The sequence below is a fragment of the Cyanistes caeruleus genome, chromosome 4, assembly GCF_971803275.1.
Source record: "Cyanistes caeruleus chromosome 4, bCyaCae1.hap1.1, whole genome shotgun sequence".
Taxonomy (NCBI): domain Eukaryota; kingdom Metazoa; phylum Chordata; class Aves; order Passeriformes; family Paridae; genus Cyanistes; species Cyanistes caeruleus.
The window spans coordinates 37,227,207-37,364,641 of record NC_141704.1 but is presented as its reverse complement, the minus strand read 5'-3'; the positions used below and the strand labels follow the sequence as shown (position 1 = coordinate 37,364,641).

The window sequence follows — 137,435 nt, the reverse complement described above, 5'->3', positions numbered from 1 at the left end:
TTGGACATCTGCTAATTTTTGCTGCCTACCTGCTCTTTTGCTTTTGTCACTTCAAATTCAGTTTCATGGAGCCTTTTCTCATCTTCATGCAGAACAGGGTTATGAGTCTTAGCTTCTCCAGACTCTTTGTGGATGCTGAATGAGGCCAAAACTGCTTCATTCTGCAGGCAGGTCTGTACTATGCTGTGTCTAGGTGGAGACTGGAGTAGATTTTAATTTGCAGCAGCAAGCCCCTGATCTTGAGGAACTCCGTGTGCAGCTTATTTGAGCCAGGCCTTCTCCACAGCAGGGCCAAGTGGGAGCTGCCTTCACAGGAGCAGTGCCAGCTGAAAATTCCCCTGCTTCCAGCACTGTTGACCCTTCCAGCAGCACAAGCAAACCAGAACACAGACAAGTATGTTTCCCAGTAAACACACAAGTCAATTGCTCTTGCCTAAAACAGAAGTGCAAGCATGGAACCACTTCTGAAATGCACAGAAATTCACTTTGCTCATGCTGATGTAAATTTCTAGTGAAATTGGTTTCCAATAAAGAGAAGTAAATATGACTCAGAAACAAACTTTCTGTTTATACAGACTAAACATGATTACCAAGGTGTTTTTGCATGTTTTCAAGATGTGGGATAGCTACCTTACACTTGCAAAACTTGTGGGATTTTTAATAACACAGAGAAAGCAGACACTCAAGCTTTGAACTTTCTGGTAATGCAAAGATACCCCTTAGAGATCTCCTTTAAAGCTCAGGACCTACCAGTTCATGCTAGACCTACCAGTTCTCCTGATCTTTGAATGCTAACTAGATGATAGATGTTTTGTTTTATCATGTTCAATTTGAGGGCTATTTTGGGTACGTAGTAACATTAGAAATAATAGTGTGCAAGTTTATTATGTGCATGATTTGTGAAACAAGTTTTTGAGGCAGCACAGTAACGAGTGCAGCACGTCCATTTATTGCAGCACACCCAAGTAAATGCTGCTCCACCTAAGAAGTACTGAGAGAAGGTGGGTTGGAAGTTTATACAGCTGTGTTTTTATACATTAAAAATACCAGTAAAATATGTTTGTTTTACTTGATACATATTCATGTCTGCTGTTGATACTTCTGTTATTACAGGAAAAGTAATTTTGGCAAATAAAGGCAGAAACTAAAAAAATGAGCGGTTAGGATGAGTCACCCAAGAAATAAGGGGTCAACACTGATTGCAGTGTAATTAGAGTATTTTAGGGTTTTCCACTTGTAATGGGGAGAATAATGAATTGTTAAGAGGGAAGATTTTGTGACAGTAGAACACTTGATATGCATTTGGCCTTTGGATCTGCCACTACCTCATGACCTCGGATGAAGATTTTCACATCTGCAAAAGACAGTGCAGAAGGAAGACAGAGTGACAGTCTTAAGTTTGAAATGTAGGCACTGGTTTTGATTGATTTATCCCATGGGTCTGGTTTTATAACTATAGCTATTGATTTGTTTTATTATTTAGTGGATTATGTAGCAATCAATCATATTTCCATCTAGCTAACCATGATTATTAATATTTTAAACTAGTTTTAAGATGGATTGGCTGGTGAGTGCAATAGGTCTTCTCTCTAATCCAGCAAGAATGGAATACACCCAGGTTACATGGAATGAATTATTGCCACTGGACAATCTGATGAAATCTACATCAGCCATTAGAATATAAATCCAGCAGTAGGAATACAGTGCTGTCAGGGGACTGAGATTTCCTGCTTTGAAAATGAACACTTTGGCTTTACCTCTACATTTCTTCAACAAAAGTATGTAGTTATTCTGTGACAGTAAAAGTATGGGAGTTAAATTAGTGGAGTTCACCTAACGGTAGATGGAAACCCTACAAAAACATATGCATTTTTAACACAGTATGTGTGGAAAGCAGTTACCTCCCTGCCAAGAGGCAAGCTCAGGATTCTGGGTCACTGCATCGGGAGTCAGCGGCCTTGCAGTCAGTCAGCAGTGTGGGAAAGCATTGTGCTAAACTACAAGGCATGTGTTCGTTTGCAGGGGAAAGACTGAAAACCTTGGCAGGTTATTAAAAGAGGAAATGGTTTCCAAATACAATATTCTGTTTTGAAATGCAATTGTTTTTTTCTATTGGATGCCAAAAATTTCTGAAGAATGCAATATCCTCTAACTAATTGTATCTGTGCTCTGCGAAAAGAAGCAGGGCTATTGTTCTCCTCTCAGCACGAGCTATTTATGTATTAGTCTGTGTAGCACTCCTTTCTGTAATGATTGTCTTCCACCTACGCAAAACTCCAATCCATTTAAAATAATCAAATTAAGATAGTTTCTTGCTTTCTTACACCAAGCTGATATTCATAAGACAGTGTTTTCCAGGTTACTTGGATTTAGTGCAGGGCCTCTAAACTAAATACAGTACAATTATATTACCTCACTGGATGACCAAACCCCTTCCTTTCTGATGAATGGAAGCAGGAAGTAGTAACATGAAGGAGGTACCCCTTGATAGAAGCAAAAAGTGGTATACTTCTGCTAACAAGAGCTGTAGCCATTTCTACCATGATTTCTGTAACTGGTACCTGGTCATTGTTTTAGTTGCACTTTGCTGTAGCTGTGTATATTTCACATAGGTACATTGCGGAAAGTTACTGTTTGTTCTTGTAAATCTTGCTTTTGGCAAGCAGGAAAGAGTTCTCAAAGTGAAAATAGTAGGGTGTTCATTATCTACACATAAGATTTTCATTTGCATACATGTGTTTGGAGACTGATTAACTGCTGCAGAAATTACTGGAAGACTAAGCTCATTACCTGTGCTTAGCTTCTATCTCTATATTCTCATTTTATAGCATATTAATTTTTGTAATATGTGATGCAACATATTCATATTGTTTTCTTCCTTTATATTGCTAAACCTTTTAGTTCCTATATGTAATGTTACAATATCCTGTCACAGTGCTACTTAAATATTGTTTCTCATTTCTTCACACCTTGCGTCTCTAAATTTTGAAGAATATTTATCGGTCATGTAGACAATAATTTCAGTATCTTTACAATATCAGAATTGATGCTTTTATTTATATCTGGCATTTATGATGTTTGTACATACAAAGTATCTACCAAGTTGTATATATTTTTTGAATCTGGAGCACAGTTTTAGTGGAAAATCTAGTTTCATTGCTTGTTTTTTCTTGACTTTTTTTTCATCCAGATGGACATTCCTCCAGCTAATGTAAATGAAATCTTTCCATTGACTTTAGCAAGAGTCAGCTTAGCCCTTGTAGAAGGAAGTTAATAGTATGGAGACAGACTCTTTGTACAGTTCTGCCTGGGTTTGCAAACAAACACTAGACACACCTTTATTTCTCTACTACTTCTCTGAAAGACAGGACATCCTGCTTTTCAAAACAAAAGATATTAAGCCTACTTCAGCTAGGGTGATTACCATACTCAGATAGAAAACATTAAGGTATTTTCTGTAGATTATCTAAAAATGAGGTTTGTGCCTTGGATGATAAATCACTATAAAAATCTAGCCTAATTAAATATTTTTTTATTCTCCCCCCCACCCCCTTTTTGTTTTGTTTACATTTTGTGTTGGAGACTAAAGGTGGTGAAAAGATTTTGAGCAAAAATCTTTTTTTGTTACATTACCAGCAATGAAGATCTGCTGGTAATGAAAATTGGTCACTTGTATATGCACACCTCTGCTGCTTGTCCCTTTCAGGTACCATTCAGGGATACACTTCTCCCTTCATGAAACAGAAATCTGAAATGGCAGGGGAAGAGGCTTCTATTCTTCTCTGTTTCTTTCATGTAGGTTCAGTGTCTCAGACAGAATAGCAAGCATCTCTTTCTCTTCATGGCAAGTAAATTGCCTCGTAGAAATTTGCAGTCATTATTCACTGAATTGATTAGAAATGCCATCAGTGAGTCTCAGAACATTTGTATCGTTGCCAATTTGAACTACTTAGTGGATTTGAAATTAAAGCACAAAATACACGGAGACTCCTGGAGTTAGAAGACTATAGGTGTCAAACATCTTGGTTATTCCTTATTGTAATGGTTGCTCTCTCCAGAGTGTTTCAGGACTTAAATGAAATTGCTTTCAGTCATGACAGCTGGTTACTTTCCTGTAATCCTGTTACATAAAACTTAAGTTTGTTCTAGAGAAGATGGTATCTGTTCCAGTGAAGATGAAACCAGATCATTCTCAAATTTCTCTTTTTAATGCTGGACATGAAGATGTAGAGAGACATGGAAATAAAAGAAGTGGGAGCAGAACTAAAATCTGAGGTAGAGAATATGATGAGAAAAGGCACATGAAAATGGAACCAGTGTGCATAGTGAATGCTGGAAGTAAAATGAGACACAGGAAATCTGGGCATAGAATGAAATGATCTGAGCAAAACATAGGCTATCTCAGTGAGAACGGAGTACTTCACACATTGTTTTCTGTATGCCACAGGTCAAGGGTATATGATATGTTTTTCATGTGCAGAGACTTTCTTATATATTCTAGGGATCCCTGTGCATACTCAGATCAACTACATTTTGGAGTTTTTTGTGCACTGGCTGCTGGTTGGCTGACTGCTTTGAAATGTATAATGGCAGCTTTAGAGATGTCAGTAGGAGGTAGCCTTTGCAAAACAAGCACTACAGATAGAGAAGGGGGACAGGAGGAGATCTGGGTTGGATGAAAGAGAACACAAGAGAGAATATATGAAAAATAAATGCAGGAAATTAGGAAGTAAGTAGATGTAGGGCTTTATCAGTCTCTGCCGAAGGCTTTTACCATTTTGTAATCTTAACAACACTAACTATGCAGGGGAGATAGGTAGAATTAAGATGTTGCTTTTTAACTGCCCCAGCTAGTTGCCCTACCCTTCTGCAGAAAGTTATTACACCCTGAGGGAGAGGAGATGGAACCATACCTATTTCCCTGTATAGAGTGGCAATTAGCTTTAACCACCAGTGAGGACATAGAGGCAGGTGAGTCAGACGCCTGTAGTTTCTTCTGACACACCTCCTAGGGAGGGTACCCTCTGGCACATGGGAGGGACAAAGTGCTGAGGTCTGTAATAATTTTTTAAGTTGCCACAGCTACATCAGTCAGGCTTTTCTTAACTAATTTTTGCTGTCCTATGAATCCTGCTTTAGGCAGTTCTGTGTATATTTATATGTTGGTGCTAGGTTTGGAAGACTCCATCCAAGTGAGGCAGAAAAATGGGTGGCATAAAACCAGAAGAATATAGATGGCAGCTCCTATCTGCTCATTGAAATAAATGCTTCCTCTTAGGTACCAGTGAGAAATTCTACATAGCTACATGTGCATTTACAGTTGCATAAGACAATTGATTAAATCGATATGTAATCCATAGAATTTTTCTAACACTGAAAATACCAAAGTGCATCTTCAAATCAGATTAACAATTTCTACAGATGTAAAGGTAAAAAAAAGGAGAGGTCACTCATAAATTCCAATTGATTTAAGTGTGGAATTCCTCACCAATTTATTTTTGTGTAGCTGCTTGGTTTGCCAAATCGCTGATTGATCAACTATACTATTCTCTAACTCAAGCACAGCATTTTTCAAGTTGTGTTTCAGCACAGTATAAAATAATTAGAGCTATAAACAAAAAAGAAGCAGGAATGCCACAGTCCCCCATGTATCTATTAGCTGTCATCTGTAAAGTGTAGCTGTTACCCAGAAGCATGTTAAAATTAAATGGTGAGCTTTATTTAACATATTTGTACTCTCCTTCTTTAATTCACCATTCTTCATTTCAAAGCTCTTTTCTTGACTTCACAACATGGCATATTCCTGGTCATGTAGATACTTATACTCCACAGTAAATTGCTGCAGAATTATACTTACCTTTTAAAAACAAACAAAAATTCAGTTGGAGTTTTTGTAGCCACTATATGCATGGCTTTAGAATTATTTAGGTATTTTGCAGGACAGATAGAAATTATATCAGCTTATAGACCATACAGAATTTAGGATGAATGTCTACTAGAAACTAAAAAAAAAATAAAAAAGAGGAGGTAACTTGAAAATCTGTATTGGTGTGATTTAATCTCATTAGCTACATTCAATATTTTGTTTTGAAAAATTATTTTACCTCTTTTATAATACATCAAATCAGTTTATTTTGCCCACCAATAAGCTCTCCATAGAAACAGCTGTATCTTAGTAACATACCAAGACTAGAGTTCAGGGAAGACACTGCATCTGTATATACTGCCCTTAAAGAGCCATTTGTAGTTGTAATAAGGGCAGGTGAGAGTCTCCTTTCTGCAATTGTAGCAAGCACAGCACTGCAATCCATCTTGGTGCTGCCTAGGTTGATCTCCTTACACATGAGATGCAGGTAATTTCTGCCTCTTATTCCTTGCCCTTCATAGAGCATATCAGCAAAGCTGTCCCTTACAGTTGCGGGGTAAGGGGTGTAATTTTTTTAGTTTTCTTTTAATTGGATGCTAGTTGATGAACTACAGGAACACTTCTTGCTTTTGGCCCTTGTCTAAATTCAAAACTGTTTTTACTACTGTCCCTGTTTTATTTTCTTTTTTTTTTTTTTTTTTTTTTTTTTTTTCCATCTCAGCTCTTTGTACATGGAAAAATTATGAAAATTGTTTTGCTGGTATCACCTTGCATGTATCTGTAGTTGCTCTGTGTAGGGCACTACTTTTCTACACTCCAGATGACTCTAGCTTTATCAGCTCTCTCATTGTGTTGCCTCTTTCCTTTCTGCTCTTCCATGCTTGCTGTAGGGCACCTGTTTGTCCTCTGGCACCTTTGTTCTCTATGTCCCTCACAAAGCTGAAGTGATCCAAGGGAACGGTTACGATGACATTTGAGCTTCTCTGTGGCAATGTGTTGATATTTGCACAAGCTGATTATTAGCAAGTTGAGCATATGACTACATTGTAAAATCTACTTAGTTTAACCAGTGCTTCAGGGGAAAAGAAGCAGGAAGTGGTGTGATGCAGGGGCTGTGTCTCACTCCTTACACAGGTTGTAGGGGCTGTGCCATTAATTTGTCTGGATAGAAAGGGATGAAGCATGCTTTTCAGCTGATTCTTACACCGCTTTGTAGTTATTTGCTGCATATTGTCTGCCTTGACTGGTATTCTCTGCTTCAAAATAAACCATCTAACAGTAGGGTGGAGTGGAGGGTGTCCTAACCCCAGCCCTCCACAAGAAGCTTTTAAGATGTCAATCAACAGAACATCACATTGCAGGTTTTGATTAGGGAAAAGAGTAGTTTTCAGCTTTGTCTCAGGCACAGACTAACTGGGGGAATGAAGGCAGAGGCAAGATACCTCTTGTCTCAGCACACAGTTATTAAAAGAACATGTCTGGAGGCAAAAAAGAGGCCCAGGAACCCGGAGAAAACAGACAGATTTAACAAGAATTTCTCTTGCCCTCTGTGTGGGGAGAATGAGGCAGAGAGAAGGTATCTTGCTGAAACATGGTTTTAGAAATTTTGTATTTGTGTGGTTAATCTAAATTTGCAGCAGTAGCAAGTGAGCTATTTCAGAATAAGAAATGGGGACACTGGGAGGGGTGGGGTTTTTTTTTTGTTTCAGAAAAATGTTAGGGTACTGTGAACTGCCAGTAATTTTTTAGGAGGCTGAGGTATAAAAAAAGAAGCACCAGAGCTTTGGAAGTCATGAGGGCTTTGACACCCCTCTCTACCAACCTGTGTATGCCCACCTAACCCTACAGACACTCTTTTCTCACTTCTCTTTGGCTATGGTGTCTCCATGCTCATGTCTCAGGCAGCTGTTGGTCCTCATTCTACAGCCTGCATCATTTCTGCAGCCACAGATCACTTCCTGTACCTTCCATGTGGGTGGAAATGAGGCAGGCCAGGGACCTTTTCCAACATGGGAAAGGATGCAGGAAAAAAAATAACACAGAGGGCTGATAGGAAGGCCTGCAGTGATATTGAAAGGTGGTCTACATAGAGGGAAGAGATTCAGCCTAAAGCAGCTGATCTCTCCTAGGCCCCGGCAGAACCTGCAGACTGCTCCCTCATCAGCTGTCAAAGAAGGCTGTGTCCGCAGTAGCAATTAGTTTCAAAGCAACGATGTGGTTTGGAGGAAAATCGTGTCATTGTCTCCACTTACCATGCAGTGTTTCAGTTCTCAAAGTGGTTTTGGTGTATACAAATCAAATTCCTTCAGGAGGAAATGAAAACAGAAGCTCTGCTTCCAATCTGTTCCACATGCACCCTAATGCTAATGGGGACAAGAGGTTCCAAAATAGCGTGTGAGCTGCATCATCACAAGGTCCTCTAGCACATACCTAACACTTCTTCTCAGAAAGCTTTGAAACACATGTATAACGGAGGTGTTTGGCTCCAGTGACCAGGCTATATAATTTAGAATAAACTCCCAAAACACATACCATGGTAAAATGATGTGCCTTAGTATCAAATATTTAATTCTACCAATTCAATCCTTATGTGCTGAAATACTTTCTCCTGAAAATACTGCTTAGTTTTTCCTGTACCTTGAGCTGGATTTGGAAAATGCCAAATTTAACCTAAAAATGTACCTAGAATGTTTCTTGTATCTGGTAAGGGGGATGCCCACACAATTTAATTATATATGTTAGCTCTTTAATCACTAAAGACAGCTCTCTAATCACTATTAAAGAGCTAATGTTGCTCATCTTAACTTGAATGAAAGACATAAAGCAAAACCTGCCAGCAATCACAATAGTAAGTACGCTGATACTGTAGCCAAGGATACAGGGAGAGCTGTGGAATTGTACACCAGGGTGGGTAAAGGCACATAGGCTGAAAACTGCACTCAGTAAGATGCCTACTCACCAAAACAAACAAAAGGCAGACATAGCTGGGTGAATAACGGTGACAATGTCATTTTCTCCTGAATGGAAGCTACTGTGTGCCTGCTATGAGGGTAGAAGAAACCAGTGTTTAAGCCAGAATGATGAAAGATGCAACAGTCTACATTTACCAATAGAATTAAAAAATTATATAAATTCTTAACTGTTGTATTGTCTTTTTTTTCCCCTCCCCACTTTTCCTATTATTTCCATTTATTCATGAGCTTTTTTATTTGCATAGCTCAGTGGCAGCACTGATGTAAGCGTCTGCAAGTACCCGATGCTCTGTGCTGCTATTGTCACTTACAGTCAAGATTTAGTTACAGCTGCTCCCAGGAGCCATAATGTGCCCTCATCCCTCACATATCCTACTGTGAAGTGAAAACATGTTCTAACAAAATGTTATGAAACGACATGCAAGATTACAAAGACATTTTTTCACATGGAAAATTTTAGTGTTCTTTAAGAATCTGGAATTTGTACAGTTTAATCTTTTTCTTCTTGCCATGTCAGATAAACCTAGACATTCTGCTCTCAGATGATAGCACGTTTGGAGATATTAGAGAAACAGGGAGCTGCTGGAACATATTGCAGAAGCCTAAAGCACTTAGCAACAGAGAAAGTGTGGGCTGCAGCGACAGAAGCCGGAATGTGGAAACAAGTGACATTGAGGCGGCTGTTTGGGAAAGAAGAGCTTTTACTTTGTTTATAATTTCAGTAATTCTAAAGAACTTGGCAGTGTGGGAGGTCACTGCAGTCTCTGACTCTGCACATATCCTTTTCTGTGTGACTGTTTTTCAAATGCCTATGATAATTATTACCAAGAGTGCTGGATGTTCTAATTTCCTTTTGTATTTCCTGTTTCTCAAAAACCAGAGAAGTAAAATTAAGATATTTGTTTTGCTTCAGTTTATCCTGTTAAGACATACTGATGTGGCAGGCGCTGTGAATAGTTTTTTTTAATTATAGTGATAATGTCTTCTGGAGTGATACAATCATTTACCATGGTGCTTTTTAGTGCTTTGCACTAGAACATCGTGATAGTGTGCACTAATGATGGATGTCAAATAACTGCTAAAGAGAAGATGCCTGAGGTGCTGAGCAGGATAAATTGAGTTGAGATAAAATAAAAATTTTTCTGACATCACAGTGACTTTTACAAGGGCATTCAGAAATCAGTGCCTTTCTAAGTCCTGCAGGTCCTACTGAGGTAGAAATTATCTGGAGCACTTTACTTACCACTTGCTGGGGACTGTTTTCCCTAATGCATATGCACCTGCAAATGCAAAAATCTCCTTTCCTCTGAAAAGTTATTGTGCACATTAAATTCAGGGGCTGCACAGCTCTAGGGTTGAAAAAAAGGCCTTAGGTGATATAGGACACTTAAAGAGCTTGGAAACCCTACCGTAATTGTCACATTTTGTATTTAATGAAGGTTGAACTAGCCATTAGCTTGTATTTTCTTTTTCCTCTCTATAAATGTCTCTTGTGGTTTCCATTATTCAGTAATCTAATTGTGTCTACTTTTGAGGTATTACCTCTTGAAAATAACAGTCAAAGTAAATGATAGAGATGTACCAAATTATTATAATAGAGGTGCTACAGAAATTCATAGAACAGAAAAGAACACAAGGATTAAATTTATATAAAATAATAACGCTTGAGTAACTATTAGTATTGAAGTCTAACAAATTTATCTACTCATTGAATACTACAGTGTTGAATTGCTTCAGGCTACTGTTGATATTCTTTAACTCCACAGGTGACCTGTCACTGGGTAACTGACCTTTTAAAGGGAATTGAATTCAGCCTAACTGCTGATCAGCTGTTTACTTCCAAAATGCTATAGTAATTTCAGTTATTAAAGTGCAGTAATCACTTCCCATTAGATGACAAAATTTAAAAAAAAAATAGAAAAGTAAAATAAAATTAAAAAAAAAAAACCAGCACAAAATGCAGTCACCAGGCCAAAGCTGGGTAACAAATGTATTACTGAGAAAGTTAAGAAAGTACAGAGACATTCCTAGGCTGTAAGAGAAGTGTAGTGTGGGCGTTATCAAATCATTCAGGCTCCAATAGGATGAACCTGAAGTCATCCCATGACACTTACAAACAGCAACATCTTCAAGCCTTCCAAAACACACTGAGAGCTTTACTTATGGAGAGAAGATAGTTTTGATCTGAACCTCCCAAGGTCCCTTGCTTAGGAACAACTCTGAAAATATGTTCCACCACTTGTAGCCTCAGGGCAAAACACTTCTACTTGAGGAAGTTTCCCACAGCTGCCTGTCTGCAAACTTCTCAGGGACTACACGCCAGACTGTCTCTTTACATTTTAATGTCTCGCTTCCATATTAATAGCTACAGAGTCCCAGGGAGGAAGTATCACCTGTTGAAGGAGTTTAAAGACCTGAAATTCCAGCACCATTCCTAAAATATATGCCTTGACTTACTCCCACTTAATGTTTTTCCTTTCTTCTTGCTTTCTTCTATTGCTCTCAGCTGCTGCCTTTCACTTATAATAAGCAGGACCATTATCTCTTTATCTCAGATCTCTGTTGTACCCAGCGTACATAATTGCCACCATCAACCCTGAATTCTCTGACTCAGAAAATGTAAGTCAGAGGCTTGAGTGAGCTCCACCTGCTCTGCAGAGGTCTGCCAGGGCCCCTCACCTTCCCATTCAGCACTCCCACTCTGCTTTCTATTTCAGTTACTGCTCCAAAGAGCAGCTCAGATATTGGAAACTGTAGGAGCAGTAAGGTTAGGCACCACACTTGCCTCTGCTAGAAGTCTTAATTTTTATTTTTTAAACAGTGTAAAAGCTTTTCCAAAGACAAGGAAAAAGAAAAAGTCCCCAAACCAACCAACCAGCCTTTTCCCCAGCTCTCCCTGCCAAAACACCAAAAAAACACCTTGAGAATTAAGGCTCTTTTCCCTAGAAAATGAGCCTGGAACTCCCCTTTCAATGTCTGAAGGCAGCCAGCATCACTATCAGGCATGAAGCTGGATCCAGATACTAGTCAGTGTTATCAAAGGTAAGTTTGTCCAACTTTTAGATCTGAGAAATAGAGGCTAGGGACTAAAGTTGCCACAGCTAACTTTATCCTTTTCTTTGCCCAGAGCCCCTGACCACAACAAACATATAGGAAAGTGAAAGTATCTCTTTTAGGAAGGATTCTGAAGAAGATATTACTTCTAATTTTTCATGTATTTTCATCTTTTATCCAGACTGTCTCTCACCATCCTGAGCAACCTCTGGAGATATACTTGAGAGACCTATTTCAATCAGTGTTAAAGGCATGATATTTTTTCTCTTAAGGGGAAGACTGTCCTCCTGGGGACTCTACTCTTAAACATCACAGGCACTTAGGGTGCTGCAGACCATTTTCCTTTCCTCTCATGTCCCTTCACTCCTTTGTTCTGTCTTTGCCTTCTTGTCCAGTGCTTTCTGTGAGTATCTATATTCTGTCTGCGCTCCCCTCTCTTCTGCCCTGAAAAGAGAATGCCATTCACATGCTCTTTTCCATCCTGTACAACTACAACAGAAGTTGCACTATCATCTACTATACTTCCTTCTCTCTGCATGCCAAATACCACATCTTACAGTCCCTGAGCTTTCCAAGGCAAATCACAGTTTCTGCATCCCATTAACAATAGTCTCCCCCCCTTGTCATCTCCATGCCTGCAGATTCGCAGATCCTTCACTCTGTGCACCTGTGGTACTGTGAATACTGGCCATTAAATGTGCACCCACACTACGCAAAGCAGCACCCATCAGAAATACACAGCGTGATCCCGATACACAGAGTCTGGAGACAGACTGTTCTGGTACATCCTTCTGCTGTAATTACATTGTTTTGGTATTTCCACACTGAGCAGTGCTATGCCAAGTGGCTAAGCCTGATTAGAGCTGGCTCAGATGCTGCATCTGGTGTCAGATCAGAACTGGCAAGAGTCATCTGACCTCTCACTGAAATGGGAATTTGACATTATGGCACTGATAAACTCATTTCCTTTTCTTCTTATGCTTTCCTGAAAACACAACCGCTTTCACTGTCTCTGAATGATCAGGCACCTACAAACTATAGATGAAATGCTATATATATATATATAATATATACATAATTATATATTATAGATAATATATAATGCATTATATATAAATGCTGAAAAGGGTTAGGTAGGTATTGCTGGGACAACTGAACAAACAGGAGGAGCACTATTACAGTAGGATAAACGTTACTCTCAGACATGTGTCATACTATGTGTTTTAAGGAAATTATTATAGGTTCTCTGGAGGGACCATGCATATCTGCTGCATGGTAAGGACAGGCTCTCTATTCTTTCAGCCCCTGAAAATGGTTGTAATGAAGCAGTGTGAACAGAGCCATCACACTGAACCCTACAGTCAGTGACTGATCTTCTGCCTACCAGCCAAGCTGCACAGACACAGCAGACCCTGGCTGAGGGACAGCATTTACATGTAGATGGCCTGTGGAGGGTAGCCTGGAAAACATGGAGGCTCCTGGGAAAGTACATGATCCATTAAGTTTATCATTTTAAGAAAATAAACCAAAGATCTAAAGAAAAGGATGTTGTTATCCCAGAGCTGGAGAACACTTTGTAACAGAGCTTAATGAAGTGGTCATCTTTTCTTAAATAAATCACAAGACAAACTACAAACCAGGTGCACAGGCCCTACTTGTAAATTTTAACCTGATATGATACCATACACAATGCACTGGCATGTTTTGTTCTGTATTTGTAATCACTGCAGTTTTGTCCTCTATGTTAATGGTACCAAGGGGAGACTAAAGATATTCACCTCTTGAAGACAAACAGAAGATGTAGTTCTGCAACAAGTAAAAAATGTTTAACTTGTGGCTTAAAGTTTGCAAGCATTTCCTTCTCCTCTGTCTGCAAAAAAAAGTGGAGATAGCAGTGGTGTCTTAGGCTGTGTCTTCAAGTATAGGTATTTTAAAAAACAGCTCTCCAGAAATGGCAAATTGGTTTTCATCGTACTTCAAAGGAAATTTTTTTTCCCAATTAGCAAAGTAGTCTATGGCTATATTACCAAGAAAAACAGTGTAAACAGAGCAGATCTGTACTGTGGAACAACTAGTCACGGGGACCAGATATTCACACAATGCACAAATTCTGGGGGTTTTACCTAGTCAGTTCCTGGAGACTGAATATCTGGTATCAGATGGAGGATGTTAGATGTGCTCTTGGAGTGCACCCTTCATCTTAGGCTCATATAGAGGGAGTCCAGCCCATGCACACAAGATGTAACATACAACTGCAGACTGGGGATACTACAAAAGTGTGCTACTGATCACAACCAAATTGCTAATGTAGATGCACCTCAGAATTGTAATGGATTTTTTTTTATTCATGTTTCAAACCTAATGATTATGTTTCTGATGAAAAAAATATGTCTAAGTTATTTTTTGTGCTAACCCAGATGGATGTATAATGCTTTACTTCAGAGAAGTTCTGTCTGCCTTCCTTAAGGAACCATCTGTCAGCCTTATAATGGAATTATACAGGTACAACATAACAACATTTTCTTCTTTAAGGATAATTTATGAAGCAAGTCTATTGCTAACAATGTAGAAGAAGGAATATAATCATTTACTTTGATTCTACAAAAGTAAATGCCATGGTTTTGTTTCTAAATGTAATAAATGTAATATGCCAGAGTATATGAAGTGGATCCACTGAGTAAAAAGTGGGTATTTTAATATATCCATATCTAACAGATGAAGAGCCATATGTTCACCTGAAAGCATTTTAGTAAAATTTTCAAAACTTGCTAACAAGGTTTCCTCTACATTTGAGGCCAAGATCTAACCACTTTTTGTTATTGTTATTAAACATCATAAAGTGCTAATAGCAATTTCTGGTTTTCCTAAGGTATCATCATGTAGAGAAAAGACATTTGTTCACTTTTGTTGATCTGAAATTCTGAGGGAGAAAAGGGTAAAGATTACAATTTTGTTTTTCTTTTCTCCTGTATGTAATATGCAAAACAACTACTTGTTCTTAAACATAAATTTTCTAAAACTCTAAAGTATTAAGATAAACGTTCACAATTACATAATTACATGTATCATTGCTAGAAATAATAAATATAAAAAGATCAGAATTGTTTATATTATTAAAAATGTTAGCTAGAAAATATAATTACATAGAATATTTTTATTAGTTACTTAAAAATATCAAAAATCCAAATAACTATGTGAAAACAAAGGATTTTTTTTTTCCTACTTCCTTGAATAAGCAACGCTTAATAATAAAAAAATAACTACTCTTCCGTGTTGTGTCATTTTCTACTGCTGACCTGCAGGCTGCTAAATGTCTTAGTCCAAGGTCAGGCTATTGTCCAAAACAATTTCTGTCAGCTGCTTGAAAAAACCTCAATCAGCACATACTTTGACCTTGGAGTGAAATATTCTTGCAAGTAAGTGCGAAACTAGTAAGAATGGAAAATGGAAGCAATGTTGTCAAAAAGTTTCCAAATTCATACTGTAATGCAGTAAGAAAAGGCCTGAAAAGAAATGCATTTATCTAAAAATACTGGAGGGCATCACCAGGTTATTTTAGGTGTCTTTTTGTTGCCAATAGTTGATTCCTAGAAGAGTCTATTTTGATCCTGTGAGTACTCCCAGACCAAATGCACAACAGAGAAAGAGTCATGATAAGGATGCAGTTGGCTACTCAGTAGTTATATATACAAACAATAGTGTAATTTCCCCAGGATCATTTCCATCTACAGCATTTGCAGCAGCTCAGAATTATAAACAGCAAATGTGCGTCAAGAGAATATGAATAAAAATGCATTGTCATACTTGGCTTCAGGAGAATTGGGGAAGATCTTCAGAACTAATTTATTTCTTGGACTAGGCTATACTCTCTCTCATTTAATGTTTGTCTTGAGAATATTTATGAAATGAAGAAAATGTATTTTAAACAAGACATGCCACCACTTTTTTTCCAAAATCAAATCTGACTACTAGATGTCTATCTAGCAATCAGCTTAAGCCGAATGTAGCTGAAATAGAAATAATTTCCACACTCCTTCTCTGGTACTTCACAGTTCATGGCAAAAAATGACCTCAGCCATCTCTGCTCAATAAATTGGATATTGTCTTTAACTAAGGACTCTGTCTAGCTTTTTTATGCATACATCTAAGTGTTCCATATTTTTAGAATGTTTCTAAGACGCAGATTCCATGCACATCACTAAAAATCTTATGCATACTTTCACTTTTTCACAATAGGAAGGGATTTACAGGGCTTTTCTGCAAGACATCTTTACTGTTGCTCTAAACTAGCCTTAGGTGTAGCTTCTTCATTAGAAGAACCCCTACATCTTCCTGAGATTTGAGACAAAATCTTTAAGTGAGATATGAACTTTCCTCTATAGTCTGTCTAGTGAACTGAAAATAGTACATTCTCAGATGAAATATCTGCAGGTCCCAAGAAGCCTTTGCAAAATAATCTCATCATCAGTTGATGTCTACTTGAGTAGAATTTACTTGTAAGCTGGACTAAAGTATATATTAAAAAAATAGAACAACATGAACTGTAGGCAAACACTCTCCTTGAAATAATATTTCCATTTTTGGAAAGTTACTCATGGACTTTCATATTTCTAACTGCTACCTTTGGCACTTAAGTCCATTATGAAGATCTCAGAATCTGTCATGTTTCAGTTTAAACCTCTTACAAACTCAAGCAGCTATATAAAACCCCTGCTGTATCTCCCTCCCCAAAGACTGCTTAACCCACTCAATGCATAATGATACAACTTGAGTGGGTGAGTCAAATCTCACAGATTGTTCACACAAATATTACACACTCCTACACTTTCTTTGCAATGGGGGGAAAAATCAGCTGAACAAGATCACTTCTCCCAGATTTCTCCCATTTTCTGCAAGTCAACTGAGATTAATTTATATGCCTAAGAAAATTTTCAAAATGATAAAAGGAAATTGAGAAAACCTTTTTGTGAGCATCCACACTTAGATTTTAAAAGAAAAAAAAATACATATACAATAACCTTGAAAGCTCTCACATCATCTTTAGAGTTTGGCACTAAAGCCTTTCATACAATACAATGAAAACACAGAGACAACTGTCACCCCAAGCTTGAACGCAGCTCTGTAAGAACCTGGCACTGGCACAGTTCTCAGTCATTGCAGTTCTTTCTTGTGTTGATCACTCTTTTTCCTTCCTCTTACAACATTGACGAACTAGATCAGAAAGGAAGCCAAAAACCATTTTCAAGTGAAAACTTAGCATTTTCCTTCTCTCAGCTTTCACTTGCATTTAAACTGTCCCAGATCTGCTTTCATTGTATCTTAAAAAATCATCAGTGTCTCATGAAAAGACACACATGCCTCAGCTATTGTTAATCTATGTCCCAGAGTTCAGAGACCATGCCATTATCTGACAAATTTTGTATACTGCTCACTGACAAGAAGAGTACCAAAATATTTTACAAATATGTGTCACTGCCTCAGTAAAGGACTTGAACTGCTGCTTTGTTTGAAAAACTGTATGGTGTCCTAAGTAAGCCATTCCCACCATCTTTTCACATTTCCCTACCTTTGCAATCAGGCATGTCGCTTCCTAGTTCATCATATGTTTTTTCATGGTACAGCAAAAAAATACAAATGCTATCAAAACAGGACATTGTATCTCCCATCTCCTTGATAACTTTCCTATGGAAAGGTAGTAAGTAGCCCTTAGATAAGGGTAGGAATCCACAAATTTTAATTGAATGTAAAGGCAGATTTAAGTAAGGCATCTGAGTCTAATGACACTTTCAGTAAGCCACAAGCAGCTTTACCAAAAACAGCCCAGAAGCAAGGAGGTGGGAAGGAAATGCTGACTATATATAATCTCTCAAAGCTGCTCATAAAGGTCCAGGATTTCCATATGTGTCTCATTAGCTGTAGGTACAGACAAGTGCCACAGGAGGTGACAGCAAGAAGCTTGCAGGTCTGCTGCACCTCTCTGCTTCCTGTACAGTTAGTTATATTGGAAGGTCCATTAATTCCAGCATGTGTTTTGCCTCTTGTAAGCTCAGCACAAGTTCTTATTTTTTCCCACTGCCATCGGATAACTTCTTCATATTTATAAAGTGCCAGTGCTCCTGGGATTCAGCAGCTTCTGAAGTTCACTTCTTCCAGCTGTCTGATGGCTTTTTATGGGGCTTTATCAGCTTTATTGGGTAACTTAGAGCCATTTCTTTGTATTATACATGATTCCTCTATAGCATGTAAATATTAAATGCTGTATTGTCATATAAGATGATGTGTTTCCTGACCTTGATTTGCTTGACTAACTCACAAAGTTAATTTCTCCATAAGAATCACTACACACCTGCTATTGCTTATTTCTCTAGATTTTCTTCTATTTTTTGAATTCAACGATTCACTCCTACTCAAAGGAGAATACCCTACCCAAAGTGGATTCCCACTGGCTCTCAGGACCAGGCAGGCATACTGCAACTACAGTAAATGCAGATCCCCATTCTGAATATGTAGTACATAAGTGTATTAAGCATTACTTTAAATTCTCATGTCTTCATTAGCCTATCAGCCTAAGATACTAAGTGAAGGCACAGAATAATTTCAGCTCAGATTATTTTTCCTGAAAGCATCAAGGAAGAGATGACATAAATGTAGCTCTTTCAAATCCCTGGGGACTGTCAAGTTACCCTGCAGAATTCTGGTGATGCAGCATCCATGACTGCTTCTTGTCTCTGAATATCAAACAGCAAAGTCTCTTGGCACCATAATTCAGGTGTATATTTGCTACAAGCATCCTAGAAAGAGATCTGAACATGCATCTGAGAATTATCCATAGGAAGCAAACTTTGACTGATGTACTAGATGGGGCTCAGCAGACATTACCTCAGCCCCTGAACCCAGATATCACTGCACACTCTTCCTGCCCAACTCTGCTGTGATCATGCAGTGTTTCCCCCTTTTGTCTGCTCTCAGTAACCTCTGCTGTTCACACAAGTGGAACAGACACAAGAAGTAAGCAGGCAGCTTGATGAGTTAGCAACAAGGTTTTCCTCCTTTACAGTTCAAGCATACTCTTAGCCCCAAAGCAGACACTTCCTTATATGGGTTTTTACTATGTTAACTCTTTGTGGGTGCTTCTATTTATGAGGCAGCTTCCTTCTATCTGATCTGGTGGTATTAAAGCACAGGTCGCTAAATGCTCTCTCTTTGGGTCAAAGGATTTATCTAAGTTCCATTTCTTGGGATCCTGTCCATGCCAATGTTCCATAATCTGTCCTACTTTCTCCCTAATGTTACTGTAGTTCAAATTATGATCTAAATGTTCACCTACCAATGATGAATGAATCATTAGCCTTCCAATCAATGGATTATGTATTTTTAGCGTGTAGGGACCCTAATGTAAGGTAATTCAAAAAAATTGCTATAAATTTTCCAAGTTATACAGGTATGCTCTATCTTTTGAAAAAATTATCCTATCATGGTTGAAACTTCATTAGCCATCACTCTTACTGTTTTGTATACATAAAACTTTTCTCAGTAAAGATCAGGTTATATGAGCTGAATGCTTCTGAAGAATCTGCACTCCTGCAGTTAAAAAGTTCTAATCACTTATCTATAAGCCTTTTTGACTTTTGGACCCAATTAAATGTTCAACACACTAAATGTTAGATGGAGACTACATGAAGTTTAAACTCCAGTCTTCCCCAGAACAGTATAATAGGAATCAATATTGTAAGCATCCAAAACTGAAATAATGTACACACCATAGTGCTTGTGGTGGTAGTTCCTTGCTATGGTCCACCCTTGGTGCTGAGAGGGTCAGAATTGCCCTCCATACATTAAACCTCCACCTAACAGGGAATGCATGCTTTGATCCTGTTGAACTCTGACCCAGGAGTTTTAGACTATGAACTCCTCATGAGCTGGCTGACCAACTACGCCCTGGTTAACCTCCCACTGGTTAAAGCTTTATCTTTACATAGTTCTGCAATCTTGCCCTCTGGGGAATGGCTATACTCCCTCTCCTTTATTGTTTTCCTTGACTCAGTTTGTTTTCTATGGCTGAAAAGCTAATCCAGATAACAAATGTTATATTCATTCCACCATCTGCTACCCAAATATTAGAGATACATAAAGTTTTACTCAGCAGTCTTGTTTCCAGTCTCTCAAGTTCCCCTTGGAGCTTCTAGGCACTGCTGGGTTGAGAACAGCACTCCCTGCATTCCATGAATGTGAGTATCAGCCCTTTGGGATGCAGCACCATCTAGTGAGTCAAACTAGCTCAGAACTTCATAGGGACTTGAAACGGATGCCACCAGCAATATGTACAGTGGCACAGGCCACTTTTCACAGGAGGCCAGTGTTTTATTAGTCATCTGGTATCCATCACAGGGAGTTCTTTCGTTAGCATGGCAAAGCACAGGCAAAAATCTTTAAATGTTGCAGTAGCTGCTCTCCAAGCCAAGTTCTCATATTTCATTTGTTCTGTAAAATTTGTCTCTGAACACAATGATTTCTAAATCTCTGCATCAGAATCTTTTTGCCATGTCTTTTTATTGCAGACTTCATTTTCTACCTCCTTCACACATATCTGAGGAACCCACTCCCTCTTGCGCTTTGTCTAAATTTGCCGTTACCTAAATGCATAGCCATTGTCACTGGATCTTCCCATAGTCTCACAATACCTGTTGGACAATGGATTCACACAACTGCCAGCAGGTAACAATACAAAATCAATGTGTAAAGTGAGTCAGACGTGTTAGTCATAAATTAATCATATTTTCGCATCTTCCCAATTTTCCAAGGATGAATAGTAGCTAGATGATTCCCATGTCATTTCTTTGACCTTGCCAATGCAGTATTTTCCGATTCCAATAATTCAGCATGCTGATGTTGTGTGTCTCCAGATGTTGGGAAGTGTAGTTATTTTGTTGTCATCTATGAATTATCTGAATGTAGTTTTCAAGTGTTTCTTTGCTTTTCCTATCTCTATTGATCCTTTTCCACTCACTGTCAAGAAACTGCCTCCAAAGGCCCTGGTTGTCAGGACACTCTGCCCACTTACCACATTTCTTTCACTTTCATGTTTCCAGTTCAGCTGTCCCTTACACTCATCGTGATGACGAACATGGCAACAGAGTCAGTTTCCCTCACATCCCTCCCAAACCTCTTTACCACGGTGTCTGTAAAGAACTTCAAAACACATAGATTGCTATAGGCACCTCCTATAACATAAATACGGGCTGGTAGTTTACTAGTTTCAAAAGTTCACCTTTTTACTGCTTTTTTTCCCTTTTCTTTCCCCAATAGACAAACATAAGCATTTAGCGGGTAAGCACGCTTTTTTCTTTTATGCATAGCCGTGCAGTAGGCACAGCGACACAATCAGTAAGTGCAAAGTGCCATCCCCGATGAAACAGGCTGTGGAAAAGCCGAGCCCTGCTGCACCTCCGGGCTCGTCCAGGCTGGCCCCGCGGGGCCGCTGCCCGCGGCCGTTGCCCGGAGACAGCGTCTGGGCCCGGGCCGGCCCGAGCATGGCGGAGCCCGCCGGGCCGCAGCCCCCCGCCGCCGGCCCGCAGGCCCCGCACGCCGCTTTCTTCGGGCCCGTGGCTCGGGGCAACCCGGTGGTGGACAGCTTCGAGGCCGAGCTGCGGCGCGTCCTGAGCTCCCTGCGGCGGCTGCGAGGCGTGAGGGAGGCCAAGCCGTCGCAGCACGACCTGCACCGCCACGGGTAGGGCTGCGCCGGCGCCCCGATTCCCGCGTCGCCGCCCGCTCCGGCAGCCGCTGGCCCTGGTTCTCTCTGCCCCTGCCTCAGCTCCTTTTCTCGGCCGCACCCCTCCTGCTTCGCTGTGTTCCTTCAGCCGCCCCGCGGGCTCTTCCCACCGGGCTGCGCTTTCCGGCCCGCCGGGCAGCGCCACGGCTCCCGGGCTGCGCTTCCCCGCCCGCCGCTGCTCGGCTCCCCCTCACGCTGCAGCCACGGGCTGCCGTGCGAGTACCGCGCCCGCTGCACCGGGAGATAGCCAGGAGTTTGCTCTCCGAACGAACTTCCCCAGCAGTGTGCCAAAGCGCCCGCAATCCGGTTTTTTTTGTGTGTGTGTGTTTTTGGTTTTTTTTTTAAATAGTACTTTTTCATTGTAACGAAAATTCCTCAGAATCTGAACACCGCGGGTTTTATTATTTTATTTTATTTTATTTTATTTTATTTTATTTTATTTTATTTTATTTTATTTTATTTTATTTTATTTTATTTTATTTTATTTTATTTTATTTTATTTTATTTTATTCTCTCTTCTCACTACTTCCTAGAAGTCAGTGCTTTAGGGAAAAAGCACGAGGGGCTGTGGAAGTTGGCAGCACCACTGTTGGTTCTGCCAGAGCTGCCTGAGCTTCCTGGTGGGAAAATCCCTTGACAGTGCTGCAGGGACTGGCAGCCCCCCAGCGTGTGCTGCTGCGTGCGAGGGTGAACACTTGTGGGCACGTACATGCCTTCAAAAGTAGGGCTACACGAGGATAACACCACACAGCTCTTTCTGTGCATATGTCTCTGTCTACGTTGGTGTATTTTTATACACATAGATGCAGGCAGAGCATATGGCAGGTATAATAGTGCATATTTGTTTGCTCGCGTACATGCATATCTGTGGGTATGCATAAGTCGAGATTTTGTAATGCCGTTAAGATAGAGCAACTGGAATCGGTCTGTGATTCATAGTGCATACATATGTCTTTTACAGACTGTGCATTTCTCATGTAGCTCTCCCTGCTGCATTAGGCACTGTGATATGAGAGCTCAACTACTTCTTTTAAGGTGAATACTTGATTTTCTGTTGTTACCTGAGTACTTCTCTGTTCTAAATGTACAGGTCTTTAACATAAACCCCACAAGTTTCCCAGGGTATCAAAAGTTCCTTCAAAAACAGCATAGGCATTAGGTTACAGGGTGGTTACCTTATTGCTTAGGTGCAGCCTTTATCCTTGCATATTTCACTCAGTAATTTCCTTGAAATAGTCCACAAATTACCCTGCTCTGACGTGGGTGTATACATTTTCAGAAGGTGTTCAGATTCTGCAGCCTGGCCTTTGAGCTGGAGATCTTTCCTGTTCTAAGCTATCTGACTTCCGAATTTGTTTATGGGGCATGTTCATCATCAGGTCTAGGCCTAGAAGTATCTTGTAGGTATCAGTCTCCAGGTTTTTGCCTCTAGTGCTTTGAATCTCACTATGTTGTTTTTTTTGAAGCCTTTTTATAGTTTTAAACCTTTTCAGCTTTAGGTGATGGGTGTTATTATATTAAAAATTATTCTCTCTAGGCCCACTTACAGGAAGTAACACTACTTGGCTGCTTCAGACACTACCAAAATTGCCAACAGTGATTCTTTTATGTGTTCTTTGTATCTTCTAGTTGGCAGGTGGCCGTGCTGAATCTAATCTGTTTGCAACATTGTGCTAAGTTACCAATTTTTGTGAAGTGTCTCTTTTTTTGCTTTACCTCTCAAGCCTAAGTAAGTTCTGCCTTATTCAAACTGGTATTTTGTGGATGTGACACATGACCGTGAATACCTTGGCTGGCATGAGAGCATTTTCACGTCTGAAGAAATGTGCAGTGTTCATCATGGAGATGAGAACTCACTCTATCAAGGCCTTGATCCCAGAAGTCTCTGGTGGTAATGATCCCTACCAAAATTCCAGGGCATTAGAAATATTGAGTAACATGAAGCTCCCAGCAGCTCTGCATCCTCAGGTGTTCTTCATTTCTATATGGACAGTAAAGAGGTAGAAGACTGGAATTCTGATTATAAGCATATGTTCAGGCAGTTAGCAAAGTCAAGACTATTTATTTGTGACTGTGACATTTTAGGGATTTCTCTCCCTACTGCTTCATTGTTTGATAACTCAAACTTGGTGCATGTGCTGCTTGCAGAACCAGCTGTAGTCTGGTCCTAAGAATTTCTGAAGGCGATGGCTATTACAGCTGCTTTCCTAAATGCTCTAAAGACTTCTTGCTATGTCATTTTTTAAGCTGTCTTTTGTGGCATGGATTGAGATCAAAGTGTTCTTGTTCTACAAGCAGCAAGAAAACCAGCTTCCACATGGCATGTACGTTTCATTTAGAAAAATAAAATTATGAACTATATTCCTCCAACTCTTTCAACCTTTGGTTTTTATAGGTCAACAGAAAGGCCATAGTTTAGGCACTCAAATGTTCTAATGTAGGAAACAAAAATTACTGAGGGCTTGCCCTGGTATCACAGATCCTTTCAGTCGGAAATAGCAACAAAAGTAATTTTTCCTCAACTAAACAAGAAGTTGTTTTGCCCCATTTCTCTTGGCAGCAGAGCCATCAAAAGCTTTACCTTGAACTATTGATTTTATCTCATGTTGTGTGGCTTAACTACCCTTATTTAATAAGATGGCTTTTGATAAGTATCAGAGAATTCTTTATACTTGTAGTAAAGATTTTAACCACGTGGGCCTTATCCTGTGCACGCTATTATGGGTTGACCTTAGGGAAATTTTTTCTATTATGGGTGGAAATAAAGAAATTTCACCTCTGAGTTCCAACAGTCCCCTTTTTTTTTTTAGGAATTCACTTGCTTAACTCATTACTCTTGTGTCCTACAGGCTGCTTATAGGAAAGGCTGAGGAGCTGTTTGGGAAGTGTCTCACGCTCCTCTTTTGTCTGTGTCAAAGAAACATTCTTGTGTCATGAACTCACTTGAAGTTAGTCATGGCATTATAGCAGAATCATTTTACCTTAATCTTCCCACTGAAGCTGAAAGTCTGGTCAGTTCTGTCAGTACTTTGCTAAACTAGTTTTTTACAGATTTGTTACTTGTTTATTAGAGCTGAGAATCTCACGTGTTAACATGAACATTCAAAGCAAAAAATGAAGATGACCATTGCTGGGGACTTAGATCTGATCAGTCTTAAAGAAATGTACTAGTCTTACCTTTCCAGAGCTTCATCTAGGGTCATTCTTTCTATCTCTTTTCCCTCTTCTTCCCCTCTTCCCCTTTCCCCCTAATATCCATCAAATCTCCTGGTCTCTGAAGGTGTTTTCCTAAATTCTTCCTTTAATAGTCCAAGGGAACTTTGCTCAGCTGCCTGACAGATTCCTTTGCTTTGGAGCCTCTTTGCAGATACTAACTAGTGTGGAATATTTTTCTCAGTGTAAGAACTCAGTACCCACCCAGACTGTTAATTGTTACGGATGGATCAGGAGGGACTCATTCCCATCCATTTGGAAAGTGCCCTTCATTTCACTGAGCTATGGTTTCCTTAAAAAATTTCTCCTTAAAAGTGCCTTAGAACATTTTATTCTGATTGTTGCTTTTGGCCTAGTTTGTGCTGTTACTGCATTTTTCCTTTAGGATACACCTCTAGGATGTCCTACTTATTTCCTTACTGCTTTCTTTCAAGAACTGAGAATTGTGATGAGATGATACGTTTAGAAAAATAAAAGGATTATGATTGCATTTCTTTGTTGTAAAGATAATTTGGACAGATTTCTCATAAAGCCATCTGTTTTACCTTGAAATATGAAGGTGGCTCACAGCTTTCTGTGTGGAAAAAATGTTATTTATTGTGCTTTTTTTAAAATTGGGAGTGTTCTTATAAGCTGAAATGAAGAGTTATATGAGAGACTGAGAATGCATTCCAAGTGCTTGAATGTCAAGAGAAGAGTTTAAGAAAGTGTCTTGAGTTCTGATCTACCCGGTCTTAAGAGAAGTTGAAAAGTTCCAGCTACCTCACATCAGTACACATATGGTTTATGCATGACAATTAGGCTAGAACGATATTTTTTTCAGATGTTAATGTCTTTAAATGTTAATTTATGTTTCTTCAGTTGTTTTCTTTCCTCATAAATTGCTACCTATAAATAATCTGGCTGTAGCAGTATCCCAATTCTGCTGACGTTTCTGGACAAGTGATTTGTTAAGAGAATAAATGTAAGAGATGCCTGGGATGGTGAACACTATCAATACTGGTAATGATTTGTTAACGGGAATCTTTTATGAAAAAGTCCCAGTGCTAATTTGCAATCTGTCTGATCAGTTATTGTATTCCAGCTAGAATGTAGCTTTCTTAAAGAAGCATAGTGTGGGGAAGTTGTACACATAGGGGCATGAGGCCATCAAACCATGGCTGGTAGAGACCGTAGTACTGGCATGATGTAGTCGGTGTCTCTGTAGCAGAGGGAAACTGCTTAGAATCAGTTACCATTTGTGGGAGGCTTGATGGTTCAGCAAAATAGGCAATTTGTTACACAAAGAATCCTTGATGACAACTGTGGCTAGAATCAGACAGAGGAAACAGAAGAGCATCACAACTATTGCCATAAAATCCTCTCTGTTTTAGCAGGTGTGTCATTTGGTTCTCTCTGAATCCTACTTACAATTTAAATCCTGTTTCGTGTCTCATGGTGTAGCTCTGTATACCATGAGCTCTGTATTCTATAGCTCTGTATACTCTGTATCTTTATGGTTTATTCCATGGCTACCAGTTCCCAAGGTGGCAACTACCTGACCATACACTGTTATTTTGAGATTTTTTTCCTGCTCTTAACATTTGTAGTTTCTGGTCCAATAATTGCTGTGAACTGTAATTCATTGAGTCTAAGATATAATTTTTTTTTCTTCAAACAGAGCTTCTCAAATACTAGCTGAAAGGTGGGACAGATTTTGTGCTTGTGATTGTGCTTGAACAACATAAGGGAATTATTACTAGGACATTTTAATGAGAATTTACATGGGAGAAAATTCATCCTATTTAAAATGTATGGTAAAAACTAGTGACAGAAATGAAACCCAGAAATGTCCTTGTCTGCCTGTTAAATCTGATTTTAATGATCACTTGTTTTGAAATATGTAGAAGTTCAAATAGATTTGGAAGAAAAGAGTTTTCACAATTTGAAGTCTTCTTGATTTGTTTACTTTGATTTGTTTACCTGTTATGACAGGTCTACTGCCAGTTTAATCTGAAACTTTTTTCCTATATCTTTTTTTTTTTTAGAGCAAATACTTTGTTTGACATATGGATCAAATATAAGCCACGACTACCAGAGTGGTATTACAATGAAAGACTTGTGAAAGTTGGTGATACCCTTGCTCAGATCAAAGTAAGTCATTTGAATGAGAAAAGGTTCAATCACAGCCTTTGTTTCATTATGTTTCTATGCTACTTTAATTTTTAATCATATTTTACTGAAAGCTATTTAGAAAGTAGCAAAAACTTCTACAAAATAATTCCAGTGGCAGTTGATTGTTTGTATTTCTTGCTCTTTTTATTGTAAAATTGTCCTGATTTTTGAATGTATTTTCTATATCTGTATTTTCTATGCACCCATTGCCTTTTCAAACACCCCAAAATCTTTCTTTAATATATATTTGACGTTTCAGCGTGGTAGAGTACAATATCTGACTGTGACTTTAATGCTGTTAAAGTACAAACTGACAGTGATAGAGAAGTTCCACTGACTCAACTCCATGCTCAGTTAACCAACCATGGGTAAAAAGAATTGTCAGGAGAGGATCAGAGAACAAAACCAGAGTGCAATTGCACATTGTACAACTATGCCTATCAGTGATGCTTCTGCATCTTGAATTATGTGTGCATTTCTGGTCTCCTTAAACAGGGGAGATCACAACTAAAAGGGATTCAGGTGCTAAATTGTTGAAGTCAGAGTATTATTTGAGGGATGTTTCATTATATGATAGCTCTATTTTTATGCTTTTACTTAGTTGTATGTTACTGACTACTGTTGGAGATGGGACGCCAGGCTAGTAACTGTTAATCTGACTCAATAAGGCAAATATATTTTTATATACTATTTGTCCTTTTTTCCATAAAAACATTCCTGAAGTTTTCATAGCTTCTAGGCCCTAGGAATTGCTTGAAACATTACATGAAACTTCTAGTGCTTGCAAACTGCTGCTCTCACAGGTTATTTCAAAAGTATCAAATGCTGCTCCCTGTACTCTGCATTGGCTTCCCAAAGCAGCACTCCAATATAGTTTGGTCTTTATGTTCAAGGTGCTTAATGACGTGACCCTAGATTGCCTGAAAATAATCCATGTTTCTGCTTAAAGACTTCTGCTTGCAGCTTCAATCTTCTAGTGTAATGTGTTTTTCTACAGTAATTGATGTTGCTGAAGAAGTTGTTTTCCTGGCCAGCCCAATACTTTCAACTTCTTTTTGGAACTCACACTTTTTAAAGTGCATTTTTTAAACTTAATTTTAGAATGAAAACCTAGTTTTCATTCAGTTTTTTTCCCTGAAAAGAAATATATAGAAACAACAAGGGGTGGATGTTGCAGATTTCGAATGCATTACAGGAAGGATGGATATGGTGTAAAACCAGGGTCTGTGATAGGTAAAGTCTAAGGGGTAAAGTCTATTCCATAAGTACCCCTCTTGACTCCTAGTTGAAAACTAGTGTTGAATCTTTTATGTTTTAACCTTCACATTATATAACAATGATGTGTAGTCCTTAAAAAATAGTCAGTGGGTAGGCACCCACTTAGCTTTCTGTCCTACTGCTGTATTTTTTTAATGCCTTTAGATTCCTTTCTATAATACATCTGCTATGTGTTTTTTAGGACACACCTAAATTCATTAAGTCATATATCTGGAAATTACTTAGTCCATTAGTCATCATATGATCAGCACTGACTCGTTTTTTCCCTCCCTCCACTCTGCCTGTATCTGCCTGTTATCCTCGGTCATACACACGTTTTAAACAGTTCAGGAGAGAATTTACTTTTTTGTTATGTGTCAGTAACTATCCTAATGGTGTTCTGATTGATGGCTTTGGATTCTAAGTGTTATCACAGCCTGAATGTACATATTAGATTACACAAGTGACTGACTGCCCATAGCTGTCCATAGAAAGTCAAAGTTTCTAGGTATGGCTGCTGCTTTCACACAGCAAATAGGATAATAGGGCCATGTGAGCTTGACTCCTCAGATGATTAACAATTTAAGGTGTCACTGTGCTGGAAGGAATTTATATTGAGAAAAAGAAGGGAGTGCAAGGAAATAAGAATTTTCTGTGATTAAATGTTAAAGGATCATTTTTAGTGGCAGAAATTAGTTACTGTTTCCTCAAAAATTTATTTGGTGTGTGCTAGAATTAGTGAAATTGGTAGAGAAACCTAAATGTAATCCTTGCTGAAGGAAGTGGTGGTGATGATTCAGTAAATGTCACTTCCAGATCTGAGTCAGAGCTGAACCATAGAGTCAGCATGATTCTGGAGTGGTTCGACAAGCTGCTGGGGAGCTCTATTTGGAATGAGACATAAAGCTCAACATCTTCCTTGCCAACAGTTCTTAAAGACCCAGTGGCAATTTCTGGTCTATTAATGCTGATTTCTTGGCCATATGTAAATTCCAGTTTTCACTTGTTTCAATCTTTTTTTAAGGCATCTTACTATCTTTCTCTCTTTTATATTAAAAAAAGAAAGAAAAAAAAAAAGCTTTGACAACATGGAAACAAGGAAGAGAGAAGTTATTACATCTATATATTGCTTATAAAGTTCTACATTATGAAGTACTTTTTTCTGAAGTTTAATGTCATTGTCATTACTGTTATGAAGTTGTAGAGTATTCCAGCAACTCTTAATTATTTAGCCCAGCACCCTGCTTTATAATTGTTATCTGATATGTCGTATTTATGATTAGAATAAAAAAACTCACTAAAACTTGCAAAGCACAAGCCATTCTTTTTAAGTATTTCAACCTTTCATATGTTGAGTATTCACACTACATTGCTGGATATTTGTATGAAACTGAAGTGCTTTACTTCCTGTTGCTCTTTCACTTTGTTACTTTTTTCATAAAGATAATAAAAAACTACATTTTATAGAAATAGAAATGCAATATACAAACCATAAAAAGAACTTAAGATTTTTTTTTTTTTCAGGAATATAAGTTGGCACTTGTACAGTGTTATGAAAGATACCTTCAGCAGTTTGTATCTGTAAACCTTGATGATGTCATGAATGATGTGGACTGCTTTAAATCCACTTTTTTTCCAAACGGTGTCAAAGACAAAAAAGCAGCACTTACGGTAGGTTGTGTGTTGTTAAATTTTTTTCTGGTCAAAGACATTCACAGATTCAAAGTAAGTAGTCCATTTTATCCTCCACGAATGTATTTCATATTAATTATATATTATCATTAACTAATATTTAATAGTTTGTTGATATCAACTGCATTGAGATTTAATGATCATATGTATGATATGAACATCTGGAATTGGTGTATATTTTTAAGAGTATGTAAGTGCCTAATGCTTTTATGGCAGAAGCCAACCACCATCAACTTAGTGTTAAAACAGCAGTTTTCTCTGAATGTGGTGTTCTGTAACTGCTTACAGCAGTTTTTGCTCTGAAATAGTTGCTATTATCCACTATCAGAATCAGGATGTAGGCAAAATTTGATAAATGTCCTGCAATTCTGGAAATTTCTGTATTGCATGATCTAAGAGCCAGGCAGAATGCAAGACAATTAAAACATTCTTCTGTATTTTGTACCAGAAGTGTACAAAATACCACTTGTTATAAAAGGTCACGACAGTTAGAAAAGCAGTGTTTTTTTTTTTTTTTTTTAGCTTATTTTCTCACTGTGAGAAAAAAGGGAAAAATGCTGAATAATTTTCTAAGTGCTTTAAACTCTAGGAAGCCAAGTGACCTTAAGAATGTTTTGGAATACTTTTGTGTTAACTGCTTATCAAAGATGGGACTTGCAGTATGCCTTTAGTTATTCGTGGAAGAAAGAGTTTCAGTTGATATAGGAAGAATGCTAAAAACATGTTATATTTTACTTTAAGCAGTTCTTTGCTGAGAAGCTCTACTTTTGTACATGGTGGGTATTTTGAATTAACTAATGCAAGTTACTCTGTGAACAAAAACAATGAACAGAAATGGTAGGCAGCTCCTGTGTATTGAGCTAATCAAATTCATATCCTCAAGTCAGAGTGTAAATAGGTGTTTGTAAATAGATGGTTTGCTTAAAAGCTAGAAGCAGAATCATAATAGAAAAGATACTTGGTTTGTGTTTTTTTTTTTTGTTTTTAAAATGTGGTTCAGCTTCCTAGAAAGAATATGACCAAAGACTGTGTTAATACATTTTTAAAAAATGTTTTGTAAATAAATTTTAAGTTCAAGAGATGCTCTCCTCTGTTTTCTCTATGTTTGAACCAGTCCTACTGGCAAATGTTATTGCAGCCCATACTGAAATGCCTGTTCTGTAACTTGGCCTTAACAGACTAAGGTATCCCTAAATTTTCAGATAAGGAATCTAGTTTGGCAATGATCCCTACAATTGGAAATTGGAAAATGATAAAGTGTCAAATGATCACATCTAAAGGCTCTAGGTGTAATTTTTTTTGCCATGTTCCCACTGCGCTTTTTTTTTTAATGTAACACTAAGAAATGGCATTTCAGGGCTAGAAACTTCCAGCTTTGGTGAATTAACTGCATCAAAATAATATAATTTCAAAAGTTAACAGTTTAGGAGGCTTTGAGAGATTGATAGGTACTGACTGGTCATGTCCCATTTAGCCCAATTTTTAACGTTTGTTCAGCTGATGCTGTAGTTCAGGCATGACTGAGGTCACATTATGTTAGGTATAACAAGGAAGAGAAGAATAAATCCATCTGTGGAAGAGAAAAGTAACAGATGAAAGAGAGGAATAAGATATTGGTGATATAGATGGAGAAGTATAGCTAAGTAAAAATTTGCCTTAGTTTGTGGAAGACTTCTACAGAGAAGCCAAGTGTCAAAGCTAGATTATTTGAATAGCAGTTCAATGCCACATTCTCCCTACACCACTTCCAGCACTCCTAGTGCACTAGTTGTGTTTTCATCCTGTGACACAGTGGAAATTGACTCAGGTTAATGGCACAGCAACCCTGCAGCTTTAGCATTTTCTCAGTATTCTAATGCTCAGTTCAATGTTATGCTGATTTTTTTTCTGTTATACCTAATCTTTCCTTACCATTTTTTTGTACTTTGCTGATGTGAACTGAAATATGCTTATATTTTAATTAACTTTATATATATTTCTATGTGTTTTAGTTCCATGCTTTGCAAGCGAGAAATGTTTGCATTTATGAGATGGTTTGCAGCAGAGACAGAAATCTTCAGAATCGAGAGTCCCTGCAGACTTGTCTCAGTGTCTTGGCCTCATTACGACTCACTATGCAAGTGGCTCTACCTCAGGAGAATTTGTGTTGGCTTATCTACAATGGTACCTCAGGCTTTCCATTTACATTTCTTTGCTAAGCAAAGCTGTGAAGGGAAACTTTTATACTCTTTATGCTCTTCAAGGTCAACCCAAGGGTCATGAATAAATCTCTAGTTAGTCTTCAATCACAGTAGGGGTTTTTTGGTAATTTTTTGTTTTTCTAATAGAAGGGATTTTAAAATTAAGATTTCCACAGTGTCCATTTTCAGGTGGACTGTTGTAAAAGCATCAACTTTTTCATCATCATGTGCTTAAGAATACTAATAAAATCAAAAGTAAGGACATTTTTGGAGTAAATCCTGATTAACAAAAAAGCTCAAGATTTATCTATCAATAAAATGTTTGTTTTGATGAGTTTATTTTGTCTTGTTTTTTTGGCTGGTGGGTCTTTTCTGGTTTTGGTTTTGTTTTTTTTTCTGCTTGTTTGCTGTTGGGTTTTGGGTTTTTTTTGAAAAGGGGATTTCAGATCTAAGAGCAAAAAATCGTCTGTCATCACATCTTTGTGTACATTTTTGAAAGTACTTTGAAGGGAAGTGTTGGTAATAAATCTATTCTAAAAAATACCATATGGTACTTAAGAATTTTGATCTGTGTATAAGATTTCAGGGTGCTGATTGTAAATGCTTGTATTAGGGAAAAATTGAGAAAAGAGTGGAACTTCTGCAAACTAGATACAAAGAGAATGATTTATCAATTTTAATTAAAGATTTTAATTTCAGGAACAACAACAGCATACTTTTGCTTTGAAAGGCAATGTTTATTTTATGAATTGGAAGGGCCATACAAGGATCATCAAGTCCAACTCTGGAGTGAATGGCCAGGTTGAGCCCACAGCCTTGGCATTGTTAGCACCATGCTTTAACCAACTGAACTACTATTCAATTGTTGCAATGTAATCTTCAGAGATAATATGTTTGTAATTTCATTTTGAAAAATGCACTTTCTCTGAGCTAAGATTGGTCAAAATTCTTATCCATTTGTTTTGCTGGGACTGCTGTTGCCATCAGTCCCTACTTTTGAGGTGTGTTTTTTGATTGTATGTTTCTGTGGGAGAAGAATTAAAACTAAAATATACTCACCTGCCATTGTGACATCCCACTGCCTGTGAGTGGGACAGGTCTCTCTACCAATCCTAGCCAATAATCTACTCTAATTAGAAGGAGGCAGTAACTCAGTTTTTTCCTAGTTCCTGAGCATTTTTCTGCAATTTCAAACAATAGATTTTGTGCCTCATTACACATTTGACTGATAAAAAGAAATCTTCCTAATACTTGCTCCATTTAAGCTTATTGGCATAATAACACCCTTCTAGCTGTGACAGGTGACATTCTGATGCCTCCTGCTGCCACAGGTGTCCCTTTCTGAAGGTTCATATAGACAGAAGAATAGGCTTTTTTTTTGTCTCCCTGAACTGCACTGTCTTTTATACTTCTAAGACTGATTTTTGAAAATTTTATGACATTTCTTAAGTACATTTTTGACAGGTTTTTATTTCTAAGTCATTTTGATGCTTTTGGAAACTCTACTCGCTTTCAAATTTCTTCATGTCACTTATCATACTTAATATCATGTAATTGTGGTGGTGTCTGCCAGGGCAGTGCTATGATGGGCTAAAAGAATCATGTAAGGTAAGGTCTGTGAGGAGAAGTAGTGTTTTGCTTTAAAGAGCCTGGCATTTGGGGATGAAAGTAAGATTTGTCTCTCTAGCAGTTACTGAGTAAAAATTTGATTTGGTAAATTTTTAATATTTCATTCTCATGAAATCTCATGATTATGCAGCTTCACTAATAAAACTAATATGGCAGAAGAATTTAATGGTTTCATCTTTTCTAAATTAGAAGTTGTTTCAGAAAAATCATTAGTTTTTAATTTGTTTAACAAAAAGTCATTAGATTGTTCTTCTCTGGAAGTAATAACCCAGATAATAAGAAAAAGATTGAGTTGCTTAACATAACAAATTTCATGTAGGATTATAGAACTTACCTGTTTGTTTAATTTATTTTTGCAGGTACTATCCATATTTACACCATATGCAGACAATTGATGGTGATGGGTCAGTCTGCTAAGGTACAGCAAAATAAATAGACCTGTAAAATTGGAAGGAGTTTAGAAAATGCACCTGTGTTTTGCATAACACCATACCCTGACTTTTCCATTTCACTGGTATTGCCAATAGTAGTACTTTGTCACAAGGAAATAAAATGTCTGTGTTTCAAAGTGGTTGATTTCTAAGCCCTCATGTCTTGCAGAGTCTGCTCCTTCCTCAGCTGTGGAATGGAGCCCAGTGTAATGTCTTACTGGACATTTAAATGCCATATGTTAGGCTGTTTCAGAGGATTCCAGGTCCTTTGTTTTGGACAGCTATATATATTCAAGAATTGGTCTTTTGTTTCTTAAAATGTGGAAATGTGCTGACACCTGGTGGCTAGGGTTTTAGTTGTGAATGCTTGATAAAAATAACCTGGCCTTTCCCCCTTGCCTTTTTTTTTTTTTTCTGAATGTGGTTTTTATTTGTCTTAGCTTTACTATTTTCTCCTAAAACTTGAACAGAATTTGAATCAGCCTTAATACAATATATTTTCTTATTTGTTGTTTTATTAATCTTTCACTGAGCAGGAAATATTTTTTATCTTTGAACATCTATTAAAAACAGAAGTGACTTAGAACCTCCTTTAACATACTCAGGTTTCTGCTATACAGGAAACAGAGGAATTGGTCATGGGTATTTCCAATTCTTGAAATTTAGACTAAAAGAAAATTTGTATATTGGCTTAATTTAGGACAAAGGTGGTGAACATTTTATTTACCTCAGGGAAAAGCTGACTCAAAGAAAATAGTAAGAGGAAGATAAAGATACTGTTCATTCAGTCAAGGACTAATTATTAAAATTAAACTGCGGCAATAACTATGCCAAGAGTTCCATGGGTATAAATTAATCTAAGTGCAGGTTTTCACCACAAAAGACAGACTTCAACGCTAGATCACTAGAGCTGCCAGAAAAGGAGGGAAAGCTCTCAAGAGCAGATGAGAGAGAAGGGCAGGATCTTTGTCTGGTGGCAAGACTATGGTGAACTGGAGTGGTTAAGGTAGCTTGGAGGATAAAATAGTGCTTGACTGCTATTTAAGATGGAAAAAAACAATAACATGCAGGTGGAAGGCTTTTCAGTCAATAAAACAGGTTAAAAACTATTACAATTTCTGTGATTTTTTCCCCCCCTCTTTCAGTTTGTCCTACCAGGTGAAGATAAGTCTTTGTATCTGTCCTTTAGTAATAGGAAGCATATTTATGTATGTTAAAATGCATTCATTTTGAAATTAGATTTCTTCAATACAGGTCCTGGAATACTTACTGTGGGCCAGTATATGTATGGAATCATCCATTCCACTCTTATCTGTGCATTATTTGACATGGAGAGCTACCCTATATACGGCAGTTTCTCAGTGTTATTTTGATTGTCAAGCTGGCATTCATGGAGAGGTATCCTGATTTACCTTATGTAGCATTTCAGATGCAATCACATAGGAAATATTTATTTAAATATTCCTACTTATTAGCAGATCATATATATATATTAGAGTTCTGTCCGTATTTCAAAATTTTACTCCAAAGGGGAGATGTGTTTCCACATGTAAATGTATAATCAACTGAAATGCAATAGCACTTTGTAATATACTCACAGTCACAGACTTCTAGCATTAAACACTGGCCAGGTCCCATGCATATATACAAAAGGTATTTTACAGAGGTTTTATTTTCCTTTTTTTTTTTATTTTCCTGGCTTTCATTGCAGCTCTTTGCAGTTGTATAAATTCAGGAACTATATTATTCTAAAATTAGATATCAACACAGAGTATGTATATGTATATATTATATATATATATATATGTATGTATTTTTAATTCTTTGGACAGATATTTGCTCGCCGTGGTTTGATTAAAATTGATGAAATAAAGCAATTAGAAGATATCAGTTCTTCTCTGGAACATACAGAGACAGAAAAGATTTTTAGAGAGGCCACTCTAAAGGTATCATCATGCAAGTCATTTTAATAAGGTAGAGGAGTTATGATCTTTATGAACAGAACACATAAAATAGATACTGACTTAATTTTTAATTTATGCCCCAGATGTCAGTAATGATTTTCAAGAGAGCAGTATATGAATCCAGAAGAAAGTCGAACAGCTCTCGACGTGAGTCAAAAGTTAACCCAAGAAAAGCAGTAAATGTAAGCCTGATATTTCATATAATCCTTCTCTTCCTTTACTATTGTCATGTGATGAAACTGTGATATAATTTTTCCAGATACAGATGGTGCCATACACAAGCAGTAAGTTTTATATTTGCAGTTTCATAATTAACAGAATTTATTAAGAAAACTCAGAACGAGCTTCAAAGTAGGGAAGATGTACTAATTATTACTTTAGAAGATTATCAGGAGAGATCTGCATGGTTTTAAACTACATGGCCTTAATACTCTCACCCATAATTTCTATTGTACTATTTTTGAAATAAAATACCATGCCACAGTGTGTCTGGCTGCTATGAATTGATTAGTCTAAGTACTGTACCTGCTTAGCATGAGGCTTTGCTATGCCTTTGAAGCATGACATTAATAACAGCAATATATTTTACAGTATGTTATTTTCTGTTTTGAACATGTACTTACTTTCTGATGGAGAAATGTTTTGAAAAAAATCTTACTTTGTTGCAAGTTTAGATGTCACAAGGCTTAAATTGCCTTTTCTTACTTAGCTGTCATGGCCTCGCACAACTACTGAGCAGCTGCTGGTGGAAATGTTTGATGGTGCTGCAGCTCAATTCCTTGCCATCCTGGAAGCACTGTCTGATAGCAGCAGGAATCTATTGCCTCCTCATCCTCCTGTTCCTGATGAAATTCAAATCCGTGTTGTCACTTCTGAGCTTTTTTCCGCAGGCCTAGAAATCCTCTCAGGTAACAGCTTAAAGAAGCAAAGCCAGTGTTGGTGGGGAGCCTGGAACTCCATTTTATTTTGTTTTTTTTTCTATTAAAAAAAAAGAGAATGTGCCTGAAGGTATATATTTAATTGATAACAATAGCACCTATAAAAGCAGGTAGTCTTTCTTATCTTCACATAATGGAAGATAAAAATCTTCTTTGATCTCCATGGTCTATTGTATTCAGTAAAAATCTGCAGCAGTTTATGCATCTATTTTCTAAGTAAACTGGAGTTCACTATCTTTGTAGTGGTCTTTACAAGCTTTACTGTGCCATATATTTCTGGCTAAAATTGTTGTTAACACACAGTGTTTTCACTACTGCTGAGCAGTTACTGCACAGCCTCAAGGCTGTCTCTCCAAACCTCCCCTCCCCAAAGGCCGCTAGGCTGGGGCTGGGCAGGAGGCTGGGAGAGAACATAGCTGGCACAGCTGACCTGAACTCACCAAACAGCTGATCCACACCAATACCCATCCAGTTCAGCAGCAGAGTCTGTGACTAAGGGAGAGGATAGGGGGATTTCCCAAGCAACTGCTACACATCCTGAAGCCTTGCTTACCAGGTGTCTGCCCACCTATGGGAAATAGTGAATAAATCACCTTTTCTACTTCATTTGCAATCACAGCTTTGTTTTCTTTATTTATTTGGGAGTATCTAAACCATGAGCTTCCATCATATTTTTTCCCCCTGTCCTGTTGTGAAGCATGAGTGAGAGAGCAGCAGGATGGGGGTCAAGAAGCCAGGCAAGGTCAGAATACCATGGTATTTGATGTATTCTATTTTCTTATAAAATCTCTTTAAAGTTAGATGTGAAAACTTGAGAAAAACACTGGACTTGATGGTTCCTTCCACACTTTTTTTTTTTCTGAATACAGTCCTGGGTATAGAGGTATTTTGTCAGTAAAAGGATATATAGAGACTAAGTGCACTTCAAAATGATATTTTTCTTGGTATGATTACCACCTAATTAGAGTTTAACAAGTCAAATAAATTATAAATTGATTTAATAATTTTATCTTGAAGGTGGAGAGAGCAATGGCACCAGTAATTTTGGTATAATTAATCCATCATCTACCCTTCTGCAGTTGATGCTAACAGGTAAGCTAGCTTTGAATTTCAAAGGATTTCTTTAACCTAGTGATGTAAATTAGTGTACAGAATTAATTTTCATGTTAGTTCTATACATAAAGAGTGTGCAAAATGGTGTCCTCTTGGAGTGGTTGTGTACAGGGCTGGGAGCTGGACTTTGTTGATCAAGCTTGTGGGTACCTTCCAACTCATGAGTGTGGCATTTTATTAGGACTACAGAACACTGCTGAATATATTAGCTAAAAAATTGCTGAGAGTTCCAAGGACCAGGAGGTCTATTTTCTGCCTTACTGTGGTCTGGATAAACTTGAAAAGTGAGAAAATAGGCTTCTTATGTGTATACAAGCATTTTCTGACACAGTAAGGCAAAATGTTTACCTGTCTTGAAATAAATTGTATGTGTTTATATGCAATTTTTAACCCAAATTTTGGATAGCAAGGGTCTTTACAGGGTGATAAGCTCTTCCTGCAACAGCAAGGATTAGATCCTTGGTGTTCTTTACACAGGTATGTTATATCAATAATTGTAGAGCCTTTTTTGAATGTAAAAGGACAACATAATATAGTTAAGTGGGCATGCCGGTATTAGTTCAAAATTTGGATTTGATGATCTTGGAGGTCTTTTCAAACCTATATGATTCTATGGTTGCAGATTCATCATTGAAGCAGTCTAAGCCTAGACATTGCTGTGAAAAGATAAAACTATTGTTTCTTGTAAAGTTATTAAAACATCCTTCAAGATTATGTTGACTGCTGAAAAATGTTTTGTATTTATCAATGCCCAAATTATGAAAATAAATTAAATTAAACTTTCAATAAACTTATGAATACATATATGTAAAACAAAGAAAATATTTTTGTCATCACTGCAGGACAAAAAGGGGTGTCTGGAGATGCTGCTGTGAAATTTGTAAAATTAGCTTTCAGCTATGAAGAGTGGGCCGTGTTTTATTCTGCGCTTGAATTTGTTAATGATTTTCTTCAGGTAATCTGGATATGATTGAGATATTCTTTAGTTGGTCTTTTCCTATGAGGGTAAGGAGTATGCAAAATACATATTTTAAAGACCAGTTTCTGTGGTTTTTTCCCTCTCTATTAGACTCAAGATGACCCAACATGGAAGAAAGCTGAAATAGAACTCAAACTCCTTACACTGATGCAACCTGTAGTATTCCCAGGAACATTTGAACGTAGTTTTTCTGTTACTGATGATAATAGCGAAGAAGCCAGCACACTTCTAGGTTCTGAAAAGACACAGACAGTTAGAAGTGAGTGTTTTTCAGTTATAATTGTGTTTGAATTTCAAATATTTTTACAGCAAGAGGTTTTGTTGATTATTTATGACAATGTAATATGTTTCATGCAGTAGTCTATGACAAAAAGCAGTAATTGAGAAAATGCTACCTATTTTTTCCAGTTTTCATTTGTCAAAATATGACTTTATATGATTTCCCTTAAGTGGGAAATGCATGATATATGTTAAACATGTGTCTGGTTATAACCAAAGATGCAAAATGATTGAATGTTTTCAGACAAGTTTTCAGGGAAAAATTGAAACACATCTTTGAGGGGTTTTTTTTGTCTGTTCTTACACTTAATTTATGCAAAATTTCTTTACACAGAAGCAAGAAAAACTTGTTAGACCAACTGCAATTTCATTCTATGACAATCAGAAACCTGAATATATCTTGAAAACTTTCTGTTTCCTAAAAATAGAAATGCTCATTTTCACAGAAGTGAATAAACTTGGAATTATCTGTCCCCCTCTGAATTTACTGTTTCTTAGACCATGTTATATGCTGGTTTATATTAGTAAATTAGTTGACTCAGATATTTTCAAGCTTAGTTTTTAAATTAGATATGATGTCTTCCCTTTCCTTTTTCTCTGTTTTTTATTATACATGTTGAAAGTAGAGAAATCCTTAAAGCCTGAAGATCCTTTTCATGATCTTACAATTCTGGCAACAACAGTGTTTTCCTGTGTCTCCACATCTGAGCAGGTAAGAACAGAATTTGAGACATTTCTTCTCAATGTATCACTTAGTCTGTAATGAATGCATATAATTGAAGATCAAAGGAATCAATTGCATGACTAACAAACTGCAAGAATACAAAAAGTGAAAAATGTACTCATGAATATTTTTAGTTTGTGATTTAAAAAAATGGTATATTCGTTCTAAAATTCCCTGTAATCAGTTACTTTAAAATATTTATTAGGTATTAAATTTATTTGGAAGACCATAGGGCTGATTGCATGTTTCAGCTAATCAAGGAGAGATCAAATTTCTTTACATATGTTAGATTTAGGTGGGCAAATATGCTCAGCTGTGGAAAACAGTTCTGCAATATTTATAGAAATGGGGGCAGTTACCCTACAGATCGATAATACTTTCTGAGCAGCACTGTCTGCAATTTAAGGTCAATTCTCACTGCAGAGAACTGAAACAAGCAGCAACAACAAGAAAACCAGTGAGAGTGGGACTCTGTGCTGAAGTCTCCACTGTGGAATGAATCCCATTATGTATCTGATGATTTATTCCTGGAGTAACCACTTTTACTTGCTCAAACTGAGATTTCCCTTATTGTGCTTCTGGGAGGCGAAGAAATTATAGTGCAATGTCTCCACTACTAGCACTTATATTAAAATAGTTCGTGATCCAAAAGACTAATGAATTTTTTTCCTTAGAAAAAACCTATTCTGATAACATGACATATATCTTAACTGCAAAATTTATTTTAGATATAATTTGAATATTGCCACAATATGGATGTAACTGGAGCACACACATTTTTAGTTTTGGCGTACTTTTATAGTCAAAGTACCTTGCCTGTGAGGTACCCCACAGATACCTTTAGACAGCATGATTTGTCAGTTTTAAATGTGACTTCTGTATGGAGGCAGTTACCTGGATTTAAACTCTACTGGTTCCTCTGCACTTTCCTGCAAATCTTCTTGACTTTCTTCTTTTGTCCAGAGAAGAAAGACAAATTCGCCCCTGATTAACAGAGCATTCACTGATGGTGAAGTTATATGATATATAGCTGAGGCAATCTAACAGCTTGCTGCCACCAAAACAGTGCAAAAATAATTTTGATTTACATTTTTCCCCTTTTCTTCTCCCCTCAGTTTCATTATCAATATTCCATAAATCTTATGCTCAAACATATATGAGAGTATAGACAGTGTGGATATATCAGGTTTCACTGCATCTGAGATGCTGATTCAGCTCTGCTGTAACTAGTGATAAAGATGTGTACTGATCCTTACTCACTGTTCAGAATGTCTTTAACACATAGATGGACTCTATTGCCTTTTAAAATGTGTTAATTAGGAGGTTAACTAACTAGAGTTTTGAATTTGTTAATTATTCTCTTTGCAAGATGCGGGTAGGGTTTAACATTTCTTTTGTTTGTTAGGTATTTCAGTCCAGATTTTTTCCTAGTTGTTTGTTTTTCACTGCTTCATAGTCTCAGATGCACCAACAGCCTATGGAAGTACTCTGTCAAGCAAAATGAAACTATTAATTTAGATTTTCTTCTGAAAATATTTAAATACTTCAACAAAAATAAAGTTTTTCCAGACTCTACTGATTTCAGCGTTATAGTTAATTTGCTCTCTCATGTAATTTTCACCTCACTGATTTCCTTGTCTGTGTTACTTTTAAGAGCTTGCCAATGAAAAAAAAATAATAAAAAAAAAACTCCCGAAACCTCTAAACCCACTTATTTTGTTGAGGGAAGAAAAGCTTGGGTGGTCTACCAGAACTTATTTTTAAAACAAATTTCTAAAGCTTTCAAAATGTTGTCATCCTTTATAGGAAGGTGACATATTTTATTTACTTGTGTTGGAAAATGTTGAGACTGTTCATGTACTGGGCTATTTGTGTGTTTATATGCCTACCTGTTTCCACAATTATATTGTTTTTTCTTTCCAGAATGTCCATCCTGACAAAGAAATACTTGTTGATGTAGTAATGTGTTTGTGGCAGAAGTGTAAAACAGATCTTCAGCAAATCCAAATGAGTGGAAGTGACTGCTTAGAATATATCCACAAACACCAAGCTTACCAAGTACTCCTTCATTATAAAGTATTTCTCTTAATGTGAATGCAGTCTGTTATAGTAAAGGCAGTGAAATACTGGTATCCAGTCTAAGTACCTTTTCTTATGGTAAAATGCAGATAAATCTTCTCCAAAAATATCAGTTATACACACTTTGAACACACTGTGCTCACATAAGCCAGTACCAAAATATTATTCAAGTATAAAGTAAAGTAAAGTAACCCACTGTCTGCCAGTGGGCCATGGTGGTAAGAAGCTAAATTAGTGAAAACATTTGGGCAGGATGTAAGAAGAAGAAGAATTTGAGATGTTGTGGCAGAAAATACCAGTGTATTTCAAGAAAGTTCCCTAGGTCAGTTGAAGAAAGTGCCAAAAGCCATACAACTTAAGGGAAATGGGAGTCAATAGTAGAATAGTATTCAGCCCACAGCCTTACCTTGAATTTGTTCCGTGGGTGGGAGGCTCTTGGTGAAATGGGCTCTCTGGGCTGCCAGTTGGTGCTAACCAGCCAGTTTCTGGAGGAGTTATTTTTGTGACTCTATACAGCAAAATTGTTTGGAACTTCCCCAGAAGGCAGTGTACGGTTATTTTCCTCTGTATGTACAACCGTAGCGTTTGGGTCTCTTATTCTGATTTTAAGTGGGAAGATACAGAGATAAATGAGAGACATGTAATCAAATCTACTGGAAGGCTTACTGCACTAGAGGAAGGTATTAAATTTATGGCTGTAGAACATTCATAAAACTTTCCAAAAAGATTGGCAGGAATAATAATGTTCTAAAATAAAAAAAGTCTGCTGTCTGAAGGAGCAGGGTCTATAGAGCAGTGTAAATTCAGCATCTCAGTCTGGTGACATTTAAAAAAAGAAGCCAGATCCAGGAAACGAGTTGTGTGCATGCTTGTGAATATTTTTAAACAATTTTGAGTGCAAAACCCTGTCTACCTCTGTAATGCATAAATGTCTTCCAGAATTTTTATTTATCTCCATCTTGATTCTTTTTCTCCCCCTTTCCCTCATTTTTAGTGGGTTCACATACTCTGGATAGTGAACGAAATAATTAAGAAGAGCAACATAGCAGACACTAATGTAATGTTTGCAGAGATAACCTTATGTCTAGCTGCAATACTGGAAAATGTAGCTGATTCTACAATTGTATCTAAGGAAAAAGAAGGTAAGAAAAATTGAGTTTTCTTTCAAGGATGACTTTTAAGATTGGAACTTTCCTGAGCTGAAAATTGACTAACATACAAATTAAAAAAATACTGTAAAGATACTGTTGAGAGTGGAAGGACAGTATTTTTCACACAAAATTTCACCCATTATTTGAGCTAATGAAACCTGTTTTCCCAAGGATTTATGATTCCTTTCCTTATGTTTCCAGTTCTACTGAAGCAACCCCATTTTGAATTACATCTCTTATTACTGACTCTCCTCACAGGTCTTCTACATGTCTCTTAGCCCCTTCAGAGTAGCCTCAGATCACTGCTATTTTCTCTGAATATGGGCTATGCAAAAGGCAGTACGTGCTTTTGCTAATTTGGAGCCTTCAAATGCTGGTTAATTAGTAGCAGGCTAAAGGGGAAAATATTGAGGTCATACTGAAGCTTTTGCATTTATTGAGTAAATAAATGAGTATTTATCAGTTTGGTTTTCTTCTCTACATATTCTTGATTTTTGTATAGTAATTCAATTGTTTTTGAAGCTGAACTTGGCTGACATTACTGGGATATGTTAATCAAGCACAGTAAAAAAATTTCCTTTCAAAACCTGACTAATGTTGTAAAACATGAATATTTAGACATACTTTGAAAGCTCTCTATTGTGTATTTTGGAATATGAATCATAATGCTTGTAAATGTCTTACAGTAACTAGAGAATAAATGTTAAGGATCTTATTAGACCATATCTAGAAACAGAAAGAAATTGTAATAGTTTTGTACTTTTGGAAATAAAAAAAATCTTGGGAATCTACTACTTATTATTAAGGTTGAGTACGTATTGGTTTTGGTGGTGTTACTTAGATCATAAGGTTCTCAGGGAGACTAAATGAGTCCTCATTGTAGCACTCTTACTTTTTCGTTCAGTTTAAATATGTCTTTTTGGAGGAAAAAAAAAAGCTGAATAGATAGGAGCCATTGGTCAAAACAGGCTGACAGTCAAGCATATGCCGGTGCTGAAAAGAACCTATTTACTGAGTGAATGCTGAGTGAATACAAATTTTCTTTTTTATGAGGAAGAGACAGTGAACAAGCAAAAACAAGCATGCAAAAGTGGCACAAGGAGTGACCAGAAGGTTGTTCCTTTGAAAGGGGAAAAAAATAATTTATTTCAGAAAAAAAATAAAATTAGAGGGTTTAACCAAGAACTAAATAAATGTTTTTTCTTGTTTTGAAGAGGGGAAACATAAGTTTGGATGCTTTCTTCATAAATGAATGTAATTTAAACAATCAAAGCAAACTTTAAAAGAATGATAATACTGTTTCAAGAAATATTAAAATGAAATAATATCTCTCATAATAATATGACCTCCTATTCCTAAAAATCCTTCTATAAGTGAAATTAACTGTGAATTAGATAATAATAGGTTTGAGTTGATTTCAAAATGGAGAATTGCTATATGAATGCTACAAAAATATGAGCAACTACAAAATGAGTCCTAGTTTCATTAGCTTGGTTATGACATGGCTATGAAATGTATGGTACCTTTAAAATACAACAGTATTAGCTAATAATATCCTGTATTAGTATAACTGTACATATACATTGCTGTGTGTCTAAGCCCTTGAAAGCTCTTCAAGAAACAGTATTGTTACTGCTCATAGTCAAACACTGAAGAACAGAATTATTGCCAAATTCTGAAATTATTAATAGAGCTGATCAAATGGTACTAAAATTTTCTGGATTTATTTGATTTTTCACTTCTGCTTTTCTCCCTATAAAAAGGAGGAAGTGCTTCTCTTTCTCAAGATGAAACCTGTGATATGCCTGAAATACTGATGGTAACGTCCAATTTATCTTAATTGATTCATTGATTTTGAATAGAATAAGAATACTTCTGCTGGAAGCTTTTCATATGATTTTGTATTTAGTTTTACAAAGATGAAATGTTTCATGAAATCCTTCTAGTGCAGAGGAAAAAAGCAAAGATACTTTTTCAGCTGAAATAAAATTTGAAAATTTTCCCTGAGTCTTTTTTATCAATCCTTTTTCTGGAAGAGATTATATTTGAAAGCTTTGTTATAGCATGAGCATACTAATTTCCACTGTATACCTTTTTATTATGCCAATCTGTAGTACCAGCCTTGAATGGTTTAATAGCACATTTTATTAGGATGGTAGGAATTTTAGTTCTTGCTTAATTTAGGAAAATACTTTGGGTTGTGTTTTTGCTTCCTTCTTTTTGGAAGGATTATGTGGAATACATGAAATTCTGAATTTCCTTGCTTTGTTCAACACTTTGCAGAACTGTCCAATCAAATGGCTTACTAAAGCATGTTAAGGACAAATGATATGTGTTAGTCTGAGGATTTGGGGGGTGTTGTCAGTCATGTCTCTTAATACTTACATTTATATACATTTATACTTACATGGACAAGGTTTAGTTCAGTGACACTCTACTTAAAGGTGGTATTTCCTGAAAACACTGTGTTTTCTTAGTAATGTTTAATGGATTATTGAAAAATTGCAAGTACTATGGTTTCAATTTAATTCTTTAAGTTTGGTTTCATTCTGCTATAAGCTAACTCTAAGGGGTTTTTGTTTGCTTTTGGTTTGTGGTTTTGTTTTGTTGGGAGTTTTTTTCTGGGTTTTTTTTTTTTTTATTGAGCTGATTTCATTTCAGTCCTACTTGAAATTGAAAACATTGATATTAGTATATTGAAGTATGAGGAGCTGTACCTATGTAAAGATAATCTGACAGTTTTAAACTTCAACAGCTAAGAAGAAAAGCACATTACTTTCGATAGTAACATACTTTTTTTATGTTATCTAAGGAAATGTGTTTACATTTTCATTTCAGAAAACACCGACGCAACAATTAAAAATTGCTTATGAAATTCTTGAAAAAGCAATTAATGACATGAACACATCTCGGTTAATGACCCTTTTACCAGATGGAAAGTCGATATTTGACAACTGCTGTACAAAGGTAAAATTTACAAAAAGCTACACTGCAACAAAATCTATCAGTAATATATTTCGATGACACAAATTTAATATATTTAGAAATTAATTTTATTTAGAAATCTTAGCACTATCAAATGTACCTCATCTTCCTTGCCCACGTAAGAAGAGAATAGAAAAAAAAAAAATATCTCTGCATATTAGTGTTGTGGTTTAACCCCAGCTGGCAACTGAGCCCCACAGAGCTGCTCACCCAGTCCCTCAGTGTCCTGGGGAAAAGGTAAAAGCCAGAAAACTCATGGGTTGAGATAAGGATGGTTTAATGGGGAAAGCAAAAGCAAAACAAGGAATTAATTCACCTCTTCCCACAGCAGGCAGGTGTTCAGCCAACTCCAGGAGCCCCCATCACATGTAGCGTGGGTGACTGGGGAAGACAAATGCTATCACTCGCACATCTGCCCCTTCCTCCTTCCCCGAGGTTTACGTACTGGCTGTGATGTTGTATGGGCTGGAATATCCCTTTGGTCAGTGGGATCACCTGCCCTGGTTGTGCCTCCTCCCAGCTTCTTGTGCCTCCTCTCTGGTGAGGTGGTGTGAGAAGCACTGCTGTCACCGCCTGGAGGCTGTGTGAGCGCTGCTCATTAGTAATGAAGATATCTCTGACATTATTAACACTGTTTCTAGCACAAATCCAAACCACTGCTCCATACCAGCTACCACGAAGAAAACTAGCTCTGCCCAAGCCAAAGCCAGCATGAGTTGAAAGAGCATTTTTCTCTTTCAGTAATAAACTATGAACTCCTTTAGGCTTTCTTTAACATTTTATTTTGAAATAATTATAATATATAGGTTTCTTGTGTAAAATAAGAGCAGAAATCCTGTTCATATTTATTACTTGCAACTGTTTATTATTAAAATCAGTTTTTGTTCTTGATGTGAGTTCAAATTTTCTAAATATGATACTTGTTTTGTGCATTGGTAACACAGTAAAAGAGTTTTCGCGGTTTTGCCTTAATTATTGATCCAGTTTTCTATTGTCTAGTTCTCTGTGAATTATCTGTGCTCTCTCCATCTGGTCACTCTCCTTTCCATGCTTTCTTGATTGACTGCCTATTACACAAATATGACAAATTTCAGTTTTGTCAGTTTACTGAAATAATATCAATATCAAGAAAAATACAGTAAGGTAAATAGCGGAATTTTGTATTTACTTAATTGCCGCTTCCTATTCATTAGGTAGACTCAAATGATCAGAATTTGAATTCTGTTCTGGGATGTGGTGATGCTAAAACAGGAACAGATAATGGTTTTGTAACAGATTTACACTTGGAGCTCATTCAGGCCCAACATCGAGTAGCTGTGAAACTTCTTAAAATTACACAAGGTAGGTTTCAGTAAAGTTAAATAATCTTCATGACTTGATTAGAGCCTTTTTGCTAGTATATTCTGTAGTACTAAGAAGTAAAGGAGTATCTGCTTTCTGGAGAGGAGCTGATGTTTTGGCAGTTTATATACCATTTATATACCAGAAATATTGTACTGAATTTGCAGAATTTATATTTACATGATACTGGTCTCCAAACTTTACTCATCCAATGGCAGTTAAATTTTGCTGCAGTTAATGGATTGAATTCCTAGACAGTTGTTGCATTTTAGTTATAATATTAACTTTTATAATGCCAGTAAAGAAAAATCGGGGGATGTTCTGCAGATTTTTTTTTTTCTGTAATGCTAATTTTCTCTCTAGAGAATGACTTAAATATTTTATTCAGTGCTTTTGGTAATTTGAACTTCTACTCCTGTGAAGTTGTCTCTGTATCTTTCCAGTCAGCAGATAACTCCACTTTTGCTAAATGGCTTCTGAAAAAAACTCAGCTTTTTCTCTCATTCTTAGTGTTGTTTTGGTTGTTTAAAATTAAAACCTAGTATTAATTTGACACTGCAGAGCTACACTGTGCCCTGCTCCCTATGATCAAACCTCTCTTTTTCTGTGGTGTTAATATAACTACTAAAAATGTAGGCAGGAGGATGGAGTATTTTTAGTGGTATGATCTGTACAGTAAGTTCTATTTGAACCAAAGAAAAGAATGTGAAACAGAGCAGAGCTTTACTATAAAACTACGTATTAGCCTCTCACTCAATTTTTTTGCAATAGCACTATCAAAATAACTCAATATTTCCATCCTACACAGGTACTCAAGTTGTTGACAGATGTCTTAAGTCTACTAAGTCTTGTGAAAAGAATACTGAAGATTTCCAGTATTTATCAGGTAAGACTTATTACTTAAGATTTTAGAAGTATAATAAATTATTGCCACTGTTTCATAAATATCTTAAAATATCTGTTTTTTAGAGGAACTTATAATGAAAAAAATTAAAAGGAATAAGCTATCCAGAGCAATCTTTTTGATGCAAAAGGCTGCACAGAAGTTCCCTGAAGAGTTAACTACTACTTCCCAAAGGCAGCTACTGGAGGTAATAACAAGAACCTTATGATAGAAATGCTTTACCATTAGCACAGTTTTTCATGTTCTGTGTAATTAAGACATGTAATACTACTTTTTATAAAAACAAAAATGGAAGGAACTTGAGGGTCATCATGTGTTTTTAACTTGTATTGTCAATATTTTCTGAAGTTTCAAAGAGTAAAGTGACCTTAAAACAAAGAAAGGGCACATCCCCAAATTTTGTGCATACATGCAAATTTCAGGAAACCTGAGATAAGATAAGATCTTTCCTTCCTTCCTATTTTATCTCCTGCACTTTGCAGTTATGAACCTATATGTTGCCAAAATGTCATTCAGGTTTCCTTACTGTAATCTTCGACATTGTTCTTTTTCCAAGATCTTCAAGTCTTCTTAGAATGCTTTAGCTGGTGATGATGACATGGACTTTATTTTATTCATTCTAAAAAACCAGTTTATATATTGGGATTGTGGAATCTATTTGAGCTAAAAGCAGAGTCTTCCTGTGTTTGTTTCAGTCTTTTGAAGTCATGACAGTATTTCCATTGACCTTTGTGCCAGCATCTGCCCATGAAAAAGCTCATCAACAGGGCTTGAAGTTTCTTTATAGCCTGTATAACAGATAACAGAATCTGCAATTTTCAATATATAATATATAAAAGAGTATTTTAAACAAGAAGTCACTAGAAATTGTTTTTCTTTTAAGTGCCACAAATTTGGAAGCATGATAAGTAATACATATATTTATTGCATCAGAAGAATGCAAAAACTGGATCAGAAAATGCATACATTAAAAATACCTCATATATTTGTAAAATATATGTTATTTATGAATATCATATCAGATGCTGTGATACAGTATGAAAGTTGTAACTACAGTCACCAGTGAAGACTTACAAGCAATTCCCAAGAAATATCTGGTTATCCTAAGCAAACATTTACCTGTCAAAAATGACCTTCACTACATTTTACTTCTGTGCACTTTTCACCAAGAAAGATGTAGATAAAAAAATGTATCTGCAGGTAGTTTCCAGAAAATACCAGAATTAATTTTGTCTGGACAAACTTAGCATGATCTCTTTGACATTTATTTTATGATGAAATATTTAATTATAAGCTAAATTAATTTTACTGCTTGAGGTGGATGGTACTCACTTAATAAACAGCAAATCCATACTTTTATTTTCATGCTTTTGCTTTTTTTATTGTAAAGTTTTATATTGAACTACTTGCATCTTCTGGTCTTTTCTCCTGTAATCAGCACAATATCCTACAAATCTGTTTTTATTATTTAGCAAAATAGGAAGCAGTTTATTTTATTTTGAGAAGCATACAAATAACCATTTCTCATGCAGTAAACAACTGAGTAGAATATGGAAGCTTCTGAGTCATATGTGTTTACTCAATTACATCAAACTGCTTAACTGCTGTGCATTTTTATTATTTCTTTCACAGTTGTTTAGCTCTTTCTTCCTGTCCTATATGTCTAGTGGGTTATCCAAGTTTTTACAGAATTGGATACACTGGTAGTTGTCATGGGCCAGTTGTAAAATTGAAATAATGTGATTAAGTTAATACCATGGTGCAAGTCCGTGACAGAGGCAGGGATAAAATGTGTTTTATCACAGTTCAAGCATTTGGGGTTTTCATGGTGACATTTGGCTTCCTCAACTTCAAGATTAGTCTTGCTCATCTTGCAACACTGCCACATTTATTATCTTCCAAGTTCTACAATTACTGAAGTACAGGTCACGCAGTGACACCACTCTCAGTCACAACGCCCTCTTTATTCCACATGGGAGCATTGCCACCCTTGTGTTTACCAGAAATGTGTCCTCAGACAAGTATGAGTCCGTGATACTTTGAGTGAAAAACTGTATCATAGGACTGCTTGCCACGGAGAAGTATAGTTTTAAGGAAGCAATGAAGCTTTAAACTACTGCTTGCAAAAGCTGAATGGTTGAATCATGGAGTCACTCCATATCTTGTTCTTTATCTTGTATCCTTCCTGTAATATGTCCCATTACGGTGGATGCTAAAGGGTGCTAAAGGGGGAGGGAATGGGGTGGAGTGGTAGGGCTGTGAAAGTGATTAGCTATGCAAGAGGTTCTATTAAATCTTAGCTCCCTGTTTCACTCATTTTACCATAAACCTCTAGTCTTTTCATAATTTTTGGATATGAGATTCCAGGTTTACTCAGTCTGTGATCTGACCCACTGTTGTGTAGTCTTCTAAACATATGAGGACAGAAACAAAGACCTGTTAAGGTATAAGATTAAAGGATTGTCACTGAACTACCAATAACTTGGAATTTTTTTTCATTTTGTCTTTCAGACTCAGATCAGCCTAAATCTTTGGTCTAGTGTAGGGTACTAAAATTCTTCAAATAATAAAGTTTCTGGTTGTAGGAATACGTCATTTCTTGTCGCTACACAAAATGTAATCCTTGTTCATCTCTGTGAGTTGGCCTTTTTTGGCTTTATTATGGGCTGAACAGCTGCCACAAGTAAAGATATAGAAGTACTAAGTTCTGAATATTAGATTTCCATGTTAAGTTTCTCTTGAACTGGCAGTGAAGTCAAGGTGAAGAAACCTACCAAGTTGCTATTCAGTCAAGTAAGAAAAAGGTGTAGCCTCCAACCAAATGGCCACATAATCATTGTATGCAAGGTTCCCCCACATCTTTGACAGCTGACTGTCAGCTTTCAGCTGTCTACAGATAACCAGGGGGAAAATGGCTTAGCCCTACCTTTTCTGGACCCAAATTCTCCTCCTTTTTATTTATTTGTAGACTTAATTTTTTCCCCCTCTGTTTCTGAAGTACAAATAAATTCAGTCTAACTGTTTCTACAGCTCCTCTAGAAATTGCACAGGTTAGGTTTCTAGCTCTCTCCTAAATAGGAGTTGATATCTTTTTTGTTTCTTGGAGGTAACCCCTGGCTGGCACTAATTGCTTGTCAGCATTATATGTGACCACTCTCTTTTTTCCTATGGGTTCTTCCAAAACTGGATATGTTTCTTTCATAGGTAACCCTGCATTCTCCAATTCTGAAATTAATCTGCATATATGAGTTTACACAAAGTACCGTTCATCCTCATTTAGGATGTAGGGTAATATGAAAAGCTACTGAAAGTTTTGTATGTAGCAGTGAAATTTTCTACGAGAATTTGAAAATAATGTATAAAATTTAAATCTGATTGTTATATTTTAATAGTTTTCTCTTTTGTTTTAATTTCAATCATAGGAAGCACTAAGTTTAATTGAGCAGGTTGAAGCTGAACAAAGTGCATTGTATCGCAGTCTCAAAGAAGCTATGAGCAGCAAGAAAAACAACAGGACTCCTCCTCCTCCTCTGTTGCTTTCCAGATCACATTGCTCCATGACATTTAAACCAGCCCCATTTGATTCAGATATTCAGGTAATGTTTTTCATGATGACTGCATAAGAAATAACTAAACCATACACAAGAGAAAAAGTTGTTTTACAGTGCTATACCAAAACATTTTTCTTTGTTCCTGAGAGGATTATGTTATTCTGACTTAATTAAGTATCCCTTTTTTTGTCCTCTGTGAGTCAGTTTTCCTCTGTGACTCACTGTTTTGATCTTCACATTTGCATGAGACTTTCTTAATCTCATGCATCATGTCCCTTGGTGCTTCTGTTGTCTAATACTTACTTATTCCACTTATTAAAAGCTAATTTTCTTGCTTGGGGGTTGCAACTATATTCCTAGTTACCCTCTGAAGAGAGGCAAGACTGTTGCATCATGTGATGCAAAAAAAGTTCCACACTGAAGTCTCTGTTGATGAAATGTTGAAGTGGCATAGTTCAGGTGGAAATAATCCACTTTCTGTTGAGCATGTAGAGTCACAGGACATAGGGGGCATTAGGAGAAGTCTCTTGTCCAACCTGCTTGACGTAGAGTTGCCTGTGAGACTAAGTGAGTTTGCTCAGAGCTTTATGCAGTCAGTTCTGAAAACTTCCAAGAATGGAGAGAGCTCCTCTGGAAGTGTGTTCCAACAGGGCAACATGAAAGAAAACTTTTTTTTTCATGTACTGTTGGAGTCTCCCTTGCTTCAATTTAGATCTTGTTTTTCCTTCTCCTGCCATGCACTACTGTGAAAAGTAAATGGCATCTACTCCTCCTCCTTCTTCTGCTAATCAAGTAATTTTCAAGTCATGGGGGTCAGCCCTTATTTGCCCTTGGTAAATATCTTCTGACTTTTCTAAATCACCTTATTCTCCCTCCCTTGTCCAGAAAGGATTCAAACAGGCGGAAGTATGAAAAACACACTATGCAGGTTATTTTTGAGAGAAATCATAGTGATTTTGCAAGCTTCTTCAAAATAATCATGTGTATAGACCCAGTAGAAACTCAAATCTTATTAATAGTGGCAAGAATGTTTCTGTGAACAGTTGTTTCATAACCTGCAGTTTTATTGCAGTTTTATTAGTAAATTTAAAATATTTTAGTCAGGGAGGAGTTTATAATTTTTATCCTTACTGACTCTAAAATGGGGAAAAAAACCCCAACCCTTTAAAATTTTGTAGTTCATTTATTTTAGTATATGTTCAAACTTCATTTTGTTTGATACAGGAGAGTGAATGCAGCATCTTGGGCCACTAGATGGCGAAGTGTGATTATTGTTATAATTTGAACCCGGATAATCTAAAATAAATTTTTTTCTGAAGTTAGCACATAGCTGTTGAGCAGATAGGAAAGCTAGTTTTTTAATGTAGAAGTTTCTAACTGAATACTTAGGATTTTAGTATTTATTCTTAGGATAAATGTGTGCCTAGGATTTAATTAGACAAATGTAGTTCTTGTACTAGGAGTCAAAATACCTGTGAAATTTTCTGATCTTAAGGCTCATTTGCTGAAAATAATCTTCACAATTTCAATAACATCTAGTGAAAAACAGTCAACAGGGGAGCACCAACAAATGTCACATTTAGACTTCTGTAAGTCCTTTGATATGGTCCCACATGACATGCAGATCTCCAGATTGAAGAGACACAGATTTGATGGATGACATTCAGTGGATAAGGAATTGGCTGGATGGACACAGCCAGAGAGGGCTCTATGTGCAGGTAGTGGATGGTGATGAGTGAGGTCCCTTAGAGCTCGCTTTTGGGACTGATGCTCTTCAGTACCTTCAGTGATGACAGTGAGATGGAGTGCAGCCTCAGCAGCTTTGATGACAGGAATCTGAGCTCTGCAGTTGGCACATCAGAAGGAAAGCATGTCATACCTGCACTTCTTTTGCCTGATTTTAAGGATCTGTCCTTGAAGTAGTTTGCTAGATTGGAACTCAATCCCAGCTTTAGAAGAGTACCATTGCATGGATCAAATAATGGATCTAGGTGATTTTAAATCTATGGCCTGTAGAGTTTGTGCTTTGAGATAGCTTTGAGGAATAGGGTAACTCAAGATGGGGTTAGGATTATGGAGAATCATCTGCTTTTATTGCCACTAGTAGTATATCTAGTTTTGCAGCTAAATAAAATAATTGATGTTTTTAGTGCAGTTAGACTATACTTTTTTATAACTAAGCTGAGGTTTTTTGTAGAGATTGTTTTCACAAAATTTGTGCATTCGACATTAGGCAAAAATTGGAAATAATACTGTGCATCAACTAATTTTGTTCTCATTTTCTTTAAAGGTTTCATGGTACTGTATTTTTGGCTGTGCAGCAGGAGGAAGTCATACAAAAGTAAGGTTAAATAGCAATAAACTTCAAAATTCAGGAGAACAGGTAAGACAGAGGTAAAACTTGCTTAGGTAATTCTCTCTTCCTCTAAAAATACCCCAACTCTGAATCTTTCTATCTGATACATTTTTTAAAATGTAACTGGCTAAGCCTTTGACAAACTCTTGTATCTTTATACCAAAAAAACTTCCAGGAATCTTTTTTGAATAAGAAATTAAATTACTCAAAAGCTTCAAGTTAAACAAATCCCTACCTTGTTATAACTATGGGTTTTTGAGTGATTTCTAAGAAATGCAAAAGTAAAATAAAGTATATGAAATATTTCTAGAGTGTATTACAGACACTACTCTTTCCAAGAATTAGAAAAAAAGATACGTTCTAAACAGATAAAAATTCATTATTCTTCTTAATTGTGTAACACCTATCAGCTATTTCTTCTAAGCAAGACATTGCCTTACTTAATTCTGGCAGCATGATAATACAACTTTTTCAATAACCTTCACATTCAGACACAGTTTATTTCTAGGTTCATGCTCTTTCCCTTTCATTCTGTGAACATGTGGTATGGTGAATCATCCCTTACATCTTTAATTACTTATGACTGATCGTGTTGACTGTGTTAGTACTCCTACGTTATTGTTCATTACAATTTAAACTTCTTGGATTTTTTTTTTTTTCTGCTTTGTTGGTTTGGTTTTGCATTTTTAGTAAGGTTTTTTTCCCCTCTTTGTATCATATTCTGGTGTTTCTGCAGACTGAGAAAGTTCTGTTTTTCATTCACTCATGCCTACTATTGCATTTTCCTCCAGTATGATAACAATGAACCATCCAAATACTGTGATTTAGGAAAGGATAATACTTATGATTTAGGAAAGGAGCAAGAAAGTTTCAGAATATCCTCTTCAGCAGATTTTTCTGTAGTCTAACACCTCATTGATCACCTCAGTGACCTTTTTTATGTCTGAAAATCTTTATGAAAAGTTCTGTTCTTTGCAGGGCAGGTCTCTTGTGCTTTCTGACAGAAGAATGATCTCAACTTCTTTTGCCTGATGTTTCAGGCTTTCCTGGCTCTGCAAGCAATAACTCCATATGTGCACTGATAGACACTGATATGAACACTGATAGTGTTTGGTGATGGAGAGGGAATCTTCCCCTTTGCACCTATTCCCCTGGTGCCTCTCCTTAAAAGAAAGTGTATGGAAAGAGAAGGTGTGTGTAGGTACTGGCAGTAGAGGCTTTGATGTAATTCCTAATACTCTGATCATCAAATCCACAAAACCAAGCTTCATGTAGTATTTCACAAGTTAGTTTCAATATTCCATTCTGTATCAGGTGAATTAAGTGTTTGGCAAGTTTGACTGTTTGACTTTCAGCCCACTGCCAGCTGTTTTTTCTGTGAATTTGCTGTAGTCCATCTAAACCACTGACCATCTTAGCTCTGACAGGCGCTGGATGCACACAGACCTGAGGTTAACCATATGCCTCTGCATTGGAACTTCTGTTTGCTTTAGGATAGGCTTTTGCAAAATGCTGATCTGCAGACAAAACCTCTATCTGCTGACTCCAAGAAAAATGTTTAGAGTTCTTGGGGGTCAAATGATCTATTAACTAAGCATAAAGGGATGTTTCAGACTGTTGTATAGATATTTCTGGTCTGCTGGTTCGGGATTCAGCCCCAGCATCTGAAGGGATTTCAGTTGTTCAGAGGTCTCCTTGTGAAGGACAGACTGTTTGAATAAGACCATTCTGTTGATACTGATTCTCATGTTATCCTTCCATTGCTGGCACTTGTTTCTGGTTTCAAGACCCTTGAAGTCCTCAGATCTTCCTTGTGTAAGTCACCTTGGTCACAGAGAGGAAGGTGGAAAATTTTGTTAGGAGTGAGCCATGATATTAAAGTGCAGGTATAAAATTACTTGAAAGAAAAATTAAGATCTTGAAAGTATGTTGTTTGCTTTGCAAACTTCAAAGTGCTTTTTCTGGTGCTGAAAGGAGCAGAGATATCTCTGCCTATACCTGATGCAAGAAGGTGGCATGTATGAAGGAGAGCAGTATGGTCTTTGTCTGGAAGCGCAGCTCAGGGACAGAATGTTTCAGCTCAGTGACTGTAAGCATGGACAATCACTGTGTGAATGTTCAAATGGACAGAAGAATCATAGAAAAACATCAGGTCCTTTTACTTAACTGTTCTCTTAGGTTATCTGCTCTGCATATGCATTGGCATTCTAGAGAAAACTGATGCTTCACCTATCATTTCACTGTTTTCTCATAGTTTCTCATTCTTTTCAAGAATTTAATACAAGAATCTAGTATATGACATACTATTAATCTGGATTGTACTTTGATTGTATCCAAGACATTAAATAGTTTGTTTAATAATAAAAGTTTAGAATTTGTGACTTGTTTTTGATATGTACAGTGAGTGTAACTAGAAAAATATTTTTATTGGTAGATACCAGCGAATGGGAAAATTCTCTTTGAAGTACAAGGGTTAGATGCCAATGAGAAATACATATTTGCCGTCGCAGCATATTCTTCAGATGGAAAACTTATTGGGGATGCCATTGGCCAAATGACTAAGCCAATCCTTGCCTACCCACCCCTTTCTGCTACTACTGTTCGATCATATTTAACTCAGGTAGGGTTAGAATATGATAATGGACCCCTACTTCCATTTGGTTGTAATTATTTGTTTTCAATGGTTGTTCTAAAACTGCATCTGGTAACAACTTGAGACCTTCTTGCCTTGATAAGCACAAATCACAATTTTAACATAAAAATCGTGTATCTAGGTAAGTTGATTCTTAATTCAAAATTATCAGAAATGTCAGGTTAAGTGGAGAGGGCTCAGTTTTCTTACCCATCTCTGTTTTACAGTCTGCATTTTACTTCTTTCTTCTCGTTTTTTCTTTTTTTTAATTTGTTTTTTTTCATTTTTGTGGTTGAGACCAAGTACTAGAAATCATCTTGTTAGTCATTATGGAATAAAAAATGTTATTGAACTTTAGCAAGTGTCAAGGGCAACCATTTTCATATTGAAATTAGTTTTGTAGTATCTTGTGAGAGACCACAATGGTTGTCAGATCACTATAATTTTCTGTGTTCTTACTAGAGGATATTTAAAACAGATTGTGACACAGAGGAAAGTGAAATTGTCTAACCCTATAGAGAGATCATTTGGAACAGTTAGAAGCTTTCCTAAAATAGTCCAGTGTAAGATATATCCATGTGAATTTATGCCTACTTATTTGGCTTAGTTTACATGCTGTTATTCAAAACTGAAGGACATTCTGCCTTCAGTATTAGCAAAAGAAAAATGAACCTAGATTAATTTATATGCCTTCAAAAGCTTCAGCACAATGCCTGTATGGTTTTCCACACAGGGCTGTTGGAGCATTGGTCAGCAATTAAGGAACTCCTTTGCTTTCTCTGATACTGAATCTGAACTGCTGTAATATTTGTAGGATCCAATTGTTGCTACGTGTATTTTCTTCAACTGTGCCAGAATATTCTTAGAGAAATTGTAAATTTACATGTGGGGAGTTTTGAAACATTATTTATCCTATAATTTTATTTGGCTTGGTTATTTCATGAACATGTCGGCTCATTGTTTGTTTGTTTTGTAGGTAGCCTATCAGACAGGCAACTTTAGATTAGCCAGAGCAACATTTTCACCAATGTGGGATTACTTTGTTTTGGATTCTTCTCCACTGCCTCCCAATGCAGCTGTTATTTCTGCAAGTAGTAATTTGACTATATCTGAAAAAAGGTAATTGGTGAAACAAAATTAAAATAATAGTTAATTCGTTATCTATAATTATTTTCTCATTATAGATGTGCACATTTTATTTAGAAGAATTTCAAGTTGTGGAATTCTGTTCTGGCTTGTGATATGAAAAATGTCCTGAAAAAAAAAGTTTATAATTAGCTGAGGATTTTTATTATTTATGGAACTGCTAACATTTGCACACCTAATTCTTTAGAATGGCTGTTTTCTTAAGATAATTGTGAAGCATTTCTAAAGTGAGTACTAATTTTATGTGATGCATTTTCATGAGCAAAATGTATCATGTGCACTGGGTTCCTGACTTTCCAATTAAGGAAGCAATAGATCTCAGAAACTGTGAACATTTTGTCAAGAATGCCAACCAAAATAGGTAAATGTTTACTAATTTTATTTTGGGGTAGCTATATAATGTGCCAATAATCTTTTCATATGCTAAAGGGCTTTAGAGATATTTAATTCTTTTATGAAAAAATTTCAAATGCTCAACCATAATTATGTAAGTTTTTCATAGCCCAGCTAAAAATTTTGTGGTTGCATTTACTGAAATTCAGTAGATCCAGGTTTGGAAATACATCAAAACTGAATTTAATCCCAGATAAAAGAATTTTTTAGGAAATAATAGACATGAAATATTATAAAAAATAGTTTTATATGTAAGTCAGCTATTTATGATTTGATAATGAATTAATATCCAATATAACTGAATACAAATAATCAACTTCACCATCTGCCCTTTAAGTGCCACCATGTGTCTGATAGCTGACAAAGAGGTGCACCAAGGCTCTTGATGTTACATGCCATAGCAGCACTTGGGATTTGCATCCAGCCTGTGGACTGCATAGATGCTGGCAGATAATCACTGCACATCCTATTTAATGATTGTGTGGGTTTTTTTGATCTATCCCTGGCCTGGGCAACAAAGCAGGAATAGTCATTGTGCTGTTTTCTGCATTTGTTTTGTCATTATATTTTTTTCGTAAGCAGTTTTTTTTAACACATCCAGCTCTAGAGATAACATTGTAATGAGTCTATTTTCAGATAAATCAGATAAAGACAGAAATTTTTAAGCAGCTGTGCAAACCAATTCCAGGGATTTTGCTTTTCTGACAGTTATGGCCAAGCCTCTTTTTTATTTTTTATTTTTATTTTTTTTCTAATTAACATGGAAGATTCTCACAGCTGCGGTATCGAGCAGTTTCAGTTTTATTGAGCAGTAGGTAAGAAATTGGACTTGCTAAAGGGACAGCAGAGGGAGCCTAAAGAAAGGAAACCTCTGTTTCCAGCCAGAAGCCCTGGTGGTGGTATCTTGGTAATGTCAAGTATGCGAATGCGTCTATTTGATCTTCCTTCTCGAGTTTCAGTCTTTTTCAGGAAACACAATCTAGGAGAGGAAGGAATTCTTATACTTCAAAACCATAGGATTTTTCCTGTAACAAAAATATTAAAAAAATACAGCAAGTACAAATGTCTCTCTGTGCCCAGGGAAGGAAAAAACCAACCAAAAAATATCTTGACAGAAAAGCAAGCAAAGGAAAAGAGATTCTTTTGAGACTTGTAATACAAGACAAAAGTGTTGAAAAGGAGTCTGTTAGTAATACTTAGTAATGGACTTCACAACTGCTTGTATCATTATCAGAATACAGAAGAACAATGTGTAAAAGGAGACTGAAAATAAATGAGCTGTAGCATCTCAAGTTTTCAAAGACAGTTCAAAATTGCTTTCACTGTATTAGATGATATGAATAAGGAAAAGTCATAGATTAGTAGAAAGTGGATAGCAATTTCAAAAGAAGTCATATTTTTATTTATTTCATTTTTAATTTAGAAATTTCAAGCAATTTTTCAGTTTTATATGTAACTCTTATTTCCAGAAAAAGTTATACTAATCCTTTTTGTCCATAATTTTAAAACTAAAGACTTCATTTTATTATAATGCAGTGTCAGGCATGTGAGATTTTAATCATAATTAGCATGCTTTTACCGTTCTTTTGCTTTTGTGTTTTGTAGGTTATGTTTTAAAGCTGTATCTCAGGCTTCTCCTATTACCTTGCACCTCTTTTTGAGGAATATATTTGCTGTTTCTGACATCAGTGTCATGGAAGGAGCACTCTTCTGTGATTCCATCTGTTCCAATCAGATACTTTATAAGGAGCAAGTATGTGTGGTTTAAAACAATATACTGGATTTGATTTTACTTTTTCATCATTGCAAGATATTGCAAGATAGATGTGGCAATCAACTAATCCTGTTTACAGAATATTCCATCTTCTGTGGGTTACATGGCCTTTCTTTCTTTCTTTCTGAAGTATTTCAGAAGCTGTTGGCTATTCAGATCCTGCTGGAATGATGGTTCTGAAACACTTATTGACTAATCCAAAGCCCACTGATTCCTACTGAAGGATTTTTCTTTACTTCAGTGGTGGTAGACTATAATATAAGAAAGAAGTATAAGAATAGTTATTTTTGTCCTATTAAGATCTACCTTGAATTTTTAATCTTAAACATTTATGCTATTTAATACATGTATCTTAATCAAGATGTGACTTCTAACAGGGTTTCATGGTTTTAATATACTAATATTTTATTTCAGAGTTTTTTATAGTATAATGGCATGTTAATGACAAATACACCCTTTCTTTTTTATTTGGATAGTCAAGCTTTGCCTTCTGTTTTATTGCATTCCTATTCTGTTCCTTTCTTTGCTGAAGTACTTGTAAAATATGTGGGCAGTTCATTACGCAGTGACTTTACAAGATCAACTCTCACTTGCAAGGACTGCAACAGATAACTTGATGGCAAAGAAAGGAATTATTCTTCCCCTACCTACTCTGAGAGACTAGCATGTGAAATTTCTGCTCTACATAGTGTGAGGTTATTAATCAGCCTCAATTTATAAACTATATGGGCAAACTCAGAGGGCACAATTAGATCAAGAGCAATCGTTTCCTTTAGTATCAGGAATAATTTGTTTTTAATATACTTCTAACAGGTGTCAATGTAAATTCACGTTTAAACTTTCATCTTATTTGCTGCTTCTCCTGCTTTTTAAATGGCAATAACATCTGTCTTCTTCCACTCTCAAATGATTTAAACTACAGAATGCATATTTAAATCAAAATGTGTTTTTCTTTTACAGGTTGCTAGATTAGCAGAATGTGAAAGAATGACTGTGGCAATTGAACTTAGCAACTGGTTGAACGATGCAAGTTACACCCTGCAGTCTGTTGTACAATGTTATGGCCTCCTTGCCCCACTTATTTATCACAAGATTTTTTTAGTGCCAGTAGTTCAGGTGAGAGCATTTTAAGACATAGCAGCTGTCAGGTTCTGCAGTTATAGTGATTCAAATTAAACTTTTAATAGGCAGTACAGTTGGAGAGATAAATATCTATGTTTTGCCTTCTTAATAGGTGATGAAAGAAAAGCCTTTTAGAGTTTTATATGTCCCCAATGCATATAAGTTAGGTATAAGCTGCACACATTCTGCTCTCAGATATGGTGAAGTAACTGCAGAGTATTGATTGTTTCTTCAGCGTGATTGTTGGTATTTCAAACTGTAGCAGAATCTACAATGTAATTTCTATTTGAATGTTATTTGCAGATGGCAATTTTGAGGAAACAAAAGCAGCATTTGCCTGTGGTTCTTTTTTTATTTTTTAATTTTTAAATTTGGAATGTTTGCTTCATATACAGTTTTGTTTTCTTCTTAAAGAAAAGAAAGCTATTCAGTGTTTTGATAATGCAGTCTTTAGTTTTCAGGCTTGTGCTTCTTTCCAGAAGCGAACACCTTTTCTTCAAAAATAGAGTACCTAAATCCTCCCATGCCATTTATGAAGCAGCAGATGTGGTTTTTAGATTGAGCAGGCATACAGTGGAAACACACAAATCTTTTTCCTGTAATTAGGTAGCTTTTTTAGGCAGCAGCAATAAGAGTATATTGGCTCTGTGAGAAAGGATGAGGTGACTGCACTGCAGGTGAGGCACAGACCAGCAGCATCTGAGTATGGCAGACAGAGCAGGGTTGTGGTAAGAGGATCCACTGACAGTCCAGAGAACGTGAGGTTAGGGGGCTGGCCCAGTGTCCATCCAGGACAAAAAGTCAGGATATGCAGGAATTGAAGCCAGAGGCTGGAGACAAGGCTACAACACAGCTCCAACGTCCATCCAGGAGAAAGAACTGAAGACAAGCACAGCAGTTCTGGAGGCTTGTGCCTGAGCTTGATTGGCACACTTGGGCCCTGGGCAGAGGATGTGAGGGGAGATCTCAAGTTAAGCAGTCCTCACGGGGGGACTACTGGGGCACTTAGGGCCCTGGGAAGTTTTCAGGAGTCCTCAGGGAAAAAAAAAATAAAAAAATTAGAAATTTGAATACAGTGATAGCTTCTTGCTTAAGACATTGCTGGCTGTGGTCTCCAGCTAAAGGTACTGGTACAGCCACTGGAAATGTCTCCTGTTTTAGATTTCTTAATTAAAGTGAAAAATAATTTACCCAGATGTTCTTTTCATTTCTTATGGACAAAACTGGGGAAAGAAGCATTTTATATTTACAGTATACTGGAAATATTTCTTTTTTTTTCATTTTAAATTCTTACCATCTCAGTATATTTTTAAACAGTCCTCCAACAGGATTATGTAGTCTCACTGAATTAAACGTTCTTGGAGTCCATGTTGGTTAAATCAGCTAAAATATCCATCATGTATCTATATACTAATATCTGTGATTTTATGTGAACATGTCATTTATTCCAAAAGGCTGTGGTTGAAGTCCTGACACTGCTCAGTTAAATGGAAATTTTATTATTGGCATTTGTACAGCTAATTTTTTATCCTATTCATTAGGTTTCAAAGTATTTTCAAGGTTCACCATGAAATACAAATGGCTGTACAGAGATTCAAGCTTCTAGGTATGCTTCAGACTCCAAACTTTCTTTTTAACCCTTGTATTTACAGATCCTGATTAAATGCTTGGCTGTTCTCCAAGAAATTCCAAGTGCTACTTTGCAAAGGAGACAGGAAGGATGTTACGAGAGTATTCAGCATATGATAGCCTGTACTTCATATCATACAGCAAAGGTATGGTTCATATTTTTGTGCTTAGAGCTTAATTTGAGATATAGCTTTTGTCATTTAGAGAAAAAAAAAAGAAATTTAGCAAGCTGGCCTTCAGAATGATATCTTAGAGAATCAGCAGTCTTTAATAATAAAAGCATATAAATATTTATTAGTATCTTTGAATCAGTGCATTTTTATAACAATGCATTTTGACTTTTTACTATTCATTCTGAAAATAGTCTGTAACTATTAGTCCATTTCATCAGATCTTCATTTTTGTATGTATATTTTACATTCAAGGTAGTACTGTTTTCAGTAATGTAATGTACATATAATATGTAAGTTTAAATGTTTATTTGTTGCAAATAAACCATATTTGTAGTTTTAATCAGATTAACATATCTGTTTTAGTTGCTAATTAGATACAAGAGACTTTATACTGTTTAGTCTTGCATGCTGGCAGAAATTACAACACCTTGACTTTCAACCATAGTACATATCTGTAGATGACATTTATGATTTAGATACTCAGTCTATTCAGTGAGATAAGGAGAAGCACATTACTGGATTTTTTTTCCCTCGTGTTTAGAAACATGCTGCAGTTCATTACTCGCTATCAGAAATGTGTGATACTGAAAAAGCCAGCTTTCCTCTAGCTTTGGGTACACCTCAGCTAAGAGCTCATACTGAAGCTGAGCTGTGGCTAATGATCTGAAGTATTCCCCTGTGCTGGTGATTCCTCAACTTGGTCTTCATAGGAGCTGAATCTCTGTGCTTACCTCACAAGACCAGATCAGTATCAAATACCCCTAAAAAGGCCAGCATGGCTGTGAGGCCAGGAGCCAAGGGCAATGCCATGGCTGGCAGAGCAGCACCTGGTATTGAGGTTCAGCCAGGCATCCAGATTATCAAGTAAATTTGTGGTGATGAGGCAGGTCAGATTTGAAGCTGGGAAGTCAGTCCACAGATCAAGGCCTGGTGAGGTGGCCAGGTCAGACAGAGCCTAGCAGGCTGGTCTGTCATGATGGGAACAGTCTGATGTCAACTCAGAAGTTGGTCCATGGGCCAGGTGCCCAGTCTGGTGGATCCATTGCCGCACCCAGGCATGACTTGGACCAATCTGGAAGCCAACATTCCTGCCGTATAGGAGCCAGCAGGGGCTGTAGGCTTAGACTTGAGCTGAGAGGGAGCTCCTGGCCCCACAGGCATGAGCCCCAGGTGACTGCTATCAGGGCCAATAAAGCATATTAGATGCCTTGAAACCTTGATGTTTGTTTGTTGTTGGATTCCTCAGCTTAATGTCTACCACTTATATTGCTGATTTTTTTTTCCTTAGAGATAGAATTTCAACAGGATAGCATACAGAATAGCTAAGTGGATGAGTGAAATGCAAAGGTTTCTCATTAAAGCATGGTATATGTTTTTCTTTTGACTTACAGTCAGGTCATGTACTGTGTTTATCCTAAGGTAATCTATACATGTAGGATCAAAAAAAAGAAGATCTTTATGTGAAGTTAGCTTGCACATAGTAGAAGCACTTGGGCCTTTAGAACTCTATCTGAGGAAGATAAAGCCATCTAAAAACATTCGCTACACTGTTAATTTATAAATTTCGTAATTTAAAAATGAATTTCACCAGTCCTTTCACTAATACAGTTGGGATTTTAAAATGTGCACTTGATACCAGAGAGGTAAATGAGGATCATTTAGTTACCCTTTATGTTCTTTGATAGCAGCACTGCCTGAGAACAGGGAGAGTGTCAATCACAGCAGTAGATACTTCTGGGTAAACCTTTCTATTCTCTGAGGGGTAGGCTAAGCAGAAGTAGAAAGCATAGATAACAGATCTGCAATTCCAATTATCTTACATATCTACAGTCCTGTTTTTTTTTTTTTACTAAAAGAAACTTGGATGTTGAGTAATTAGTTTCTATTTATAGTACTCCTGCATTTTGACAATTATAAGTAGACAGTAATGAAATATTACGTATTATGTAAACCAAAAAATGTATAACAGATGATTCTTTTATAGGTACTACATTCATGGAAAGAATATGAACTTGCAGTAATTATCATTAACTATGGGAAAAATTTGTTGATCTCACCAGCAGTTTCACCTGGCCTACCAGGAAATGTGAAAACTGAAAGAGCACACACTGGTAAAGAGGTAAAAGTAGTTTCCCAGGTTTTTACTTTTTCTTTTCTCTAAATTCTGTATTCTATTATTTTGAAGACTAGATTTATTAATATTTTTGTTCTAGAATCATAGAATTGTTTGGGTTGGAAGGGATCTTAAAGATCAGCTAGCTCCAACCCCCAGCCATGGACAGGGACACCTTCCGCTAGACCGGGCTGCTCAGTGCCCCATTCAGCCTGGTCTTGAACACCTCCAGAGGTGGGAAGTCCCCATGCTTGCCAAAATCTGCTGTGCTAAAAAAATCATGAACACAATTTTTATTTCACCAGAAAAAAAAAATAAGACAATATTGATGAAATTATAAAATATAGATTTAGAAGACTTGGGATTTAAGCTAAATTCTACTATTGACAAGCTGATTTTAGCTAAAGCTAAGCTTTCATAACAAAGTATTCAATATTTCAGAACCATTCCTCAAGGGCATCCCATTTAGCAGCAATGAAGAAAGCAGCAGAAAATCTGAGTAGTCTTGAATCAAGTCTCCTCAAACTGACAGAACCAGGTGGGTCTACTGTTGAAATACTTCTTACCTTTGTCTATGGAGTTTCCTATAGTTTGTTTGTAAAAAAAACTTTTACTGAAAAAGTACTTTTGTATCTTTCATGATGAATCAACCAAAGCAATAATGATCTTGGTAATTATCACCTGGTACTGAATGATGTGTGTATTTATATTTTTTGTAATTTGCACTGGAACACTTATTTCTTCTTTCAAAGGAATATTCATTTGTGAACAGTTCTGCAAATACTTATGTTCTTCCAATATGTTTAAATTGGATTCCATGTTATTTAGCCTTGCTTTATCTCCTTAAATCAGAAAATGCAATGTCAAAGCCCATTTGTAGCTTGTCTTAATACTCTTCCAATGCTTGTAGTAATGAAAACTGCAGGAAATTTTAGTGGAGAAAACTCTCCCTGAAGGAAGTTAACATAAATTATCCTTCCTGTGTGGCAGTTGCATGCATACTAGTATTTAACTACCTTTTAACTCAGGAATGACTATACAAATTTTAAAATATCTTAGAGTCTGGATCAGGCACAAGAATTTTCTGGCTTATAATCCTGCCAAAGTTAGATGAATTAACAAGTAAGAATTATAAAGAAACTTAAACTCAGAGACACTACTGATTTTTTCCCATTATATTTTCATGGCATCTTGTACTCCTTGGAGTACAAGATAGATACAGTATAGAACTGTAAAATAATGTAGGTTGGAAGGCATTTCTGGAAGGTATTTATTCCAACCCCCTTCTCAAAACAGGTTCAACTAGTTCAGGTTGCTCTGAGGCTCGTCCAATTAAGTTTTGAATCCTTCTGGAGAAAGAGATTTCACAACCCTTATGGGCAACCTGGTCCAATAGTTAACCACTCTTATGGTTAGAGAGGTTTTCTTTATATGTGTTTGGAATTTTCTGATTTCTGGCTTCTTTCAATTGCCTGTTGTGCTCTCAGTGAGGACAGTCTCCACATTCTGTGTTCCCCCTATTAGGAAGGTGTGGATTCCTCTTAGCTTTCTTATCCTAGGACTGAATAAACCCAGTTCCCTCAGCTTCTTTTTGTTTTGTCATGCACTATAGCTCCTTATCATCTTGGCTGTCCTTCACTGGACTTACTCCACTGTGTCGGTGTCTACTGCAGTGCCCAAACCCAGGCACAGTAACCCAGATGTGGTCTCACAAGTGCTGAATAGAGGGGAATAGTCACATCCCCTGACCTGCTGGCCTTGCTGTTTCTAGTATAGCCCAGTGTGCAACTGGCCTTTGCTGCAAGACCACACCCCTCATGTTCTCATTATCATCCATCATCTCTGTATATACATTTGTTCCGAAGAGGAAGCGTTCTCGTGAAAAATAGGACAAGGGCTGATGGACAAATTCCATTCATCTGTGCAATAATTTTTACTTCATTTTTGCTCATGTTGATGCCTACATTCCTGTAGAACAAGTCACATAAGGAAAGAATTCTGTAAGTTAATTGAAAACCTTGTTGGTTACTTAATAGTAATTAAATTAATGGATTGATCAGTTAGGAAAAAACCCCACATTTTCAGTAGCTAGCAAATAATTGATGACCAAAGTCTGTTCTGTTGTTGAAATTTGTCAATAGTTTCAGGATACAAATTGAGAAGAAGCCTTTTAGTGTAGGCATGCATAACTGACACCTGGCCTAACAATTATGTATGAATGGTTTAGGGCAATGTGCACACCTGTAGGGCTTGCTGCTAAAAATATTTTGGAAAAAGCCTTGTCATAGGCAATCTTTATAATTGGATCAGTACTTAGCGTTCCATTGATGATAGTCTACAAGAAAAATGGAAAAGAGCTGAACCTGCTTCTTTCAAAAGAAAAGAAAACCAAAATATTTCATACACAGTACAATTCAAATTCTGAAATTTCAAATTTTCCCCATTAAAAAATTTTGGGGCATATTTTTCTTCATGAAAATGCTTATTTAGAGCATATTGGAACATATTTTGAACTTGTCACATGGGAGAGAGTACTTTAAAAGGGTTTTCTAAAAAGTCTGCTTTTCCTGTTCCTACTTAATTGGACATTATTTACATTCAACAGACCTAAACTGATGGCACTTATTGGAGGTTGTAGCTATTGATACACAATTACAACTGGTTCCAGAGTGCATTTTTAATCTTACTTTTTTCAGGGATTTGCTGCATTGATGTTTTTCAACCACAGGACTTCTCTAAGCACAAAATTTGTAGGTTGTGTTTCTTTATTAAGGAAAAATAACAAGTAGTACATGTAACATTGTTTTGGTGCTCATCAGTGAGTAATGCAGTTGTGTTTAACTGCCATTTTATGTAAATATTTAGCTTAAGAAAAAAGAATCTTCTACTTATTTACATTACCCATATACAGATCATGAATGCAAGCATTAGTCAATAGCAGTATCATGTGATCAGTTCTTGCTGTATAGCCTTAAATACATATTTTGACATGTCCTTTCTGCACATTATTCTCCACATACGATTTTCATGTCTCTTTGTTAGACCTCTGATGAACTCCAGACATCCTCTGTATTAGTCTAGTAGCTGTAAGTTCATCAGTCACATCAGCTCTTATTTGAGTTGTACAGCTACTTACATTAGAAGAAAAGAGCGAGCATTTGAATTTCTCTCTGGATGACAGTGAGAGATTTAAAGGCAAACTCTGTGCTAGAGAAGGATTTTTTTAAATTGTCAGTTATGGGTGGAGTTCTATTGTATGTTCTCACTGCTTTTCATAATAGATTTCATTTGGTTATTGATGCAGGTCCTGGAACACAGCTTACAGGAAAGGAATATCCTTTGTTCCTCTACCCTGTAATTTCATGTTGGACATCAGAGCGTGCTTATCGAGAAGGTAGGGATAGCTGGTGTTTATATAAATTTTGAAGGCTCCTTTATTTCAGAAAGTTGCCAGTAAAGCAATCTCATTCTTGCTTGGAATAAGCTCTTGGGAATATTATCTTTATTGGGTTCTCAAATATACAAAAGCAAGTGAAACATAGCTTTTAAAAAGTTCGGAGTATAAACACTCTGAGAAGTGAATGCAACCCCAATTACTTGGGGTGTGGATGCTACATCTATAAAATAATAATATTTTAGATTGAATCATGTTTGTTTTATAATAACCTTAGAAACAAGTAAATTTAAAAAAAAATTGTGCCAAGCCTTCAAAGATTCTCTTTGTATGGGATGTTCTTTTAAAATTGAGATACCCCGTTTCCACATTAAATTATTTTACTGGACGAAGAATTCACAGAAATCTCTGCTTCTATAATGTTTGCAATTCTAGGAGTGTATTAAATAGAGTGAGCTTGTGATTCTGGATGCCAAATCACAAGAAACATTTAACAACTGCCATTGTGTATCCCTGATATTAATGTCACTATGAGTATACAACATAAGTAAGTGCTTTGAGTCATACATAGCTGTAATTCTAGCTGAATTCAGACTCCTGTTACACCATAAACACCTGTGTTATTTGTTACTTTATTGCAGTGCTTAAATTCAAAGGGCAAAAACGTTTCCTTGAGTTCTTTGTTCAACTTTTGCACAAAGTCCTGAATGAAGAGAAGTTTCAATGTGTTCTGGAGTGGGCAGACAGTATGGAAGATTACTTGAAAAGGTAGATCTCTGTTACAGTAGTAGTGAAAAACTATTACTTAGGCTCATAAGAGTCACAGTTACAAAAGAAACTGTAAATTTTACCTGTCAGAAGACCCATCAGGAATAATTTCCCTGACTCCTAGTCTGCAGAAATTCGATGAACACAGAGGATTATACAGCTACAGGGAATACTGTATCGTGACCTGACCATACATGGAGATATAATATTGTGGTGATTTGCCATATTATTATGGGGTGGTGGCATAGCTTGGGAAGGTATGATGGGTTAGATCAAAAGCAAACTGATCAGGGCTTACTATAGTGTCAAAAAAAATTCTGTGGGGAAAAGATAAATAGAACCAAAATGTAGACACTTACCTGAAAAGATCTTGTTTTTAAAAAAGCACATCAATATTTCTAAAATATAGGAAAGGAAATCAGTGAAAATGAGATATATATTTTAGGGAACAGGAATTGTGGTTACAAGAGACAAAAACAATAGGATGTGAAGAAATTCTGTGCATAATTCTGTTGTATAATTTGGGTAATGAGGAAAACTGTTTTGTTTTGCTAGGCATTAGGAAGGCAATACAGCTGTTACTCACAAATTCAGATTTCTATAATAAACCTTGAAAATTAACACTTCCTATTTTCTGAAGGGGATGAAGAAAAGAAAACCTTCTGAATTTAAAACTGCAAATGAAGTAGAAATTGCATATTGTGCTCTATATGTTCCCAAAGATAGTCTTTTACTATGAAAGGAGTTTAACATGATGAATATGATAATGATTTCAAAAATTTTTTTCAGGAGGAATGAGAACTTTCTTGGTACTGATGGAATTTCAGCACAAGCAAAATCTCTCAAGATTTCTCTGGGAGAAAGCATACGTGCTTCAGGAGTTCAGAAGGTAAGTTTTTTTTTTTTAAGGAGTTGTGTGTTTTTCCTGGGTAGCAGTACCATAAGAGCAAAATAAATTTTTAAAAATTGTCTCATAAAAACCTCATCTAGAGACTTCCATAGTTGCTAAAATTTAGGATGGAAACTCTAGTCCTCTGACTGAGCACAGCTGACCTCTGCACTCCTAAGACCAGGAAGAAAGGTTGGCATGGGATTCATCTGAAAGACCAACAATTTTGAGAATTTGAGATGAATCAGAATAAGGCATTCCAAAATCAGAAGAAACGTGCCTTTCCTTACTGCCTTTATAATAACATGGTGGTAATAGGAAATGTCTTGGATCTCATCACACTCAGAAAAGGAAATCAGCTCAGGCCTTTTTGTATAATATGTATTTGCACTTTTTTTGTGAATAATTGATCATGGTTAACTCCTTGTGCAGATATTCTAATTGCACAATAAAGGCTTTTTTGTTCAGAATTAATTTAAAATAAATTTTTGCTTTTACTAGAAGATACAAATAATGTTAATCGATTTGCATTATTTTGGAGGAAGTTTTTTCTCCCACATAATCCTCCAGTAATGTTGTAATACTAGTTGATTCTGAGATAGACTAGTAAAAGAGTTTTCCTGTTTCACCTTTTGCATTTCAAAGTTTTACTTTGAATATTAGGAAAAGAACTGTCATTGTTTCTGTGATAAAAACACTAGTAGATGAAAGAAAATGTTTAGGGACCTGGCTGGGTTCTTTCTGTCAGGCATTTGATGTAATTTCCAAAAAAATTATGAAATATTTCTTGTGCCGCCTTAGTTTGACAACCATTTACAGGATTTTTTTTTATGTTCTGTTCCTACATAAGCTAAACTGCTCTATACCTCAAGTAATTGATAATGTAGGTATAATTATTTGATGTATATTTAATATTTTGATGCAAGATTTTTTTTTTTTTAAGGGAAAGGACACCTCACCTTCAAGGAAACAAAAGGCATCACCTTCGAAGAAACCAACAAAAAAAGCCATGCCTAAGAAAGGACCTCTTAGAGAGTATTTAATGAAAAATCCAGATGCAATGAGCTCTCCAGAAGCACAAAAGTAAATGAACACATTTGTCAGACTTATATACAGAAAAAAATATTTTGACTGAAATTTAGTTTACAATTAAGTGTGTATTTTAATTTTTGTTTTATATTGAAGAGACTAATTTCTGCACAGTCCTATCAATTTTCTGATTTAGTTGAGTATAAAATTGGTTTCCATTCAAGGAAACAAAATCTGTTGCATTTCTGTTTAAGAAAATAGCTGTTAAAGATTTGAAGTCTTTGTGTTAATAATCAAAGGTTGTGTTTCAGTTGTGTTAGCTTAAGCATTTTGATTCATCAAGGTGGAAAAGCTCTATTAATCTGTGTATTATAATGCTTTTCAAACTGTGTTGGGGAATTTACCTGTTACAAAGCTAGTAAAAAGTATTTATTATTTCCTGTTTTTCAGGTAGTTTCAGAATACTTTTTGTGGTCCTTGTACTAGTCTTTTTGGACTATTTGTTCTGAAAAAACAGAAAACCTGTTTTTTGATTAAAAAAAATTAAAAAGGAAAGATTCATTCACCGCTTCTTCTGGCAGATATTTGTTTTAAACAACCTAAAAAAATTCCATATAATCTTCTAAATATTCACCTAAACCATCTAAAAACGTTACTATTCCTCCTTGACAGAAGAAACCCTACGTTACTTAAAATTATTTCCATGGCTTTCACCAGAAGGGAAGATGTTAAGCCCATCTTGGGTTTTTATCAGCTACTCTTTTGTGTCATGCATAATAGTAATGCTGCATAATATAATCAAAATTTCTGCCCACACTTTAAAGGTGGAAAACAGGCACAAAAATAATTTAGATTTTAATTTAAAGGGATCAGTTTACAGTTAATTAATAAGAAAAGAAAAAATGAGATTCGGTTTGAATATAACATGGTATGTTTGTGAAGTAATACAGAATTTTTTAATCTGTCAGGGAAACTAAAAAACTTTGGCTGGAAATTAAAGGTAGGCATCCAGATTTGAAATACTATGTTCTCTTCATAATGAAGGTGGTTAACTACTAAAGAAAAGCAATAAAAAAAATTATCCAGATTTATAGTATAATAGAAGACCCTCCTAAATTGACTTTGAAGCACATTGTATTTGCTATAATAATCTGTTTGTACAATTCAGGTACAAATAACTTTAAACTGAGCTAAGCTTCTTAAAGTATTATGACAAATATTGTATAGAAGTTGGTAAAATATAAAATAGGATTTATAGTGTGTTAAAGATTAAGTGCACTTAAAGAGGGAAAGCACAGTTGCTTTTCTCAACTAAAGCAAAAGTCATTTAATTAGAAATATGTCATATGCTTATGTGTTTATGAATATAAATCTGGGGATATGCAATAGGATACTTCCGTGTGTCTTTACCAGGACTTTCTTTTCTAGAGCTTCAAGAAAACAGTTTCAGTTTTTGCTGCTTCATATGTTTTGGTTTAGGAAAGGCAAGGATAAATTGAAGAAGTTAGCTCATCAAACCTTAGTGATGCTGCTGAGTAAATACGTAACCCGAAGTCAGTTTTCTCAAATGTGTCTTGAAGAGATGCCCTGGAAGTCTCAGATGAATATCTATCTGGCAATTACACACTACCACTTATTTAAAAAGAACCTCGAAGAGCAATATAATATTGGAATTACTGGTTCACAGCGTTTGGACAGGTACATCTTACTGCACTATCAGTGATTGCTATTAATATAGATAATTGTGCAGACAGATCTGAATTACAATATATTCATATGAACAGTTCAGCTTTCAAATACAAATGAGTTGTTACTATTTAAATTGTTTTGCTTTCCATCCTGTGGACATCAGGCACAGTTTTGATTGCCAACTTCATTGGTGAGATGGAAGCTTTGAAATATACTATACTAAGTTACTTTTTGGTTCCTTATAACATTTGGCTATCATTCATTATTTCTTATTCCTAAAGCTGCTGGAAAGTAATCACTTCTGAGAACCTGAATTCTGTGTATGTATTTTAAAATACTTTTTGATATTGTATGTGGGGTTTTTTTTGTGTTTTCTTCTCTTTCTCCCATTCTGCAGTTACAATATTTTGGATCCTGAGATATTCTCATTAAACAATTCTGGCACTGTACTGGCGAAAGATGCTGTAGAGGATAACCTAGGAAAATCAACTACTTCTCTCTTTGAAAAGTCAGAAGGGACTGAAACCCAAACCTGTAAGAATTTTTATTGGTGCACAACTGAAATCAGTTTCAACTTTTTGTTTCTCTTGATTTCTGTCTGTCTTGACCTCCATCATTAGTTGTTCACAACACCTTTGGAAAAACAGTCAGTCATGCCAAGTTAATAGAAGGCATTTCTAGGTTTAAATTGTCCTCTGTATTTTTGTGTGGCATACCTTGTATAACATAGTAGTCATAGCAAGGGATGTGGCATATCTAATAATTCTGAGCATTGTTTAATCTATTAATAAATATGTTACAGTTTATAAATTATTCTTTACCCTATACTTTATTAACAAGTTTGTAAGTTTAAAAAACATTAATGATACTAGCTTTAGGTTTGCAGATACCACACTACCTACATATATTAAATTGATAATATTCTTAATTATTCTGAATGCATTGATAATTTCTTTCAGTTTCTGAGGTTTGTAATTGGTTGGTAGTTTCCTTTACATTTCTTAGCAGGTCAAAATTTTCCTGAGTCATTCTATAAGTAGTTTTTAAAGTTATAGGATAAGTTTATTATTATCTTTCAAATTTTCAGTAGAATTTAATTTTCCTTCTCTGCTTTCTCCCCTGTGTTTCCCTGTGTCAGAAGCTACCTCAGGACCAATTTATTTTCTAGAAATTTTATTTCATTTCTCTGTCGTTCACATTTGAAATTTATCATTATTATTATAGCTATTTTTAGTCCTATGAGGAGGTTCCAACAGGAGCCAAAAGCTCCTTCTCTGGGTAATTGTGAAATGCAGGATTTTGATTTCCTCAGATATTAGTGATAATGTACAAATCAATGTACCTGTATCTTTTCAATAGCTCTTCAGGGACACATTCTTGCCACAGCAGTAAAGGTCAAAATTCTCCTATCTTTTCACATAGGAGTTCCTTAGATAAAATCAACTGTCCTGTTTGCCTTCTCCAAGGAGTTGTGACAAAAACTAGCACTTGAATTCACTTTGCAACAACCTGCTTTTACATAAACACCTTTGCCGTGATGCTTACCAGTCACTGAGAACCACTGAAATTGGCTGAAACCTGATAAAAGTCCTGCTTGCTATCTCTTAGGCTTTGCAACAATTCTGATTAAAAGGATTACATAAAAACATGTAATTTGCCATAGATTTCAAATACTGTATTGCTTGGAATTATCTTCTGAACCTATAGTTCAGATATTACCAAACCCCACTACCATGAACCTTTGCTTTTCCCCATGGGTGATATTTGATAGTGAATAAAATAATGAAGGAATCCTACACATACCACAGAAGTTTTCAGAAATCTTCATTTCTTCCTGGCTTATCCTTTAAGAGGTTTCTGTTTAAGAAATATTCTTGCAAGCTTGCCAAGACATTTCTTGCTATGGTGATTTCTTCCTAGAACTTAAATGAGGATTGTGTTTTGGCTTTGATGCTGAAGACTGTTTGGTACCCACCATGATTTTTCTCAAACTTTTTTCATCCCTGCTTCTCCCAGTTCCTAAGTAAAAGCATCTTACATTTTAAATATCATAACCTTACAAACATGATAACCTTAACATTGGCATTTCCTAACATTTAAGTGTTCAGCTGCCACAGGAAAATCCTAGCTTTTTTCTTTTTTTGAGAACTTCAACTCAATTTTAACAAGTGAACTTTTTGTTTTCAGTTACAGATAAATCTTCTAAGAACAGAAATAAACGGGGTCGAAGTCGAGCAACAAAGAGCTCCAAAGAACACGGCCAGTTTCCATCGGATACCCTTTTACTGAAGCATTTTACAAGCATCTTCTTGCATTTGAAAAGAGCAGTGGTAAGACGTGGTTGGTTTCTTATTAAACTATATATTACTAAGCATTGTGTTACAATACTTACTACTTCTTACATGAGAAGACCTCACACTTCAGAAAATTAAAAAAAAATTCACTGGTTGAAAGTAATGTTTTCTTACCTTCTGAAAAATATCCAAATACAATGTGTGAAATGTCAGACATATCACCTGTCATAATATATATTTTTATCAAACTTACAATAATTTATATAATTGTTCTATTTTTCATTCCACCTTTGTAACTTTCCTTCTCATGTTTTTTAATTTTTTCTGAAAATACTTGCAGACTTACCTTTCCCTTTACAGGTCTTGGTGAATGTCACACTAGAAACAGGAGAACCAGGGATTGAAGGGAAATGCAACCTAACTACTCTTCCCATAAAAACTTCTAAACCCAAGTGAAAACACACATATATGTGGTGTGAATTAAATTTTAATTTCTTATTCTCACACCAAAACCTACGATTAATATAAATTATAAATTAGTGCTTCTGTGAAAAAGTAAAAATCAAGGTTCTATAATGCCTAGACTGTAATTCTGAAAGATTACTTATGCCTAAATTTTTCAACAAAAGAATGAAGCTTTTAATTTTTGCACTTTGAAAGTATAATTATATTTTGAATGGTATAAACAGGTTCTTGCTCACCGTGGTGGCCACTGGACATTGCTTCAAAATGCTTGTCGAGAACTTTGGAACTACACTCAAGAATTTCAATTGATTGCTAACCAGTCACATTCCCATACGGATGCATTTCCCATCACCTGGGATTTTCTTCAGAACACCATTTGGTTGCCATTTTTTTTTGCATCTGACATGATCATTGATATGATAGTTGACCTACAGGCAAGCAGTTCTCTTAAGGTAAAAATTACTTTTATTAAGACAATTCTTTATTATCACATTTTCCCTAGAGTTTTCTCTTTCTTTCATTATAGTCTGGTATCTCCATGTTATTCTCCGTAGGAAGTTTTTTAGATGATTACAGTACTTTCTAATCTCTGTAACTGATTTCTCCTTAAAACACATTTGAAAATAACAGGTATAATAATGTTTCTTCACTGTAGATTGTGGATCCCAAAGGAGACTTTTGCATTCCCAGTTGTTTAGGAGGTATTGTGGATGAGAATGGTGGTTCTAATCTTCATCCCCAGCCTCCCCTGGATGATGTGAATGTGGTTGATCTGAGATGGATATGTAATCTGATTCTTAAAACAATAGAATTGTTATATCAAATGAAGAAGTGGGAAGCACTGGTACACATAGCTGTACAATTTAACATATTTACACAGTAAGTTATACCAACTCTAATAAAAACAAAAAAGTTCACATATCATTTAATATACTTAAATTTATATTGCTTAATTACGACACTTTATTTTTTCTTCCAGTGAGAGGTTCACAGAACAAGTGAGTCCACTGCTGGTGTATGCTCAGAGGCAGCTGATGGAAAGGATACAGCAGTTCAGTGGCCCAGACAGCCATGAATCTCATGTCACAAAATATCTGTCTGATGATGCACAGAAGGTGAAACACAGATTTATTTTTGGGGCACTGACTCTTAATGTGAACTAAATGTGGAGTAGTAATTTCACTGATTAGATTAATATGCTTTTTCACAGTGTTCCCAAATAGTCAGTTATAACAAACTAATGAACATAATTGATCTAAGTGCATGAAAAGGCTTGTATGACATGATTCCAAGAGCAGCAGGTGACCCAGAAGGCATTTCTTCCATGCACAACAAACCCATTCCATATTATAAGCCTAAATATAATTACATGTTGTTTCTTGATGACTTTTTTAATCTTAAAACATTTATTTGGATATTGCTTTGTTTCTGTATTGGAACACCGCTCCAAAAATTAATAAAATGGAGTTAAATGAAACACTGACAATGACAATAAGAAACTCTAAAAAACTTGATCAGCACCAAAAAATCCCTAAGTTGCACAGCAAGTTCCTCTCGTTAAAAGCCATGGCTCTGTATATTTACTTAACAGTGCCACTTGGAAAATTTTCATTGAATTAGCTATTAGAAATTGGAATTTTCCTTTTTTTAAATTTTTATTTTTTTTTCAATGTAAGGTTTCTTGCTGAGAAGTTTTGCTGAAGTCAGTCTCACTATAGATATTTTTAGGCTGTTTGTATTACTAATGTAAAGAGAGGACTTGGAGAGGGGAGAGAAGTGGGGTTTGGAGTACCAAGCAGGTTTGTTCCGAACACAAACATGAACATGGGGTTGAGGAGCCTTGCCTAGAGACAGCACACTGGTGCTCAGGGTTTGCGGGGACTCTGAAGGCACTGGTGGCTTACAAGGGGAGCTGGGGTGCTCTGTATTCTCTGTTTCCTGCTGACTCTCTCTGGCCCAGCTGTTCAGAACATGATCCTTTATCTATAAAAGGGCACCATAGCAAACCACTTCATAATGCTGGTAACTGAGCTGTCAAAGAGTAATCATAGTTTTGAAAGATAGTTTACAGATTAAAGACTAGTGCTAGCTACTAGTAGTAAGGATTTCAGGTAAGAAATTTCCTACATTTCCTCAATCGGTGCCATTCAGAGAGTCTAGAACTACTTCTGTTGGTCCTTGTGCTTCTGAAGTGGTGTAACTACATTAGCAAAATAAAAAGTCTGTGGATTGGTCCTTTATTGGAGTCTGGAAGTTTGCTTCTCTGCCAGAGACAGATCTGTTTTTACTTGCTTAGAGCTATTTTGTATCTCCCGATGCAGCTTTCCCTTGTGTTTCCCAGGCAACATGTCCTTCAGGCATGCTTATGGTGACAGGTTCTGTGCAAGCATGCATTCATCTGGAGAAAATAAGGTGCAATATTTGCAGAATTTCAAGGTGTTTCTCATGATCATGGCAAATACCAAATAAGAGACAAGTTTAGTGCAGTCACTTTGAAGCACTTACATCCAATATTTAGGTGTGAATGTTTCACCTCTTACTGACAAGAGTTGTTATGGTCCATTGGTGTCTTTCTTAATTTGTCCTCTTTTTATTTTGTCATATGACAGAGTATATAGATATTTAGCTATAAGAACCAAACATTGAATTTTCTCAACATTGTTCAGTTATCATGAAACAATTCCTGCTTTTTAGATGAGTTGCAGAAACTACATAGGGTACAAATTACAGCTGTCAGTTGCTCGTTCTGCCAGTGAAGGGGTTTTTCCTGGACGTTTTTTCAATCCTGAGACAAATAATGATTCTACAGGTAAGAGCAAAATACAGTATTTTGTGTTCTCTTTTCTTCCAAACTTTTTTCTTTGTTTCATGCTGTTTTTTTTTCTTTTAATACTGTTTCTCCTCCTTATCATAGTTCTTCCACTTCTCCTACAATGCGTCTTTTATTTCAAACGGAGCTTTGTCTTCAAATTACTGTTCTTGATATTTTGGATGGATTGCAATGTTGTCAAGATAATCAATTCAATATTCAATATATTCAGACTATGTCTGAAAGAAAAAAGAAAAGCAGGTGCCAGATGACCTACAACCTGTGATGCAGCTTGGTGGTCTTGGGCCAGTTTTCTGTTTCAATTTTTGGATATCCCACAATATACCCAGAAGTTAGTGTGAATCAGCATTGTTATTGACAGAATCAATGTTTCTAGCTTTAATTCATAAAACAACAGGAAAAAAAAGGGAAAATTTTATTATACTATAGTCTGAAGTTGTGAAAATGTTCAAATATGTTTCACAGGGTGATTTACTAAATATATTTATTTATATATTATAAAATCTTTCTCCATAATTATTAATTCCTTTTAGATTACAATCAAGCAAAAGACCTTTTAGTTTGTGTGCCTCTTGATGTGAATGATACACTGAAATGTTTTAGAGAAACTCTAGAAAAATCTAAGTATCAAAGCAGAGCACTGAGACACAGCAGAAAACTACTTTCATTGTTTCTTGCACACACACAAGGTGAGTAATTCATTGAAGTGTTTCTCCCTTAATAAAGTCATATGCCTTTGAAATAGTAAAGAGTGAAAGGAACAAATTTTTCTAAATTTAAATTTTAGTTCATTTACCAAAAAAGTATAGAATATGAAGTTAAATTTGAAGTCCTATGAGCACAAGCTCTAAACCTTATTTCCTATCGTTTGTCTAATAGTTAGATGATAAATTTTTGTTCATCCAGATGTGTCACCTGTCTGTCTGCAGCCATACCCATGTCCTGACTGGCAGGTCTTCCCAAGTTTATTTTCACTAACAGAGCACATATCCTTTGGTTACACTGACCAGTGAATTATGTCCAATGAGTTTTATTAGGAGACACACAGAATTATAGCATAGGAAACCAAATAGAGATAGGCACACAGGAATTGTAAAGTTGTTTGACTAACATGGTGTGGAAATGTTTGGGGTGCTAGAAATAGCATAATACTTTGCTAAACTGATCATATAAATCACTTTTCTAATCTAGAAAATGCTGGAAGAGTAATCAGCAGTCGTATCTCCTCAAGCAGAAAGCTGAAATTTAACATAGCAGATGAAGTGATATTTCTACCAACACCACGTGACCTTTCTCAAGAAAAATATAATTTCTCCAGTACAGTTGAGAGTAGACCAATACCAAAGTCACAGCTTTCAGTAATTATCTCTTCCTATGAACAAACAATAGGTAATTTTTTTCATAAATTTCTGCTTACAGCTAAGAAGTAACATTCTGCCTATCTGTGTTTATATATATTTATTCTATTGTTATTTTCCTCTGTTAGACAGCTGAAACTGTCTGAAGGCTGGTTTCCAGGAATATACAACCTTCTTCCTATGACTGAGGAAATCTGCTTTAGGTCCTAAACAAGCCAGTAGTTGGTTCATAATTTTTACAGTTACCTCATTCTATGAAAAAGCATTACTTCAGTGATGTTATACTGATTAATTCCCATTTGAGAACCTGATGTAATGCTTAGCAGATTCATTTTAATTCCATGACAGGTTTTTGGTTTTTTTTCCTATCAAATAGACTTTTCAGATTCTGTGAATTTGAATATATGACTTGGCTTCCATCTTACATTCTGGTATGGCTTTACTCCATACAGCTCCTTGTGACTACCTGTATTTGCTGTGTGGCTAAACACATCAAATGCACTAGGTCAACAGATGCTCTAGGTGGTTTTATTTGCAGCATGTATTCCAAAGATGAGTCTGTGACAGTACTGCTGTGCTGTATGCAGGCAGAGTTGTTTAGCAGGGCCAGTGATCTGCTTTCCAGTTTATTTTGTGAAAAGGAAGAATTTTAGAGGTCTGAAAAAACAAAATTATAAAAGACTAGGTAAACAGGCCCATATATCTTATTTTTGCTCTCAAAGTTAGTTGAAATAAGAAATGGTACATTTGAAGGTAAAATATACAAGATCAATAAATTAAAAAAAAAAATTGTGCATTGAATTACATGTGAATTCATGTCCACCAGATTTGTTCAAGGTTCAGTAACCGGTTTAATGATATGACAGTGGCTTTGTTTAAATTGATTGAAAATGAATTACAGGAATCCTTGAAACGAGTAACCAGAGAGACCTCAAGGTGCAGGCTCTACATGAACTTGGAAATCTTCACTTTTATGCTGGAAATAAAAGGTACATAGTTTCTGGATTTAAAAAGATAAAAGTTTCAATTTTTTTTTGTCAGCCCTATACGCCTCTACTGTCATGTAAGCTCTTGTGCTGTCTGTTAATCCATAGAATTTTTTTCATCTACTTACTATTACCTATATTTTGAGAGGGCTTTTTCATAGACATTGTTTATTTTTCTTAGCTATCTAGTTGCCATTAAGCAAATTAATGACGCATTTTTGCGTTTTTAAGAACTAATGTTTGGTTTGATGATTTAATTTGAGTCCAAATAAGTCTCTTGACCAGAAATGGTATATTTTTTTGGTGTTGTAGAAACTGTATTTCAATTTTTAACCCAATCAGAATTAGTTAAATCTCAGTCAGTAAAGGAAAAATGAGCCAGGTCTTATCATCCACTTCAGAAAATGTCAGCAATGTGATGGTATTTTCTATGTTACAGAGCTGCTTTTAAATATTGGTGTCAAGCCCTCGATGAAACACTCAATATTACTGATGCTCTTAACACCTGGCAAGAGTTAAGTTTTCAGAAAGATGCTACAGACTGCTTTGCCGTTGGAAGATCAACTGATATGAGTCAGAAATTTCTTTCTCAGGCAGGACCTTGGGGATGTTTACATGCAGCAGTCCTGGTGGCTAAGATAGCTCAGTAAGTATCTTATCCATATATGTATTTCTAGTGTATTTTACGCAAATTGCTCATCCCAGACATGAGGCAACTTCAATTTAATTATAAACCAATAATGAGATGTTATAAAAGGATTCATCAAAAGCAGGGGATTTTTTCCTTTCAGGGAGAAATTTACTTCTTTGGAGAATATTGTTTTTTCCCTTTTATTGAGTTTTATCAAAGATTTATCATCTGATCATAAATGCAGCTGTATGTTATATGGAGAGATCATTACAAGAAAACAAAATGATACAAAGTAATAAGTGCAAGGATTTTACAGTCATACTGATTTTCAATCAAAATATCACATTTCCAAAGTTATTGCACATATTAAATATTAATGTATCTTGAGGTCAGATTTACTGCCTAAAGTACTAGTTTTCTGCTGAATTAGACTAAATAAAATTTAAATTGCTGTAAAAAAATCTACCATCAATAAATATTTCCATCTAGTACTCTCTGACTGCTGGAAAAACTCTGTGAATGTAATTCTGAGTTGTTCCTCAATGTATTGTGCAAAATATAAATCTAGAAGTACCCAAGACAATATTAAATGACCTTAGAAACACAATGAAAGGGCAGAGCTTCATCCAAGTAAACTACCTTACTTGTGAAGAAGGCCATATTGATAGCACTATAAAATAGCTATAAGCCAAGGTAGCTTTGCAAGTGCTAGCATGGGTATTTCAGAATGAAGTGGTATTTCCATACTTAGAATTGGCACCCAAAAGGATGCTAAATCTTGACTCAAGGAGTCAACTCTCAGGGACTGAGTTTAACTTGATTATAAATGGTGGCCCTGTTAATTCTGAGCTGTGGTTCAGTGTCAGGTCCCATTAGGCATGACCAAACCCCTAGCTGCTTTTACAGGTGTTTGTGGCACCTATTTGCTGCACTGGACACTATCCCTTTACTGCTAATACATCCATGCCAAATCATGTCAGGATTTGGAGGGAACTGTCCTCCTGGTTTCTCCCTCAGGGGGTTTTTTTGTATTTAGACCTCACTTGGACTGTTAAACATCTTTCTCTTGAGTTGATCTTTCTACAGCAACTTAGTCACAGGCTGTAAAATGCAGATTCTAATATTCTAAGATTGAAGTAAAGATTTCTAGGATTGTTGATCAATCTACCCTTCTGCCAGGATGGTTTAAGGCTCTGATGAGGTACTGTGTGGGAATCATTAAATTTAGCTAGACACCTAACATGTTAAGCTACCTGTGCTAGTTATTTTAGGCTTCCTTTATGGAAAGAAGTACACTTTAAAGTGTGAGTTTCTTAATCTGCTTTATCTTTTTAGTTTTGTATGAGATGGAGTTTGCCCTTAGATTGCCTGTGTCTCTCCTTTAAGTTTGAAGATAATCTAGACAACTCCCGTAGTCTAGTTACATCTTCGGTCAAAGGCTTCTTTGCATGGTGTGGCTGAGCATCTATTTAAAAACAGGCAGTTGTTTTCCAGTAGGAAAAACATCTAGATTGTATTAGTATTATTATCACATTAGACTAAAAACCCAAGGATTTCAATAATTTATATTGATGGGTACATCTGTATCTTTTATTATTTGTTGCACTTTAGGTATATAACAACATCACAGATGAGATTAAGAACAAAATACTGTTATTTTTCTGCGATACTTTTTAAGGTAAGAATGCAATTGCAATTCAAATTCATGAAGTTAACAAATTGCTTCTGAAATGACCCTCTGTTAAAATAATTCTCTTTTTGTTTTGCTTGTAAAGGAAAAATGGAGATCAGAGGTAGTATACAATTTATGCATATTAGATACAATGTTTTTATTCTTTGTTTTTTAACATTATTTCTGTATTATAGCCTAAAAATTATCATTTCAATAGGAGGCTAGAGTGTCTCAGAGAAAAAATACTGAAAAGGGAAGATGACTAAAACATTTGATAGTCAAATATATTTTTCTTCACTTGAAGTATTCTGCTCAGGAAGAGCTAGATGGCATCAACAAGAGCAGAGTGCTCTCTTTTAGATCTGTAGAGTTTTCACAGATTGTCTTAAATTTTCAACCAAGAGCATAGATTCTTTGGAAAAAAAGAAATTTTTGAATCTTTTTTAGCACAGAAAAATATTAGTTTGTAACACTAAAATCTCAGCTCTATAATAAGTTTGCTCTAAAACCAGAGGATATTAAAAATGATTCAGTTTCACTCACAAAGAAAATAATATCATTAAAATTAAGTTTGTGGACTTTCAGAAAAAAGACCTATAGAGAAAAAAACTCACAACATTTCAGTTTACTTTTAAATGGAAGTTAAGATGCCAGTAGCAAAAGCAGTACAGGAAAAAGGACTGCAAGTATTCTGCCAGTTATACTCTACTGGGATCAATGATTACTCATCTCAGTGCAGTTTCAGGAAGTTTTCTGGCTTCTTCCAAAACCAAGCAATGACATGGTCTGATATCTTGTGTCATGATTGTGACTGTGAGACTTGCCCTAGGCCACATTGCAAAACTTGTTAAGCTCACCAAAGGGAGAACAAGTTGAAGAAACAAAGGTAAAGGAGAATTTTGACTTGCTCCTAGCACTGTAATTGCTGAACAATTACAAAGCTGAACAATGGTGATTCCTCCTTTCAACAGAAATGGTAGCAAACATTTGTTCCAGTTGTGTAACAGTAGAAATAATTGTGACTTGACTGAAGTGGGTCTGATGTTAATTGGGATAGAAGCAGCTTGCAGGGTGATTGTCTTGAAAAATATAATCAATTACTGTCACTGTACTGCAAGAAGTTCAAGCCATAATTTGTTCCTTGAATTGAAAAGCTTTTATAACCTTGTTTAAATTCCACCTCTGGTGTAGGCTTTAGGCTTGTTAATATTTCAGATCTGAGTGTAAATGCAAATTTCTCTAGCATATCATTGCTAATTACACCAAGATAAACACAATTGGGAAGGAATATCCAACATCAGATACAATGTTAGCACTCTTCCCTTTTAAAGAGAGAACATTTAAATGGTTTCCTTGAATTTCATATTAGTTTTTAGTTACATGATTTAAGCTGTGCTAGCTGACCTAGTTAAAGGTGGAACTAGAGTGAAACAAACTTTTAACTGGCTTTAAAGTCAGCAACATTCCCAGAAATTATTAAATTTCATATTAGTTTTTTTATTACATGATTTAAGCTGCACTAGCTGATAAGCTGCACTACCTGACCTAGTTAAAGGTGGAACTAGGGTGGAAATAGCTTTTAACTGGCCTTAAAGTCAGCAACTCTTCCAGAAACCATGGGAGACATACTGTCCTTAGACTATTTACATCTCGTTTATTTCTCCATCAGCTTCACACATAAAACATTTTCTCTAAAAATATTTTTCAATATTGTGGCTGGAAACAGCTGAATAATTAAGGCATTGATGGAATTGTGTTTATGAAGTCATTTATGAGTTGGAGTTTATAGTGTCTCACTGATACCTGTACACTTTTTCACAAATAATTCATTGTTATTACTTTTAGGCCCTGTTTAGAGCTTCTCTTCAACATCCAACATTTGACTATGACTTTGTACAATATGAAACAAGTATTCTTATTCCTGGTATTGACCTGTTCTCTGATCGCTACAGAGCTGATATCTCTACTGTAGTTGCAAGTCTGAATTTCATTATGTTTGAACTACACTGTGCAAAACAAAATTTAATAGTAAGTATTATTTTTATAATCTTGAAATGATTTTTAAGACACCTAGTCTAACTTTTTTGTGTGGGTGTATTTATGAGATACCTCAGAACCTCTAGTAAAATACCCCTATGGCTAGATTCTGTGGCACTCGAAACAAGGTACAGCTTGCTGCATACAAGTTTTAGAAAACACAGGAAAAATTTTTATTCTGGAAGATGACAACACATGGTTCATTTAGCTTAGACATTTTAGAGGAAATTTTCTATTATATGCTACTTAAAATACATAGTACAGAAAAATACTTTAAATGCAATATGTCCTGAATGCTTTCAATCCTTTAACTTCCAGTAGATAAAAGTCCCTTCTGCCTTTCTCTTTTTCATGTTGTTTTATTCTTCTGTATGAAGGGTTTTTATAACTTTCCTCCTATGCTGCTCATATGCCTGTTTCCTCCCTTTAGTATCTGACCATTTTCACTTCAATCCAGCTTCCTTCAAAGGTAAGCAGATACAGCAGGTACCTTCAAGGGTACAGCAGTGCTATACATTAGAATTGACTACTGGTACTGCAATAGCAATACTCTCTCTTTTCTAGTTTGGTTCTGTATGCACAGAATTTCCTGTCAGTTGATTATTTCACTGTAAATCAAGCATGACAGAAAACTCTCCATCTGAAAAAGCAGATAGATTTTCTCCTGCTTTGATGAGTTAAATCCAGTTATGGCAAGGTCCTGCAAGTGGCAGAGCCAGTACCAGGGATGGGGAAAGATCGGAGGGTTGGCAGCAGAGAGTAACAAAGGTTAGAAGGTAGAGATGGAAGAGGAGTTAGGCAGGAGGAGGCAGAAAGATGTTACACCTTTTTTGCCAGCAAGCCATTTGTTGAATTGATTTCTTTTGGAACTTCAGGCTAACTCCTGTTGTTGCTTCTTCCCCTCCTATGTTACTGGAGTTCACTTTGTTATTTAGCTTTGTGTTACTTCCTTGCTATGAGAGATCCAGACAAATCAAGGAGCAGACAATTACCTAGAGGCAGAGCCACTTAATTTGTCTGTTTGCTTCACATGGCCATGCACATTTTTGATTCTTTCTGCACTTTTGCCAGCAGAATATAGATCCAGGTCTTGGATCATGGTCAAAGAAATTGCAGTTTTAGCCGAATGAGGGCTTCATTTCCCCTGAATGCTTATTGTGTGGGAATGTTTTGGATGGTGGGTGCTAAGTTGATTTGACACTTAAATCAAAATACATCAAGATTCAAGTTTTATTAAAAATAAAACTTCAAAGACTAATTTTGTTGAACTACTTCAGATATCAGTAGGAAACTGTATGGATACATTTAAAACATTTGCCTCAAGCATTTGTAATCCAAATTCAGAAATATTAAGCTACATTATGAAAACTTAAAGTGAATTTGACAAAAATCTAACAATGCTGTTAGCATTTTCTAAGCTTGAGGACATTTTAAAGTGAAGAAAAATGTAAAAGCTGAACAGTAATTAAATTTCGGAAGTTCTTTCATTTTCAATAAACACATAAATCTGTTAGGAAAGAATCTACTTTTTCTGAAATATTGTTTAACAATAGATCATAGAATCACAGAGTGTTTAGGGTTGGAAGGGATATCTAGATCATGTAGTCCCAACCTCCCATGCCAAGGGCAGGGATGCCTCCCACTAGACCAGGTTGCTCAACACCCCATCCAACCTGGCCTTGAACACTTTCATGGCTGGGGCATCCACAAGTTCTCTACGTAGCCTGCTCCAGTGTCTCAGCACCGTCACAGTAAAGAACTTCCTCCTAATATCTCACCTAAATTTCCCCTCTTTCACTTTGTACCCATTATTCCTTGTCCTTTCACTACAATACCTGATGAAGAGTCTCTCTCCAGCTTCCCTGTAGGGCCCCTTCAGATACTGGAAGAATATACAGTGTATCTATACTTAAAAGAGCTCAGTTTTAAAATGGTTTTTTGTTAGCTGTCCCTACAAAAAAATTTCAACTTAAAACGTAAATTAATTTGTCACTAAGTCTCATCACCATCTACTTTATGTTACAACTGGTATAATTTCACTGAGACAGTTGCAGGACTTCATTGTGTTTATTTTAAAAAGCTTACAGAATTCTATTCTTTTGTTAGCTATACTGAAAAAAAATAAGACATCAAAATGCAGACAGTTTTAGAAATCCAACCTATTTCCAGTAGGTTTAGTCAGTAATGCTGTAGTAAAAGACCCTACCTTAAATACAGAGAATAATTTGGACCAACTTAATTTCCTACATTGTGTAGCACATTTAAGGTAGTATCAGAGCTTAGCTTTAGCAAGCTGATTAACTTTTTAACACAATAATCTTTCAGAAAGCGTAAGAGAAGTAGTGATGGTGTGTGAAGGTCAAAGCAGTAATCTTATCTATATACTTTTGATATGTAATTGCAATGTGTTACTTCCATAATTGTACCCTGTATGATGTTTATAGCTGCATGACCTACTATTTTGCTACAGCTTTTACCTCTGTTCACATTATACCAATATATTGTGTCTGAGATTTGTAAGGACCCAGCTAAATGTATTGAAGGAAGAATCCTCAAGGTAATCAAATAAACTTTCTCCAAACACATTGTGCTTCAAGTAAGCTTTTCAATTCTTTGTTGAATGTAATCAATTCATTATTTGTGTATTTCTACTATGAAAAGTAATGCTTTAAAGTTCAGCTGCTGCTTAGTGTTTCTTAGCACAGCAGATGGTAGGGGTACTTTCTAAATGCAATTATTATTTATATTCTCAATTTTAGGGGCATGCAGAGTTATTTACACAATTTTACTGTTAATTTCCTACATAGGCTGTTGGGTGATTCCATAAATTCTTTTTACTCTCTATTTAATGAAGAGGAGGTTTTCCTTCTTTGGCCCAGACTTCTCACTTGGTGCTTTTTTATCTTGTTCCACTTTTTAAAATGTTTTCTTAAGTGCAAAACATGAATGACTATTTTTTCCCCAAATGTTAATTTCTGGATTTGTTCTTACTATCATGGTAGAACAGAGTTCCATGAAATCTAGGAATAGATATTTGTCTTTTCACTGATGTTCACCTTTTGTTGTTGTTGTTGTTTAAGTAATTTCTGAGTTTTGGATTTGTTTTTTTTTAAGGCATCTAACTGTTAAGAGATATTAAGAGTATTAAAGAGTCAAAGTGATATTGACTTCAGGTATTTTCAGGAAATGCTGATATGGATTAGGTAGAGTAGCTGAGTACTATGAGACTATGGGTAAAATCTGTGAAATAGGTTTTGATCTTGGGCAGTCAAAACTCTTAACAGATGAAGCAAGTTCTTTCCCTTTCTCAGGAGCAAGTTTTTAAAGAATTTGTTTTTCAAAGAGAAAGACCCATCTTTGCAATTATTCACTGTAATATGTAAAAGATTTCTTTCCATTGAAGATCATTCTCCATCAATGTACTATTCTAGTTGTCAAATTGAAATTTACCTTTGAATACATTTTATTTTGAGCAAAAAGAATAATGAATAACATTCAAATCAAAGGCTTTGTTATTTTTTCATAGATTAAAGTACTTACAGATATAAGATTTTTTACGGAGGCCTTTCATGAATTGTCTTTGCTTATTTCGGGAGAGAGAATTCCATGTAAAATACCAGCAGGATACAGATATACCGAACAAATCCAGGTAAACACCAGAAAAGTATAACATTGAACTTTAACAGTCTATTTTCTTCATGAAACTGCACATACTCTATATCTGCAAGTTGTTACACGTTCCTAAGAAATTCCTAATTTTCTTTCAATAGATGAATCAAATAAGCTTTGAATGACATTAAAATTTCTCACTGAATAGCAGGGACAAAAATCAGTTTTGAAACAAGTGTTTTATACACTGAGTACTGCAGATACTACTGTAGAAAAAGCAACGTGTGATTTCATATGCAGGCATGAAAAGTACAGATAAAGCTGACATGGGGTCTTGGGTCCTGGGGAGGGCAGGGGCAGCCTCAGGAGATGCTGGGCCATAAGAGCTATTGCTGCTCACAGAGCCTTGATACATCACCCCAGGTCAGTTTGATTTTCCCTCTGTCTGGTCACTAATGTGCTACAGGGGTTGGAAGCTGTTAACAATTGACCTGGACTTTTGTCTTAGCTGTGAGCATACCTGTGCAGGCAGATCAGGTTATTGGGTAAGCCTCCCCCATAACCATCCTTTCCTTGCTTCCCAAGCACATACCGAAATGGACTAATGATTTAATCCTGCATGAATGCAATCCAGGTCTCCCTTATCTGAGTGCTGCTTTTGGGTAGTTGACATGACAAAAAGCTTCTGGACAGAGCACCAGCATTCAGCCTGAACAGTAGGAAAAATTTCATCACCAAAAGCATTGTCAAGCATTGGACAAACTTCATGTTTGCTTCCTTTACCCTGTGTTGCAGACAGTGAAGCAGAACAAATTGAGTTTAATGAGCAGATTTGAAGGGAAATATCCCTCCTCCCACCTCTGTTAACTCATTTGTTTTATACTCATATTGTAACATAATAATTTCTTTTGGTTTGGTCCATTTTACAGGCCTTAAAAAAATTTGATTCCTCAAAATCTCTCATGAGTACTACAAATTTGCAGGTAAAAAAAGCCTGAAAGAGGTAAATGTTTTATGCTATAAAAAATATTTATTTCTCTGTCTTAAGGTAGGAATTTTCCAGTTCAGAAAAAAAATCTTGTTATTATTAAAAAAATCCAGTAAATTGAAGACATATTCTTCTCAATGGATTACTGTTTCCTAAATTTTAAATTTTATGGCTGACCTCTCAAGGGAAGGGCAACTACCATTTTCACCATTTTTCAGATGGGAGATCTAATATGTACAAATCTGTGGCTTTTCTGTGCAAAACAAACTAATGGAGTTATTCAGGGTTTGTTGTGATATGGAAGCTTAGGTGTTTACCCTGTTAAAATATTGAGAGTGTCAGTTTTAATGTTATAATTTCTGTCAATCAGAGTTGTCTTCATAGATTTGTCCTAATTCAGATGGGGGTTGAAGTCTGTTTCTGGAAGTAAAAAAAAATTAAAATGGTAACTCTATAAACCAGTGTTTAAACAGTAATTTTCTCATTTTATTTAAAATCACCTGTTTATCAATAACTTCTTTTGTGTTTTTCAGTTTCAATAATTTCCTTTTATTTCCTTCTCTCAGATCCATTGAGCTGGTAGGGGTAAATGTTAGCAGAATGTGAAAAAATTGTACCATTAAAACAAATTGGTAAAATAAAACCTCTACCGTTTTCCCTCCACTTGTCTCTGTTGTTTACAGTAAACTTATGTGTCCCATACAACAATTGGTATTACAGGATGGAAATGAGAAGTGTATCTTGACAACTTTTGATCTCACTAGTTTCTGATTTCTTTTCAAGTTGTGCATTATCTTGAGCTTTTGATTTGAACGCTTCACAGTATATGTGGCGCTGTTACTGGTCTCATAATCTTGCAAGTCTGTGTAGACTTTCAACTTCTAAATGTATTAATCTAAAATGAGACTATTAAACTCATGATAAAACAAGGATGCTATAATGAATAACAAAAAGAGTCTATGAAATGTGCTAGAATGATGCGATACAAGAATTTTTTTACCTTAACAACAGACTTTTCTTTGAGTTGAGCTTTTTGAACTACAGCTTCACCTACAATGCAGAAAAGTAGAACTTGCAGTGATAATAGCTTTAACTTCATAGATACACCTTCTACTGTAAAACCAATCTCTTAAGGCTGTAGCAAGTGTTACTAATGGGTGAAGTTCGGAAAAACAAAAAAACAATTCATTCATAATAAAGGAGAATATTACTAATATTATTCATGTTAATTGTTGATTTGTGTCATTATTAATAGAAGCAGAATATGTCTAGAACAAGAGAAAGGTAAAATGTGTCATTTCAAATAATCCCAATTATTAACCTTCTTGTAGGTACTGGAAGATACATTTAATTCGATTCTGTCTTTAACAGTGGTGCCACTGTGCAACCAACAAACTATGAATAAATTAACCTTAGCCAAAATCCATCTCATCATTTGTCTTTCTGCTACAATAAATTATATACCTGAAAAAGTTGAAAAAAAATTATATTGTGTTGACAACAGCAGCTTGCCAGAGCCAAACAAAACTACAGCATCAAATGTAAAAGGTAATTATAAGGATGGTGGAAAAGTTTATTTATATTCTTTCAAGCATGTTTTTCACTTTTAACTGCATATGAATTAATATGCCATGTTATGAAAATACTCATTTTAAATGTTGCTGAAAAAAATTGGTCATTATTGAAATAAACATTAAGACTTGTTAAAGTTCTTCTATTCTATTATTCTTCTATTATTCTTCTATTATTATTAATAATGATAATGATAATGATAATAATGATAATAATGATAATAATGATAATGACAATAACAACAAAAACAACAATAATAAGTTCCATTATTACTTACTTTGATGTTGAAAGGCCCAGTTATAAGTAGAGCCAAAAGGTCTGTGTTCTTCAGTTACTGAGAATGCTTTGGTTCTGCATCTGTTATCTGCAATTTTATCGGCAATGTATTTTACAGTTGATGCTGATCAGAATTCAAGACAACAGGAACAAAGAGACAGAGTGGTGCATCTTGTTGATCGTAAAGATGAATTAAGTCTAGCCATGCTGAAGGTAATTTTGATTTTTAGGAGAAAGGATTAAGAAAATGCAGATTGATCCAAAAACATTGCTAATACCTTCAATGTAACAGAAATTATTATGAGAGGATGGTATGAAAAAGGAGACTAAAAGTTTATGTTCCTAATTTGATGTAGTCTTACTAGCTGTGCATGAAGTGTTGACCATTTGGTGCAATAATTTTTCATTTTTTGTACATCATTTTTCAAGTATTTCCACAATCAGATCTCAGTATGACTATTTCAGCATGAAGGGTAAAGACTGAATGGTATTTCAAGATAAAATCATCTTCTTTCAGAGGGTACCATCTGTAGAACATGTCAGAGTCTCTTTGATGGGGCAATATGCTCTACAAATAAAAAAACATTCTCTACCATTCTCATATGTGAAATATTTCAAATTTTTCATGTTGCTTTTTCTGGTAGTTTATTTTGAAGAAAACATACTTTTTATTAGAAAATTATTGTTATTAGAAAACATACTATTTATTAAAGAAGCTTAGAACTTCCTTGTTTGAAGGGGGTTTGTTTAGTTGGATTTTGTTTTGCTCAGGTGCAAACTTTATGCTTGGCATTTTCACATACAAAAATACCAGAATTAAGGGCTGACATATTCTTCATTCAGAGGGGTCTTGCACTTTAGAAGTATCTACTTTTGTCCATTGTTACAAGCAAAGTAATGCACAAAGTACATCTGGAGAAGGGAGGATAATTTTGTGTAGCAACTGGTGTAGGTTATATGCTAGAAAGTTAAAAGTTTTAGAATAAATTGAAAATAGCAACTTGAAAATAACTAAAATAGAAGTGTTCATTTGAATTGATAGGGCTCATTTAAGAGGCATAATATATTTCTTACTCTTGATTTTTGTTTAACTATTCTATTCTTTTGGAGGGGTTTTTATGGTTTGTGTTTTTTTTGTGATTTTTTTAAAGCACAGCTCTGAATTTTGATCAAAGTAATGTATTGATCATACAAACATTTAAATTAATTTTTAGTTCTGCTGAAAGCTTCACAATTGCGATTTAATTTAAAATCAATTTCTTCTTAGATGTGTTTTTCACAGCTTCCTACAGATTTGTTGATCAGAAAAACTGTAAATTATAGTTGAACTTTCAGGATACATACTGCACACATGGATGTAAAAATATAGCTAATAAAGAGTGTAATACTTCTTTTGACACCTTTAATATTGTTTCTAATATTGTATTTATTGTTTAAAACTCCTAAACATAGTGAGAAGTATAATATAAAATTATCAAGTATAGCTATTAGATAAAGAATGGGAAATTAGTGAGTAACATTTCTAAGCCTTAAAATATATAGTTAAGCATGCATGGCAATAGTACTGGCACAGTTAAGATGTAGCTGATTTAAACACAATAATTCTGAAAACATAAGAAAAGCAGAATTACCCACCCCACCCCCATTTATAGAAAAGGCATATTTCACTTAAATGGATTTATTTTAAGATGCAGTGATAGCAGGCTGTGCAGAAAAAATATTTCTAAAGAAAATGTTTATTTCTTTACTTTTTGAAATCATACAACTCTGTGTTCTTCTCTAGGGGATTTTATTGACAGAAGCTGAAGAAAGTCTTAGCTATTTTGTACAGGACATACAGGACAAATATGATGGGGACATATCTCGGTATTCTGTGGGAGATTTAGAGGCTCTTATTGAGGCCAAACTTGAACTTGCTTCTATTTCTCACCAAAGGCATCAAGCAGCTCTCAGGTGATTAAGACTATGAACAACCTAATCTTGCACAGCCTTGACCACCAGTGATTAAAAAATAATTTCTTTATTACTACATCAATATTGTAAATCTGAGCATTTATCTGTAAGAACTCCTTTAGTATATTTACAAATGTAAGATACAGAAGCATTTTAATTTTTTTATTATTGTTTTATTTTACTTTTTAAAAGATGATCAGTTATAGGGTCAGAGATTCAGTTGGCCCAGAGAATCAGTTACAATTTCCCCATGAGATGTTTTTGTGATAAAGTGTTGTATAAGAACAAAGAAAAAGTTGCAATCTTCATGATTTTGGTTAAAGTCTGGATATGTTAGATCATGTGTGTTCTTACAACATTTGAAGTGTACAACAGAACATTAATGTTATCTCTGAACTACTGAATTCTACTTTGTTTTAGAGTGTCCTGTGTTTCTGTCCTAAAGGAACATTTCTTCTTGATGTACTTACTGGTTTCAAATTAAAATGTCAAGATTTTATTTTTCAAATTACAGTGGTTAAAAAGCATTGAAGTACACATTAACATACTGGAATAGATTTTAGTAGCATTAATTATACTGTTAGTGATTGTATCTAAAATACTGTTGTATTATCTCTGCGGCTGAATTATCTCTATGTATCTGTATATATCTGTATATATCTCCCTGATATTTTCTCCAAATTAACATTCCCAAATTCTGTGATTTTTTTTTTTATTTTTTTTTTTTTTGAGATTCTGATTTCTTTTGCAGAATTTAATATTCTTGGAATATACTGGACGTACAGAAATACATTAACACTTTGTAGATCTTAAATTCCAAGCACTGTTTTGGTTTTTTACCTAGGAGGATTCTTCTGTTTAGCATACCTGTAATTTTACATTAATTTGTGTAAGAAGGATGTTAGTTTAATGCATCACTTTACCAGTGAGAAGCTCTTTTTGTCTAATATTTTAGTAGAGGGAAAAATCTTTCAATTGCTAACTAAAGATGGAGCATACTCAGATGCAGCACCATCACCTGCTAGGCTAGATTGAGACTTGGTACAATGTAATCAGTATTTGTGGTTGTTAGGTCTAATCTAACTAAACACACCAGAATTGCTGCAGTAAATCTTATATCACAGTAAGCATAAAGAAAAGGGAAAAAAATTAACCCTTTCTTTATTGTTGAAATAGTGGTGAATATTGCTGATGAAATGGTAGGTGGCTCATCAGGCCAATACATAAATCACTCTCAGTGGAATTTCTTACTCAGTTAAAAAAATGGTTTATTCTATGACAAAACAAGCCACCTTCCTTCTCTCAGCTCTCTTTGCTGAATAAAAACTCTCCTAATCGATACCTTTAAATAGCACAATTTCTTTTGCATTATTATGGTACAGCAATAACAATAATTAACGAGGACACGTGCTTCACTGTGCTGTATAGACTACTGAACTGAAAACAGTAACAGTCTGCAGTGTGGTTTTCCCCCCAGGTTTTGTGTATGTTATTTTAAAATTATTATGTTATTTTCCCTAAGATTCAGATATTAGGACTGTAATCATTTAGCAATAATGTCATTAGTGAAGATGCAAAGCAAGAATTTGGAGGTTAATTGTGGACATTTCTCATCATGAAATATAAATCTATTTCAGTGGGTTTTGAAGTAGATCAATTTACTTTAAATTGTCAAGGAGAAATCCACTAGTCACTGACAGTCACCTCATCATACTTTTGACTGTCCTGAATTTTTTAAAGGCACTATACTAGTGACCACGTATGCACACTTATGAAATACCGTGTGTGTAATCTTAGCTTGATACTAGGCTTGGTAAAACCTGTATTAGTAGAGTCCTGTCTCAGACATTCTTACCCTGCTGAATTTGATTATAGCCAGTATATGCAAGAGATTTCAATGAAGAAGCCTTCATTTTGTATGCAGTTTATATCCTAGAGACTAGTTTCTCTGTTGGTTTATAACTTGTCTCAGATTGAAGAAACTTTTTTAGAATATTGAGGATTTCAATGGATGTCAAGCATTTTATAGATCACTTTCTGTGACTCTCAAATTTTGGTGGGTGTTTGTTTAGTGGGTCTTATATCTTGATAGTGGTCAGTAGCAGGGAAAAAAAAATCAAAAGCAAAGGAAGAGTTTGGGTTTTTTTAACCTATTTTGCAGTTTTATTGCACTGCCATGGAAACTGCTGATATGTCTGGCTCAGATAGAAATGAAACATTTCTTCAGACAGCTGAATGTTTCCTGCCTGCCAGCCTAGAAATCAAACTTTGCATGATATTACAGAAATTCATCTTTTTTTTTCTTTCCTTTAGCGAAATGACCTAGTGGTGAAATTGTTACAGTCAGCTGTACTTTCCTATTTTGATCATCTTGTCACTTTCTGATTCAGCTGATAAAAGGATGTGTATTTTGTCAAGGGAAATATATAGACACATCACTCTTGTTGACAGCAGAAGAGGGTCACAAAAATTTCATCAAGGGAAGCTTCTGTATTACAAGCTTCTGTCTTGCAAAAAAATGTATGTTTCAGAATTAAGTTTATGTATAGGACTAATCCCATTGATCTCAAGGAGAGTAGTGTCTGTCCTATAAATGTGAGCTTTTTAATTACCCAAATGTGTGCTTGTCTGCTTACATGAATAAATTGTGACTTAAAACAAGGCATATATGAATCTTTGGGCTTGTGGTCTATATTTTACTTATGGAATCTATGTGTAACCATATAGGTAAAAATAGCCTCATTTTCAATATTGCTAAATATTGACAAGAGCAGTTAACTTGAGGCAGTGGTGCTGAGGAATTCAGGTTAATATTTTTTAATAGCCTGTATATACTCTTAGGTGCTGTACCTTCTCCAGGGTATTTGAGATGTGAACCATAGCATCTCAAGCAATATTACAAGAAAAAACAGATTTTTCAGTAATTTTAACTTCGATGTCTGGTTTCAGGGGAGAACTCTTAAGAAAAGAAAAGTAGTTGGGGTACATCATTGCATTATCCTTATTTTCTGTTTTCTTTTATAAGCAAATTCTGTTTCACCTTTTCTGTTGTTAGAGAGAAACTTATCATCAAATTCAACATTGATTTATTCTGTTTTCATTTTGTTGAATAAAACTGAGGTAAAGGGATGATGAAAGAGATTCATGAGGATTGAATTCTGAAAGGTAAAAGCCAAAATATTAATGGCTTTGGCTGTCATTGTTACTTTGGGGTCTATTTGTGCTGAATTGGTGTAATCCATCCAGGTCTGCATCACAAAAACAGCAAGGAGGGTAGAATCAGTAATGACAGGAAGACTTAAACTGCTCTCTTATCTTAACAGGAGGTTATCCATTCTGTGGTTATACATAAGTTGACAGAATAATGTGTGTAATTCAGAAGTAGTTCAGCTCTTGTTCAGCATTCTTTGTGCAAGATCTTTGCCTTTGGAACCATTAGTCTAGAACATCTCAAAAGCAGTAAATTCACACAGAACATGAATCTCTCTTGCATTAAGAATTCTTTGCATTGTTCTGGCAGCATAAAAAGACTTAAAGGTGTTAATAATTCTTTTCTATTTTTTTTTCATATGCTTCATAACAGCCAGTCTCAAAGTAAAGAGAGTCTATATAAAAAACCAGCATAGATAAGAACTTTGGTTATACATTTTTAACAATTAACCTGCTGAAAAAAATCTTTTAAGTTGTGAGCTAGGCATACTCTGGTAGCTTAGAATTATTAGAAAAATGTTTCTGTGGGCAGAGAACATGTAGAATAGTAAAAAAAAAACAAACCCAGACAGACAGTCCTCAAAACCAAACTCAAAAATGTTTTAGAGAAGATGTAGGAAAGTAAAGATTTACAGACATAGGGGAAAATCTGCAATTGGGAGAAACCAATACAAAGAGACATCGATTTTTGCAATTCTCAGAATATTTTGAGTAGTGTGTCCTCTGGACAACAATTCCTGTTACGAAAAAGGTGTTCTGTCTATGATGGCTTTGCAGATGTCTTCATCTAATAAAACAATTGTATTTACGAAGTCTGCTGCTGCAGACACACATTTTGTACATGTAATGAAAGTGGAACATTATCTGAGTGTATCTGAGTGCTTATGAAGACAGCAAAAAAAGAAAAAACCCAGTAGTTAATGTTTTAAGAAACCTGACAATATTTTGAGATCTAAGCCCATCATTTTTTGACACATAGGCTTGAATGTTGCAGCAGTCCTAATGGTGTCTGTATCTTTCAAAGGTGCTGTTCAGAGTGAACTCCAGAAAAGAATTTAGGGTATGTGGGAGGGAGTACAGTAGATGCAATGTCATGTGATTTCTTACTGATGGGGTACCTCATTACCTTAATGGTGTTTACTAAGATCCTGTGAGTATTTGACCATGTGGATTTAACAGGATTAATGCATAGCCTAGAAAAGTTTTAAAAAGAAAATCTTAATCTTAGCTGTGGATGATATAGAACTCTCTTAATGTATCTAATAATTTTCAGTATTTTTGCATCTTCTAATTTCTAAGAACTTATCCCTGAAGACAGAAATCCCATGGTTGGTGTTGATCTAGTGATTTGACTAGATCTAAAAGCTGGGCTTGACAATCTTAGAGGTCTTTGCCACTAAAAAAGATTCTATAATTCTGTGTGTGCCTGGAAATTATAATGGAGTTATGTTTTGATTTCTCCAACAGAATATGATATATTTTAGCTTATATGCTATTGATAGAATAATATAACCTCATGGTTGGGAGAGACCTTGAGCTCATCAAGTCTAACCATCAACCCAGCATTGCCACTGTGACCCCTAAACCACTAAATTGTATCACCCAGATCCAGATGCCTGTTAAGCTCCTCCAGGCATGGTGACCCCACCACCTCCCTGGGCAACCTATTCCAATGTCTGACCACCCTAAAAGTGAAATATTATCAAGTTGTCTTATGGCACAGCTTTTTTCTCTTACTGCTGTTTTGTCACTTTTATGATGCAGTGCCTACGAATTCAGAAAATAGTCTGAGTGCAACCTTGTTTTACTGATGCAAAATTGGTAACTGTTGATTTACATCTCTGGCATAGTAAAAAATCAAGTATCTATTTTAATAAAATCATAAAGTGGCAAATATAATTAGTATTTTTAAATAATAGTGCTCTTTTGCAATAATAATATAACAATATAATAATATAATAATATAATAATATAATAATATAATTAACATAACATAACATAAATTAACATAACATAACATAATATATATAATAATATTTCTCTGTTGCAATACCACAGTGTTGCTTTGGCTTTCTCTGCAATTCGACTTCTCCAAGATGCAAAAGTTTTTAGCATTGACGGGGGACATTTTCAAGAAGAAAAGGATGAAAGGGAGTGTTTGGTATGTGTGGATATTTGTTTTAGACTTATCTTTCTTTGTATATGAATCTTTTTGAATTAATTGTTGAGTGATTTCCATAATGTTAGAACATAGCAGTCATTTGTATTATGTGGTTACCATTACCCTGGGGAAAAAATGATCTTTGTCATGCTTTGGATACCTGCTTGCTTAAAGTGTGCTCAGTGTGTCTGTTGTCATCATTATAATTTGTATGAGGTTAGGAATTACAGTTTTTATTTCTATTACTCTCAAATGGCAGCACTGAAAATCTTCTTTTGTTTAAAACCCCCCAAACAAAAAAGAAGTTAAAAAATAGTTATCAGTTGAAAATCTTTTATTATTCAGTTAAGGTACTTTAGATTTTCTGACTGAAAGTGGAATTCTCTTTGAAAGAGCCAGATGGACCCTTTCACATCATAGCTGTGTTCCACATGGAGCAAGATTTCAGCTGACTTCTGTTGTCCAATGCATAGGGATTCTGACCTTTTCTTTGGAATGCCTGTTGGTCACACACCACAGTCACTCTTGAGTGCACAGTGAGTCAAACTGACTCACATGGACAGAGCAATTGAGCAGTGAGATTTTGCAACATCTATTGAGACTTTATTGCACGCAATTAATTATTTTCTGTCTGTGTTGCGTAGCAGGGGCTTCTGTCTCTCTGCACTTGCTCCTCTCTTTTCTTAGGATGGTCCTGTAGCCAGTAACTGAGCTATGGGTATTTTTTTTCTCATTTGCATTAATGCAAGTCAGTGATGATATTTTTTTGTATAAGTAAAATGCATGTGGTGCATTGTCCAGTGATGGCTTGTTGAAACAAATAGTAGAACATGGACTATAGAATTTCAGTAATAGAAAGACTTTTAGAATATATAAAGATAGCACAAGGAGTTGAACTGAGAATTCTCACGAGCATCTGTAGTACTACATTACGCAAATATTTGTTTCTAAACACTAGAAACACAAAACTCTAGAAACCAATAACTTAAATTTTCTTTCTAGTCATTAATGAGGTACCAGAAATTGATACTGATCCTGCTCTACAATTAGACTTCTGTGTGCCTTAGAATTTTTTGTAATATTCCTTTTGGAGTGGAATAAAATCCAAACTCTTAGAATATTCTTCATAACAAATACAGTATATAGATATATTTAAGGAGTCTCACTTAAAAAGTGGTTTAACATTCAATGCTTAAAATTATTTTTATATCTATTAAAATTTAGATAATAAATGGCCTCTTGTTATTAAAAATACTTATCTATCCTTCAAATAAACTTCTGTTTAGAATGTTACTATCATTTGTAATATATCTGTGTTAATTTAATCAAAACAGATGCTGCACAGTTGCCTTGTTTGTAGTCAAGAATGTTACTCAGAAAGTAACATTTTTCTTGCTTTTGGGACTTACTAGGATTCCACCACTGAAGATGTTCAACTCCCTTCCCATGTACCAGCACAGGGGCACGTGAATGTACGCTTGTGGCTGAGGTGTCGAGCGATGCTAGTGACCGCACTCGTGACACAGATACATGGTGTTGTTGATTTGAAAGGTACTATACTTTCTTGCTTTAGATTTTGGGATAATACTGGGCAAATGAGCCTTTACAGACACAATTCTTACTCATAGTTAAAAAAAATACTAACCTTAATTCTGGGGCTGTATTACTACTGAATAAATTATTTGTACTAAATCCATCCAATCCAATAAGGAAAATAAATCTATGAGCACATTACCACCTAGAACATGAAAATAGAAAGTATTATATTAATTTTTATTTAATGTTCATTATCTGTTGATAATTGTGTCTAAAATTTTCAAATGTTTTTGTGTTAAGAATACATTAAGAAAGTATGGTTGTTTTAAAAAGTGCTGTTGCTGAGTACTTCTGGTTTTCAAAGTCTCAAAATATTTTTCACTTCCTATATCTCCAATAAATGAAATATCCCTACATAGCTCCTAAAAATTTTCCTGATTATTTTTTTAAAGATTTAAGAGAGATATTGCAAAATACATTTTTTTAAAGTTTGGTTATGAATAAAATGTTTTTCGTTCCCTGGTTCTGTGAACAACTCTGATGCTCACTTAAGTATCAAAATCAGTCTAAGTCTGTTGCCAAACTCTTACGTAATCAGTAGTGGATAATTTCTCCGAAGGCTGTTACTATTTTAACTAAAATCAGATTTTTGAACAAGTGGAACAGATCTAAAATACTGTAATATTTATGTTGGTGGCTTGCATAACAAGCAAGTATTTGGATGAACTTTAACCTAGTGCAGTTTAGAAACAAAGTGATTTTTCTTTCTTTTAAAAGTGAATTTGACACAAAATTGATGAAATTGTACAAGCGCAGTGTGGAATTTATAATGTCATCTTTTCTGTAACTTTTTAGTGTAGTAATACTTAAGACTGGTGGAACACACAGTAAAGTATTTTCTGTTCTATTTTTACTATTCATATATTCTCTTCTTTTAGGAAATGATGTGGCTGAGCGCCGAAGTGTGATTAAAGAAGTAATATTAGAGGCAGAAGCCTTTGGTGATATTGAGACTCAGGCTGAAATAATGGTGCAAGCTGCTATCCTTGACCTGCAAGAAAAACGTCCTGTGGCAGAAGTTAAACTTCTTTTGCAGGTTTTAACACAAAGGAAAAATTTCACTTTTCTTTGATGCATTTTTTGTGTAGTCAGAACAGCTGATGGCAGCATTAAATAAGTTTGAAATAGTGCCTCTAAAATAGATTTATTTATTTTTTTTCATTTTGCGTGATTTGTCCTCATAAATAGACAGAAAGATAGTAACTACTTTGGTTTATGTTCTCTATGTCCAAGCAGAATATCATCAGTTTACTCCAAGAAGATACATTTATTTCCCTGCCAGCTTCTTTGACTCTTGTGAAAAGTATGCTTCTGCTGGCAGAAATACTGTCACTGCAAACAGAGGATTCAGAACATTGCTCTTCTGCAGTGGAACCATTAAACTTGCTTGTTTTGGCACATAAGCGTACCATTAAAGCAGTGAGTACATGTTGGTGCATTTCCAGATCCTTTCAAGAGCCTTAATTATTTATCCTGGAAACTATTTTATCAGTTATTAAAAGGGGCTATTCCTAGTAACTGATCACTTCAGTTTTAGCTACATTAGAATAGTGTAAAAAGGTAGTTCATCTTACCAAACTCTTTATCCATACTCATCAAGAATGCTCACATGTGTAATCTGGTATTTTCACAGAATTTAAAAATACTGAATAGTTGCAAAATACACATCCAGATGTAGAAAAAGATACAGGTAATTTGACTTTTAAAGAGATGAAGAACACTTTCTTTTTCCATTTTCAATGAGGGACATGTTCATACTGAACACCTCAGGGAGAATGTAAATCTCATTAAATTCCTAACTCTGAAGCGTCCAAGAATTTAGCTTTGCATCTTAGAATAATTTGAATCAGGACAATCTATTTAAAGTAGCATGTATTTGGATGTATTGTTACAATTGGTATGAAGAAATAATTTCCATGTAAAATTTTAAATATGTAATTAAAAAAATAAATCTAAAGATGTGCACTTCATGAGAGTACTAAACCTTTACCTGTTTGGGATCCAAAAATAGATAGGCATTTTTATCTGAATTTGGTGCAAGTTATAGAGAAATGTGTCTAGATCAAACTCTCTCCTCATATTTTCTAAAACAGAAGTTTAATCCATTGAAATATTTATTTCCTTTAGTAATAAAGAATCATATAGATCACTTCAGTCTCAAACTTCCAACTGTGAGATTTGCTATCCTTCAAGTGACTTGACACTTTACAGTGTCACCCCATTGTCTTATCTCCATGAATGAAAGGTTTGACTGGCCCCTGCATGCTAATTTCTTTTTCTTTTCCAGCCTTTGCTGGGTGTCAGATTTCTTTGTAGAAATGACAGTTTCTTTCCAGGGCTTTGGTTACTCTTGAGATCTATTTCTTAGATACTAATTTTAGGGAGTTTTAAGAGCCAAAGCCTAAAGTTACTAAATTTAATCAAGAGTTCATTAAAATTGTTTGTTTGCATCACAAGACTCTTCTGCAAGACAAGTACACACTAAAGTAAAGGAATTCAAGAATATTGAATCCTTTTCTAGTGCTCTTTTCAAGACACTTCAGTTTTGCAATACCTAACTTACTTCTTCAAACTGCTATTTAATTTGCTGTCTGCAGCTTGATTTTAATGAGCATACTCTTTTCATAGATTTTTGATTATGGTGAACCCATTGAATGGCAAAAAGACAGTACATTGACTTGTCTGGTCTTACCCACGAAGAATATCTACCTGCCATATATTAACTTGCTAGCCCAGGTCAAAATGAAAATTGGTAAGAAAAACACAACTCATGATTATTTTTAAGTTTTAGTTAACTTTCACTCATACAAACAATATTATAATTTTGTATTTATATCCATCGATCACTTGAATTTTTGGAAATTGAATTTTAACAGTAAATATGTAGCAGCATCTCTTCTAAAGAATTAGCTTATTTTCATATTAATTGGTTGTCTACTAACTAATGTACCAAAAACTGTTTTGTTTTTTTGCTTTAGGACACACATTAGCTGAAAAAGTGACTTCTACAGCTGCAACAGATCGCTTGCAATGGCTATATGCTCTCAGGCATTTAAGATCAGCATTGAATCTTTGTAGATCATCTGCAACAAAAAAATTTAATATGAAAGCTCAACTTCTTTTTCAGATAGGTAAATAAACCCCTGTTTGTACATCCTGAGTGCCTTCCTAGGCAATGTTATGCATGGTAGTTCTAAAAATGAAGACATTTTGTGCCCTGAGGGCCACACTGAGTGTGCACAACAGCACAGAACAGGCCTCTGTCTGCTCATCAACTCCTTATATACAGTGCTCTGCTAGTTGGGATCAGGAAGTGCTAGGAATCGTTATGATTCCCAAGTTTGGTTATTTTATCTACTCAGTGAAGAGAGTTGTTATATAAGCATTGTGCATTACCTTTTAAACAAACTGGAAAAGATCTTGCTTATCAGGAGAATAGATAATGTACTGTGTTCAACTTTTCTGGAGGGAAAAACAGATTGGGTGGGTCCTACAAAAGAAAAATTGTTAACATCTTGAAAATTTACTTTCTGTATTTCTTTCTAAGGTAAGATGGAACGCCAGATAACTGAAGCAGGCAATAACAAATCATCTAAAACTATTGAAACCCTGTTGGAAGCTATTAAGATCAGCCAGCAACACGATCAAAAATATGAGTAAGAATATAGCTATATAACTTTGAAAAGAATTTAAATAATACATGAATATAATTTTTGAACAGTTTTTTGAGACTTGGTCTGGGATTTCTATTACAGAGTATCTTTTATGTTTTAGAGAGTTTTATTTCAATCGAGAAGAGCTAGTGGATATTTATTCTCTTATTTAAAATAAATAAGAACATTTAAAAGCATTTTTAGCGCTACACTAAAATTGCAGCTTTCTGTTCTATTTCCAAATTTGTACCCTATCTGTCAACACTGGGAACAGAGCTATCAATTAAACAGGAGGTTTATTCATATTTCAGATGAGCTGTGGTCTGCCCCCTTCCAGATAACAGAAATCCGGCTTGAAAAGGTTACCAGCCAGAAATAGTCAGAAGAGCAGAGGCAGAAGGAGCGTAGGAAATGTGTTTGTAACAGATATCAGGACAGTGACTTTGGCATTAGTTATCAGCCTAGAAGATGCCTGAAGAGCTGAGCCAAGACAGCCAATAAATTCTGTCAAGCAGCTCTGATACATTGGACTTCAGTTTTTTTGTTTCTTGACCAGTCTAAATGAATAATGTGCCATGTCTAGTTAGAGACAGTGTAAAGGCAGCAATTTACCTTGCTTGTTTGGGTATTCTGTTACTTAAGTTAATGAACCAGAACTCTGAATGTAGAAGTAGTAGCATAGTAATAAACCTCAACAAGCAGCCAGCATGATGAAAGATGGTGCAGAAATGGACTGTGAAGTTTTGCAAGTTTAATTTGCTACACTCTTGTTTAATTTGCTACCATCTTTCTAAAAGAATGTACAGAGACATCAATGGACCATGGCTTTCTTGTTTTAGAGAGCTTAACATCCTGCTCACATTTATACAAGGCCTGTGATATCTGTGGGATTGTTTAATTAAAGTTGTTTCTTGATGTCTCACATCCTTTTTTGTTAGCAAGACTAGAAATTTAACTAAATTGTTGCCAACCAAGTGTAGAATTTGCCATCTTCTCAGTTAATTTGCTAAGTCTTTAACTGTACAATACTCTGACTTTTGTATTTTGCTTTACACAAATTGTACTAAAGCTGGAATTTATTGTACTATATAAACAACCAACTCTGTGCAATATTAATCTGTCCAGAATAGCAACTATGTGAGCAGGAGTTTGTTGCTATGCTTGCGGAAGTCATAAATGAGATCTGAGGAAATCTGCAGAGCCAGGAGGAATCTGCATAAAAAGACTGTTATAAACCTATAGGGAATAGATACATTGGAGAAATTCTCCAGGTCAAGGGGAATAATTCTGCCCCTCTGCTCTGATATGGTGAAATCCCTCCTGGAGTGCTGCACCTAGCTCTGGAGTTCTCAGTACAGGAAAGACATGAACCTGTTGGAGCAGGTCCAGAGGAGTGACACAAAAATTAGGAGAGGCTGGAACACCTCTCCTGTGAGATAAGGTTGAGAGAATTGGATTTTCAGGCTGGAAAAGAGAAGGTTTCAGGGAGATGTTCTGGTAGCCTTTCAATACTTTAAGGGGCTTAGAGGATGGAGATAGAGTTTTTAGTAATGCTTGTAGTGATAGGACAATGGGTAATGGATTTAAACCAAAAGAGGGTAGATTCAGACTAGATACAATAAGAAAGAAATTTTTTACAATGTTATTCATTGGAATAGGTTGCCCAGAGATTTAGTAAATGCCCTGTACCTCAAAACATTCAAGGTAAGCTTGAAAGCGGCTCTGAGCAACTTGATGTGATTGAAGATGTCCCTGCTCCTTGCAGGGGAGTGGGACTGGATGACCTTTAAAGGCTCCCTTCCAACCCAAACCATTCTATGATTCCATGATTTTTGTTTAGTTTACAATACTACTGTAAAAATCACTGAAAAGAGAAGGAAACGTAGGAGAGTGGGAATAGGTGATCACTGTCTGAAGATGTGAAACATTCTGGTACAGAACTCAAAACTAAGAAGGTTCCTCATCTGAGCCCAGTTAGGAAACAAAAATCTGTTTTGGTCACTGTGGGTATTTTAGCTGATTATTGGGAGTTTGACTGAGGATCCAATTTGATTGAATCCAAATTTAGCTAGATATGTTTCAGGGAAACCAGGGCAATGTATAAATGCCTTAAATTGAGCAAGGAAGACAAACACTACAGAAAGATCACTTTCCTTGTGAAAGTAGGGTTTTCTTACTAAACATTTGCAATTTATTTATGGAATATTTGTTTCAAATAATGCAAATTATATTTGATGTACTGTTAAATCAAACTGTTACTTGTTAAGCACACCATAGTTTTAGACTCACATGACTTTAAAACAGGATCCCATGGATTTCTGAAAAAAGCTACACTTAAAGTAGATGACAGGGGCTGGATGAATGGTTTATTTGGTGAGGTATATAGCTAGTCTTATGCAGGAGTCAGATTGTATCACTGTAATGCTTACTTTGATAGTAAAGCTGATTATTCTATGTGTTGTTTCTTACAGGTTAATAAGACGGTCATACCTTGAAATAGCACTATCATATTTGAATTTTGCTGAAATTAATGAGGACGAATCACAGACAGATTTGGTACGTTCCAAATCAAGTGTGTGTTTTCTATCTCTTGGGCAGTGGCCTCTTCCAAACCAGAAATGTATATTGTGCACCTTGCCATACTATCAATTGCAGAGACTTTTACATCATACTGATACTGAAAGTCCTCCTAGAAAAATCACATAATCAATCAAATCAAATAATCAAATAATTTTTGATCTCTCAGAATTTGATCTTGTTTGATGTTATCTCTTCCTTTTATTGCATTGAATGATAATATTTAAAATATTTTTCTGTACGAAATAGGAAGACACAGACCCAAGTGTTTTCATTTTGATTATATACAAATTAATTTTTACCTTGCAAAATATAGTTAACATTCAAACATATTCAAACATTCAAACATATTTTTAAATGCTAACTTTATCAGATTTCAATTTTTTCTATACAAATATGAATGACAGCATGAGAAATATAAGTTTCTACAAGCCACAGATAGAAAGCAAAATGTGTAACATTGGAGAAAAGAGGTAATGAAGATTCAAAAAAAATGGAATATGATAGCAGCACTGTATACAGTAGTGACCATAATATAAGCTGTTCTGAGGAAACTTTTCTCAGGAGCAGCCAATTAGTATGCTCTGGAAATTTTTTTTTCATTTTTAACATTTAATCCATGGATTTACAGTCAGTGCCAATTTTTACAACTTTCAAATAAAACAATTACTTTGTAATTTTTTGTAATAATGTTTGTAATATTGTAAGTAGGAGGACTTTTTTTCTATGTTTGGAATATAATTTACGATAATATATTTAGAATCCTGATTGGGAACTGGTATATAATTTTAGACCACTTCTGAAGATCGGTCTTCTGAGGAGGCTATGCAAACAGAAGTCTACAGAGTACAAGCCTGGATTGCAGTAAGAGCAGCCGCACAGGTTGGTGCAATATCCTGAAGAGATTCTTCTATTCTTATATTTCATCTTATTCTACTTACACAAGCAAATAAGGCAATACAAACAAGAGTGAAGGTTTCTTGAAATTTCTGGCATGGGTCTTGTTTAATAAAATTAAAATGGACACTGAATGATACATTTAATCTCTCTTGGACAGATCTGATTCTGTTTACCTTAACTTGGTTTCAGTGCAAATAAAATGGCACATGGCCTGATATGTGTGCATGTGTATTTGACATGTGAGCAAACATCAGTAGCATCCAGATGAGGATATCTGGTTTGAAATCACTATGTAGTAATTAAGCTGTCAGCAGTAACGATTTATTTAGCTAGAATGTGTACCTTATGTGAGAAAGAAATAGAATATTTTCCTAACTTTTAAAAATATAGTATGTTTAATAATTAATTTTTTGTCCTCATCTTGCTACTCTGAGAACGAGTCCCAAATAAAATAAATGTTATTTTTAGGTCAGTGAAGCTGCACTTGCTTCTCAGCAGTTAATTGGAATGAAGAGAATTAAAGAAAAGCACATGAAGGATGAAGTGAAAAAAAAAATCCCAGAATTTGCTTCTATGGATCTTTTTTCTTCATACAGAGATTTCATATCTGGTATTCCTTTATATCTAGTAATATCAGAAAAATTAATATCTAACTTTAATTTATGAAAAATTATATATCAGTTTTGGAAAGTAAAAGCAAAAGTCTCATCGTGCATAGCAATACAAAATATTAAGTAGAGACTTTATGGGACTTTAAATATCAGCCTGTCCAGTTGTTCAGTATGTTAAGAAAAATTAATTGTTTGTATACTGTGTTTCAGAAAGACAGAGTGCACATACTGCCATAATTTTGGAAAAGCAGATGGTCCTTTGTTACAGGACATCCACAGTCACATAAAGCAGATATTGGCGTCCCTATCAATCATCACTGCTTTCTTTGCTTTTTTTTCTTTTGCTTTTTCTCCCCAAACCTTGACTTTTAACTGATTTTTTTCCCTAGGTATATTATCTTTCTCTTGGAGAGTTTGTTTTCCTCTTGATTTTGCAAAGAGATGTTAGTGTTGAATAGCTTCTCTCCCTGCATCATCCCCCAAAAATCCAACCAACACAATAAAAACAAAACCACAAAAAACCCACAAAAACTAACAAGCTCAAACTCTTACAAAGTCTTTCCAATCCAATGGATTGTTATTTAGATATGCTTCCACTAGCTTGGTAGAACTTTGCCTGGTTTGTAACTAAATTCTGCATTTATTTTTTAGCTAAAAGAATTGATGAAATGGAAGTTTTTGATCTAAAAAAAAATCCCCAGTGAAATCCATACTGAAATCCAACAATGAAACTAGGAATTCTGAGATAATGACTGCTAGATGTTATATAAACACTAAGGCAAAATCATAATGTTTATTTTTAAACTAGGAACCATTAATTGAGTGATAAAATTTTGGTTCAGTGACTTAATTTAAATTATCACAAGTGACTGAGAAAGATTGAATTGCTCTTTTTGATAGGTGCTGGCAAAGCTAAGCCATGTCTGCATACTGTACAATGTTTAAACATATGTGTTTTGATTGGTTTATGAAAACAAGTGTTGTATGCTAAGACTTTCCATCTGATTGTTTTGTACTGGCTCCATTTGCTTATAATTACAGATCATTGTTTCTTTTAGTAAATGCAGCAGGTGTTTCTCCTGATAGTTCTGTTAGCCAATACAAAGAAGAATAGAAAATGCAGAAAAGCAATAGTAGGCCAAAATACAAAACTGGAAATTTTCAGCATAGCGCACTAAATATTTTCTATAAAACTTTTAATGAAACGCATGTTTAAGTTTTCATCTATAAGACAGTATGGCCATTGAAACTCTTGGCATTGACAGTGAAATGTCAGGAATAATAGAGACATTCAGATTTTGTAGAAGCACTCATAATTATTTTCTGAAAGCTTACTGTTAGGAATATCTATAACATAATGTTTGTTCAATTTGGAGCGAAAAACAGAGCTCAAGAACTGTGCTTTTGAAAGAGCTGTGTACTAATACAGTAAAAAACAGTATTGAATACAAGCAGTGATGTAGTGATATCTGTATTGATACATTTTTCCTCTTTCTGCATAAGTACAACTTTTAGGCAGCACAAAGGAAAATATTATCTTTTGTTTTATTTTACAGTTTAGAGTATATTTCATTGAAAATGTGCTTAATATCTAAAGGGGACGAAGGATTAAAACTAACAATGAATAGTTCAGAGTACCTAACTCTTCTGAGTTTCGGTCAACATAACTGGGAGGTTCAGCTGACACAGTTATGACAGATGATTCCTTGTGTTGTTTCCATTTAGAAAATATCTCCTATTGAACAACGGGCAGAATTAATGGTTTTATATTCAAATTCAGAGAGAGAGAATGCACCTATCTCTCGACTCTTTTTGAATTTCTTGCAAGGATTAGTGAGGTTCCTGCTCATGATCTGAGAAACAATTTTCAACTAATTTTAAGGCTATTTACTATTCCAACTTATATTAATGCAGAATAGAAATAATTTTTCTTGTATGAAAAATAGAAGCAGTTTCACAAGTTATACTTCTAGTTACAGTTTAGTCAATTTCAATACAACACAGAAATAGCCTTTAAATTCCAACCACTTAATGTGTGTTCTTGAACTCTGATTGGAGTTGCAGATGGATACAATGTTGTCTCTGAAAGTCCTCAAGTATCTTCTACTGAAAACAAACAAATCACAGAAGACTGTCAGAGTGAAAGTGAAGGAACAGAAAGTCTTGTCACCAAGGCCAGCCAGAAGAAAGATAAAATAACATGGGTTCACCTAATTCGCTACTACAATCATTTAAAAAGAATTTATAACACAAACCTTTCTGGTATGTATTTTTATTTCCTTCTAGAACACTGCTAGAGATGAGATACTGTTGTTGAGGGCCAACAGTGTCAGGTGTAAAGTCTGTCAACTGAAGTAGCCTAATTTTGAGTTCCTTTAAATTATATAAATGCAAAAAAATCTTCATGGAAATCCAGATTTATGTCTGTTTACAAATGATGCAAGTGAAGATTACCTTTCTTCATAATTATTCATAAGCCTCCACAATAACAGGAAGGATTCCCTCAAAATTTAATTGTTATTACTACATTGGAAGTTCTAGAAAAATCAAGCTTAAGTCACATCATAAATAAATCTGTTCAGTTTGAGGTTCCATTTTGGAGACCTGAGTGTACTGTAAATGGGAAGGCTGAGCATTATTGAATGTGTTTTGACTGAAACCCCAGATGTGATTTGCATGCATGGATTCTTTCACTGTAAACAGAACATGGTAATAGATAGGGCCTTTCTAACAGAGTAAGAATCCATTAATTGCAAGGCCTTAAGACTGTGCACCTACATGTGATGGCCAGCTTTTAGATATACAAGTGATGACCCAGTAGATGAGAAGAATACTTCATTGTACATACAGGTGTTATTTAGAGAGAAACCTAGCAACTCTGAAAATAACAGTTCCAGAGAGGGCTGGGTTTTCTCCTTGCAGCACTAAATGAAAATATTCTGGCTCACCACAGAACTGTAAGGACAGGAAGGTATCGTCAAGTAGGTATAGGAACATGCATGTAAATCTCACCTTTAGTTACCTATTGGGGAGCCTAGAGGGAAAATCAGCTGATCAGCCCCTAGCTGTCTAAACTGGGGTCTTAAGAGCCCTTAAAGCTTATTTTGACTATATTGAATAAATATGTGTTTATTCTAGTGGATGCTTAGGCATCTAGTGAACATACTGGTGCTTAGACTCTGACTTTAAGTACCTACACCTCAAAATTACACCTCCCATTTGATGCTACTTTATAATGTCTAGAGAGAGTTTGTTTCATTATCCGATCACTGGTGAAAAATTACAAATAACATACGCTAGTAATATTTAAGGACAATCAGTATAATTGTTGGATATGCATTTATTTGATATTGAATCTATTTACATATTTTATTATGTTTTCAAAATTCATGAACATAGAGTAGCTGTAGTAACTTGACAATTTAATGGAAAAAAATGATGTAATTTTAAAAATGTCTTTTAAAAACTTCCCCTAACCCAGGACCCGGGTCAGCAAGAGATGGACACCTTGGTTTGATTTCTGACACAGGAATTGTTCTGCGCATAGAAGAAATGCATTCCTTCCTTGAAAAGAATTTGTTTGAATATTCAATATGTTGTCTTGAGAATTTTCCAGAAGAACTACGTGAGGTAGAAATGTCACTCAGTAGTCACAGTGATTCTTCAGAGGTACTTATGTTCTTTCTAATGTTTCAAAAATATTATACTGGTATTTCATTCAGATTCTCAATAATTCCAATGGTGATATTTCTGGGAGAACTATAGAAGAATGAAATTATTTATGCAGAAGATCAGTACACAACCAAAATCCTGTGCAAGCAGTGAATTGCGTAGTTAACAAATGCAAATATTCATGTGTTATTCAGTTCTGCAAAAATAATCTTCATCCCATAGCCAGTGTATTTAGACCCTAGAAGATTAAAAAGAATTATATTTAAAAAGGTGCTTTTATTGGTTAATAAAGTTGGTTGTTACTCAGTAAGGGCTTTTACTCTTTTATTTATTTACTCTTGTAAATTTACTCTTGTAAATCTTCATCTTTCATACCAAAAATGTGAGGTCTGCTGGGACAGAACTTGGTGAGCCTCTGAAATTCCCTGTAGACTTCTCTACAAAGTGCATGCTCCAGGATCAGGTGGACTCTCGTCACTTCATGAAGTAGCCATATAATCTGAGAATGTTAGGGTGCCTAACACTTTGTGGTTGATGTTCTGCACCAGCTTCCTCAAGCTGTGTTTTAAAGAGCACTTTCAGTGCAAGAATAAATTTGTTTGTTTTTTCATGTGCCAGATACACTTACCCAAATTTTCCTGTCCCTGGAGGATGACCACTTTCAAAATCATCAAGAGACCATTGCCTTTCTTTTAGTCTCTTTTCTTTTTGGTCTCTTTGGTTTTCTGCTTAGAGGTGCTTTCTGTTTCAGGGTTTTCTGCAGGTCCTGCAGCCTAGGGAGGTTTTTCAGCGCTCTAGCTTGCAGCCTGAGGTCTCACAGTTGCCTACTGGGGCAGTCTGGGTTGGTTTTTGGACAGTTTTTGGGTTGACAGTACAGATGTTTTGGGATTGCATAAGAATTTACTGGGCAAAGTTTGCAGGACACAGAGTGCTCAAGTGTCTCTGGTCAGTAACCAGCTCTGGGCTGAATGCTGGGACACAGGGACATGTTTGGGGGCATCCCCGATGGGATTTGCAACCTTGGTGGCGTGGCCGGGGTGCACGGTGTGGTTCTCCATGTTCCTGCCATAGCACCAGAGTGGGAGCGGCACGTAGGGCTCTGACCCAGACCCGCCGCCTCAGGGCCGCCGTGGCTCTGAGAGGTGGAATCATCAATATGGGGACCCACAGGGGGCTGTGGGACACCAGCTTGACTGGCAAGGGGTGAACCAGGCCAGGTGCTGGAGATGGAGTAGTTTTACTGTATTAAATATAATAATTATATAATTATTAAATTATTAAATACATGTATTTAAACATCTGTATAACTGTTCGTCTCAAGTGGAACATGGGCATGTGTCTGTTTAAAAGTGTCTTGGTAATTAAAAGAAAAGGGGAATTGTAGCAGAAGGGATTACAGGCAACCTTACCCCTGATGAATCACAGCTATATCCAATAAGCATGAGTGTGATAAAAGGGTAGGTTGGCCAGTCAGGGGGAGAACTGAAGGACAGACCAGATGAGGTATGATCCAGAGGAAGGACTGACCAAATGGGAGAGAGAATTGCTGCTGTGAGGTCAGTCAGAGTCTGCAAGGGAAGCCTACAGTGGGAGCTTGCTGTAGGCCAAGTCTGCTGGAGTTGGAGTCAGGATGGCTGAGTTGTGAGGAAGAATAAACAGGGATCTTTTCACATTGCACGAACAAAAGTGTGTCTCTTCTCTCATTTCTATCTCTAACATGTGGTCTGCTGCGACAACAGATCACTGTGGCTTATTTTTTAGTTATTTTATTCAGTATTAAATGGAGACAGGGGAGCCTTGAAGAGGGAGAACTTGGTATGTTATAACAATGAATAAAAATACTTCTGTGAAAGTAGCTTGTCTAGAGTTGGTGAACTTTCTACAGTGTTGGACAGCATATCATTACTCATTTCCCAACAAAGAGCTGACTGTGCCACTGAATAAATTGTAAATATATAGTGTGTGACATTTATAACAGCCATCATATATCAAAAATTATTTTACTGTCTGCTCTTTTTTTGACATAATTAGTATTACAGTATCCTAGAATAATAAGCTTCAGAGCTCACTGTCATGTTCATGACGGGTACAAGCTGCATAATCATGTGTTAACTTCAGTGTTGTAGACAGCTAACAAGCATAAAACTCTTACTTTTTTTAATTCTAAGATTCATTGATTTTTATCACAACATTTTTAGAAGCTTTAACTATCCAGAAGGTTATAGATGTTATTTTAAAAATGTAACTGTAATTTATTACTGTGAGTTTTAACAGTACAAATAGACATACCTTTTGAAAGAATGATTTTTATCTATGAAGTTGTTTCACTTATATCTATCTCTGTATTTTATTTTTGACTCTTGAAGGTTTTTTCAGGTCTGCTGACCAAAACATCCAAATTACATTAGGTCTATAATTAAAATTCTAAGCCCTGTTACATTTTTCATGCTTGTTTTTTGTTCTGCTCCATGATAGTAAGTAGGACTGGAAATACTTAACTAAGACAGATTGTTTTCAGATTTTTGAGAAAGTTGAATAAACAAATGCTTTATGTATGGTATTTAGCAACCCACCAGTTGGACAACAGCCATTATAATGTCCTTCTTCAAAAAGATTCAATATGAATAGAAATCCAAAGGGTGCAGTTCAGTAAAAAAAACCCAACATAACACACATTTAAGAAAGAGAAATATATAGCATAAAATGGGATTTTAAGAGCTCTAGTTCAGGGGCACATCATAAATTAGGTTCTTCCCATGTCCATATATGTGTTTTCTCCTAGTTTTTTTCGCAGTCCATGCTAGCAGGATAGTTGGGTGATTCATAACTGAATTAGAAGAGGGCTGTAGAAGGTGGGTCTTCCATGCACACCCCATGGCTTACCATGGCTTATGGCCACTGAAGCACATCCATGTGTTCGAATTTGACTTCCATATGCCTGGATTCATCATTACTTTCACTTCTACTAAAGTTTCATGTGGGATGGTAACTGGCTTAATGGCATAAGATTAGGTTATTGTGAAAACTCCATCTTCTGTTCACTTGGATTTACTGCCCTGTAGTTGTCATATGCTGAATTTTCTGTAGAGAAAGTAGGTAAAATTCTCCATTTTTTCTGCCATGCACATTCAAAATTTGAAAAGAACTAACTCCCCAGAGAGCTGTTTTTAGTGTCCACATTTTTGAATCAATGATGGAGACATTAGGACCTTTCCAAATAGTTTCCACATTACCTGAAAATGTGACTGGCCAGTCTTCTTTGCAGATAGATCTATGTAATAATTTAAAAAACAGAGATGGTGTGTGTTACTGTTCAGCCTTGAAATCAAATACTTCACAATTTTAAGAAAAGGTTTGGTTCATGAATGAATGTTGACTGACAGTATTCCTGCATGAATTCCCTGGTGAATGACAGCCAATAGTAGCTGTTTGATGAATGCCCTGCTAATGTTCCATATGTATTTTATAAAAATACAACAAATCCTCACAAATTAAGTGATTTAATTTTCAGCAGGTGTCATCCTTTGTTAGTTGCACAGCTGAGAAAACAGATAGGTAAACATAAATAAAGCATTAGTCTAACATTCAGAATCCTGTTTTAATTATCAATATGTATGCTTGACAAATTACTTTTTCATCACTAAATTTTGTATCATCAGTGTGCCAAATACCAGATTTGAGCCAAACCCACAATGCCATAATGATTTGAAGTCAAAGGCAACAATCACTGTGACTGTGGGTGTCTCTAAGTCAGACTACAGTCCCTTTGTATTACCTTTAGAAATGTGTCATCACATGAGCTTTGAAAAGTCTTAACTTGGTAAAAAGGACACTTTTAAAAACTACCCATTTACCTAAATAAACATATATTTATGCTGGAATGAAAGTCATACCAATTCTAGTAGACACTTGATTATAACAGATTTTTCCTGTCTCACCACGGGAAATATAATTTAAACCTTTATTTTGTGTTTCAGGTGTCTCTTGATATTACTGAAATTGCATCATTAGTGTCACATGTGAGAGTAGCTTCTCCAGTTTCTGTCGCCACAGAAGATAAGCGGACAGAGAGTAGAGCAACAAATGCTTTGGATAAGGAAATTTACATTCAGTGGTATATTCCTTCTGTGGAAAAGCCATCAAACCATACAGAAACTAAGGTATAACTAGAGCAAAGCAGAATGCCCTAACAGTTTTTTGTTGGCAGGCCAAAACTCCACCTTTTTTGCCCTTATAGAGCTTCCAGGCCATATTGTATTCATCCCTGTTGTAAATCCCTGAAGTCTTTAAGATCTCCACTCTAAGTTTGGGTAGACCTGCATGATACATTGAATAACAGTTTGGTGGGAGACTCTTGGAAAAGCAAAGATACACATGTACAGGGAAAATGAGATTTTATAAGCCTCATTTTCCTAAAAGATCAGACTGAACATGAAAAATGAAAGAAATGGGAGGGTTGCAGGAATGCCAGAGACTATGACAAGGAATTTGTTTTATTTTCACACAAGGGAACAACGTGTAGGTAAAATTTCTGCTACAGCAATAAAAATCTGTGATCTCGAACTTTTTGGCATAGCAGATCTGTTTCTAAATTTCTATTGGACCCATTTATCTTTATTAGGAAACTGATAGAAGCTCTGTGAAGTTAATGTAAATAATATACCTTTTAATATGGTTTTGCAGGTTATTTTAGCATTAGCATACAGATCAGTAGAGGACATGGGACAAGTTTTAAAATCAAATAATGTATGAATGCCATATTCTTGTCATTTTCTATATAGTCAAAATACTCAGCTACCATTAGGAATCATATTTTCAACTGCACTAGTAAATTATTGCAGTGAAAGATGAGAATATTCTATTTAATTTTCTTATAATGATATGGTTTTATTAGATTGGTGAGTTATGCACACTTCATGGATTTAAACCTAGCATGATGATAGCCATGCATATGATTGATGGGGATCAGGACAATGCTGGGATTTTCAAAGTGGCACCATAGGGTATACCTAATTTTCAAACCCATAGTAATTATATTCAATTTAATTAATTAAATTGATTTAAAGCCTATAAAAACTGAGTGGAGTACAAATTCATATGAAGTCACACTCCTCTCTTTTTTGAAGGCCAGTTATCTAAGGCTTCATCAGTACATTATATTTGATATTTATTGTATCTTGTATCACTGAAATAGCTCAGGTCTACTATATTACAGTTTACCCATTCTGTCTCTTTTATAGGTTTTGTTGCTTTATGCTTATAACATAAACCCTATCAAGATTAGCGAAATGACGGTTTTTACTCCAACGTCTGTGTTTTCAGGCCACTTGTGGATTCCATTGGCTAGGTAAATAATAACTGACTCTGTCCTGTTATTTCATGCTGTATTAAAGATCAATCAGCCATTTAGGATGAGAGAAAGTAAAGTGCAAAATATCAAAGACCTGTAAATCTTTAAAAGCATTCATTTTTTTCTTTTCAAAGATTTTTGACTGTAAAACCTGTAAGATGTCATACACAGTGTTAAACCCATCCAAGCAGTTGCTTTTTCAATGCATTCATTAGCATTTTAGTTTTGATTCTTAAAGAACCAAGTAACATATGCTAATTATATTACACTGGCATAGCAATGTAGCAGCCATAAGAAGCACTCCCAGCAGTTATTCCCATTCTCTCAGTGGATCACCTACTTTCTCCATCCCATATGACAACCCCGAAAATGCAAGAATTTTTCTCAGTTGTAGCACCAGACTGACCTGAATTTTACGTCCTATGGCATTTTTCATTATTTCTTCCTTGTCATTCATCTTGTCTTAACATTTTTGGAACTGCTTAGTGAGTGGATGAGAAGAAATAATGGGCAGCCTCTGCCACCCTTGCGCTGGTTGGATGAAAAAACCTTTTCTTAGAGACACATTCCTAAAATAATTCTTCCAATTTTTCATGTAAAAAGCTAATGCATTTTATATCTCCACTTTATTAAATGGAAATCTTATTTTTGTAAAATTATGAGATCAGTCTTGAAATTAAAGAAAATGTAGAACCTAATCAATATGTAATAAAAGCTAGATCAGCCTAATTATAACCTGGAAACAACAAATATTGTTGTTTTATACCAATAATAATGAAAAAAACCTGTCTTCTTTTAGAATTATTTCTTTAAGGGAAAAAATGACTGATCTGAAGGAGCAAGTTGAAATAATGATGCAAGGTTCTAACAGCTTTTCAACTTCAGTACGAACAAGTTTTCTTACGCAAAGTGAAACTTGGAAAATAAGTCTTTCAGATAGACACAGAGTGAGTGATGTGCAAGTGCATCTTGATGCAAAAACAGAAGTAAGTGAGAACAGTTTGGCTTTTATATATGTTTGACTTGATTTAAGATGTCTATTTTGGGGAAATAAATGACAGGCAACTTGGAAGGCAGACATTAGGCTTCCCTCACCTCTTTAAAGAAAAGTTGAAATACTTTCACTCTCTATTTAATATTTAACTTTTCCTAATATATTGCTTGTCACTTTAGGAAAAAACCCCAGGCATTTTCAACCTTCTACTTGAAATTACAGGCTACCTCTTCAGGTACATAGACTAGGAAACTGATACCTAATTTATAGTAATCTACATCTGAAAATCCTTGGCAGTGTGTTAAATCAGCTTGGTGATCAACCCAAAAGTGTTTTTTTAAACATCAGTTACACATCTTCAATGTAAAATGGGCAGTGATGGTTTCTCAAATAAGAACCTTCTAATAACGTTATTGAGAGATGACTAAAATTGGAACTGAATCTATTTTCATTTTCTTTGTGCCATCTTCCTCTTTTCTTTTTATTAGCAAGGTTGAATATGATCCACAAGCCAAGTAACTCTTCCCACATACACACATACACACAAAAGGTAATTTCAGAATTTTCCATGTGCTCTGTTTGAGATAATGTCATTGGAATAGAATGTTGCCGCAGCATAAGTGCGGCTTGATAAATGCCAAGGCAAAATAGACGTTTATTTTCAAAGTGGGAGACATTTATCATGTGACAGGATTCTCTTTATATCTATTATGTGAAATGATTAATGATGTAGAGGCTGTCATTTTGTCTGATGGATGCTGTGAAACAGTGACAATTGTGCACTGTGCCATTATTACGAGGCTGTATTTTGACCAGCTTGGAGAACAAATGATATTTTGGCCAATCACTGTTTTCACAAGGGTAGATAGAGCTGTCCTTTAGTGGGTGTTTCTGATTACCTGAAAGTGTTTGCTCAAACTTTCATTAATATATGTCAGTAATTGGTAAAACAATGTTTAGAATACTAATAAGATTAACGTGCCATGCATTATACATGTATAAATATCATCTTGTCAGGATGTTTGTTTATCATATCTTCAGTAAACACATAGCAAAAGTATGCTCAGTCACTGGATTTAAAACCAGGAGCAATTTTGCCTCAGTAGAAACTGCAAGATTTGGGCATTGTGTTTGTACAGGAAACACAACTATTTGTGTTGCAGAAAAATTATATTCATCAGCTAAGATTTATTTTGCTGTAAATTCAATTCAAATAACCTAAAACTTGAATATTCTGAAAAATTTTCTAAGGCTGAGCCATCTGTTAGCTTATCAGAGGAGACTGATAGTACAACATATGTTCGTACTACACAGATAGTACAAGTTTTTTCTTGTTTTATACCATTAGGAAATTGTTAAAAGGTGTTTATCTGAAGTCAAAGCACTGCTGTCTGATGTTCCAGCCCAGTCCTCTCCATTAACTGAGGTATGTTGTTCTTATTAAGAGTAAAAATCTGCTTTCTAAAATAAAACAATTTAAATCAATTAAACTGAAACATGGATTATACCACTAAGCATCTTCCCGTTTTTTTTTCTCATTGTTGGACTTTCTGTTTTGGTTTTATTTTATTATCTTTACAAATAAAATACAAATGTGCATGATTACAAACTGTGAATATCTTCACTGTTCATTAGAATCGACTTTTCATACCCATAAAAATGTATTAAAAGGGGATTTTTGCTCACAATGGTTAATACAGATTATCCACCACTCTGGTCATTGTTTACACAGGCTCCAGTGAATTTCCATGATGCAATTGCCAAATGCAATTTATTTCCATTATTGCTTTTTTACAGTTATTCAGGCTTGATTATTCCATTTTCTTTAGCTTTCTCTGCCTTGCCCATGACATGTTTTGAGAGATAGCATACCATTTTTTGTCCATGCTGTTGGACAAAACATCTTATTCATCCTGTTACCCAGTGCAGTCAGTATTCCAGAGAAGACTGTGAGGACTGGCCCATGGTGGGTGCTGTTCAGTGTTCTCAGCCACTTGGGGACATCAGGAAAGGACCACAGCTGCCAGACTCAAGAGACTCGAGGGAGATTCTGAAATCCACTGGAACATATCGCTCCCTCAACTAATCCCCAAATATCTTGCCAGTATTGTTCACAATGCAATGATAATGAAAAAGGCATCCACTGTACTCTCCCTGTCAGTCAGAGAGCCCTTCCTACCAGAACAGAATCTGAGTTTTATCTGAGAACAGTTGGGCTAGTGCCAGCAGGAGAGAGAATCTCCTATTCTCCTATTCTAAATTGGGCTAGTGCTGTTCTGTGCATCCTGCAGTCCGGTATGCACTTCCCTTTGATACACATCGCACCATTCTTGCCACTCCTCGTTACCCATCCTGAAGTTCTCTCTCAAATGGTGCCCAGGCCTTCATGTCACTCAATGTGGCTTTAGCAATGCATCAGAATACACCCACATCCCCTCTGCAAAGCTGGACTTTATAGAGTCCCACCGAAGTATCTTCCGTGGTAGCAAGATTTGATAGATTCCTAGGGAAAAGTACAGATAAACTTTTTCAAAGAATCATGGAAACTTTCTGGAACTGCTTAAATTCTCGTGGATTCCTTTCACCTTGTCTGCATCTATTTGTGGATCTATGATGGAAGTGAGGGAGCAGATTTAGTGGTGTTCTTCTAGTAGAACATCATAGAACATCTCATAATACGAATATGATGTTTACTGCACTGTTTTATTCTCTCTAAATTCCACAGCAAACTAAAGTGTTTCAATGGGTGGAACATCAAAAAGCTTTTTATCAGGAAGTTTCAAATACAAACTTGAAACTAAGATGCTTTGAGATATGGTAGTTTTGCTTGAGCAGCTGAAGCCTATTCCTTCAAGATGCTAAGTATCTTCGTTCTCCTCTGAAGCCAATAGAACTTGTAGGGTGCTTAGCACTTCATTATGTATAACATATTTCAAAGTAACATTTACAAACTTTCATATAAGTTGTATGTGTGTGCATTACCCTGTCTCAGGCAGAGACAGAAAGCTCAGGGGGGGACTATGTACACCACAGAACAGTACATTAATTTGTTTTCAAGCATGCTGGAGAAGGCAGCAGATACATTTCTTATATGACGTTTTTCACCATTTCCCCCACACCAAACACTTTTCTGTTGCTCATCTTCTGGTGAATTAATTGGACAAAGTCAGTTCTAATTTGTGGTCTTTGTTTTCTCATTGTATGAGCTGTCACACGTCTATCATGTTTCCACTTTCTCTTCTTTGATACTGTTTTTTTGTGTCTTACAGTGTTTTTGATTCAGCCCTGAACTGTATTTATAAATGGAAAATGTGCATTTTCATTGAATTATTCATTTAAAATTATTTGCCTCTTCTTGTTTTAAGAATAAAAAAGGATTAGCCTGCATGTTTTTAATGCTACTTAATGAATAGCTATGTCCTTGAGGGAGATAAAGTGCAGTTTGGAAGCTCCAATCTTAAATCTTAGAAGTAAATTTATAAATAAAATAATTGCATTAAAAATTAACTTCCCTAGGTAGCTTGTTCCAAGCGTCTCTTCCTTCAAATTTTTTTGTTGATACCTAAATCAGTTAAATAGTTTTCCGTGTTCAGTGGGCACTCAAACCAGTTTACCATTGCCCTTTATTTCACCTTTTACTGTTACCTCAATTCCTTCAATTTCTCATCTTCGGAAGAGCCTTTCTTGCTGCTCTTCATTTTACCTGCAGATGATCATGATAAACTTTGTGAGCAAGACTGTTCGTAAAGGTTTCCTCCCTTGAATCGTGTTTTACTACTTTCCTGCCAGAGATGTCATTAACCACAAATTTATACCAAGGCAATAAATATTTCTAACATACCTATTGATTGCAGTTCAGTAATCTGGCTTTATATGGAACTATTGGTATATATGTGTGTGTATATATATATATCTGTATGTTGGTATATATCTACTTTTAGGTACCTCTAAGCTTAATAAAGTTACGCATTTGTTTTATTTTTCAGATCCCATTTGATGTTTCTTTGCAATCAATAACAAATTTGGAAGATATGTTTGATCTTGCCAATGGATGTATAGTAACTGAAGCAAATCTTTTGGATTGGCTCATTTCTCTGCTTCACTAAATGCGATTTTGCAATAACTTAATCAGTTATTAGCTGAATGCTACAGACCTAGACTTAAGTTCTGCTGTTAATGAAACAACTTCATTAATCACACCAGGATTTGGCTCCTGTTATGTTTCATAATTTTCACTTTTAGCTTATTTCTAATTATTTAAGCATTGATAGTTTTTAAAATGAAAATATTTTTTAGGAATTTAATATTTTATAAGTAGTATTTTATAAGATTTTCTAGACTTTCAATAATTTCTTATTTAGAAAAGCTGAAAAGGTTTGTAGCCTTCTAGCTCCTGCTACTAGATATTCCTTTTTCTCCTGAAGTTGTATTCTCATCAGCAATTTTTAAATTTCTTTTGCAGTTGGTATTGTTTCTGAAGTTGAGAATTTTTGGGGGTCTAAAATCATCACCGAGTTTTTTCTTTTGTTCATCATTGGAAACTAGCATTTCAGGCTGTTGAGGGTGCAAGTGATCATTCAGATGTCTTCATAATTTCAAAAGCACTTTTTAAAAAAAACAAAACCCCCACAACAAATAAACAACTCCTCCCCCCCAACAGGGCAGTACAAAGAATAAAATAGTACAATACAGAATATTTTATTTATCATTCTAAAAAGCTAAGGAAACCTTTCTGAATGTTGCTGTAAATATTAAAGTGCTCAAGAAACACAAATGAGTCCTATCAACAGCCACCTGAGGAAATATTCTTGAACATATTAGAGCATCTCAATGCTCCAGTGATTGAGATGGAGAATTTGACATGAACAAGTGAATTGGCAGACCAGAGAGGGGCCATAGCCCTTTGGTTTTGCTCAGATCCCAAAGCCAGGCACTCCTTTGCTACTTATATTGATTTGTTTGCAATAAACAACAAAAAACCCCAGGACATTTTGGCAGGAATCCTGTGAGACTAGTTCTATAACTAGTTATGGTTTTGTATTTCCAGGAAAATTCAGCATTAATGGTTACCATTCCTGGGTTCATTTCCTGTGAAAAATGCCAGTCCCTTTCACTTCAGTCAGGCATTCCCTGTAATGTAGCCCAGTGATTAAAAAAATAAACTTTTTTGAGCTATTTGGGAATTGCAGCTTTATCCTGGCGTGTGCTTTTCAGAAAAATGTTACCTGGTTGAGTTTCTTATAGGGAGGAAGAGGGAGAGAGAGGTAAAATTCTGAATAATGAGTATCTTAACTGTGATCAGTACAGGAAGAAAGGGAATAAAGTTTTCTTCTATTTTTTTTTCATTCCTATAAAAGAAAGAAGTTTGGATGCATTTGCATTATGTGTAGCTGTTTAAAAGTTGTGCTGTTTTTTATTTTGTGTACACTTCTCTGGAAGACAGTAGGTAGTAGGAAAATTAGAAGGATAATGATACTATGATGAAAAGGAATGAAAAACTGAGTACTTGATAAAGCAGTTATTTTTACAAGACAGTTTTAAAACTGAGTTAGTATGATTATTTAACTCGACTGCCTAACAGCCAGTTTGGAGGAGACACTCCTTAGCATTATTCTTTCATTAAAAGAATTTATTGTTCTGCAGTTGTTCAAAAAGCAGGAAAGGTAAAAATTGACATTACTCATTTTTCTTTTACAAGGACCAAGTAAGAAATTGCAGCTTTCTTGGTTTTTTTTAAAAAAACCCAGTCCAACCAAACAAGGTATTCTTTCTTTTGTTGTGCTTTATAAAAATTAAAAACCTATCTTTCTGTTTGGGGTCACCTTGAGGATTATCATAGGACTTTTATGCAGCTTAATTAATACTTGTAAAACATGCTATAGCATCAGGTGAAAATGGAAGTAAAGTTCTATTACAGACAAGGTGTTTTGTCAGTGCTGCCTGTCTGGACCTTGTTGTATTTCCTATACTTGAAAAAGAAATATTAAATAAAAGACTTTACATATTCATTTAAAATACATTACTATACTTACTGTCCTATAATACATACCTTCTAAGATTTTTTTTTGAAAAAACAGTATTATCCTTTAACACAGCACAGTGAAATAATAACATTAAAACGTTGACCTCACTGTATCCATAGCAGCAGAATTTATTCTCATAAACACAGGATAAAGTATTCAATATAGGTTTCAGAAGAAGCATTGGAGAAAACATTTTTCTTTTAGCATATAATTAAACTCTTTAGTTAAAATCTGCTTGTATGGAGGGAAGCTCATATCTAAATGTCTCCAGTAATCACACAGAAAAAAAAAGTATAAAAGTAATTGCAAATTGTTTCTTGGTTTTGTACTGCAGTAGTTGGGCATTTGGGTTTTTTTTTTCCTTACCAGTAAATGGAGCCTTCAATAAACCAGAATTTATTTTTGTCAGCACCATGCTGAATTAGATTTGCATAGAATACTTGTCTGTGTCACTGTCTCCAAAATTAAAAAGGAAGAGGAGGAAGGGGGATTTCACTATGTAAGGGAAGACCTTCCTGCTATAGGAAGTTCTTCTCTATGATCTGCCCCAACAATGCCAAAGAGTTACTTACCATATTGGCAGCTTTGAACCCCTGGCATGTTTACCAGTTCTTTTCAAATTTTAACTGAAATATTTCTTCATTCTATGTCTGTGGAAGGAATGGATAGCGCTTCCGTATCTGATAAATCGTGGGATGGGGCAAGGAGAGAGACAGAAGGGAGAATGCACTGTGGGGAGAAATTGAAAGATTCTGAAAAGAATGACATTTTATCTTCAGTGCATCCCCTTGGGTGAGGGACAAGAAAGACCTATGCAACACTAAAGAACAGTGGAAAGTGGTGTTTGGGTTTTTAAATTATTTTGGTATTTTCCACTGTGTGAACTGAATGAAGCAAAAATGCTGAGAACAAAACCAGCTTCTGGTCCTGTAATTAAAAATTGTATCATCAACAACATGCTAGAGATCAAATTGAATTTGAACAGGAAGCTTAACAGAAAGGTCTGAATGGATTTTAGAATATTTCAGTTTTCAAATACTGTTTCAACATTGTTTTAAGTTATATTGGTGTCTTGAAAGATGTTCTATATTCAAGGCATTCACAGGATTTCTCATGCCTACAAATGTATAAAAACTTGAAATTATTTCTGGTTAAATTAATTTTACGATGTGGAAATGAGTAATTTCACACAGATTTATCCAACTGTATGTGACTGGCTTTTAAATTCCACTACAGCTCCAATTCACAGTAATTTTTTGTTGTCCAAAGTATATATCCATTTTCTGGATGACACCAATCTAACAAAATAATCCTAGTAATTAGCCTCACTATGCCTCAGTTTCTTTATCTGAAGATAACAGTAATCCCCTCATCAGTGAGGGATTTTAAGTTTCCTGCATCAACATTTGGAAAATATTTTCAGATCCAGGAATGAAAGAGGAAGGCTATTTATATTATTATTCAATTGAGACACACTGAAAAGGGAAGAGTCATTTGTTTCCAGTCCATTTTCAGTGAAATCTAAGAAGGAAGATTCTTTAAAAGAATAATGATGGAGTTAGAATTAATTGTTGGCTAATATCCTGAACTAATTAAGCCAGCAGAGAGATCCATTTATGCTTGCCAAAGGTTTTCTTTGAGTTAAAGATACTGAGAACATCATTAAATGAAAGAAGTGAAAATATGAAGCATAGGTTAATCTTTAAAACAGAGTGGGTGAAAGGGTCCAGAGGCAAGTGCTGAAGTCAAATATTTACCACTGCAATTTAATTTTCCACTTTGAAACCCCAGAGATAATTAGAATTATTCTCATTTGTCTACAATCTCGGCATGATTTAGGATTCTACTTAATGTGCAAAGAAAAAAAGGAAGACTGCGCTGAAGCAAATGGCACCAAACCTCTCAGTGCAGAACCAGAACACGCTACCTAAGGAACAGCCATGAGCTGACAGAGCCAGCCCTGTAGTCCTGTGGGGAGGGTGAAAGTCTGTGAAAACACAGAATTTCTACAGGGCTGGTTTAGCTCCTGGCCAGACATTCAGAGTTGAAAAGTACATTTGAGCAGCCACCAAAAAATTTCAATGCCCTAGGCAAAGCTCCTTGCTTCTTGGCAGTGACACGTCATTCCCCGTGAATTCTGGCATCATACAGCTACTATACAGCAGAGCTAGCAGTGAAAGTCAAGATTCTGTCTATGCCACAAAATTACTGTATATGTGTTATCATCTTACAATGTGCAGTCTATTAATTAGCTCTGGTACAGTCCTATGATTCCACTACCAAATGGGATAATACCAACTTTGATGTGGTTTTCAAACCACTCTAAAAAAAAATTCATAAAGAAATTCAGGCCTTTTTTTTTCCCCTAGTGTCCTGACTGGTCATATTCCCCTGGAACTCTGTGGCTCATCCTACAGAACCTAATGTCACTGTCCCTACAATGAAAACCTTGTTTATGGGCAAAGAGGAAATCTGTGCATGTTTAAAGGCAAAAATGTATTAGCATAACTGGAATCTTAGCCTAATCCAAGAATTGATATTAATCCAGGTCTAATTATTATAGGAAAAGAATACTTCTATATGCTAAAAGTTTTAATAGTCATAGTAATAATAGTTACAATTATCATATAAACTATTTTTGCCTCTCTTCACCTGTGCATTGCTCGCACTTCCACTGCTTTTACAGCCTTGCACAGAGGCCTTTCAGCACCAACACTGCTTTGGCTTTAAGGGTTCAGCTTCTAGCTGTAGTCCTTTCCCCAGAAAGGATACACCAACGTGTCCCAATGGTCATATACCAAGTACAAGCACAGCACAGGCAACTGGCACAAAAAAATACCAGCAAAGGTCCTACTAGTAGGAAAAACTGATTTAATTGATTTAATTCTGTTACAGAATGAAGCATAACATGCTGATCATGTTTACTTAAAATCCCCTAAATTGTTAATTGTTCAAGGCTTCAGGGCTTGTCAGGCAGGTGCTCACCATTGTGCCTGTAAAAACAGTTATGCTCCACAGTGAGGAGATAAAGAAAAAAAGCCAGAGGATATGGTTCTGGTAAAGAAAAGGCTTTAGATTCTCTCTGTACCAAAGCATAACAAGTAGGAATGAAAAACAAGCAATGTCCTCAGAAGTGAAACAAGACGGGTTTAGCAGAAAATTAGGACTATGAAGTGGAGTGAGGATTGAATACTTGCAGGAATGCTGTGAATCCCTTACCACTCAGCTGAGAAAGCAGGTAATTGAAGATACAAATTATGACTAATGATTGTAATGAGGATTAATAGATGCAATAAAGACATGATCCTCATTGCTGTAGGGAAATAATGACATTTTGTGTAACAGTGCCATGATTTCTTTTCTCCTGATTCTGAGTTCACTTATACAGACTAGATATTAAATGAACTCGGAAAATCAGAAAAGGAAAGTAAATCAGGCATTTCCGCTCGACTGGTTCTGAGGGTACACAGGGTAAAGGCAAATATCTACAGAAAGTTTTGCTACAGGTTCCACGTCTAATATACCTTTAAATTTAGCATATAATTTTGTGTTTAGGGGTAGAAAGCAGGAGTGCGAACACGTATTACCTTAAAGGAAGTTCTACCTTTTATTTTACCAGATGAAAATAACAAAGAAGTCCCTCCTTCTGTAAAAATGAGCATGACCAGGATAACAGTTGTATTGCAAGTCAGAAAAATGCAGTCAGATGCAGCAATTCTCTATTAGTTGGTGTTACTAGAAGTAATGTATTAACTGCTATCACTTATTTCGCTCTGTCGCCATGCTATCCCGTGTCGCAGATGTACGGACATTCCAGATGCCGGCTGTGCTGGATGCCTTTTGCTCAGCGCTGAAATCTGCGTTTCCAATTCAAAACGCGGCTGATGTGGTGCCCCTCAAAGCCACTCACGGCGGGTTTATTGTGTGGCCAGCGGCACTTTCCTTCCGCGCTGCCGGGGAGTAGCTCCATGCCCATGCGGGGTCAGGGGCCCGTCCCGCAGCGGCCGCCCCGGGTCCGACCCTGCCCGGCGCGGGAGCCGCCGTGAGGCCCCTCCGGGCCGCCGTAGCGCCGGGAGCGGCGCGCGGGGGCTGCCGGGACGGGGCGTGTGAACTTGGGCGCGGCGCGGAAAGTCGGGCCGTGAGCGCGCGCGCGGGGTCGGGGTCGCGCGGCCGGGCCCAGTCGGGACGGGCCGGTCCCGTCCCTGAGGCGGAGCCGGGGCCAGACCGCTCCCTGAAGCGGCTCTGGGCCGGGCCGGTGGGGCGAGCAGCGGGGGCTCGGCCCGGTGCCCGCCCGGCCAGGTGCGCAGCGCCGTGGGGAGAGCGCGGGAGCGGGGCCGGGGCCGGGCGGTGCCGATACCAATGCCGTGGGGCGGGGTGCGCCGAGCGGCTCCTCCCGCGGCCTCCAGGGCTGAGTTGTGGGGCGGGAGACGAGCTCCGTGTGAGGCGGAAGGAGCGGCTCCGCGGGCTGATGCCGAATGAAGGCGTATGTGGACCCTGAATTTCTTGTGTAGTTCTGTGAGTGCTGACACTCCCGGCAGTAAGAATGAATGGCCTAAAGCGCTGTGGAAACTCCCGCAGACTGACTAAGGGGTGGTTTTCAGCCGGAGGGAAGGCTCGCGTTTACAGCCGTCGTTTGTTAATAGTTTAAAATTACCAAGAGTAAAAAGCTGAGTGTCAGCGTTTCCAACCTGGCTTTTAACTCTTAAAAGGTGTCATTCAAAATAAGTAGCGGTACATTGTTTTGGCCTTTTTGTTTTGTAATGTTTTGTAAGGTGCGATGATGGGTGACTCATTGTCGCTCGTATTCTGCTGTCAAAAGCTTAGTTTAAAGGACTTTGGGATGTCTCCGTTGGAGTGGTGAGATGAACGCTGAAGTGAGTCCTTTAGGTCCCCACTGCCAGCCTTCCCCTGCAACAGTTTGATTCTGGTTTGTATTTCCCCATCTACTGGTGGGAAATGGATCCTTCAGATATTCAGGTTTTCCTGGTCGGCAGCTGTGAACTGTGGAGATAAAAGCTTCATTTTAGTCTCTTGATGCCATAGAGGGGATGTTTGTGAGAAAGAAACTACGCATTTCCTGCGAGAATTCAAATAAACAAAAGCTTGCAGTGTCTGCTGCTTTCACTCGTGTATGCACCTGCATGGTACTAACTGTTTAAATCTCCAAATAAATATTGTGGTTATCAAGAAAACTTCAACCGGACCATTTCAAATTGCGTTTTTGAATTGTTAGGTTGCCTGGTTAATTTTTTTATTTTATGTATTTTCACTTATTCATTTATTTCTGCCAAAACAGGTGCAACCATGCAAGAAAGTATACGTTTTGCATCATCAGGAGATGACGTTAAAATATGGGATTCCTCATCTTTCTCTGTGGTGGAGCAGTTCAACCCACATACACCTTCACATCCAGTTAGTTCACTTTGCTGGGCCAGCAATAGTATCCTTTACAGTTTCAGCTGTATTTCTGTGGGTGTTCTGCAAAATTCCTGTGGTTTTTTTCCTTTCCTTTTCTTACTGAAGTGTTTGTAGAACACAGGCCTGACACGTTTTGAAGTCTTGTTTAAAAATATTGGTATGTATTTTGACCAGAGTTTTGCCATTCCCCGTGCTGAAGGGATTTGCAGAAGCAGTTAATGCTGGTAAATAATTCTGAAGAAGTTTCTCATCTTGGGAGTCAGTGCTTTTCTAATGGCTGTAATATGCCTGAATTGCCTGCCAAGTGTAAAGCTTACTCATTTGTTTCTTCAGTAGTTGATTATGATACTCGCTTTGAAGACAGTGCTTAATTAACTAACAAGCTTGAGCAAAGCAATTACTGGTATAGTAAAATTCTATACATAGTATAGGGAGGAAAATTGTCATCAAAGATTTTTTTTTTCCTAATTTATGGCAAAAAAAGTTACACCAGTTGGAACGCTATGGAATGTTTTAGCTATGGAGCTTGCAGAGAATTTGAAGCATAGATAATATGTTTTCATGTATATGCATACATGCTTGCATGTGTTTAGTAAGCTTTATGTGCAGACAGTCTGTCTTATGGTCTTTCTTCTACCAGGTCCCCTCTTCATCTCCCAGATCTGAAACAGTGAAGTACCTTGCTTTATAGACTTGTCAGCTTGTTAGGGGTAAAGTGTTAGTTCTGGTTCTGTGTAGTTCTATAAAATTATGCAAAAGTGCCTTAAAATAATGAAAGCAATAGCAGGCACTACTCTGCCTGCTGCTTTTCTTGTGTTAAATCCAGCCACTTAACCTGTGTTATTCTTAAATGAGCAAGTATAAAATCACAGTGGTCATTGGGCTTAAGGCTGAATGATTACTCAATTTGTTGTGTGGTGGTGCAGATGCAGTCTCCTTGCTCTGTAGTTCTATACATATTCTTTTTACTTTGGGGTACTTTGTTTCATAAAAGATTCTTTTTGGGCTTTTGTTTTTCTTTTCTCATTACAGAGTGGGAGAAATTGGCAACTGCACTTTGTACTCTAGAAACTGTATGGTGAACTAGTCTAACATTTGTCATGACCAGGACCATTCTTTAAATCCATAGTCTGCTAACAGCAACAGACATTCTTTTGAACTAGTGATAAATGGGGCTCTTACTTGGGGGTGTAGGGAAACAGAATTGTAGACTGGATAAGCTGCCTTAGTGGTAAAGAGCTCTTAAATATTACCTGGCAGGTATTTCTCATCTTTTCTATCAAAGAAATTGCTGTCTCTCTTGTATTGGCAAGTAAGGGCTGTAGTTAATTTAAGAGCTCCTTAATGAAAGCTTGGAAAATAGCCTTATGTTTCTGTTTCTAGGTCCCTTCAAGGTGCAGTGCTTTAGACTGGTTAGCCAATCTGTCTTCTGTTCAATAAGGGAAACTTCTTCTTGCTTTTATTAATCACCAGTATCCTACAATTATGTTCCTTAACTTGTGACAAAGATAGATACCTGGCCACTGCTTCTGCTGCTGGTGATAAAATAGTTGTTTCAAGCTCTAAAAGCAAACCTGTTCCACTCTTTGAAATAGCTGAAGGAGTAAGTATGAGTAATGCTTTTCCCTAATTTTTTCCCCAGTTCACTTTGTATCCTGTGTGTCTCACCTCTGTTCTGCATATTTGGATCAATTTCATTGTTAGAATTATGACATATATGTATAAACATTTCCTTGTGTATTGTTACAGAGTGGGGACAACAGTGCTTATAAAATAGTTCTGTCAGTAAGAAGATACAGATGCAGTTATGCAAATGTGACAACTTGAGTCAGTCAGTGTTTCAAATATGATCTAATGTGAAGGAGGTGGAATAGCTCAAATGTGAACTTCATTTTCCAGCTGTCAGTATTGAGCATGCCTATGAATTGTACACTAGAAAACATTAAGAGCTTATGTAGAGGTTGTTCTTGGAGCATACAGGTGCCAGCTTCTGGAATTGCAAGAAACGAGAATTTGTGTTGTGTTCAAGGTTTTTTGTTTTCCCCTGTTAAATGGAAGTGTGGCACTTCCAAAAGCTGGACTTAGTTTTAGAAGAGTCTCTTCACATGGTCTCTTACATAGTTTGTTAGTTCTAAACCATTCTAATTATTCTCCTTGGATAGCTGTTGTAATGCTAATTTGGACTGGAAATGTTTTGAAAAGTTGTTCAAACCTTGCTTTGAGGGTGCTGAAGCAAACACTTTCAAAGGTGGAGTGTTTGTCCTGAAGATTTCACTAAATTTGATCTATAACTAATGCAATCCCTTGCAATTTTATCATGTCAATAATTAGATGGACTTGTTTTTTCTTCAGTCAAATCTTGAGAACTTAAAAGTGAATTTTCAACGTGATGGAACTGAATAATAATTTGTCCTCAATGTAGGCCTATCATTAAGATTGACTTTTTTTTTTCAAAAACTGGTACTTCAGTGATTATTTTAAAAAGAATCACTTAACTGAATTATGAGGTTTGCTGCTATATTATTCCCTGTAATGTTTAGGGAATGTGAAGTATGTAACTTAGAGAACTTCTTGATTTTCTTCTAAAGAGATTTTTTTTTCCTTAACTTAGGGGTTTTTTTAAAAAACCTCAGTACCTGAATAACATACTATGATTGCACTTTACTGAGCTATAATTTAAAAGGAAAATGCATATTGGAGGAAAAGGTGCCAAAAAATTTGAAATGGGAATATGCAGTATTTGAAAGTTTATTAATTTATATTAATTAATACGCTTACATTTTAAAGTAGATTAAATGTATGTCCAGCTGGACTTGATTTTAAATGCCTTTTGATAGAAAATGGCTGTAGAGTATGAATAGGTCTCTCTGTCAGTGGGGCTGTTTGTGCTGATGAAATTGAAAACACACATCAATATGCTTTGAAGTAGACTAGCATAAATCCCTTAATTATCTTTTGCATACTTTTTTCTTCTTTCTCCATTAGGCAAAACAGACATGTGTGAGCTTGAATTCTAGTTCTTCATACCTCGTCAGTGGAGGCCTTGATAACACAGTTAATATCTGGGATTTGAAATCCAGAAAGATTTACCGCAGCCTAAAGGTAAGTTTGGCTGAGGTAGCTTTCCACTCCCAGGTTTTGCTGCCAACTGTAAAAAATATACTTTCTCTAAGTCTGGTGTCTGTAGGATCAAGGCCATATATAGGAGCTAGCACACATCTGGGTCTTGTTCAAGTTTGAGTTCTTTATGTGCTGTAAATAGCAATGTTAACAAACACATGTGACCTGGTGTTTTCAGAGTACAGTGCTATAATAATATATGTTTAAATTTTCAGAATAGACTTCTTATTTTACAAATTTTTATTGGTGTTGTCTGATGGGGATTTTTTACAGGTGTTGCATTCCAGGTATTTGCTGTTTCTGGTATGTTGAATGAGAAAACACTTCTGTATTTGTGGAATACTTTAGCAGAACTGAAGTTGTGCAAAACTGGGTGATGGTTGGCTTCTAAATGATCCAGTATGAATTGTCTAAAATTTTGTTACAGTGCACGATGACTTAGTATGATAGGATGATGTAGTATCTTTCCCAGATACCTTCAGTAGATGGTTTGCCCTTATTTAGCACCACTGTTTTAAGAGGCTATGAAATTTTAACTTTGATTTATCCTTTTTTACTTGGACTTTCAGAGTTGCAGTTGGAAACAAAACCTCTAGGTAGCCAATACAATACTTTAAATATCCATTGCTAACTTTTGGGTTAGAAGTACTCAATTGTCTTCCCCTGTATAGGAAGATATGGGAAAAATAATATGTTCATTATACACAATATCATCACTGCAAATGACTGTACTGAAAAGCTGGTTGGTAAATACATGTGTTAAGGCTAAAAGTGAAATATGCTAATGCTAAAAGAAGGGGAAATTGTCAGTACATCAGATTAACAGAAAGTATATTCAAATAATATCACTGGGATATAATATTCTGGGAGAATTTACTCTTAAAATAATAGTCATAACAACTGTGGTAAGTATTTCTGTGGTTATCTTATTGTATATAATTATGTGATCATCTTTACTAATTTATTAAAACCACCTAATGGAAACAATCAGAGAGTGGTTATGATTGATCTTTGGTGTGTTTTGCTGCTGTTTTCTGTGGTATTCCATAAAAACTCTTAAATTTTTTAAAATATTACAGATGGTCAGAAAAAAATCAAGCTGAAGTTTTTTTTGCAAAAGCATAAATTAGGAAGAATGTCTTTAACACTCTCTCTCTAACCTCCCTTTCTCACAGGAGCATAAAGATGAAGTCACATGTGTTGCATATAATTGGAATGATGGCTATGTTGTTTCTGGGTCTTTGAGTGGTCAAATCATCCTACACAGTGTTACCACCAACTTATCAAGTAGTCCCTTTGGTTATGGCAGCAGACAGGTAGGCTCTCTGTGTTAAGTTCCTTCAGGTACTAAGCTTAATTTGCAGTCTTTAGAAATTATAAGTATGTATCAAGAGCTTTTAAGTTTTGGTATTCTGTTTCATTTTAATTTTTAAGAGTGCCCTTAAGGAAAGGAGAAAGCAGATCACTCTCTGTATTAGAGCCTTAAATACTACGTAGCATTGAAATCCAAACTTCTCAAGTGCCTTTTTTTCTATACAGGTTACAGCAGATTTTACTTGGTAGACACTGGCTCCTCAAGAACAAACTTGAAGATATCTTAGAAGTGGTTAAAGCACAGTTGGCTTTACTAACCAAAGCAGGATTTTGATTCACCATTCTATATATATTGCAGAGGGCAAAGACCATGCAGTCTGCCTGGGTTCTAACTTATTCAAAGCTATCTGTACAGTAGAGGTGAATACAAGCCTGTATTTGGAAATAAATTTTTTTTTAATCTGGAGATTAAAATTTCACAGCTGCTCAAAGAGAAAAGTAATGAGGTTTTATCTTACCTACTCTAGGTGTTTAGTTAGTATTTGGGAGAACTAGTTTGAGGGAGAATTGTGCACAAGGTAAACACAAAGCATATGTACTACTTAAGACCCTTGTTAGGGTTTGCCACTGCAATTCCTTTCTGCAGACTCAAAAGATATTAAAAGAATTAGTTGGTATCACAAGGGGAATTCCCTTGATACAAGAGCATTTGCAGTAGTAAATGAGCTGTGCTGACCCACTGGAAATTCCAGTGTGTGCTCTTACTGAGAATTGTCTTGTGGATAGCCATGTGTTTGAGTTCTAGGCAGGCTTTTGTTTTTTTACTGGATAATTTTTACAGAGGCAGGAGTTGCCTAGGGGATGCAGAACTGTTACCTTGGTCCTAAACCTGACCTTTAATGTTGCAAGAAATGCTGAAGTTGTAACTTACTCCTTTTCTGTTACTGCAACAGCTTTTTCAGTCTTAGATTGCAGATAGTGTCAAATTAAATTCTTCTCCTGTCTCGCACAAGCAGTATAACCTGGTGAAAAATCTTTTACAATCTCATAGCAGCTCAGGAATTATGGTACACTTTCTGATGAAAAATCTCTGTTAAATTGAAGCTATCTCTGCTCCTAGGTGCTGCAGTCTTTGATCCATTGCCAGTCTCATACTTATATCGAAGCAAAATTGTACTTCATACTTGGTTTGATCTTAAAAATCCATCTATATAGTCAGGTCATTTTTCTCATTTGATTGTTATGATTTTATAAAGAATGTGGATGTGAGGCAGGAGCTGCAGGGAGGTCTGATGCCTTGAGAGGCTAGACAGTGTTAAAGGAATAAAGTAGGTATTTATTAAAAGGTCTTCAAAGGATACACCTTGGACAGTACAAGAGCCTGGCTGGGGCTCCACCCAAGATGGATGACTGGTCACGAGATTTCACACTTCTATAAGTTTTGGTCAATTTACCTACTGGGGTTAATTGTCCAATTACAGCTTCAGGTTATGAAGTCCCATCCTCCCAGATTGCTCTCCTCAATTCACTGTTTATACTTTTTGGGCCTGAAGCTGGAACAGTGTCCTTGGTTCTCTGTCTGCAAAGGATTGTTTTGTCTTAACTACACCGTGAAGAGAACTTGCTACCACTGTATGTGAAGTTCATTTAGTAATGCAGTACAGAAACTGGAAAATATAAAAGCTAAAACTTAGGGAATCAGGTCCATGGCTGTATTATGCAGCTGAGGTGAATATCCAGAGTGGGGACTATGCTGCTAGTTAATTGGAAAATGAAGAAATTCTTGTGAGGATGGTTTGCATGAAGCTGTTTGATATATTCAATTCTTTCCACCAGAAAGTGATTAGGAGTAAGAGATATGCTATGAATAACTGTTTTGTCAGATGAAATCAAGAAGTCTGCTGCAAAGCTGAGTGACCTTTAGGATGGATAATGCTATTTGATGTGTTAAAGTAATTGCAAACAAAGAGTTCCTGTTCACATTCTAAAGGGTCTGTAACGTTTTCTTAGGGAGGTCAGTTATTTGATTATAGCTTTAATTTAAAATGGAATTGAGCTATGATTTTGTAATGAGTTGGCTACTTGGATGTCCCAGTTTACCAGCTTGTCTTTGATCCTAAAAATGTTCATTACTTGTATCTGCAGAAATGGCTTTATTATTGTTTTGGGTTTGAGTTGGAGAATTGATTCTGCAGTGAAGCAAATATCTGAAGACTTGTGTAATTCTGTTAAATTTAAAAAGCCTTTACTTGATTTATAGCTTAGGGGCCAGGTTTCCTTGAGAGTAAACTTGAATAGATAAACAGTGTATTACACTGTTTGATCCTGGTGCTAGTTTTCTGACCTAGGACGGCTCACCACTCCATAGTAACTTTTTTTTAGAATTGAGGAATGTGAAGTCTGACTAACCTTATAAATTTTAGCTTGTCTGTGTTTGATTCAGCATGATGGAATGTAGTTTCCATGCCAGTTAATTTCTCCTGTTGTGTAGATTCTACAAGTAGTAAAATAGCCCAAGGTTGCAGTGCTTTCTCTAACTTTAAACAAAATTCTTTTCATAGGAGCATTGGTCTATATTCTGTTAATTGATTTTAATTTAGAACACCTTTGTGTTTTATTAGAATTGAGTTCTTGCAGAGTTGTTTGCAGATCCCATAATTTGTCTTTGCTATTGGCATTCATTTAGACTACCAGATTCTTATCTGCTTGCTGTTGTGAGGATAAATTAAGGTTTGTTTCAAAATACAATGTTTGTTCAAGTCTTCACTGCCTGGTGCAATTCACCTAGCAACAGGATTTAGTTTAGCTGTTTGAACAGCTGGCTGATTCGTAA

General features: G+C 35.9%; 2 protein-coding genes across 6 annotated transcripts in view; both read left to right on the top strand.

Annotated features, from left to right (window-relative positions):
• Positions 1-18,267: 18,267 nt before the first annotated feature.
• On the top strand, positions 18,268-122,929 carry CFAP54 (cilia and flagella associated protein 54). Of its 3 annotated transcripts, none has more exons than XM_086887699.1 (69): positions 18,268-21,619; positions 26,902-27,007; positions 29,810-29,956; positions 31,969-32,140; positions 34,146-34,204; positions 35,472-35,615; positions 36,050-36,163; positions 36,265-36,363; positions 36,891-37,089; positions 38,137-38,211; positions 39,075-39,187; positions 39,302-39,470; positions 40,117-40,202; positions 42,138-42,272; positions 43,288-43,435; positions 45,208-45,263; positions 46,283-46,411; positions 47,623-47,770; positions 48,579-48,656; positions 48,740-48,861; positions 52,097-52,270; positions 54,516-54,608; positions 57,016-57,201; positions 58,190-58,332; positions 60,358-60,505; positions 61,487-61,642; positions 63,301-63,423; positions 65,435-65,569; positions 66,005-66,101; positions 68,868-68,957; positions 69,599-69,725; positions 70,515-70,614; positions 71,558-71,697; positions 73,123-73,341; positions 73,730-73,866; positions 75,520-75,662; positions 76,316-76,543; positions 76,747-76,970; positions 77,071-77,206; positions 78,786-78,900; positions 79,455-79,610; positions 80,113-80,310; positions 81,181-81,268; positions 81,705-81,911; positions 83,508-83,574; positions 85,414-85,596; positions 88,076-88,162; positions 89,132-89,254; positions 90,144-90,197; positions 91,534-91,750; positions 92,169-92,263; positions 93,834-94,003; positions 99,272-99,374; positions 100,787-100,925; positions 101,849-102,006; positions 102,207-102,389; positions 103,599-103,722; positions 103,949-104,101; positions 104,518-104,626; positions 107,095-107,179; positions 107,993-108,082; positions 108,569-108,710; positions 110,776-110,973; positions 112,193-112,380; positions 116,361-116,543; positions 117,624-117,730; positions 118,533-118,719; positions 120,076-120,153; positions 122,714-122,929. In XM_086887699.1, exons 1-69 carry the CDS (start codon positions 21,300-21,302, stop codon positions 122,831-122,833), a joined length of 9,525 nt encoding a protein of 3,174 aa, XP_086743825.1. In that variant the 5' UTR covers positions 18,268-21,299; the 3' UTR covers positions 122,834-122,929. The 3 variants fall into 3 exon arrangements, with proteins under 3 accessions (XP_086743825.1, XP_086743823.1, XP_086743826.1); XM_086887697.1 differs by having other exon boundaries at positions 40,114-40,202; XM_086887700.1 differs by lacking the exon at positions 79,455-79,610.
• Positions 122,930-128,899: 5,970 nt separating this feature from the next.
• The window catches only part of NEDD1 (NEDD1 gamma-tubulin ring complex targeting factor), a 23,884-nt gene continuing 15,348 nt past the window's right edge, over positions 128,900-137,435 (top strand). The window contains exons 1-5 of one of the 3 annotated variants that reach the window (XM_086887696.1): positions 128,900-129,049; positions 130,047-130,190; positions 131,677-131,771; positions 133,154-133,270; positions 134,464-134,604. In XM_086887696.1, the coding sequence (XP_086743822.1) occupies positions 130,055-130,190; positions 131,677-131,771; positions 133,154-133,270; positions 134,464-134,604 (489 nt within the window). In that variant the 5' untranslated portion in view covers positions 128,900-129,049; positions 130,047-130,054. Of the gene's footprint in view, positions 129,266-130,046; positions 130,191-131,676; positions 131,772-133,153; positions 133,271-134,463; positions 134,605-137,435 lie in introns of all 3 variants that reach the window. The other 2 variants (XM_023933761.2, XM_023933766.2) reach the window with 2 other exon arrangements.

Bases quoted from the DNA above. Each gene is read 5' to 3' on its own strand.
- CFAP54 (XM_086887697.1), top strand. From the start codon at position 21,300: ATGAAACAGGCTGTGGAAAAGCCGAGCCCTGCTGCACCTCCGGGCTCG. The intron at 47,771-48,578 runs GTAGGTTTCAGT...CATCCTACACAG, and splicing joins ACTTCTTAAAATTACACAAG to GTACTCAAGTTGTTGACAGA. The intron at 48,657-48,739 runs GTAAGACTTATT...TCTGTTTTTTAG, and splicing joins AGATTTCCAGTATTTATCAG to AGGAACTTATAATGAAAAAA.